Here is a 144,179-nt window from a genome sequence, read left to right on the forward strand (position 1 = left end):
CTGTCTTGCCCTCGAACCATTAGCAACCGCAATAAGAAAGGAGGATGATTTTCCAGGGGTGGTGGCGGGAGGTATGGCGCATAAACTCTTGCTTTACGCAGATGATATTCTATTATTTGTCTCTGACCCCAGTAGATCTATGCCTTGCCTCCACAGAATTATTAATTCCTTTTCTAAGTTTTCAGGATATAGAGTCAATTGGTCTAAATCCGAAGCTTTGGCTCTGACAGCGTACTGCCCAGAAACGGCTTTCCAGCCGGGTGCTTTACAGTGGCCCAAACAGGGCATTAAGTATTTGGGTATTTTATTTCCAGCAAATTTGTGTGATTTAGTTAGAGTTAATTTTGACCCCTTAATAAAACGGTTTTCGAGCAATGTGGGCAGGTGGGCTTCATTACATTTATCTATGATTGGGAAGGTTAATGTTATTAAAATGAATTGTATTCCAAAATTCAATTACTTACTGCAGTCTCTCCCTGTAGATGTCCCCCTCTCTTATTTCAAGCAATTTGATAGCATAGCAAAGTCTTTCATTTGGAATGGTAAGCAGCCCAAATTACATTTCAATAAGTTACATAGGCCGATTGACAAAGGTGGGCTAGGCCTACCCAAGATTTTATTTTATTATTATGCATTCGGTCTCAGACATTTGGCTCATTGGTCGCTTCCACCTGAGAGAGCCCCTCCCTGGTTCTGTATAGAACAGGAAGTTCTTGCTCCTATTTCACCACTGCAGAGCCTTTCTATCAAATTAATCGGAGAAGCTAAAGTACATCCCGTTATCTCGCACTTGAACTCGGTATGGACTAAAGTGTCCAGACTGTTTAATTCTGACATTTATTTAAATGTTGCCTCGAGCATATGACTGAACCCCAAACTATGCATCAACAAGTCCCCTTTTTGCTGGTCAGAGTGGATTGGGAGGGGGGGTTACTACACTCAGTGACCTGTATGAGAATGGAGTGTTGAGATCCTTTCAAAATTTGGTTCAACTTTTTGGGATTCCTAGATCCCAGTTCTAAAAGTATTTACAGCTGCGTCACCTGCTCTGTACTGTTTTTGGGAGTGGTTTACACCCTCCTAAAGCGGCAGATGCTCTGGGAGAGGTGATTGCTGCTTTTGGAAAAGGTCATGAGGCATCTGTGTATTACTCCTACTAATTCAGAGTATGGGAGATGGAACTTCAAATTCTCTTAAGAGATTATGGGAGAAAGATCTAAATTTGGTATTGGAGGAGGGACAGTGGGCTGGGATTCTAAAAAATGTCAAATCTGCATCCAGAAACGCAAGAGTTCACCTCATGCAATTTAAGATTTTACATAGAGTCTATTGGACCCCCTCTAGATAGTGGGTGTTGTATATTGATTCTGTATATGTGTGTTCTGCTATGTATATATTTAATGGTTGAATCAATAAAGAAATTGTAATCGAAAAAAACAAAAAGGCAAATCAAAACGGTTTAGATTCACACTAACTCAAATTAAAAGATTATGATCAAAAAGCAACAACTTTACGAAAATGTTTACTTGTATATAGCACAATAAGTATCTATACAACAAACTCAAAAATAAAGTACAATACAAAATATTTACTTAAAAACATTTAGCATAACAGTGTTAAATGTCATATTATTACAGTCCATCAATGTTTTAAATATTGATTTCTTATCATTGATAAATGAAAAGCATGTATCAGTCTCAGGCGGCAAGCTCGATTTTCTCAACATGGCGTGGAAACTCCTCCACTTCCATTGCCATTAAAAAATCTGAGAGAAAAAAAAAAAAAAAAACGTATTAGTTAGGATATGTATACTTAACTGTATATCCAGTCACATCAAGGGGATCAGACACACACACACACACACACACACACACACACACACGTGGCGTGTGGTAGACTTTTGAAATGAGGAGTCAGTGCAATCTCAGGGTTTTCTTTTTTTTTTTTTTGTCCATTATAAATTCATATTTCAGATCCATTTGACATTTACATAGCTTTCAGGTTAAATTGATACAAATCTAAAATATCACAACATACGATATAAAAAGTAGGCCTATATAAAAATATATGATATAAAAAAGTCATACTTGCACATATAAGGAACAACATATATATGTAAAATATACATTACTTACCTAAATCATAGTTTACTATCATCTAATTTGAATAGGCAATGTAGCATACATATATGCGCAAATATATGAACTATAGTTTTATATATAGTATATGTTCATTGCCATACACTGTATCAGATTTCTGTGTAGGAAGACCGAAGGCGTATGAAATACATCTCATCTAACACTGTTAATAAGTATACAATACTTTTATTGTTGTATGTTCATATTAACAGACCATTTATTAAATCAAGTCAAATCAAAGACAAGTTTATGCATTTTATTATAATTATTATTTTTTACATTGCTTCAAAAACAATACGCATAATAATACAGCAACAAACATATTTCAAGTATATTGGATCTGTTCACCTATTATTTTTATAGTCACCTTATTTTTGGATCATAAGTCATCTACTCCTTGGTAGGGCTGAGTACTGATACAGATTTCCCAATTCGTTTCGATTCCAGTTCAAAAGCTCTCGATTTGATTAGATTCCAATTCGATTCAACATTGATTCATATGGGTACATTTCTGTTACAATGTACATTTTGCTTACATATAAAATAAATTCTCTCTCAGCTAATGCTCTTAATTATGAAGGAACCTTCTAGGTACAATTTGAAAATATTAATTTTACAAATTATATTTTATCATTAATTTTACATCAAATTGGTCACATTTTAGCTTTTGAAAAATGTTAAAATTCACTCTATTCCATCAGTTAATTTCTATAAATTGCATATATTATGTTGCACATATATATTTGTTACACTTTTATTGTTTACTTGCATAATTTGTACTATTTACTAGTATTTATATTGATATGTAGACCATGTGCTTAATTGGTACTGTCTCTTTAAGACTAGTGGCATCAGCCAGTAAGCTTATATTAAGGAGAGAAGACATGCATTGTTTCTTTAGCACATACATGTGTTAGAATTAAAGGTGCACCCAGTAATTTTTTCCTTATTTAAAAAGTTTAACTCCTAAAGACATGAATTATAATTTTGTAATATATGTAGGAAATCATGAGCACTCACATTAAATTGAAGACTCCAGTCATATCAGTAACCTTATAAAAGCTTTTTTATTCTACATGGAGGGGGTCCGCACATGGGGGCTGCCATGTTAGAATCACATGACCAGCTGAATACTACTCGCTTAATCTCAGTAACTGTCCTGTTATTTGACACTTTCACTCATTGATTAAAATAATCATGGCTGACTGTGAATACTACATTTCTACAATGTCATCTGAATCTGAAAACTTCTGATTTTAAATGAAGCTGCATCCAAACCGCTAGACAAAAGTTACTGTTTTTTTTATTTATTTATTTTTTAATCAAAAACTGACTGTAAAAAACAGAAAGAGTGATCTCATCATTGGACACACAGAACGAGTTAAACCAAACTTGTATTCTTAGCACACAGTGAAAGGACCTCTGTGCTAACAACTTCTCCACTATACTACTTAATCACTGGTGAGTGAAATCTGAACATTTACTAGCCGATGGCTATTCACAGACATTTTTAGTCTAATAGCGGGAGATTTGGTTGCACATGCGAGTGATTTACTTGCATTATAGAGGGTTGCCACATAAAGTGAAAGATCTATCTTGGAATTTTAGAATCGATATCGAGATCATTCAAATGAAGATCGCGGTGCATCAGAAAATCAATATTTTTACCCAGCCCTACTCCTTGGTAAACACTGCAGGTTTCATGATAGCACAGTGCTGTACCTTTAAGAGTGAGTGCCACTGACACACACACGCACACACATACATATAGTATTTATTTTCTAAATGCATACCTTCAGTGTAGTCCATGTCTGGTCGTGTAGCAACAAACACCCATGCCAGTCCAACCAGCAGAGCTACAACCAGGTTTACCACGATCCAGGGCTGTAGAATCTGATGTTCTGAACCTGGTGGCCTAAACAAACAACCAGCATTTAACCAGATTAGATTCGGTGCATGTGATTTACTAAAGTATGGAAACTTCATTTACTGTAGCAATTATGACACTTTTTCTTACAGATCTGGGCTCGTATTCACAAAGATTTTTATCTTACCATTAGGAGTTCTCCAAAGAGTTCCTAGCCAGGAGTTTTTGCTTAAAATCTATTCACAAAACTGCTAAGGGCAAGTTGTACTAAGGAAACCTTTTTGTTTTTTTAATTAATTTATTTTTTATCCCCTTTTCTCCCCAATTTGGTATGCCCTGTTCCCACTACTTACTAGGTCCTCGTGGTGGCACGGTTACTCACCTCAATCCGGGTGGCAGAGGACCTATGCATCTTATCACGTGGCTCACTGTGCATGACACCGCGGAGACTCACAGCATGCGGAGGCTCATGCTGTTCTCCGCGATCCATGCACCACTTACCACATGCCCCACTGAGAGCGAGAACCACCAATCGCGACCACGAGGAGGTTACCACGTGACTCTACCCTCCCTAGCAATTGGGCCAATTTGGTTGCTTAGGAGACCTGGCTGGAGTCACTCATATTGCCCTAATATCAAAGGTCTTACTAGAAAAAAGAAATTATGATCTAATGTGAATTTTCTTGATAAAAAATATGATCGTGCCTGGTAACATGTGCATGTAAAATGGCTAAAAATATAATTTTAGCTTAGTGTAAAGCTGACAATTTACACAAGGTTTATTTCTATTTCTTCTGCTCCAAACTCACTTCAAACTTACTTCTCTGTCTGCTCGTATGAATGTAACACATCATAAGAAAGTGTTTCACCGTTGTTCAAATGCAGTTTGGATCGCATCATTTATATGTTTAAATGTTTTCCATCTGAACGGACTAAATATTAAATGAAACAAATGACAATAAAATGCAAACTAATCTCTTCAGTAATCAAAATACTTTTTGAATGTAAATTTATTCTAATTACTAATGATTTAAATTGTAACTGTAGTGGAATACAGTTACTTATATTTTGTATTTTATATACGTAATCCTGTTACATGTATTCCATTAATTCCCAACCCTCTCTATGGATGACGTCATGTTTCAATGCAAATCAATCCCAGTACAACAGCAAAGGACCTTGTGAAGATGCTGGAGGAAACAGGTAGACAAGTATCTATATCCACAGTAAAACAACTCCTATATCGACATAACCTGAAAGGCTGCTCAGCAAGGAAGAAGCCACTGCTCCAAAACTGCCATAAAAAAGCCAGACTACAGTTTGAAAGTGCACATGGGGACAAAGATCTTACTTTTTGGTGAAATGTCCTCTGGTCTGATGAAACAAAAATTTAACTGTTTGTCCATAATGACCATTGTTATGTTTGGAGGAAAAAGGGTGAGGTTTGCAAGCTGAAGAACACCATCCCAACCGTGAAGCATGGGGGTGGCAGCATCATGTTGTGGGGGTGCTTTGCTGCAGTAGGGACTGGTGCACTTCACAAAATAAATGGCATCATGAGGAAGGAAAATTATGTGGATATATTGAAGCAACATCTCAAGACATCAGCCAGGAAGTTAAAGCTCGGTCGAAAATGGGTCTTCCAAATGGACAGTGACCCCAAGCATACCTCCAAAGTTGTGGCAAAATGGCTTAAGGACAACAAAGTCAAAGTATTGGAGTGGCTATCACAAATTCCTCAATCCGATAGAAAATTTGTGGGCAGAACTGAAAAAGCGTGTGTGAGCAAGGAGGCCTACAAACCTGACTCAGTTACACCAGTTCTGTCTGGAGGAATGGGCCAAAATTCCAGCAACTTATTGCGAGAAGCTTGTGGAAGGCTACCCAAAATGTTTGACCCAAAGTTAAACAATTCAAAGGCAATGCTACCAAATACTAACAAAGTGTATGTAAACTTCTGACCCACTGGTAATGAAAGAAATAAAAGCTGAAATAAATCATTCTATCTACTATTATTCTGACATTTCACATTCTTAAAATAAAGTAGTGATCCTAACTGGCCTAAGACAGGGAATGTTTTCTATGATTAAATGTCAGGAATTGAGTTTAAATATATTTGGCTAAGGTGTACGTAAACTTCTGACTTCAACTATAGATAGATAGATAGATATTTTTTTTCAGTTGATGAACATTTCTTCAACCCGTGTTGATGTAATGAAAGTGCGTGCATCCCGTCAACAGCATCGACACACCATAGCCCCACGATTGGTGTGATTCCCCGTGAATGACCACTTTTTTCTGTGCAGCGAGCGTGCATCCACAGGAAAAAATACGCATAAATTGTCAGACGATATGCAGTCTGGAGAGGGCACATATAGTTTGATAGATTATTCTGCTGACAGATAACAGAAATTCCCAATTCATCCATGCTACACAGTTTTATTTTGATGTGGCCAGGGAGCGCAGAGTTGTAAAAACCTTTATCTCTGGTGTAATTGGGTTGTTTCAGTTTTCGTGAGAGGTAACTGCTTCTCTAACTAAGTTTACAATAATGAAAACCCCCTTGCAATTCCGGCGACAAGTCAATGTCAACATTATGATATTTATAATATTACATTATTGAAATACATCAACTCAATAGTGATTCAGGCGATACCTCTTTAAACAGTCATAATAATGTCATAATAATATTCTAATATATTGTTTTTAATGAGAATTGATGACAACAGCCATGCTTTAGATAGTTTGTGAGTCACTCTTAGGGAGTTAGAAGTCCTCAGGAGGACTTCTAAGCTATCATGGGTTTAGGAGCTACTTTTAGCGTTTAAATGCTTCATGAATTACTCTTAGATGAAAATGTTACGAGTAGGAGTGACACACCCCTAATTTTTAAGAGTTGCTCCTAAATTTCCACTTTAGGAGTTAGTTTTAGCCTTAAGAATTTTTGTGAATATGGGCCCTGACTATCATTCATCTTAATATTTGATGGAGATTATGTTTCGTGAGGCAAACTCACCAAAGTGTCTCGTTTGCTGTGGGGTAGAGATGTATACGATCACTGGTCATCTGCTGACTTAGAGACAGAATGAGAGCAGCAAAGTACACTAGAACAAAAAGAGAAGAAGTTTATGAACTCCTGAGATTGTTTGAAAGCCTGTTCAGACATTTATATCTCAAGTGTTATATTGTATTGAGTTTATTGATTTTCACTCACAGAAGGAAGCAAGAGCTGCCGGATCAAGACTGAGAAATCCTCGAAGAGCCATGGAGGCTTTAGCCAGATTCACCCTGATGTGAAAGATGGTATAGACAACTCACACTATACTTGCATTCTGTAAAATGTCATGGGCCACATATTATGCATAATACATAATATTATAAAAAGTATATAAATTATGAAAAGGATAGTTCCGGGACTGAATGCCGATTGGTCAATACAGTCAAGGGTGTAGATATGGTTTGAACATTGGCAGGGTTGTATTGTGAAGGGGGGGTGGTGGGGGTTGTACTTGCTAGTCTTGATTATTGGGGAGGTTATCTCCCCCCATCACCCCAGAATTTACACCCCTGAATACAGTGTTCCAGCAATACTAAAATACATGACACAATACACCTGTTGTCCTGTTATGCTACATGCATAGCAATGTTCTGTTATTGTTTTCATGTCAGGGACTGTATCTTAAAGAAAGGATTAACTACAGCTTTTGTATTTTGTGAGTTTATTTACTATTTGCACTGTATTGTCATTATTAATATTCATACTTATATTCTTACTACACATTTCCACACACCTGTCAAAGGCAGACACAGTGCTGATAGCCAGCAGAAGGTAGAGCAGAGACTGTGCTGGGTAAGCCAGACTATGATACTGCTGGAGAAGGTTGGGTAGTTTGGTCAGCTGCTCTCCGGCCAACACATACACAACAATGATATTCCACACCGCGTACCCCGCCAGAAATCCATGAGAGAAGAGTCCAATGATCCTACAGGAGCAACACAAAGAAAAAAAACACACAATTTCAGTATAAAATATTACTGATTGATTTGAAGCAACCGTTGAATTTCATTAGCATGATTTCATTATGTTCATTATTCATAGAAACCAAGGGCTGTTTGGAAACTGAAAAGTTCCTTTTTATAATATATGACTGAATTGGAGTTGAGAAGAGATATGTTAGGCTTTTTGTGACCATCTCCCACCCTCAATTTACCTGAAGCCGCTGTGGACCCTCATGGCAACATCTCGTGTATTCAACATGGGTCTGACCTCCATGTACTCCTCCAGCTGGTCACGGGATAAGTCCAAATGATCGTTAGCCTGGAATCGCCCTGCTTTAGACATCATATTTAATGAGGTCATATAAACTGTGCTCTCAAACTCTCATTGTTCTTTTTCCTATTGTACTGGCTACATTTATAATTTTGAATCAACATTGTTCAGTATAATTAAAAAATAACAAAACAGATGAGTATAAGTAATATAAAGGGATTTCACAACCACTCATCCATAAATTGGCAGTTAATGCTTAATGACATTTTTTAAATGTTTTTCAATTAACATAAAAATTTTAGGTATATACTGTAGGTAGATATATATATATATATATATACACACACACACACCGATCAGCCACAACATTAAAACCACCTGCCTAATATTGTGTAGGTCCCCCTCGTGCTGCCAAAACAGTGCCAACCCGCATGCTATTCTTCTCAGCACAATTATACAGAGCAGTTATCTGAGTTACCGTAGACTTTGTCAGTTCAAACCAGTCTGGCCATTCTCTGTTGACCTCTCTCATCAACATGGCATTTCCATCCACAGAACTGACCCTCACTGGATGTTTTTGGTTTTTGGCACCATTCGGAGTAAATTCTAGAGACTGTTGTGTGTGAAAATCCCAGGAGATCAGCAGTTACATAAATACTCAAACCAGCATGTCTGGCACCAACAATCATTCATGTGATTATCTAATCAACTAATCGTGTGGCAGCAGTGCAATGCATAGAATCATGCAGATACGGGTCAGGAGCTTCAGTTAATGTTCGCATCAACCATCAGAATGGGGGAAAAATGTGATCTCAGTGATTTGGACCGTGGCATGATTGTTGGTGCCAGATGGGCTGGTTTGAGTATTTCTGTAACTCAGATAACCGCTCTGTACAATTGTGGTGAGAAGAATAGCATGCGGGTTAGCACTGTTTTGGCGGCACGAGGGGAACCTACACAATATTAGGCAGGTGGTTTTAATGTTGTGGCTGATTGGTGTATATATAGGGAAACTGTAAGTCCTGTAACTTTTTGTGTTCTCTGGTTCATTTGAAATGGTTCTGTGGTGTGATAAATACATGTTTAAAAGTACAACATATTCCAAGTGATCTCTTTATTTATGAGGTCATAAAAACTGCATGCATAATTAGTACAAGCAAAATGCTGTTTAAATTAGTTTTACGTGGAACTTTCCAAAATCATAAGAAACTAAGCTCACTCAGAGTCTCTTAATTAGTGATAAAAGTATATATTTCAAATATTTCTTGAGATGAAACTCACGGTTGTTTTCTACAAACACTTTTCCGGTTGGATGGCTGTGACCCAGAGGGGCAGAGAATAAAGAACGTTGGGAAATCGGTGCATGCACATCAGTAATGATGTCATCTTCCTCCACACCTAGCTCATTATGGGACTGGTTCTCCATCAACTTGGCCTTTCTTCATAAAATAAAAAGGAGGTCATTACTTTTCCCACCAAAAAAGTAATCACATTTGCTAAGAAACTAGTGCGCAACAAGTAAATTTAGACTCTTAGCTCCTCATATAGTTTCCTGTTTTAAGGTAGTGCACCTGTTCAGTTCTATTCACTTTATATTTGATTCATATTTCTTGCCTCTCACCGTTTCCTCTTGGTTTTTTTGGTAACTTCTTCACCATCTGTATGGGGCTCTTGAACATCTCCATTTGCAAGGTCTTGTTGTTCACTCTCATAATCTTTTAAAACAATTATTAGCAAAATTACAGTTAGTCTATAAAGAGAAAAATAACACCAACTCCACAAACTAAATATGATTAAGATAAATTGATTACCTAAAGGATGAGCCTTCTTCTTCTTCTTCTTCCTCTGCGGTGGATTCTCCTGAGGTTCAGGGGTCAGTGGCTCTCTGCTTTCAGACTGTCTGCGACTTTCAAGACCCTCCATTTCTATAGCTGGCTCTGTCCCAGCTGGTGTTTAGGGTGTATTATTAAAATATAAAGGAAAGGAGAGAAATTCTGTGAGAAAAAGATCCTAAATGTTTTCACAAGAAACAGTTGCTGCAGGCTGAGCTCCAAAAAGGGGCGGGAGCTCCAAATCTCCAGCAAAGTTTATTTAAATGAGCTGTAATGGAGTTACATTATGCTGATTCTTTGTAAAGAAAATAATGTTTAAAAATACACTTTAATGTGCTTTTAAAACATAACAATTTCATGTGGTCACTGAAAATGTTGGCAGGGCAAGAAAAACTCTGAACTACTGGCCCAGTGGGAAAAAAAGTAATTTTTGTGCCTTATTTACAGTGTTGGGTGTAAACTGAATACAAATTAATTAGTTACTGTAATCTAATTACTTTGTTAAAAGAAAAGTAGTGTAACACATCACATATTAAATTCTTGTAATCAAGTTACAGACTTTCAATTAAGCACATTACTTGGGTTACACATTTTTTTATTTTTATTATTATATTATGTATAAATCATTTAAAATATGAATATTCATATTTCTGTTTATGTGACAGCTGAAGGGTGTGTGACAATGAACAAGGAGGAAATTAATATATATATATATATATATATATATATATATATATATATATATATATATATATATATATATATATCATTTAAAAATAAAATAATTAGTAATGTGGTTACTTTTTGATGTAATCAGTAATCTACTTGCTCATTTGTAGTGGGTTACTTTTTTTGTGTAACTTACCCAACACTGCTAATTTATTTTAAGACGTATGCTATGCAAGAAGTGTTGTCTTGCAAAAAGTAATTAATGAGGATGGTTGTCATCACAGACCAGCCTGCACTAAGAATGGGAATTTTTAAGTGTCATTACCTTCTGGTTCCTCCACTTCATTGATCTCTTTCTTGACTTTCTTTTTTTTGTGTTTGACACTTGGCATTTTGGCTATATACAGCATAGAGGAGAAATAGGTCAAGCAGTTGTGTGTACAGTTACACCAGTCACATCTAGTCCATATAGTCATTAGATTACAGTAGGAATCTACAGGGCTCAAGCAGAACAGAAACTATTGAGTAGGGTCTTTAAGACTTACTATTGGCTTAGCCAAATAAATAAAATGTAATTAAAACTCCATGTTTGTTTGTTCAGCAGTTCAACACAGATTTAAAACTGACCTCTGGTGTCTGGACTTTATGCACCCAAAATCAGCACTGAATGGAATCAGAAAAAAAGAATACACAATATTCAGTTATTTTTGTATTATTATTTCATAATTTTAATTCAACTGAGTATGTATGGTCGTGACTAATATGTTGTGAGTTTACAAGGCGAGTATGTTGCTTTAAATTAACCCCATGCTGGATATAGCTCTTTTCCTGAGAAAGGATTATGAGGTCAATTAGGTAAACAACACTGAACTGCTCGCTTCTGCCTTAACCTTCTCACTTTTTAAGCAATTAACAAATCCTTGACAGGGAAGGTAAATCTAATTGCTTTGGTCCCAAATTCTGTTTTCTGAAGACAAAGATGATCAGAAAGATTATTCCAACTTAAGGAACATTTTCAAAATATGTTTGGCTTTACTTGTCTAGGCACTCTGTGAATGTCAATCCAAAATTGTGACACCCTTGAGTAGGCCTACATTATAACAAAAACACATATTAAAGTGGTATCATACCTCTGTTTGTTGACCTTATATTACTTTATTCATTCATTGAGCGTCTGACAATGCAATGAAAGGAATTCCACAATAATTTGTGAAAGAATAACTGGGTAAACATCAACACCTTATGATATAGGAGTGACCGGGACAAGTTGTCACAAGTTCTACTCCGGTGAATATTTCTCAAAGGAGGTGTATTTTATAAAGTTAATTTCTGTATAGGCACATACTTTGAAGTCTTGGCTACAAAAAAGCTATTGTACATTTCCAACATAAGTTGTCACATTGGGAACCTGCTATTAAATAACCTATGCTATTTAATGGCTTTTTAGCTAAATGTAAACAGTAAGACACAAAACAACAAACAACTGCCCCAACCTGACATTTATGAAAATGTCACATTTTTAACTAAATGCAGTGTGGTTTTATTGCAATCACTTATTTACCCAACAGTTATTTATTAATTTTTTTTAAATGTAAAAATATAGGAATGGTTGTTTGCAGGATGGAATTCATTCCTCTAATTTAAGACAGTTCTAAGTTTTTGTAATCAACATACAAAATCATTGCTAAAGAAAACAAGCATTTTTGTAATTGGACTTTTTACTACAAACCATATAGCTACTGATAAATAATAGCAAATGTGACAACTGTCTCCAATCTCCCCTATATACAGTATACAAAAAAAGTTAATGACAAGGGATGCACCGATATAATTTTTGTTTTTTGGCCGATAATGATACAGATATTCTGCAACTTACCTTATTTTGTCATCAAATCACTGTTTTACTTAGGAATTCCTAAAAATTTAAAAAGAGGTAAAAAAGCTTTGTCACTGTTCTAACAATAAATAATGTCCTTTGAACATTCGACCTGTTTAACACATGACAGGCCCAAATTTTAAAGAGAGCCACTATGAAAGATAAAAACAAGATAAATAAATACGATAACATTATTAATAATATGAAAAAAGGTTATTTTGCACTTCTAAAACATTTTTGCACTTCTGTTTTTGCAGTTTAAAACGAAGCCTTTTGATGTTTAGTAATCGCACAGAGCCATATTGCAATTTCAATATTAATTCAATTAAATCAGCATTTATGAATATCATACTGATATCTCAGAAGTCAAAGTTTGCTGGTTTCAAAGCGTTTTGGATAGTTTCCCTCATCATGCAGCCTATTGGTAAGTGCCGTTTTCACAACTGTCATGTCCATTTATGGTGTATTTTTCCATGCATTAACGTGAGAATGAGACAGAATAAAAATTAAATATTATATATTCTTAGGAGTGCTAACCCTTCTAGATATTGTGACTACTATTATTTCTGGATTGTGCATTTGAATTCACAGAGTTTTTACAAAGTGTGTTACTTAAAAATTATAAATAATCCATCAGTTTTCATTTCTGCATTTTCATGCTTATTTCCAATATGCCAGTGGTTTTAATTTGGGCAATAATTGGCCGATAAATATCATCAGCCGATACATCGGTGCATCCCTATTAATCACATCAATAAGTCTGGTCATCGCACATGCTTAGTTATTTCATGATCATGGCAAGTAAAGTCACCATCACTCAGATCTTGAAGTAAAATATCCAGGCTACATCAAGCAAACAGGTGATTTTTGATCACAATCCAACTACGTCTGATTATACCAGATTATAAACAGGGTCACATGGTCACACAAGAGGAATGTAAACACATAAGCAATGTACTATATACACAAGAGCACAATAATAGTAATCAACGGACGAGTTCAGAGTACAATCTGAGACAGACACAATGAAAAACATCAGAAATAACTGATATGTATATGGATAGAAAGCTCATAAGATTGTGATTTGGCCAAAAAGACTAGAGAAATCACAAGTTGAAAGGGTGTAATGAAACACCTTAACAGATGTAAACTAATTTTGTTCAATTCAACTTTGACAGCTTTCTATTCAACTTTTTACCATTCAAGTCTGCATTTGAATTAATAAATCCTATACGGCTTGCTGTAATAATCTCAACAACAAAAAAACAAGAATATTATACATTAGATTGAGCGTATAGCCCAGCACAGCACACCGAACATATATTATTTAAGGCTCTTTGGGGTATAATCCTGCTATTATCCGGAGTGTGATAACTTACCAATTGTTTTCCTCTCATTATTGTCAGGCTGGCGTCCCGGTGCAGGAGCTGATGGTGTGAGAGTAGGAAAGGAGTCTTGGCTTTGCCGTCAAGCTGTCTAATCCTGGGCTTAATCCTCACAGACGTGCATCTGCCAAGGAGGGAATTAGTGTGGCATAGATCGGTTAGTAAGGACACCCTGCGAGAACCACACCTACACACACTAGTGTGTACAATGAGATAACCCCTTATCTAGATACCATTCATCAAAGCTGTTACATAATAAATATGTATTAAGCATGCTTAAATAATTCCACTAAAAAACACCAAGTGAAACAAATAAGTTCACCTAGTTCTTAGTTTTAAAATATATATTGCTTTATTTTGAAGTGACACATTTCCAATACATATAGTACAGGTGGCATGCCGACAAACTGTGTATAATAATCACAACATGAGAGTATGCCTCACCTCCGGAAAAGTAATAATCCGTAATCTATATAAGAGATGAAATGTGACTAACAGAATTTGTCTATAATGGCAGTAATATAGTTGAAATACCCTGAGCTTTTAACATCACTGACAGAAAAATCAGACTTAGAAAAGTGTTTGAAAAGTATAAATAACATGTATTTAAAATGTCTTTGTTATATTCTTTTATCTTTTTGCAAGAAAAATATATTACTTTTTCCTTTCTCCACTGGTTAATACATTAATATTTAAATTAAATAGCAATGCTTCTTATAAATAAATAAATAATAAATAAAAATCTGCAGGTTATCTACAACTTCAACAACACAACAATTTCTCTACAAAATATGACAGTTTAACAGAGAATGTTTAATCAGATTAATCTGAAAAGCATTTTTGGAAAAATATCACTGATTGCAAGTATGACTATTCTTGGTTAGACATAAATTACATTAATTTAGCAGATGCCTTTTACAAATGATGTTTCTAAAAACAGTTTCTAAGCCAATGTAAACATGTGGTTGCAGGCAATGCAAATCACCAGAAATAAACCATTTGATCTCCTAAAACAACTAGTGAAATCCCTCAAGGCCTAAATATATTTATATATTTGCCAAATGGTGCCAATGAAATCCCGCAAGCAGTATTTATCTTATATTTTCTGATAACTAATTCACATGCAAAATCACTCCATTTGCTCTAAGCTGCCTGCAGAATTATGCCTTTTTTTATAGCAATGTTAGTTAGGTTAAGTCAACTCTTAACATTCCTTCAAACAATTCCCTTCCAGTCCTAAAAGGCCTATGTTCTTATGTCAAGGTCGGTGTGTGTGTGTGTGTGTGTGTGTGTGTGTATCAGGGTTCGTCAGGGGCAAGCCAGCTGGCAAGTATCCACTATGGTTCTTCTTGAGCATGTTGTATAGCTGTGAAAAGATCCATGCATGAATCCTGCAGATCATCATTCACTATCATGCAGTCGCAGAACTGGTGGTATTTGGCCTCCATAGTCCTGCTTGCTTCCTCAAGAAAATATACAGTTGGAATATATTAGGCTACATTTCATCATCAAAATTCATGAAAACACTATCCTTCTTTTTGTAGCTGCTTAACAATCCATAAGACTCCAGTGATTTAATCCATGTCTTCAGAAGCGATATGATAGGTGTGGGTGAGAAACAGATCAATATTTAAGACCTATTTTACTATAAATATCCACTTTCACATTCTTTCAAATTTGAAAAGTGAAAGTGGACATTTATGGTAAAAAAAGACTCAAATATTGATCTGTTATAACCACTGGAGTCTTATGGATTACTTTTATATGACCTTTATGTGATTTTTGGAGATTCAAAAGGTCTGGTCACCATTCACTTGCATTGTATGGACCTACAGAGCTGAGATATTCTTCTAAAAATCTTTATATGTGTTCAGCAGAAGGAAGAAAGTCATACACATCTGGGATGGCATGAGGGTGAGTAAATGATGAGAGAATTTGCATTTTTGGGTGAAATATTTATTTAATTGAGCATGTGCGTCCATTTATCACCTATGAAATAAAAGTGGTTATTTAAAATTTTTAACCCAATTTTATGTTAAAATGCCTTGAGTCTTGGCAGTTCGATCAAGTAATGAATAATAAAAAAAAGATGTTCAAACTCATAGCTAATATCGCTTCCGGTTCATTTCTCACAATGAGAATGGAAGGTAAAATTAAGCACATTGCACTGTAAGATACAGTACCCGTTAGGGATGGAACGATACGGTTATCTCAAGATTTGTTTCGATGAACAATATGGGATTCATGATTCGATATAACACTTAAATGAGAAAGCATTATAGAAAATTCTGTGTATTTTTTTTCTAATAATAAGAGTGTCTCATATAGCTTTTTCTATAAGTAAAGATCACAAACACATAATCGTAGTTGGCTATATTCAGTCTGATACGGTGCATGTCAAGCAATATAACTGAACAGAACGTGCCCTGAAAAATACGACAGGTTGCAATCAAAAGTCCTCTATAACATGCAAGGGACAACTGTATTTGTTTCTATCACTAGCCTAGCTCAGGGACATATTTATTACTAGGAAAAAAATAAAATAATTTTATATATATATATATATATATATATATATATATATATATATATATATATATATATATATATATATATACACACACATACATACATACAGTATGTACATGTATAGTATGTGAAAGTGTATATTTTGTTTTTTTATACTCTGCTTATTATTTTAATCACATTTTAGCTTTTTAAAATTAAAAAATTCTACATTCTATCAATTAATATTATGTCATGAAATTACATATAATGATATTAGCTGTCATTGTTTAAAATAATGTGTTCAATTTACAAGTATTTACATTGAGTATACATTCATTTGTATAATAAGCGCTAAAATGGTAATGTCTCTTAAGAATGGCGGCCGTTTAACGAGTGTCACAGAAGTGTTTCGGTTAAGTGAACTTTAACGAGAGTCACATGGTTTCTTTACTGCATCTCTGCTGTGTAATTAAAAAAAAAAAACATTTATTTATTTTTACTCAACAACTGACTGTAGAGAACAGAAAGGATATGAAAAGACACATTATTCAATGAAAGTGGAATGCGTGGATCTTATCTCTTATGGACATACAGTACATTACATGAAAGAAACGTTCTGTTTTAATCTCAAGCACTTTTCAACAAAAGAAAGCGATTTTCCAGGTACCAGTATTCCTGTACTTACATTTCTAAAAGCTAAATTCAAGCACATCAAGGACCTTGTGCCCTGTAAATAGTGTAGAAAAAAGACAGAGATTTCGGAATATCTAAATTTGCCTCAATATGGTTTGTGATATTTCGAAAAAATATACTGTCCCATCCCTAGTACCCAGCACAATGTTGCGCACTGCACATTTAGAGAGTGTACTATAGTGGCTCATCCAGGTATTCTATGCATATAGGAATTTTGCATACGTTGCACATTTTACATAGAGTACTGCATAAATAGTAACAGTAGTAAGTTGTGTGCTATTCCAAATATAGCCAATATCTTACTTTGAATGATCTCATGATGTAGCTGTAGGCAACACAATTCTGGTCTTTTCTTGTTTGCTTCATGTATTCAGGGGATGGGGGCTGCACAAATATGATGTAGGGCTTCAGCTTCTTGGTTCTCACTGATTGAATGCACTGGAATACGAAAATACACATGTACTGTATATGTACATCACTGTTTGCAGCCTTACTAAAGATTAGGATTTAAAAATCTTAAATTTTGATAAACACAAACACTTACACGAGGTTCATTGTCAATAACATATATTTTTCCACTGGTACCTTTATGCACTCCATACTCTAGAAATCTGGACATTTTTAAAACAAAGATTAAAACACTCCAGAGTAAGCAGACTTACACATGACTGTGTAACAATGACTATCAATGATATCACTTAAAATATAAGAGATAAGATTACTAGTGATTAACCACCATGTGTTCGAACACTTCCTTGGTAACAAAGTGATATTCACGTCCATTTATCTCACCATTATTCAGGGGTCGTGTTGTGTCTGGAGAAAGAAAGAGAAACGTTGTAACATCAGACACATTAGGTGAATCAAGCTTTGAATTACGACTACAGAAAATGAAAGTTGCGGTAAGCGATTTAAGTTTTTTGCTAACTTTAACCACACACCCTTTCTCCAAAACCCCAAATTCCAAAGACATGTCAGTAATCCTGAATGCGCAAAATGATTCACAGACAGAGTTTCTGATTGTTAAGTCCATTGATTGTCTAAGAAGTCATGGGCCACTCCCCTGACTCTTTTACAGTGCCGTTTAAAAAGCCTAAAGCTGTCACAGAGAAAGGTGTGATATCTCAGGACACATATTTCAAGGATATCTGTCAATTTTATACAGTAAATGCTATTAAAATGGACATTTAATAAGAGATTAAAGAAATCAAACAGACCACATTTGAGATATTGGTCCCTGGAATGTATTAGGGTTGATTTTGATTAGCCTCCTGCGTAGTTCATTTACCCTAACTCCCGATGGACCTGTAGCAAACATGAAACAACAAACAAAGCATTATGGCATAAATGGGTCAGACTACACTTTCAACTTAAATCAAATTAAGTTATAGAAGTTGTAACACAATATATTAAAAATGATATTTACAGTACTTCTCATTACTGTGAGTTGTCCTACAGAGAGCAGAAAATTTCAGATACATGGTATAAGGTTCCTACACATAGAGGACCATGCCAATGAGCACTATGAGGCATGGGGGATCGTCTATGTGGCGCTGGTAGTTCACCACCTCTTCATAAAGGTTGGCTGAAGTGCTGACACCGCAGGAATGACACGACTGCTTTCGTTTACTGTATGATTTCCTCCTCCACACACGCAGACTGTGCCGGAACCCCACTGCTTGAAAAAATTAACTTTTGAGATCTTTGTCAATATAAGACAAAATGGAGATTTATCAAGTGAATTGTTCAGAATCCATACTGTACCTATGTATAAGCCTGGCATGTGTTCACCTTTCTCACCCTCCTCTGAAACTGTACAAGACAAACAGTTGTTTAATGTAAGGAGAAATGACGAGGACTACATATACTCTAATAGCAGATGATAAAAAGGGGGTGGGGCCACAAACCTAACAATCGATCTATGGATATATTAAGGTACGTATATTTCTCGAATAATTGATCGCGCCTTGAAATGATCCATTCCCAAAACTTTTTAACAGCAAATCTTTAAACTAGCAAATCTACACAACACCTAAATCGTTCTGTCATTCACTGAAATGCTCTTTCCTCAAAAAAGACTTACCTACCAGACTCAAAACCTCATCTGTGGAAAGAAATATATAAATTAAACACTGTGCCAAATGTGTTCGTACAATCCAAACTATTACATCCCTATAGCATAGGTTGTAAAATACTGTAAAATGAATCAATGTGTAGATAATTACCTGCTTCAGTGCATTTGTCCTCATCAGTTCCCTCATCTTCTCCTTCAGAAAAAGACAGTAATACTCAACATATGCAGTATGAATGTGGTTAACTATTATATTTAAAGTAAACTTGAAATCAAACTTTACCCTATTTACTTTTTTAAATGCATGTTCCTGTTTTATTGTGCACAATTCATTGGTGCATGTAATTCCAAATGTAAAAATGTCTTCATAACAAGTGTTTGTGTAATAAAATAAAATAAATAGTGATACAATAAGTAATAACTAACTACACTCCAGACACCTGGCTCCATTCTAGTATGTAATTCTTTAACTATAAATCACAACTAACAGATAAAAGAGAACAAGACTAAATCTTGCATGCCTGAGATACATACAAACATCTGCTCAACTCACTGTATGCATAAATAAAGCAAAGAAAATGACAAAGAATTAGAATACAAATATAACACAAAGATATTATAAATAGTAGTAATGTAACATGGTTAGTTGATATTTATTTAATTAGATTGCAATTAGTGCATTAAAATCTTCAGTACACCTTCCTGCTTGAGTATAAGGTGAATAGGACTAGTCAAACCACCTTATACTAGTTTGTGCCAAGAACAGCTCATTTTATTAAGGCTTCTTTAGAGTAATTAGATCAGGAGGGTGAGAGTGCAAGGATAAGACTCAGACTTACAAGGCCAACCAACAACTTAAAGAGTCCACAACAGTTCATACATTACTGTGTGTGTGTGTGTGTGTGTGTACTTAGCTATAGTTTGGGGACAAATTTATACCCAAAAGTAAGCTAATTCGACAAAACCTCCATTTGGGGACATTTTGGGATGTCCTAATTTGGAAAAACGATTCATACATAATGTAAATAATGATTCTGAAAATTCTAATAATGCAAAAAGATTCCTGTTAGGGTTAGGTTTAAGATGTGGGTTAGGGTTAATTAATAGTAATTATAGTTTAGTAATTATGGGGGGTGGGGTATTAACGTACAGGGTCTGATGCAGGTGTGCGCTTGACAAGGTTGTGACCACCACAACTCCTTTTGCTTGCTGCAGAAAGTAAAAAACAACTTAAATTTTGTTCAGAAATAGATGAAGAGTATAATTACTCTATTTGGGATAGAAATAAAAACTGACTATTTGAAGTGGTTAGTGGAGTGGATGAGGCCACAACAGGATGAGGCACTGTGGAGTTTCCTGGCCTGCCACCAGCATATGTCCCTCTGGTCTACAATCCCTAAAGTCTCCTTTACAAAAGGCCATGCCTGCATCTGGACAGGGGATTGCAGGGTCCTGATATGGACTGTAATCCACCATGGCTCTCACATATAACTAATGGGACACACAAACACAATCAGTTAATAATGTTAGCCAATCTTACCTCTAACAAACAAGAGAATTTACATTAGATAAGTCTTTGTTCACTCATTTCAAAATGGGAAATGTCTGCTGTAAGGTCAGTTATTGACTGGAGCTAACATGAATTTCAGAATTTCTTAGTATTTTGTTTACAGGGGTCATGACATGCCTTTTTTTTTAATTATTATTTTAATATGTTCCTTGAGGTTCACTTATAATAATAGTCATATATTTGCAAAACATGATAATTTTTCACCCTCATTCAGACCCTCTGTCAGAAACGCTCAGTTTTGTTGCTGCTTCTCCTTTAAGACTTGACAGTACACGCCCACTGTTATGATTGGCTCTCTGCTCATGACTAACCTGCTCTTATCTTGTGTTCTCACTGCTCACCACTATTGGGTGGGCTTTGGAAGTGATTAAAGGTAAAGTAGGTGTTGACGTGTTGTGGGGGCGGTCAGATGCAAATGTCTACCACAGTGTGACATCACATTGTGGAGGAAGAAGAGAACAAGTTGTTATGGCAGCTTGGTTTCAACAAATGCTCTTTATGCAGTGAGGAGGAAGTTTTGAGTTCTGAAACGTACATTATGGTTATATAGTACAATGACCTCTTATATGTAAAAAGACCAAGGAAAATTTGATTACTCATGTCATAACCCTAATCCTAACCCTAATGGCAGCCAAGTTTCCACATGTTTGTTCAAAACCTGCTGATCAATGTTATCCCAGCATGATCTGAGAATGTTCCAAAGAGCATCATGTGTGCTTCAGTGGAAGCAAGGAAATCTGATCTTTTGTACAGTACAAACAAGTTAACAGGGTCAATGTCACATTTACATTTTTCAAAATCCTAAAACATTCATTTTATTTACAGGTTTAACAAGGATTCTGAATCTTAGTGCCTTTTGGACCCAGTGTATTTTCAGCACACCCTGACATGTTGGAGAAATTGCTGGTCGGACATTACTGCAGTTTAATCAGTGTTTAATGAGGATATTTAAAGTGCACTTACAGTTGCTTGGCTGTTGATGGGTTATGGTGAATTAGGAATCACTTTGAAAAGAATATTTCCCTGAGATCGCACCTGTGACAGTAAATATGGGACACTGCATGAAAGAATGCTTAATAATTATAAGAGTCGGGAATGTCTGAAAGTCATAAATATTCCAGAATGGGCTAAGAATTGAGAGGCTGCTTTAATCTCGAGCTTACCAGAATCTGAATGACTTGCTCGGGCTGCAGTCCCTGCACTGTATCCATTCACTTCCACCAGCTTATCACCAGAATGAACGAGTCCTGGAACACACACATATACAACTGATCTGAGTGATTGGGCAAGGTGAGAGGGGCCCCAAGCCCTTTGACGATGGGAGCCCAGTAAGGTCTCCTATTGTATAGCCTACTCATTTGGGTCCGGGGAAGGGGAGTGTCACCCATAAAATATTTGTCTCTGGCCCTGTGAAATTTTACCAACAGCCTTGGAGACTAGTATTGTAAGTCTTATACAGCGTCAAAATAATCACAAGATGCAAAAAAAAAAAAAAAAAAAAAGGTGAAGAGTGTTTCTGTGCCACTAAAGGCGCCAAACAAAATTGCAAAAAGAACAAAAACAAAAAACTTTATAAACACTTCCCCCATCTGCCATTTTCTTGCCCCAAACACATTTAATTGGTTAAGCCAATATTTGTTACATTTTGTGCCCAGTTGGGCTGCTCAAACAAACAGATAGCAATTCCATTTGGTGCCGTTAGTGGCATAGAAATTATACACATCACCTTTAACTAAGCACACTCTTTGCATAAATTAAATTAAAAACATGACTGAACTAATCAGAATGCTTGATATACATGAATTGAACAACAACTACTAGAGTACTACTATACACTACTAATAACTTCTGACAGAATACTTACCACTGTGATCTGCCAGTCCTCCATTTATCACCCTTGCAATCAACATACTCCCTGTTCTCTCATCCTTTTCAATAGTTGCGCACTAAAAATAAGAAAGCAGACCGGAATGATCAACATCAATTCATTTTGTCATTGTTGGACAGTTGGTGTCACATGGTGATTTCCACAGAGGAAAGGCCTGACCTTATCTTTCTTCTGCACATAAGGGAAGGGGGTTGTGGGTGTAATGGAGATTATGACTAAATATTGGATGGAGACTACAGTAATGAGATAGCAGAATGCAGTCATGTCAAACTGAAACATCCCTAACCTGACCTAAACTAAAAATGCAACAGATTACAAAGAGGAACTTAAAGTTTCAAAAGTTTGGGGAAAGACTGATAAGATGAGTGGACATACAGTATTTATGAATATGCTTCAGACAGAACGAAAGACTGAAAGAATGAAAGAATGAAATAATTAAGTAGTTTACCACTGAAGGCAAGGAAAAAATGATTTGGCTCTGAGGGTAAGATCAACAGTAATAACTACCAACAAATGAATTTTTCCACAGGTGTTGAGCATGGATGGAATATCATGAACAAGAGATACAATGAGAAAGATAAAGAAATTGCCTCTTTGTCGTGTCGTGCCATGGTAGTAAAAAACAGAAAACCAGCAAAGTCAGCAAAGAGTAATGTAAGGAGAGAGAAGGGGAAACACAGTCACACTTATTTCCTCAGCTTTGACTTTTTCTTCTTGCCAGAGAGGCAAAGTACTGTACCATAGTCATCATTTGGCCTAGAAACTGTCAAGCCATTTGAGAGGGAAGTCTGTCCATTTTTACTTCCTGTTGTTATTGTCCTGTTTCCTGTTTGGCTTGATGATGGTTTGCATGAAGTTTTTGGTGATACACGAGAAACATCCATGTAAGAGCTGAGAGAAGAAGAAGAAAATGATGTTGATGATGAAGACGATAAAGTGAACGAAACATGGGGACGGATGGTGGAAGCAATGCTGACATATTTCTTAGCTGGAACTTTTGTTGAGTTGGGCACACTGGTTGTTTTTGATACATTTTGGGGTCTGGCAGCATGAGACACTTCTGGAGACTTGCTGGCTACAATAAGACCCTGCAGTTTGTCCACCACTTCCACCAACAGACTTAACGCCTGGGCGTTTTCTTCAACGCTGTCCGTCATTCTCTCCGTTACTGCCACCATTCTCTGCCCGAGGTCTCTGACATCACTGGTACTCTGCTCCATACTGCTGGCCACAGTATGGATGGTGGACTTTAGTTCATCCAGGCTGCGTTGCTTAGTGAAAGCCAGAGCTGGATAAGTAGAGCGGGTTGCATCTATGGAGTGGTGCCTTTGAAAAAGAGGACTGGAGGGGGCTGTCTGGGAACGGAGGCCACACTCAGGTGGGCAGCATGTGCAGGGGTATGCTAGAGATGAGTGGAGCCTGGGGGTGCAAGCTGCAGTTCTACTTTGATTCCATCTATGTTGTTGGTCTTCAAGTACAGTGTCTATGCCATCGGTACAGTTGTCTTCAAGTTTTGAAGGAGAAAAACATGATAGATTAATGTGGTTTCAAAATAAAAGACAGTAAGACTGAAATGTGTAGCGTAATTGCATGACTGGAAAGTAGTGTTGCACGGTATACAGTGCCAAAGTACTATCGCTTTACGCAAGCTTCAAAATAGCAATGGTACCACAGTGTTTTTTAAATGGTAGTACCATATAACCACGGTAACATCATGTATCTGAGCCCAGTACAGCAGTAGTGGCTGTTTAAACAGGACGCTTCATGGAGCAGAACGTAATGAACAGAAAGCAGGATTCTTGAGATGTTCTTTTCTAAATTGAATTCCTTTCAACTTGACACAGTGGGCCCTATTTTCATAAATGGCCCTACATGCAAAGTCAATGGGCATGGCCATGAAGTTTTAGTATTTTCATGCAAGCATGCACCAAGTCTAGGCGCAAGTGGGTTTGGCGAAATTGCGTGCACAATGCGCTAATGGGCTGTGCAATTTAATTCTGAGGTTTTTCTCCGGCACCGTCTATGTCCAATTATATAGTCCGTTCCCTGTCAAGTACCAGACATATAAACAAAGACAGCACATTCATAAGATGTTGGTAGTGTAACTATATGCAATGAATTAGAAGAATAGAAATATGGACTTATGTTCTTTTGTGCATTAACTATTGAATGTCTGGCATATTTCTATGACAGTGACACGCTATACGTGCACTTCAATTCGTTCCGGTTGATTTTGAAAAATTACATTAATTTATTGAAACATGAAAAAATTAAACCAAAAATATTTCTTAATTTGAATTACACTTTAAACAAAATGAAAATACAGTATAATCAAAATAACGAAGTGGTAAAAAAAAATTATACCAAATCCAAACATTTTACACTCCAACTTCTTCCACCAGTCCCTTTTGCAATGACTGAAATATCACTCTACGACAACAGATGGAAAAATACCAGTACAAATTAGATCATAAATACAAATGTAAATATAAACATAATAATAATTGAAAATAAATCATGACCTAAGGGTAGTTTAACACTTTAATAAATGTTTTATTGAAAGGGACATAATTTGATGTTCCACTATATTTTCAGAGTTTGGACATGAACTTTATAACCACCTGCTTGGTGGAACCTCGAAACTACAAATGCAGGAACTGAGTTTGGACTTTGCGCTGAGATAAGATGTGGTTTTGAAGCACCTTAGCGCAAATATTTCTCAGGAACATAGCAAATTGCGCTTTGCGCCACTTCATTTACATACAATACACCCACATTTGCACACATATACCCACAGATAGCACAAACACTCCCACTTGCGCTGGTACGAAAACTGCACTTAGAATTAGCGCTCTCACGAAAAATTGGATAAGGCGCTGTGCTTTGAGCACTTACGAAAATAGAGCCCAGTGTTTTATAACGCATTTTGTGCGAAACACTGATATAAGAGCAAGACGCAATGGCCTAAGACCTCCATGTGACGCATGTGACCATACAGTAGACAATTAAAAAATAGCACAGATGGACTATAAGATTGCTTCGTCTTCCTTCAGTTTTCTTTGGTTTAACAGGACTGACTTGTAATACTGCGTAAAAGTGATCAAATTAAGACAGAAGTTCAGAACTACATTATTTTTGTATAATAATATTGTAATATTTATTACAATAAAAATAACAGTACGAAACTGTTAAGAATTAATACAACAAAAGTATAGCTAGATCATTCAGCCAACATGAGTGGTATCATGATCCTACACAGTACTGTGATACTTTAGCTGGCATCATACCATAAGACATTATTAAGGTATTGTAACACCCCAACTGGAAAGTGTTCCCATGGCCTCGTCAGGCAAACAGAAGATGTCTCCGGGACATGTGTACCCTTACCCGTAATCACTGGGCCATAAACGGTTGGAGCTGACTGATTTAGCCCTCCCCTTGAAAGCTGGGCAGTTTGGCAGCACAGGTTGCAGCTCCCAGTGGACTGATACCTGGGTAGTGAGCATGGCTGTCCTGGGGGCATGGAGGACAGCAGACCTGTGGAGGAACACAGATCTCCTGCAGCCTTCATGAGGCTTGACTCTTCTGAGCCTAAACGCCTAGCTAAAGCCAATTTTTCCACTGTGAGTCGTCTAAGGCTGTTCCAGCGACTGGGCTTCCCCCCTCCAACGCACTTATAAGTGAGAGAATGGGATGGATGAGTTAACCAACTAACAACACCAAAGAAAAAGTTAATCTGAAATCTTAAATCTTACAATATAGCTAAATAAGAGTCAAGCCAATGCAAATTTTGTTCACTCCAACTTTGTCATTGATTGTTTTGTCAATTGAGAAATATGCAGCACAGCAGATCACATCAAAGTGACAATACTAATGAACATAATGGACCTTAGGGTGCCATATTTATTTTGACATGAATGAAAACTAAGCTGTGAGGGTAAGAAAAACAGTACTTTAAAAAGATTGTACTGTCTTACAGTCCAATTTTCGCAACCCATGCTTTTTCAGATTTTTTTTTTTTACTGGAATTTTTTGGGAAAGATGTATTTTCAGTGTTTCATTGATCAATACCAATGTACATAATAGTATAACCTATTGAATAGAATGCACTTCTGACCCTAATGGCCTTGTTTTCATTCGGGTCAAATGAAATGTGGTGTTTACTCTGACTGTACAACAGGATTAGTAGGATTTGTATGTATGTCCCAATACTATATGAGACTCAAACATCTGAGTCCAGCAGCTTTCAAAACCACATTATTATGTAACAATACATCACTTAAAATAACTGAGACACAAAAAGAATGGCCAAATACATTTAATGCTAAATACAGCCATATACATGTCACCACTATACAGTACATGATATAGTGTGATATGCACTATAGTGCAATGAGGGACCTTTAAGCAGGATTAAAGTAAAGCTGTTTGCCAACATATATGAAATTGCAAAGCTGACAATGACCTGATCCTCACCAGAGGCTGATTGTTCTTCACAAGGCAAGCAATCCTCATGGCCTCCTCATCTTCAGGCAGGTTGTCAGGAAGGGGGGGCAACACTGGACAATAGTCCCTCTGAGCCACAGAATCATGGGCAGAGAGCAAAGCCTGGGGAGAAATACATAATAAATGGTTTAAATTTTTTTTATAAAAAATGGCCAACGGCAATGGTATCACATTTAATATCTTAACATTCAAAGTGATCTGAATTCACAGCTTATTGCTCTACAATAAACTAAAGACCAACACCTTACATGATATTTCTGAGAAAGGAATCTAACCTGCATATGAGAGCTTCTCAGCAAAATATACAATTCTTGTAGCTCCAGGGAGGGGGCGGCCAGTCCTCGCATGTTGGCCTTAATCTGTGAGACAGAAGATGACAATTGATGAGAAGTTGATAGGAATAGGTCTACCACATCATCATCAATTTTGACATCATTTAACCACCGCCATATGGCTCCAAACCTGTATGACTTTCTTTCCTCTAAATGGATGTTAAAGGAATAGTTCACCCAAAAATTAAAATTCTCTAATTATTTACTCATGCCATCCCAAATGTGTTACTTTCTTTCTTCTGCAGAACACAAATTGTTTTTTTTTTTGGAAGAATATCTCAGCTCTGTAGATCCATACAATGCAATGAATGGTGATCAGATCATTGAAGCTCCAAAAAGCACATAAAGGCAGGTTAAAAGTAATCCATACGGCTCCGGTGGTTTAATCCATGTCTTCTGAAGCAATCCAATCGGTTTTGGATGAGAACAGATCAAAATGTAACTAATTTTTCACTATAAATCTTGACATCAAAAGTCTCCTAAGCAATCATGATTTCAAGCTCAATTACACTTCCTATAGCGCCATCTAGTGCTCTGTGCATTGGTCAAGCACTAGGAAGTGTAATCGAGCATGAAATCATGATTATGTCTCAAGACTGCAATGGCAAGATGTACAGTGAAAATGGAGTTACATTTTTGTCTCTTCTCACCCAAAATCTGATCGCTTCAGAAAACATGGATTAAAACACTGTAGTTGTATGGATTACTTTTTATGCTGACTTTATGTGCTTTTTGGAGTTTAAAGTGTTAGTCACAATTCACTTCATTGTAAGGACCTACAGAGCTGAGATATTCTTCTAAAAATCTTTGTTTGTGTTCAGCAGAAGAAAGCAAGTCATACTCATCAGGGATAGCATGAGGGTGAGTAAATGATGAGATAATTTTCATTTTTGAGTGAACTATTCCTTTAAGCAGAAAGTCCAAGCTCATCTTTTCCCTTTAACAAAAGTAAATGGGAACTGGGGCTGTCATGCTCTAAAAATGACATAACAGTAGTCCATATGGCTCATGTGCTATATTACAAGTCTTCTCGAGCCAAACGGTAATGAACAAACTGAAATTTAGGTTGTTATCCACTGAATACCTTGCAGTTAGAAGCATAGTACACTCCACACCATAGATGGAGAACTTCTCAAGCTTAATTATTTTCCCCAAAGTATTGTGTTTGCATGTACAAAGGCACGTAGATTTGAAACCTCGGGCATAAGGGGGACGTTTTTCAGTGAATAATGACTGAAATTTTGGTCTGTTCCTCACTCAAAAGTATTGTCTCCGTATCGTATGTAATACTTTTATGGCGCTTTTTTTGTGTCCATTTTGGAGCTTGATTGTCACAAGTCAGTATCTGATTTCATCGTATGGAAAAGAGCAGCTCAAACATTCAGCTAAATAACTCCTTTTGTGTTCAACAGACGTTGAAAAAAATTTGCCCAGTGCACTGACCTCCTGAGACAGTCTTGAGGAATGAGGCAAGTATGGGGTTGGGGCATCCCAACTGTGCTGCACCAGACACTCATATACCTAGAGTAAAAAACAAGTCCTTTATGTGTAAGACAGCTGCTAACTTTAAATACTACATCTCAGAGTCCTATGATCAGTTAAAAACTGACCATGTTGAATATTGATTGGTATGAGTATTGAATGAGCAGGCTACTGTATGTCTTACCCCGAGAAGAGAGTACAGCCAGGGGGCACTGAGCAGACTGTACAGAATATCAGCACCATTAATATCTCTGTCTATGGACAATCTCACTTCCTCTACCACATCTGCCAAGATCTGAGCCAGACCTACATCTGAGACAGAGGAAAATAGTGAACTGAAAACAGGGTGGAAAAGACAGCTTTGCATGACTGTTAACGAATTTACAATTTTGGGGTTGTTGCTATTATAAAAAATTGAGATTTTAAATTCCATATTTCAGTATTCACTGAAGTAACTGTTTTTGATCTAGCAGCAATCGCTTTGTGCATGTTAAAACTGCAAATTAATTGAACTAATTGAATCTTTTTTCAAAGCATATGCTAAGGCAACCCCAAACATGTCAAGATATGAACTGCTAGATGGTCTGACCTGCCACTACAGTTAACACGCCAATGTTCTGCGCAAACTTACCATTATCATTATAGCCAGGTTGTGTCATTGGCTCCGCCTCCATTGACTGCTGCATGACAAGGTCCTCTGTTCATCAGATCACTGCAATCCAATAAAAAACAAACCAATGTCAATATATATATGTCAAAATATATATATATATATATATATATATATATATATATATATATATATATATATATATATATATATATATATATATATATATATACACACACACACACACACACAAACTGTATATATACACAGATGCCACAACATTAAAACCACCTGCCTAATATTATGTAGGTCCCCCTCATGTCGCCAAAACAGCGCCAACCCGCATCTCAAAATAGCATTCTGACATGCTATTCTTCTCACCACAATTATACAGAGCGGTTATCTGAGTTACCGTAGACTTTGTCATTTCGAACCAGTCTGGCCATTCTCTGTTCTCCATCCACAGAACTGCCACTCACAGGATGTTTTTGGCACCATTTGTTGTAAATTCTAGAGACTGTTGTGTGTGAAAATCCCATGAAATCAGCAGTTGCAGAAACACTCAAACCAGCATGTCTGGCACCAACAATCATCCATGCTTTTATCTAATCAGCCAATCGTGTGGCAGCAGTGCAGTGCATACAGTTATGCAGATACGGGTCAGGAGCTTCAGTTAATGTTCACATCAACCATCAGAATGGGGAAAAAATGTGATCTCAGTGATTTGGACCTTGACATGATTGGCTGGTGGGCTGGTTTGATTTGTATTTCTGTAACTCCTGATGTCCTGGGATTTTCACACACAATAGAATTTACTCTGAATGGTGCCAAAAACAAAAAACATCCAGTGGGCAGCAGTTCTGTGGACGGAAATGTCTTGTTGATGAGAGAGGTCAACGGAGATGGCCAGACTGGTTCGAAATGACAAAGTCTACGGTAACTCAGATAACTGCTCTGTATAATTGTGGTGAGAAGAATAGCGTGTCAGAATGCTATTTTGAGATGCGGGTTGGTGATGTTTTGGCAGCATGAGGGGGACCTACACAATATTAGGCAGGTGGTTTTAATGTTGTGGCTGATCTATATATATATATATATAGAGAGAGAGAGAGAGAGAGAGAGAGAGAGAGAGAGAGAGAGAGAGATATCTCTCTCTCTCTATATATACACACACACACACACACACACACACACACACACACACACACATATATATATATATATATATATATATATATATATATATATATATATACATTTAAAAACAACTGACTGATAGCTAACCTGCCAAAAACTGAAAATGTCATTATCAGCACACATATCAAAAAACACTTGAAGGTTGCTGTAGGCCATGATCAGATTTTTATTCCAGGACATGTGATACATTTACTGTAGATGAGACATATTTTTAAGTTTTATTTTTCAAGTAGTCAAAAGTACTCCTAATTGAAGGACTGCCCATATACAACAATATATAATAAACAATTCAGGAGTAAACTAATGTGAAAAAAAAAAACAAACATATGCATATGTATAATTTAAGACAAAAAAAATAAAATAAAAAATGTTAGAATAGTTTGCCTTCTTATCTAACATATTCACCTTGCTACTTTTATTTTGGGGATATAAAGTCTTATAAAGTTTCTCAATATGATGGTCAGGCAGTGTAATTTGTTAAAAAAAAGTTTTCTACAACAGTACAATTTTAAAAATCTTACATCGAAGCCAAACAATAAATGTCACATTGTAGTTAACCTTCAGTTTAAGAATGAAAATCAAACCAGACACATTAATTCTGATCCATGAACTTCAGTGTGACTCAGAGGACGCAGTGCTACAGAAGCAGGTCAAGAGGCCACATGTCAAGATTATAGCATGATCCCACACTTACCTCTTTACACTCCTGTTGCTGTGCTCCTCCAAACCACACAGACACTACATCCCAAGTTTAGACCAGGTGGCTGTGGAGAATCTTGTCAGTTGTGTTTTATATTAAGGTGATGTGCTGCCTCTGACCTGCCAACATGTATGTGATTATAATCTAAAATGTCCATGGAAGCAAAGATTGTAATCCCTTTCTATCCCACATAATCCTGCGAGGGGGCGGCCTCAGTCTGAGCACTTCAATAGGACCGCCTGCCACTCAAATCTCCTTACATCTTTCTGCTTTTAGAGCTCACTGGACACAAACACACACACACACACAATGCAGTTCTAACAACTTTAAAGTCAAAACGGAAAATAAGAGGCATGAAACAACAACCAATATATCCAAGGACATAACTTGGCCTGCAGCTCAGATTTTCCTGACATTATCGTTAAACAAAAGACAAAGATAAACACATTTCACAATACCAGAGGGCACAAACCAACAATCACTGATTAAAAAAACTGTTTAACTGCCATATATGTGTGCTCTTAAGAAAATCATTAAACAGACCAATAAATAATAAGGAAATAATCAAAACAAATACATCAGGTATATGTGCATTTGTAGCATACTTCTCAGTGTTTAACTGTAATATTGTAAGAGTTAAAAACCAGCACATTACATCATGCGGATAGGGTTGAGATGAAAAGCAAATGATTTTTTCCATTGAGTAAATAAAGGTCAAGGGTGATGTTAATCCCTCCTCCATGAACTCCTGCAGTACTATATGGTGGGTAGTTGGTTAATCTCTCTATTATCTATATTATTATGAATCCATAAATACTAAAACAGAGGGGAAGAAATATACAACATTTATTAAAATAGGTCTTCCAGAATTTGTTTTTAAAAAATTGTTCATCATTCATTTCTCTTCCATATTACCTCTATTCAAATGTCTTTTACAAATTAATTTGCAAGAAGAAAGTAACAATTAACTAAATATTGACAGTACAAGTAATTTAAAAACTATCAACCCTTTATAAAATAGTAAAAGGAAAACAAAACCAGGCTCTATATATTAGCAGTAAAGGTGCTGTCTTTCCTTTATAATCTTCATAAGTAATGCCCTTTTAACCAGTGGTACAAAAGGCCTATCTAGTGATGAACCCATATTGAACAGGCCAATTAATCTGCCAATTTTTGGACAATTTGAGATTATCGGCATCGGTCGAGAATCGTGCTGATTAATAAAAGTGTTAACTCCTCTTTTGATTCCAAAATCTATCAACAACCTTGTTTATTGATATTAAACATTTCCAGTTTTCAATGTTTATCATTAATTTTTTATTACATATTGTGTAAGGTAATGGTCCATCTGACTTGATCAAAATATCAGAATTGGCCTTTAAAAAAAAACAAAAAAACATATCAGTCAACCACTAGACATAACACTATCAGCAAAATATTTCAGTGCATGTTAGACTGTTCAAAGTAAACATTTAGAGGAACACAAACATACATATCTATACTCTCTATAGGGCATTCATGAAATGATCAAAATGTACAGATTATTGCTAAAGATTTGCCAGTGGACAAAAAGCTCTGTCATTTAAAGTACAAGTTTGGTTTAGTCATTTTATTCCTATTGCATAGTGTTGAATGCCACTTTTACAATCAATGTGAATTTAAAATTAAATAAACATGAATGAATATAAAATATTAATTTAGCCTCCAGTGATATTGCTCTAGAAATATGTATCTTAATTTTTCTATAAACTTCAGTAAGACTACAAATTGTATAATTTGTTCAAATTAAAACTAAACAAAACTTCATAAGGTGTTTCACTGGCCTGTCAGTGTGTTTTCATGTTGAAATGCAAACCATTTCTATGAGAATATCCTGGATGTTTCAGTCATACAGATTATAAAAACACCTTTTTGAAAGTGAAGCAAAACCTTGCTACTACTCAGCACTGCACCATAACCGGAAGTCATAAAATAACCTCAATTACAACTACATTATTTGTTCACAACTGCCCATATCAGAAAATACAGCAGAGGGTAGAGAAAACATTTTGAAATCACCTTCCTGTTGGTGCTTCAGTGACACCGTTATGTCACAAACCTCTAGTTACAGATTAATACCTGCATCACAAGACTTCGAAAAGTATTTAAAAAATATATACAATCCTAGGCAGTGCAGCTCTTTGTAATGTGCAAAATCAAAACTAGCACAACACCAGTAACACAACCAGAATATGGTTATTACTAGGGATGCATCAAAACCATTTTTTGTTCCAATAGTTCCTTTTTGGTACTCAATAATGCCAATAACAGTATTTTTTAGCAACGCTGCAATTTTCATGTATAGTATATTTAAATAATTATGGGGACTGTTTTTTCTTTAGATTTTTTTGTTAATTTCATCAACTGTTAATGCCACTTTCAATATCATGTTTTCAACATCAAATACAGGAACCTGTAACTGAATACTAAAGCAACATAACTAGTGTTGGGAAGCAACTAACTAAAAGTAGTGATACTAAGAACTTGCTGCACATACAGCTTTTTACAGAGTCCCTTATACAGTACGGTGGGAATTTTCTTTCTGAAATAGTTTTGTGTTCTCTTGCAATACGTTTTGTGTGCCCTCGCAATAAATTTACCATGGTTTTACTATAGTAACCATATTTTAACCTTGATATTCGTAGTAGAACCATAGTGATAATATAGGAAAATGAAAACTACAGTAATAAAAATCATTATTTTGTGGATATTATGGTTTTACTATACAAATGCCAGTTTCAGTATGTTTTTACTATAGTAAAACCATAGTAGAAACTATAGTTATGGCAGAAATCATTTTTCTACAGTAATATTGTAATAACCATGACCATTATAGGCTAACAATGTTTGTTTTTTTGCTCATGAATGGTATTTGTAGTAAAATCCTAACCACAAAGTATGATTTTTATTACCATAGTTTTTATTTTCCTGTATTATTACAATGGTTTTACTACGAATATCAAGATTTAAATATGGTTACTATAGTAAAAACATGGTAAATTTATTGCGAGGGAATGCAAAACAATTGCAAGGGCAAGCAAAACTTATTGCGAGGAAACGCAAACTAATGCGAGTGCACACAAAACTATTTCCAAAAAAAAATTCCACCATGTCCTCTAAGGGGCTCTGTGGCTTTACAACAGAGTAAACGAAGGAAATAACCAAACATGCTCTCCTAGAATGTCCTCTCACAATTTAACATTGGGAAGTCTGATTCATTGTAGTGAATTCATTTGTTCAGACGGTTCATACGGACAGTTTCAAAAACGATTCATCAATTTTTTTGAGTCCCTGTGTAGAAGTCCTGCCTTTTTTATACCCTTATATAGCTAAATATTTTGTTAAATATTGCTGTTCATTTCCATGTTTTTGGCTCAGGAATATATGTACATTAGGGAGTTTCTTCAATAGATGTATTTGTTCAAATGTAATGCCACCCCCCTAAATTAGATGTTCATTCATTCAAAGACTGTCACTGTTTATGTACCAGATAAATACTGCTCTGATTATATTATCTGATAGATATATACATTTAGTATATTTAAAAAGTTTTTGCTCCCTTAGAAATAGTTTCTATTTATTTAAATTATAAGTAGCTTGTAGAGCTATAGTTTCAAAGTAGCTTCCCAAACACTAATCATAACTAAAAAAATACTGTACATTCTTTACTTCTTTTCTTTTTAAGTCATTTGAAGTATAACCATCTGCTGGTACATTGGATCTGCAATAGGACAATTTTCTGTATCGGCTGATCACTTTGTTAAAATATCTGCTATCGGTATCAGCCTCAATTTCCTAATCCGTGCAACTCTAGATAACAATATATCAGTAACAGTATCAGTACTGATGCACCCCTATTTATTACTGAAACCTTTTTACTGTAACATGCTGACTGTTTGAATAATAAAATAAAATGTCTATTATCAGTTAATACAGTCAGTTTAAATACACCTTTCTCAAAGGTGTAACTTTTTGATTATGTGAGATGTTAGTGGAATGTGAAGAGGTTGAGCACCCTCTTGAGAACAGAAATAAATGAGTACATCTTGGCTTGACCTGTAGTCCTTGTCTATTTAAATTGCACCTACTCCACAATTCTGTGGCATACGCTGGAAAAGCTGTGAATGCACTTCTCACAAACCACCCACTACTATGTAGTCTTCTCAAGCTGAATCTGGTTGTAGCAGGCCTAAAGATAGAGACAAAAGAAAAATAGCAATAGACTGAAGAGAATGAGAGAGGACTAGCAATTGTGTGTGTGAAGATATTCATAAAATTATTAATAAATATTTTAGCTTTCCAAATAAAAATAAAAATACTTGATTTATAACACCAGTCCTCGATATTTAAAACCCAAGACATAAGAACATTTCTTGCCCCTGTAGGTGTAGAAGGCTGGTGCTATGATCACATGTAAAATCATTCTTACTTTAAGAGTGGTCAACATGAATCCAAGCTGTCCCAACTGTAGACTGCAGTCTGTCAGATCCTCTATTAGACTGACTTCAGAGCCCAGGTTTCTGATTCTACACATTCACAAACAACATGTTCTTTATGTTGGCAGCAATTACTAAAAGAGGAACTGCAGATATAACTGTTACAACTGTCTGTAAACATTGTGTAAATGTTGCTATTTGATAACCTCTCCAAAGTTTGCAGAAGCTGAACATCTCAAAATTGAATGTTCAAACTAATTACTTCATTGCCATTAGGTGTATATGCACTGAAAGGTCTGAAAAAGTAGCTCAGAATGACAATATAAAGGATTGGAAAAGTACCGTGCACGGAGAACCACGTAGAGGAAAATTGGAAAGAGGTCATCCATGCACCACAGAAACTCCTGCCCAAGCATAGCCTGCACTTCCTGTGTGACTTCCTCAAAGGTCAGCCGTATCACTTGTAACTTGTCTGAGGGACTGAATGCTGTGCTATTGAACCAAAGCGAAAAATATAAGAATGTGGGTACAAAGTAGGCGTAGATTTGGCTTGAACATTGGGAGGGGGTTACCTCCCCCACCCCCATCTCCCCTGGAATCTACACCCTTGGGTGCACCGATCAATCGGCCACAGATCTAAATTGACCGATTTTCGTCTTAAATCCATGATCCAGCCGATCATACCTAGATTCAGGGACGATCTTTTTTGCAGCATGAATACACTGCTACTCTTATGAATGGGCACTTGCTCAGCCCTTGAAGCATACAGTGTTGCCACTGGAGGGTGAGTTGGTGGCAATTCTAAGCATTCATGAATTTAAACTTTCAGACATGCTGTAATTTAGATGAATATACCAGTTTGTTTTAAATCATGTGCAAGAATAACGTGTATAAATATTAATTTGCCCATTTTCTAGAGTCATAATGGTAGTTATTCAGACTCGCTGCACAGTGAGCATGGAGAGGATAAAGAGACTGCAAACGGGCATAAAAACTAACTAAACAACAAATAAACATGCAAATACAAATCTGAGGATGCGTGATGTAAAGCAAGTCATGACAATCAGACGTTGAGGGGAGCGATAGAGACTGTTTGAGCGATCATAAGTGCTATTAGCTTCACTCGCTTCATCATAAGTGCTCTCTGTGTCAATCAAACATGTGCGCTCTCCAGGTTCTCTCAATAACTCATCATCAGTCACTCATCCCAGCGCTATTTTGTGAGGATCCCAATTTAAATCAGATTAATGATGGTCACAATACCACTAATAACAGATATAACCATTTAAGCTTCAATAACAACACAGCGTCTTCATGCATTTTTCTTAATAATTAGTGATTTGTATTGCAACAAAATGCCAAAGGCAGTAAACAAACCATAAATACTAATGATTCCTCACAGGAACAGTTTGAGTTAGTAATAGACAACTTTCTTATTTTCGAATGTATCTCTGCTGTGTGTAATGCTCTCATGGTTTTTACTGGTTGCCAGTATGTCACAATGGCATTTTGATATTGACAGCAGAACTATTCATAACTGTTTCAAAACAAATACATGTAAGCAATTCACAACTAATGTAATTTTACTGTGTGGGGCATAAGCAATACTGCAGAATATAACTTGCAAAAGTGTGGCTAAGGGCACTTAAAACAAAACAAACAAAAAAACGGTATCGGCCTCAAATTTCCTGATCAGTGCACCACTAGTACAAAGGTTTTGAGTTTAAATTTTTGTTTTTGACAGAGCTTAGACAGAGCTGTCTTACCTGATCTGTTGCAAGGTTTCAACAGCAGTGGCAAAGCAGGCATCTTTAGTGATAGGCAAGACCTGTCCATATAAAATTGACATGGGCAATATGAAAAAGTTACACATATTAGCAACAGTGTTATTACTGATTATTAGCCCAGCTGGAATCTTAAGCATATCTTTGTGCGCTATCTCTTTTAACCAATTAGCCAAAATACCCAATAAACAAACATGTGGGGGCAAAATTTGGAGAAATTTGTGAATGACTGGTATTTAAATTCTACAGAAATCTGCAGAGTACTGCAGCTTCAGATTCCTTGTGGGCCAACTGATTTTTTTTCTTAGAAATCAGGGAAAGTGTCACCTGTTTTTTCTGTCCCAATAAAGAGATAGAAACTGGCCAAAACTTTCTGGAAAACATAAAGATACTAATCTCAAAATTGTAACAAAGTCACTTCTTTCTATTAAAGGAATATTCCAGGTTCAACACAAATTTAGCTCAATCAACAGCATTTGTGGCATAATGTTGATTACCACACAAATTAATTTTGATTTGCCCCTCCTTTTCTTTAAAAAAAGGAAAACATCTGGGTTCCAGTGATCCACTTACAATGGAAGTGAATGGGGGCCAATCCATAAATGTCAAACTACTCACAATTTCAAAAGTTTGGCCACAAGAAGTAAACAATATGCATGGTAACATGATTTTAGTGTGATTAAATTGCTCATTACCCTTTTCTGTGTAAAGTTATAGCCAATTTTACTACTTTGTTGCCATGACAATGTAATGTCAACAAACCCTAAAAAGACTGTAAAAATTACGATTTAAACAACTGTACATCTCAAATAATACACAAATTTTAACAGAAGAATTCATGTAAGTGCTTTTATAAAACTATAAGCTTCACATTTCTGCATTTAAACTTTTCAAAAATTGGCCCCCATTCACTTCCATTGTAAGTGGATCACTGTAACCTCAATTTTGCTTCTTTTTTTAAAGAAAAGGAGGGATGAGTCAAAATTAGTTTTTATGGTAATCAACAGTATGCCACAAATGCTGTCGATTGAGCTTAACTTGTATTGAACCCGGAATATTCCTTTAATGCTGACACAAGAGTTTGGAACAGTCTGATTGGGTCTTTGATTGGTCATTTACATTACAGTTCTGCATGTTACTTTTGTGACTTACTGTTGTACTCCAAGGAAGGCTAAGAGGGCAAGATCAGGCTGTTTGTTGAGTCGTAACACACAGTTCCAGTACACTTCCTCCTCTCTCTCTTTATCCAGTGTGTAGAGAGTGAAGAGAGGGGGATAGAGCCTCGGCAACAAGACTGGCAGTAGAAGACTTGAGCTGCTCACTATACAACTGCAGCACAACACACAAACACACACGTCTGTTTAATTGTTTTTACTTACTGTAAAACTGAGACAGTCACAAAAAAAAAAATCACAAGAAAATTGCAGCGTTGCTAAGACTGAGAGTATAGTATACACTCATTACAAATGAACAATGAAAGGAGACTGCATAGTTCTGAGAAGTCTCGAGACCTAAATTACTCAATCAGAATCATGGCTTAAAAAAAATACATAAATGACAAGCCTTTATCTTACACTTATCTGGGAATCACACTGCTTCACACTCTTCTATTGGCACACTCATCTTTACTGTCCTACTCTTAACTCTTAACACTGTGTCTTAGAGATAAATGAGATAAAGTGTTGAGGACAAACCAGCCTTAAAGCCTACTTAGGCAGCTCACTAGGTTTTGGAACAGTCAGTTTAATCTAATAGTAATACAACTAAATAAACAATAATAATAAAGCAATAATCCAGCCACAGTGGTGCTGTCTTACCCCTGCTGGGGAGTTTCGCAGTGTGTACTGCTATTAAGAGAGTCTGTGCCCTCATCTAAAGAACTGGAGGAATCCAGGATAAAACATCCATCCTCAGGGAGACCAGGAAACAGAAACCTATGGCAAATAATATTACTAGTAAACAAATGGCCTTGGCAGACTTCTTAATAATCACATTATTGATCAAGAGGAACAAAAAGCTTCACTACAAGAAAAATGCTTCCTGTGAACTGTTTAATGCTTTACTGGCTTTTAAAGCACTGTGGATTCTGGGAACTCCTTTTAAAGCAAATCACAAAAAAGCCTGGGTGTTAGTGATGGGAACCAAGAACCAGTCCTTCTTCAGAAATAGTTCTATTTTTAAAGAATATCAGATTGATTATTGAAACTAATTTTAATTACTTTCGGTTTTGTTAATGGCTCTCAAACAAGCATTATTCCGCTGATGCAAATGATCAATGTACTAAAGTAGTTTGGCTCTTATTTACATTTATGCATATGCACTGGCTCTTATTCAGCGATGCTGCTACTAAATCTACAGTGCTAAACGTATATACCACATGACCAGTGCAGTCAGAATCTTAGGAGTCTGTTCCTTTTAATTAATCAAAACACTTATGACAATGCGTAGTTAAAGATACACATGATGAGTTGTTGTAACAAGTGGCATTATATCAAAATAAATAAATGAATAATTGAATGAATGAATAATATGTTACCAATTTGTTTTTGTTTAGTATTTTAATGTAGTATATACTTAGAACCAATTACTGGGTTGCATTTCTGCAGCCTCTGTGCTGCATTATAATGTCTATTTAAACACACTGCTGCAACAATTTTATTAAATGTATTTCTGATTTGTTAAATCTGTTCTGAAATGCTCTCATCATTTGACAACAGATTACAGAGAGTAGTAAAAGGCTTAAGAAGTTCATTTCTTATTTCCAAATATTTCTTCCTTAAAAAGTACTAAAGGAATTGTTAAAGGAATTATTAAAGAACCGGAATTGTAAAAAGGTATCGTATTCAGAACCACAATTGTTAAATTTCGTACTATTCCATCCCTACTGGACGTGTTACCTGACTAACTGAAATATGCGTGTTAGGTAAGACTGGATCTCCTCCACTGCTTGCTGTAACAGCCGTCTATTGGAGCCCACACCAACATAGGTCATCCTGTATACAGTGACAAGGGTCTCCAGCAGCCAGCCCAACGGGTGCAGAGGGAAATCACAAGCCTGAAGGGAGTTATTATACAGTGGTCACAAAAAGTATTTGGACACTTAATCCTCACATAATAATGTAATGTATGTGTGTCTTTGATCAAAAGATTGCATTCAATTTAAATAAATATTGCACAAACACATTTTTCAGGCACATTTCACATCAAGAATGTTTGGATGGTTTTAAATAATAAAACAAGATATACTGTTGTTCAGTATAGTATTTGGACACTTTGCGGTTGTCAAACTTAGTATAACACGCCCATAGTTATTGTAATGAACTACATGTGGTTACTCTGCTAATACAGTGTGAACTTGAGGGGAACTGACATCATACTGTATATCCACTAAAAATTCCCTAGTTGGTAATTGCAAAAAGGCTACCCAAAAAAAAATAACGGACTTGGTGAAATTAACCCTTTTGAAGTCTCACCTTCATGAGATATCGGCGGATGATGTTGAAGGAGTCTGCAGTAACAGGACACAGATGTTGAGGAATCACCTCAAGGCTCTCCAGCATCATATTCTGAGATCGGCTCAGCTCCTCTGGACTACGTACACACATCAAATCACTAAATACCTGTTTTTATGCATAATTCATTCATTCTTGTGCATGTGTGTGTGTGTGTGTGTGTGTGTGTGTGTGTGTGTGTATACATGCAAATACCGATCTCTCTGCTGTCTGCGTCTGGCAGTGAGGGAGATGGCAATGTTCTCCCAGGCTTTTTCATACAATCCCTGACCTGGAGTTTCACAGCCCAGACGACCCCAGCATTCCTCAAACACGGTTTTCCACTTTTCCTCTGCAGGCACTGCATAATGACCAGCCACACTACACAGATTGTAAAACAACAGTAAAAATGACTGCACAAAAAATAAACAGTAGACTATCTATCTATCTATGAATAATTTTTACTGACACACTTACAGTATCTTGTTTTCTCTCCTCAATGTTTCAAAAGGTTTTGTAAAAGTTCCAGCCACTTTCAGTCCAGTTCCCCAGTGACCATCAAAGATGCCATCCAAACAGTCACCATTAGGCATGGACAGAACACCCTTTACACCCATAAAACCACAGATGATCAATTTCAGTTCAATTCTTCAGATAAAATATGCTGAGCAAAAATCCCAAAGTGATTTCAAAAGAATTATCTTCTGAGGAAACTTTCATATCATCACCTTTCCACAGAGAGTCCAGTCTTCTGAAAATTCACCCTTAAAGACTGTGTCATCATCACATAGAAGCATCCCGTTGCCCTGTATCAGACAAAAGAAGGTAAATCACGCAGATAATGGTACATATTTTGCCTTGTGCTTAAAGAGGCAATCAAGTGTTGAGAAAATTTCATTTTTAGTACATTACAAACACTTAAATAAAAGAAGGCATATGTTCATTACTCCTAATTTTGCAGAACCTGCATGATAGTGACCCCAGCTCAACTTACCATCATCTTGTTATTATAGAAGTTTCCTTCATAATACAATCCAAACTGAGTGATAACAACCCCATCTCCATGACGCTGGTCATCAAGCCATATTCCCATGTATTTCTCGCCTCTGAAGAGAGATGAAAAAAAAAAGATTTTATAAAAATTAGCAAACATCTTATATCGAGATGAAATTATTATTAAGTAGTGTAACGTTCTGGCAGGCTGGAGACAGGAACAGACGGAGACGAAGTAGCTGAAGTGTGAACCCAAGTGCAGTTTTATTTACAGTGCTGGTATCCAAACATGAAACAGTATACCCAAAAGGTGAAACCAAACATAAACATGAACAAGAACGAGAACTTGACTTGACTATAAACTTTGACTTCACTAGGAACAGACTTGACATGGAAACAGTGTTACAACCAGCAATACTTGACAAAGGACAAAGGACTATGGCAAACATGCCATAGTCTTAACCACCAGGGAGTGGTGGTGGCGTAGTGGACTAAAGCACTGAACTGGTAAATAGAAGGTTATTGGTTCAATCCCCACAGCCACCACCATTGTGTCCTTGAGCAAGGCACTTAACTCCAGGTTGCTCCAGGGGTACTGTCCCTGTAATAAGGGCACAAATGCATAAATGTAAATGTAAATACAATGACAAGTGAAACACATGACAAAGACAACCAATGACAGGACTAAACTAATAACAAGATAACAATACTACTAAAACATGAACCAATGAAAAGACATGACTCATAAGAAGTTAAGACAATAAACCAATAAGAACAAGGCACATAAACATGAGGAAAACAGGATATCACATGACTAAACAAGGAAGAATAAAAGACCTGAAAACATTACATATCCCCTCAGTATGGGTGGCTCCCGACAATACCCAACAATAAACAAAAGTTCAGGAGGGAGCTAGGTGGGGGGAGCTAGGTGGCACTGCAGGCCACAAGGGATCCAGCGGACAGGCAGTAGGCCATGGAGGAGCAGGCAAAGGGCTCAGAGACTGGCCTGGACCAGGAGACTTGGCGTGGGCGCTGGCTCATTGACGAGGAACTCCGGCTTGGCGGACATGACGAGGAGGTGGACTCTGGCTTTGTGGTTACTGTAGGAGGGCCAAATTCTCCATCAGCCATTCCCACAGTAAATGACGAACTACTCAAAAGTAGGGCAAAGTCTATATACTGCTGAAGAGTCCCATCTATTCCCCCTGGTAGCATATGGGAATAGATGGGCTTGTCTAATCCTGTGAAAAACATGGTGATACCTCACCAAAATCCACCAGATTTTTTGGATAGTTCAGTCAAACATGAAAATTCTTTCATCATTGACTCACCGTCATTTTGTTCCAAATATGCATGTCTTTATTTTTTCCATTGAACACAAAATGGTCAAATATAAACTTAATATAAACTTCCTCTGCTTTTATTTTCAGCAAACTTAACATGTGTAAATATTTGTATGAACATAAAAAGATTCAACAACTAAGACATAAACTGAACAAGTTTCACAGACATGTGACTAACAGAAATGGAATAATGTGTCCCTGAACAAAGGGGGGTGGGGGGTGGGGGGGGGGGTAGGTGGTCAAAATCAAGTATTGCATGAAGTATTGCAGTGCATCTCCCTCCTCACCAGATGTGCCAGTTCTTGCTGTGAGATGTTACCCCACTCTTCCACCAAGGTTCCCGGACATTTCTGGGGGGAATGGCCCTAGCCCTCACCCTCTGATCCATCATGCTCAATGGGATTGAGATCCGAACGGTAGAACACTGACATTCCTGTCTTGCAGGAAATCATGCACAGAACGAGCAGTATGGCTGGTGGCATTGTCATGCTGGAGGGTCATGTCAGGATGAGCTTACAGAAGGGGTACCATGAGGGAGGAGGATATCTTCCCTGTAACACACAGCATTGAGATTGCCTGCAATGACAACAAGCTCAGTCCGATGATGTTGTGACACACCGCCCCAGACCATGACGGACCCTTCACCTCCAAATCAATCCCGTTCCAGAGTACAGGCCTCGGTGTAACGCTCATTCCTTCGACAATAAACACGAATCTGACCATCACCCCTGGTGAGACAAAACTGTGACTCGTCAGTGAAGAGCACTTTTTGCCAGTCCTGTCTGGTCCAGTGAAGGTGGGTTTGTGCCCATAGGCGACGTTGTTACCGGTGATGTCTGGTAAGGACCTGCCTTACAACAGGCCTACAAGCCCTCAGTCCAGCCTCTCTCAGCCTATTGCGGACAGTCTGAGCACTGATGGAGGGATTGTGCATTCCTGGTGTAACTCAGGCAGTTGTGTACCTGTCCCGCAGGTGTGATATTCGGATGTACCAATCCTGTGCAGGTGTTGTTACACGTTGTCTGCCACTGCGAGGATGATCAGCTGTCCTTCCTGTCTCCCTGTTGCGCTGTCTTAGGCATCTCACAGTGTGGACATTGCAATTTATTGCCCTGGCCACATCTGCAGTCCTCATGCAGGGACCCTGGGCATCTTTCTTTTGGTATTTTTCCAGAGTCAGTAGAAAAGTCTCTTTAGTGTCCTAAGTTTTTAGAACTGTGACATTAATTGCCTACCGTCTGTAAGCTGTTAGTGTCTTAACGACCGTTCCACATGTGCATGTTCATTAATTGTTTATGATTCATTGAACAAGCAAGAAAAACATTGTTTAAACCCTTTACAATAAAGATCTGTAAAGTTATTTGGATTTTTACAAAATTATCTTTAAAATACAGTGTCCTGAAAAAGGGAAGTTATTTTTTGCTGAGTTTATTTGTATAATGGTCCCTAATCTGTATAATTGACTGTTGTTCCTATATAGCTGTGCAAAGTTCATGTCTCTCATATCACTATGCAGTCTCTTTGTTGTCACATAGTAAAATAATTTAAACTCAAATCAATATTTCATGTCCATTTAATAATTTGGTAAGTTTCTATGTAATAAGCACAATAATGTAAAGTCAGCTTCTCCTTCGTGTTCGAGTCCTTATCAATCTTTCAGGGTTTATTCTGCGATAGTTACTGTACATCATCTCTTACTTAGTTGGTAGTTGAAATTTGCATACCTGCTGAAGTCATCACACACCCCATATCCTGTTCTCCTCCCATGAACCCACTGGCCCACAAAGACACTACTGGAGGAAGGAGATGCCATCTTCCCACTGCGTAACATGCCATGACCATGACACATGTTATCCCTGAATGAGCCCTCATACACTTCACCTGAAGCATACCTGCAAGTACAGACCAGTCAAACCATGATCAAGGTACTAGATAGCAATTCTAGATAAACAAATTTTTCAGTTCAAGATCCTCAGGACGTCTTGGTGGAATTTAGAAGAACTGATAATGGCCTGAAGATAAGATTTAACACACACATTCACATAATTATTACCAGTATGTTCCAAAGCCATGCATTTTCCCTTCTTTCCAGTGACCCTGGAAACGCTCAAACTTGTTGAAGGTCTTGTTGGGCACCATATAATCTCCAAATCTACAGACACAGAACAGAGAAACCACTAAGTATCCACCTTATTTTGCAACGTGGAAGAAAACAGCGGCTGCATTTCCACTGAATGTGACAAAGTTCTGCTGGCATTGACCGCAGTGTAAATAACTAGAAGATTATAATACCAGAATGTAGTGATATGGGCTTATAAACTATAACACAAACACAGGATGTACAGCAGAATTATGAGCCAATGTCGGATAATTTTCTAAGTTCAGCATTTACAGTAAAAGAGTAAGTAAATCATTCACTTGTTGCTGTGTGTTGTTGTATTGAAGAGACGATAATAAAAATCTGCTTCTTATTATACCTAGATCGTGACGATGCAGTCTTTCTTGTCTCCATGTAAACCTCCATTCATATGTACCTGCATAACCACCGATGATGCCTTTATTTATTGCCTTTATTTATTTCCAAAGGCGATGTTTTCATAAGCCATGCTGAATCTCTCACGAGATCTGCATATCTGTTTACTGTACACCGCTAAGAAAGAAAGAATGGGCTCTGACAAGAGCGAAGAGTAAAAGGCGTTTATTATTTTGCCAAGATGAAACAAGAAGCAGTTTTTGTGCAAAGAAAGTTGAAGCAGCATTTTAACAGCAGCTTTCTGCTCTCTCTGCTGGTTATGTAAAATTTGTGGAGGTGTGTCAGACGGCGAGGAGGACTATCCTGTCAGCACTGATTTCATTCATTCTGCCTGTTCAACAGTGTGTGATAAAACTATGGCAAAAAACGATAAGCGGTAAAACTATATGCCCTCAAAATCAATTAGTTTATGAAATTGTAATTAATGATAATAATATGTCGACATTTACTGCCAGCTTGTAACATATAGCAGCATAATGTAGCATTTTTGTATAGCTAAAATAGCTGGAATTGGCTTATACCGGAAGTGGTCCACATTCAAGGTTGATAATGGAGGCGCTCTAGTTTAGCTGAAAAATAAGGTGGATAAAATGCATAAATATGCCAAAACGTGTGGTAGCATTCATTGCACAGTGTGTGTACTGACCCATCCTCAAGTCCGTTCTTGAATGTGCCATAGTAAACTGTCCCATCTGGCCACTTCAGAGTCCCTCTTTGGAGGAATGTGAAGCACAATAACCAAGTTAAGAGCAAGTTGAAACAGTGAATTCAATCATGCATGAAACACCTTAAACAAGGTTAAGTTGTTAGTTTAAAGCTGAAGTTTGTAATTTCTGCACCACTAGCGACACCAACTGCAAAAATAAACAGGTTACCCAAACAATCCTTCCTGTCTGCTATTGGTCAGTATACGCATGCACTCACTTGCCATGAGGTTTGCCAGATAGCCAGCGGCCATTATATGAGGCATCTTTGAGTCTTCCCTCTTTGCGGAAAGTGTGGGTGGCAGTACGGGACACAGGAGGTTCACCTTTCTGGCTGCCTCTGGACACATGAGTTCTTCCGTTCAGACCCACAGCAAGCATGTCATCAATGGCCTGGTTAATGGCTCTCAGCCACTTCCCCTAACAGATGGGCAGAGTCAAAAAATGCACTGAACTAAACCAAAAACTCAGCCAAACTCCATTAGAGTCAGAGCACAAGTGAGGAGAACGACAGTGCATGTTTGCAGACCATGGGAGTGTATTACCTTTTCTAGAGGGGAGGATGCCAGAACAACAAAGCTATCTTCAGGGGTGGTCAGCTTAAGGCTAAGCCTATCAATGACATTTGGAACAGTATAGAGACAGACATTTATTTTTTTATTTGGTTGATGATATTTGGTATATGTATATGGTTTAATAGTGTTCTTGAAACTTCACTACAACTTTTTAGCAAGCACACCAACATTCCTCATAGCTTAATATTTAACGAATGCACTGTCCTTACACTTAAATGTGCAAATATTTGGAACAATCCAGATTCTGTAGAAAAGCCCAAATGAAAAATAAATGATAATGATAATAAATTACAGGATGTTCAGATAAGTCACTTACAGGCCCACAATTTCATCTGAGATGGGCTCCACCCACAGAGTAGCGAGAGGATAGACATAGTGAGACGAGAACTACACAGACAAAAAGAGGACAGAAAGAACTTAAGTTACATAAACCACTCTCTCGTATACATATGGAAAATGAAAAATAAATAAAGGCTTTGCCTGTTTTGCTGCTTCGTATTCAGGACCTTTGTCACTGTGTTTGTCACACAACCTCAACACGTGGCACGTTTAATCATAGAGAGTTTAGCAGACCACTGGTATTAAAATGAATGGGCGAAATTGGAACGGCCAGCGGATGTAGAAGAGGAAGTCTCGCCTTACAGGTAAAAGAGTCAATCACCTTGATACAGACATCACCTGTCAGTCATCTCGAGAACGCACATGTGCATTAGCTAAACCAGCCTGATGAGCTGAGCTAAAGAAGCACAATTTATGATACCATTGTTGTCAGATTTTACTGCTGATTTGAAGTAAGTTTTTTAATCGTAATCTTGACCAACCGTTTAGGAGATCTCTGTCTTTCCCCATTCAAGTAGATAGTAGCTGTACTTTTAGGCCGCTTGTTTGTATAAAAAAAATAGCTGCTCAGCCTGTTCTGGACCGTTCCAAAGATGGCCTTCTGTTCATACAGAAAAACAGCATACTGTGCCAAGTACAGACAATATTTAGACTATGAGGCTAGAATACTTTTCCAAACATAGCCTTGTTCTACAGTGATTCTGTTTAGGTAGGAAATAAAAGAAACTATACTCACAAGCTTCTTTGATGGAATAGTGCCCTAAATGAGAGAAGACAATAAAAAAATTAGGGAAGTGAACATTACAGAGTGGTTAAATTGTGTGGTAAAGAACTATATTAACCTGTGCATGAACCAGCACATCATTGAAGAGGATAAACCAGCTGATGGAGAATCTTCCAGCATTCTGTAATGTCAGAGCTTTATTACTGCTCTCACAAACCAGACGACGAGATGGCTTACGCAGGGATTCCTGAGAAAGAGAAGGACTCGTAAAGAGAACTGCACACACACATATAGATGCAAATCAGTGTTTGAATTCAGTTAGACCTCTTGGGAGGTCCCCTTACAGGTTGTTGTACGATGGTATATGCATTCCGTTGAAGCCATCCGTCTGTGTTATTTTAAAATTCGTGTTTTATAGCGGAATTAATGGTAAACAACAACATTACCTATGGTCCAGTAGAGAAAGCCTGAAAGAAACCAATGAAAGAACTGCGGCCAACCAAGCCCACGAAATGTGCTTCGGAAAGACTGCCCACTCCCATGACACACTGTGAATGTGAACCCTTAAACTACTCATATATTTGTACATATCAGAATATTTTGCGTAAAATAAAAAACATAAAATATATTTTTTCTATACTTATAATCAACACCTAAAATCAATAGTTTTATATATTCCCATTGTTTTTTATTCAATGACATAATTTGCAGTGCTTCATGGGATTGTAGTTCATGCCCTCATTAAAGACGATAAGTACACAGCCTTGTATCTTTGTCTTTTTGTCTGATTTTCAAATACTTTTTTTGCCTCAAAAACAAAGTTTGTGATGTTGTGATTCACCTCGGAGCTGGTTGGTTTGGTTCAATGCTTACAACTCTTTTATGAAAAGTCTCTGCGAAAAATGAATGTGAAAAATACTTCTGGAACCCAGACAGCTGAATAAGTGGGCGGGCACTGTTGCGCTGTACTGCGAGAAGAGTCTCCCTTGCACTGCACAAGAGGAGCGCTATTTGAATGCCACGTGGAGTTGATACCAATATAGAGCATTTCAAATCGTCAAATAGTCTCTTATAAGGCAGTTAGGATGCTGTTATAGTTGGCAGCTGCATATGTAGGCAGGAGGCAGCTGTTCTCTTCTGGAACAGACCCACTAGCATATTTATTGTGATTGAAAGGGAAATCCATATATGTGACAAAAACAAGACTATATTCAGCACCATACCGAATTTTTTCCTTTGAAGTTCTTCCAAAAAATGAAAGTGGTCTCAGCATCTTTTCTCTGTTTGCTGAGAAGATGAGCTACAGCTTCATATTTAGAGCAGCCATCTTGAATCCACAGGTATTCCACAGTTTTCTAAAAATAAAACATTATGTTATGCATTTTCTTGCAACTTTCCATTAAAAAGCACAATGAGAAAATTGATCATTCTCTTACCACTTCAAAGCAATTAGTCAGTTTCAGAAGTAATCGGTTATACCCATGCAGGTGGTGCAAGGGCATGTAGAACAAGTTCACTAACAGCTCACTGGGTGACAGATTTTTCTCCTTTAACTCCATCAGTGTCTGTAACAACTCTAATTTTTTCCCAAAGCATTGTCTGAAGGAACAGATCACACATGTTGAAACAGTCACTGCACAACTATAACCTCAGATAACTGATGGTGTATTATTATGATGTCCATACATGGTGTGTTAATGCAGTGTTTTAATCTCAACTGGGTTGCAGACAGCAGTGGAAAAACAATGCTCAATGCAAATAAAATGCAACTAACCATATAATCATATATAGTTAGGATATCAAAATAGATTGGTTTATCAACTTTTAAACGAGAGGAGAAAACACTTCCAATATCTTTGTTGTTGACATTAAATCGCCACTGGATGTGGTCCTGAGTCCTAAAGCAAAACCAGTTGAGAACCACTGTATTAATGAATATGGCTCAGGCATGACAACGTACTGTAAGGGCTTCAGCAATGACTGGAATCCTCCCATAACAAGAAAGTTTCCTACTGTATGGCTGTACCTGGGTTAAATTGGTTAAGTTAAAATGCATAATTGGTTTTATTATTGAGATTGTAAAATATGTATCAAAAAGTTAATATTAATGGAAAATTCTATGGTGGCATATTATTTGAGTATGAATCATATACTTGCTCTTTATAGGTGTCAATGAAAATGGTGGTGTTCTTGATCAAGGCAAGTGTTTTGATCACTTTGCCTCGCTGCAGGAAGTTGGTGAGGGATGTGGAGTTTTGTCCCGTCAGATGACAAAGCTTGCTGAAACTACCAGCCATCTCCTGAAACAGCAACATGGACAACTGACCCAGAGACAAGGCCAAACTCTCTACAGAACGACAGGGCAAATACAATCAATACTCTGTATTAAAACTCAATAACATTCCACACATTCCAACACAAAAATGTATGATGAGAAATATTATGCAAAAATAGAGAAAAATATGGTAATGGTATTTCACCTTGTTTCATTGTCAGTAAAGGAAGTTCATACAAATTGTGAAATGCCCTAAACTACTGTGTTCACACTGTAAATGCCCTGCACCTATCCTGACAGTGCCCAAACACACCAGACCCTGAAAAGAATCTGTTACGTACCATGGGCTAATAGGGGGCCCAGTATTTGGCTCTTAACCTTGCTGAGAGTGCAGTAAAATTTTCTCTCGGCTGAAGCTAACTCATGGATTGTGGCTATGAAACCCATTGCATTTTGATCAGTCAAGGCCAAACAATTCAGCCCTCCTCCAAACACACTGCTTACATAGCCAATCTAAACAAAGGACACAGACAAATTAGTGTAAAGCAATACAATTTGCTTTATTTAAATAAAACAATAAAATGCAAACATTGAATCTAATGCAACTAAACTAACTTCCAGTGTATCATACAAATCAATCAACCACTGAAACTTGCAGAAAACTTCTGCAGCTAGAGTTAATTAAATAATATTACTTGCAATATACACTGATAAGCCAAAACATTATGACCACCTGCCTAATATGCTTGCTGTTGGTCCTCCGTGGGTCGGCACAGTTTTTGACTGTACAAGACCCCTGAAGGTGTCCTGTGGTATCTGGCACCAAGACATTAGCAGCAGATCCTTCAAGTCCTGTAAGTTGAGAGGTGGAGCTGCCGTGGACTGGACTTGTTGGTCCAGAACATCCCACAGATGCTCAATCAGATTGAGATCTGGGGAATTTGGAGGCCAGCGCAACACCTTGAACTCTTCATCATGATCCACAAACCATTCCTGAACAATGTGTGCCATGTGGCAGTGCACAATATCCTGCTGAAAGAGGCCACTGCCATCAGGGAATACTATTGCCATGAAGGGGTGTATCTGGTCTGCAATGATGTTTAGGTAAGTGGCACATGTCATACTGACGTCCACATGAATGGCCGGACCCAGGGTTTCCCTGCAGAAAATTGCCCAGAGCATCACACTCTCTCCACCAGCTTGCCGTCTTCCCATAGTGTATCCTGGTGCCATCACTTCCCCAGGTAAACGATGCACACATACATGGCCGACCGCATAAAGTAAAAGAAAATGGGATTCAACGGAACAGACGACCCTCTTCCACTGCTCCAAGGTCCAGTTCCGTCACACATGTGCCCATTGTACACTTTTTCGACGGTGGACAGGGGTCATCATGGGCACTCTAAACTGTCTGTAGCTACGCAGCCCCATACACAGCAGGGTGCGATGCACTGTGTGTTTTGACATGTCACCTTTTTAGGAGATGATCAATGTTATTTGCTTCACCTGTGAGTGGTCATAATGTTTTGGCTCATCTGTGTAACATTAACAGTACCAAACAGCTGACTTGTCTGTCTAAAGCTCAAAGCGTGCCAACTGCCAACTTTAAGAGCAGGGTGGCCAAATGCCTTTTTAAGGGCACAATGGCAGTAGACAAATCAAAATCCCATCAGCTAACTCGAGAGTCTACTAACTTCTACTAACAGCTTATCCTCACTATAAAGCAACAACAACTGTAAAAACACAGTACTAAAACGGTAATATCAGCCTTTACAAACATTCATGCAGAAGGGCAAAAGGGTGGGCGTCTGGGTATAAGTCCCAGAGAGGGAATGAGAGGTGTTGGTGTTCTCTAGCACTTGCTCTCCAGTGTAGTAGAGTATGGGCTGATAACAGTCTCCATCAGCCAGCAGCAAAGTGTGAGTTTGCCCTGCTGCTACATCCCACACACGGATGCCATCGGAAATCTATCACACATACACAGGAACATTGACTTAGATTCACATGTTAAATAACAGCCTTAAAGGGATCATTCACCCAAAAAATAAAATTCGCTTATTATTTACTCACCCTCGTGCCATCCCAGATGTATATGACACAAAAGAAGACTTATCTCAGCTCTGTAGCTCCATACAATGCAAGTGAATGGTGACCAAAACTTTGAAGCTCCAAAAAGCACATAAAGGCATCCTAAAAGCAATCCATGTGACTCCAGTGGATAAATCCATGTCTTTTGAAGTGATCCAATCAGTTTTGGATGGGAACAGATCAAAATATAACTAATTTTTTATTTTAAATCTTGACATCAGCAGTCTCCTTGGCGATCATGATTTCAAGATGGATTACACTTCCTAGCGCCATCTAGCGCTTTGCGCATGCGTCAAGCACTAGAAAGTGTAATCAAGCTTGAAATCATGACCGTGCCTAGAGACTGCAATGGCAAGATGTACAGTGAAAAAGGAGTTACATTTTGGTCTGTTCTCACCCTAAATCGATTAGATCGCTTAAAAGACGGATTTAACCACTGGAGCCTTATGGATTTCTTTTATGCTGACTTTAAGTGCTTTCACCATTCACTTGCATTGTATGGACCTACAGAGCTGAGATATTCTTCTAAAAATCTCCCTTTGTGTGCTGTCTACGGAAGAAAGTCATACACATCTGGGATGGCATGAGGGTGATTAAATGATAAAATAATTTTCATTTTTGGATGAACTATTCCTTTAAGCATTAAAGAGTGCTAATTTTGTAACATGAGCTCTACATTTACTCCCTTATTCTCTTGAATTTGCCCAACTCCACTTTTTCATTGTCTGTGCCAAGTAATTTTCTTTGCCAAATTACAAGTGTATAAGCAGAAATCCTTCAATGAGATATTTGTTGTTTACATAAAGATCTGTACAACTTAAAAAGTAAGATACACTGTTAGTTGACTAATAATGTAAAGTATGAACCTTAGCAAGATTAGGAACTGTGCTGGAAGCGTTCATATGACCCAGCTGTCCAAATCTGTCACTTCCCCAAGAATAAACCTGTGAGAGGAGAAATACACACTCATTGTTATCAGGAAGAGGTAAGAGAAGAGAAAAGACAATGTGGGGATCTGGAAATAAAGATCTTTCACAATTTTCAAAGAGAAATTGATATTTAGCAATATTGTATAAACCTTACAAGACAGATCTACTGTCATTATTCACTGTTGTTTGCCTTGTGTTTCTCCCCTGTCATCTGTTCCTCCCAGACAACATTTCCCATAATTCCCTGCCCTCATCACTGCCAGCTGTCCTTGATTGTTTTCACCATTAAGTCATTATCCATTGTGTACATAATGCCCTGTTGTTTGCTTGTTCTTTGTCAGTTGTTATGTGTTTTGACCTCCTGTTCATTGACCAATTCCCATCGTAGATGTTTTCTCTGTTCTTTTGTTTTTCCCATCGTGGATGTTTGTTCCTGTGTTTACCCCGTTAATCTGTACTTTTTTTATTTTATTAAATACTGTTTCGCTGCACTTAGATCCAGCTCTCGTGACTTCCTTCCATACGTTACATCTACCAAAAGTGCCACAGTTTTGAAGTTAGATAACATTCACTAAATAATGTTAGTTTATATGGGATGTTGTAGTCATTTTTGTTAAGAAAAAACATAAAAAATAAAAATAAAAAATAAAACACTTTTGGATACTACATTTGTTCTGAATCAAATTATGTACTTGGTTTGGTTCAAGGCTTCTTTATAGAAGAATTATGCAGTCACGGCCTACAATGAAATGGTGACATATTTTAAAGTCCCTCTACCTGACATTGAGCTGTCAGAGACAAGGAGTGATTTGCTCCAGCAGTGATTTTGACAACTTCCTTTTTTCTTAAGCTCTTGATGCATAGAGGCTGTAACCTGTGAGGAGAAAACAAAAATGTTTCTAGCCTTGCACTGCGGTCAAGGACACCAGCAGTTAAACATAAATACAAGACCTTGTTTTTATAAGGGCTCTTTTATACCTGGGCAAATAGTCTCCATGACCTAGTTGACCTTCCTGGCCCCTCCCCCAACTCCACACCTCAGTGTAGAGGGAGGGGAGGAGATTTTTGGATTCTGAGGTGGAGGAAGTTGTCACGGAACCCACTACAGCTCTCGTGTGGTTGGTTCGATGACTGTCAGAGGGTGAAACTAAAATGAAATGAGTTACAACATATTAAAATTTAATGTACTTGAATGTACATAATTTTAAGAATATTCATATAATTAATCTCTTAATGTTTAATGAGGAAAAATCATAGAGTGCACCTTTAACACATTAGCCTTGTGGTTTTCAATACCTGGAGAGAGAAGGCCAGGTAAAGACCCTCTGCGATCATGTGCATCAGTGTCCTCTAATGTGATGTCAGTCAGACTTGTGCTCTTCTTGCTTTGGAAAGTATCAGCATTGTCTCTGCTCTCCTCACAGGACTCAAATAAACAACCATTGCTAATTACGAGGTCACTGAGGCAAATACCTCCATCAGCAATAGAATGCTGTGAAGAATCATCAGAAGTAGAATCCACAATTGGTAATAAACTAAGAGAACCCTTTTTGCCTGTAATAGAATTTGATGCACTGTGTTGTCTGGCAGCAGATGTACTACCATCAGTTCTACTCAGCGTTGATGAAGAAGGAAGTAGTGTACGCTCATCACTTTGGTCAGATCTGAAAGGGCATGTAAGTGAGGTCTGACGGCTCGGAGGATGGGAACCTCCCACTAAGGCAGCCTCAGCCTGCTCAACAAGGGTCTGGTCCGAAATTCTTTTGAGGTAGTCTTTTAGAGCCTGCTCATCAGGGTATGGAGTGCTTTTTGTTCGTAGTAGAGGTGTTGGCCCTGGTTGATTTTCTTGGTTTGTGTCATTTTGCTGAGAACTGTCTGAGGATGCTTGGCCAGCACAGATGTTCTCAGAGGTCAACTGGGATATTTGGAAATCAGACACAATGTGTTTGGTTTGTGTTGTCTGAGCTGGAGAACTTTGTCCTGGTCTTTGACCTTGTTTAGAATGAGCCAGTTCCACCCCAAGTGGGCAGTAATGGTCATCCGAATTAATAACATGGTCATCCTTGTCAGTCATAGTGTAGAGGCTCTGTTTGCACTGTCCACATTTATCCTGACGTTGCTGACAGGACTCTGCGGGAGGAAGTAACTGAACCAAAGCTAGGCTGTGAAACCCCCCACATGCTATCTGAACCACATATCTTCCCACTAGGTGTTCCACTTTCTGAGGTTTCCATACCGGGAACACGCTGGTGACCAGTCCAAGCTGGCAGCCACTTCCCCAGGCCCAGACCTCATGATTCCCTGACAGGGCTAGAGTGTGCTGTGCTCCACAGGCCACATTTATGACTCGGACCAGTTGCGGAGGATGGGTCTCACCATCCACCACGCTAACAGGTGTGGGATCAGGTACCTGGTCCATTCCGGAGATGCCACACTGGCCGTGAGAGTTCTCCCCCCACATGTGGACGAGGCCATCTTCAGTTACAGCAGAACAGTGATAGCTGCCCGCCGACACAGATATCACACGCTGACCGCTCATGGAGCTCTCTAAAACAAGGCCAACAGGCTGAGAACTGGCTCGTTTCCATGGCTGCTCTCCAAAACTATAAACATGCCCATCTGAGAGAATAACATATTTGACAATAAGCCAAATCATTAAAGGGGGTCATTTCATGAGTTTTCCTTGATCTTTTGAAATAATAATTAAAATGTACAATGAACATAAACTGTACCTTTTAGAACTCAAATATTCCTCCTCAGTCCAAAAAAGACCATCTACTGTAACTCAACTGCAACAAAGGTTTATTCTGAACTTCTGCAACTTTCTGACATCAAACAGGTGAATATAACAACGCATCACTGCCCACATTTAGATTTTAGCAACGCCTATTCAGTTTTGAGGTACTAGGAGAAAGTAGGATAGATACTATTAATATTAAACAAAATTAAAAAGGAGAAAAAAATTAGGACTCTTTTCGGTGCAAAAGCCTGATTAGCTAATATTTTAAGTGGACCTCAGGGAAAATCAATAATTAAATAAATAAATAAATATGACCCCTTTAAGAAGTATGAATATTCCTTTGAAAACCTATGAGGTAATTTCATACTCTATCATTTAAAGCTCTGTTTACTTCTAATTATTGACATGAACTTAGGCCGGAAAAAACAACGCGGTTTTTGTCTGTTGTGCGAGCTTCTGATAAATTTTTTCCTGTCAGTAGATATTGCGTGGAAACCGTTGGTGTTTGTGTGGTTGTGGCTCGCATTATATGAGGTATTACGAGTGAAACCAAGCGGCTTACGAGCACCTTACAACCTCCCGAACCTTTTTAAACTAGGCATGTGCACGAATAATCGATTAACCGAGTACTCGTTCTGCAACAGCTATTAAAAACACTACTTTAATAACGCAAATGTATCTTTCCTTGCGCATTCACCTGCCGTGAGCAGTGCTGAATACTGTACTTTCCCTCTGGATCTCTCACAAAATCTCACAGTTACAATGGAGTCCACTGGGAGGGCGCTTCGGAGGTGTCGTCGAGGTGTTGGATGAGAGAAGAAGATTTGATGCCGTCTGCGCTTTTGAAAGCAAAGCCGAGGGTGTTTCTCAAAGCTAGGACAGACTTGTATTCTTATGAAGACCAGTCTTGCCAAGCTACCTTGGAAGAATGAACTTGGAAGGACAGAAGGACGTAAAACGCATCTTTTGCCAGCTTTGAGATGTTCTACGATCTTCACATTAGTATGCAATTGTCTGTCCTAGCATATATTTAGCCATATTAACATTATCAAAAATCAGTGACAACATTATTATCATCACACCAGTGAGGTTTTGCAGGACTAGTGACACGTTGAAAGAATAAAGTCTTTTAACACTCGTTTCCTTATACTTACTGTATAGTTGTAATATTTGGATTATTTTTTAATTGAATTCAATACTTCAATTGAATTCTATTTTACTGATATTTGGTGGAAACCAACAGACAAGGATCTGCTTTTATGGTGGAAAGAAACTGCAAAGCAGTACAAGAAACTCTGAAGCTTTTCAGACCATTATGTGTGTATGTGCATTAAATCTCTTAACATGGGCAGAGCACATTTTTAAAAAAAGCAAACATTCACTACTTGTTTTACTGAATAAAATTGTGAATTGATAAAAATGTGATGGCATTTATGTGGATTTTATACAGTATACAGTAAGTGCATTACCCTAATACCATCAGTATTGAATTCTAGTATGTTTCTAAGCTCTGGGAATGTGCACATTTTTTTTTACTTTGAAATCTTTTTTTATGCATATTGTTCATGAAGTTTTTTTTTCCCCAAAAGAAAAGCATAGTTTGTAAAAGTTACCTTATTTTGAAACCGTTCTTGGTAATGTTTGTGAATAAAACAAAATTTCACATACGTTTCAAACTTGTAATTTTAACTTAATTAAAATTCTAATTTACGAGTAATCGATTACTAGTTTTTTGTGGGTTAGAGAACTCGACTACAAAAATACTCGAAAATGCCCATCCCCATTTTAAATATGTAAAAAAAAAAAAATTGGGCACCGTTAGCTTGAATTCGTGAGGTGTGTGCAGGTGAATGAGCTGATTTGACAATCTACCTGAATTTGACCAATCAGGTGGCAACAAAAACCACAGAAGAACGCACTTTGACAGGAACAGGGAGCCCTGAATGTGTCAATGTCTACTATGACATGGTCATCAGAGACTATATTTTCCAGAGGATCACTCAAGAGCTACAGCTGTCAGGGCAGTTGCAGTGCATTACAGCATATGCATATGGGTTTTTAATTCTATCACACACAGCCTAGCTAGGTAGATCATGTTGATTATTATAACGCTGGTAGAATTTAACACTGCTGTTTGTTTTCTTTTAATTACTTATACAGTGGATGATGTAATAAAAAGTAGATAATGTCATAACTAGAATAACGCAAATTCATGTGATTGTTTTGGAATCTGCCAGGTCATAAAGTCTTCATGTTCCACTGCATCTGTGCGATTAGCAGGACTAGTAATGTGTGCAAGGTTCACAACCTCCTGAGATTCAGAACTCACACCGTGTACGCCCGGCCTTAGGCCAACAGATCTGACATAATAAAAACAATACTGACCTTCTGTCAGCAGAAGTCCATGTAATGTTCCCAATGCAGCATGAAGCACTGGTCTGGACAGAACTAGTCTCTCTGGGGTAACACTGCAGAAATACCCCTGCCATCTATAGAGCACACCTTTCTCTCTAGAGCCCTCCTCTTTTCCAGAGCTGGAACGAACACATTCGATTTTAAATATGATGTATGTAACATGTAATGTAGTCATTAGATTTTAACAATATTCTACAATTCCTGGTAACACTAGACTATATAAGTTCATTACTAACATCAAGATTGTGTATTGCATAACAGGTTATTAGTTCTATACAATCAAACATTTGGGTCAATGACGTGACGCTAATTTTTTTGTCCGCATCTAATAAATTATTCATAAATGCATTACAAATGCAATTCACACAAAACAATTACTTGAATACACCTCTTCTAGGATGAACATTTTTTCACTTACTGAGTTCAAAGTCATTTTGATATTTTTTTCTGGGGCTTGAAGTTAAAATGTCATGTGGTGCAACTGTCCAGAGACAGTAAGAAATTTCAAAGTCAGTTCAAATGAAATGCAGTTTTATTTTATTTTAAAATATGATTAACATTTGAAAACCTTTTGTCCACCAAATCAAAGTAATGTGGCGCAACCAACATGTAGGTTGAACTTTTGGTGTCATGTGATAAAAATGATAAAGCTGAGAAGATAACTTTAGACCCACGAGACTGTATTAAAAACAAATCATAATTTTGTCATATCATTAAATATCAATATTTTGACATTTTAATGAAAAAGCACAACTGGTTCAGGTCATTTGGCGCAACCATGAGAAAACTTCTTGATAATCTTGACTTAAAAATTCATGATTTTTGTACAAAATATTTTTCACCTTGAAACATATATTTGAAAACTTTATTTAAATTAATGATGAAGTTGTGCACTCTCATGTATTCAAGATGCAAGGAAATGTATTTTAATACCTTTTACTTGATGGTTGCACCACATGACATTTTTAAAGTCATTAAATCATTAAATAGCATTCTTGTACAAAATGCTATACATGTTTTTCAAACAATCTGTAAAAACAACATGAACTCAAAGATTACATGTCTACGAACTTGACATCTGTTTTAAATCACCTCAGTCAACCTTATCTGTCAATGACACATTTACAAATGCATGACAATGAATTTAAGGAAATAGTTCACCCAATAGTTCACTCATGCTTTTATTTTTATTTTCCATTGAACACAAAAAATACGCTGTTATTCCTTCTGTTAAACACGTCCCCTCCGTTGCTGCACTCAAATCTCATTTTCCATTCGACTGCCATGTGGCTCGGTTAGGACAAAAGCAAGAACCAATGACATTTGGTGTCAATGACCTTTTTTTTTACTGAACACTAAATGTATTTTACAGCTTCGGCGGAGGGGAAGATTATCAGTGAATAACTGTATACATTTCAGTCGGTTCATTATACATAGCTTTGGTAAGACTTCAAAATACTTGAAATACAGTGAACAAGTCATATGGAGACTTGCATGGTAGTGTATCGGTGTTATTCTACATGTACCTTGACAGCTGTGTAAAGATTATTTAAAAATACTAATTTTCTGTGTCAGCACAGGTTTGCAACTACATGAGGTTGTGTAAATAATTACAGAATTTTCATTTTTAGGTTAACTAATCCTTTAACATTAAAAGTTAAAGTAACACTTTATATAACTCTAGAGCTAACAGAAATGAGTACACACCTGCTCTGTCCCTCCATCAGCATGATTTAATCCACGTGTAACAGCCTCTCCAGCATCATCATCATCTACTTGAAATCAAAAAGTTATTTATTTAACCGACTTCACAAGTAACAGACTCACGCGCCCACTCTCACAATCCCGCCACCAGCACGAGTTTATCTGCACGCAAATGCAAATACGGGATAAGTCAATACAGGAATTCAAGCCTGTCACTCTTTAAAACCGCCTATTCGAGTAAACAGAAAGTAGTTAAGATCGAAAAGATTCAGTTAAGTGTACTTACAAAACGTTGCGTACTGTTATTCATTAATTGCGTTACACTGTACAGTAACTTACAGGAGAACTGCTGTCTGCTTTTGATATCCGTAAATACTGTGAAATCTCGCGACTCAACTTGACAGCACTGTTTCAGACGCACCCCGACGCGACGAGAGGGAAGTTTATTTTGAAAGCTATGGAGAGCGCAGAGGGTCAAACTTAGTCCCACTGGACAGATTTATGTAACGCATAGTCTCTAATGACCTCTTCTTTCTATTGCTTTAACATTAGGGATGCATGCAGCTTCTGTTTGACTGTTTGACGGCAGTTAGTTTAATTAACGGATTATTTGGTTAAGTGCAGAAACAATACAAAGATATCTCATGTAGATACATGTCATAATTGGAATATATGTGTGTAGCACATAGCTAGAGTATATGTTAAACATAACAGATTATATAGCGTTTAGATGCTTTTATATAGCAAAAGCTGACTATATAACAACGTGAATGTATAATTTCATAGTTCAAAGTTCAAAGTCACCACTCTGAGGAGAGAGAGAGAGAGAGAGAGAGAGAGAGAGAGAGAGAGAGAGAGAGAGAGAGAGATGCATATTAATGAGCTTTGAAGATCGATTTTCATATTTTGCATACAGGATATTATATTTTAATATTTTACATTCAACAATTAGCATTGCATTAAAGTTTTAACAATGATAGAGAGGTGTGAAAATTAGGATACTGTAAGTGTAATGCACCAAAAATAAAACTACATTAATTTATGACCAAAAATGTAGTTAACTTTTAAACTACTAAGCAAAATACTTTTGCTAGTATTTTTCTTTCTTTTCTCTTCCTTTTTTCTCTTTCTTTCTTTCTTTCTTTCTCTTTCTTTCTTTCTTTCTTTCTTTCTTTCTCTTTCTTTCTTTCTTTCTTTCAGTGACAAATAGCATGGTATGGTCAATAAAATGGAGAAATGTGGCAAAAGTGTGAGACTTATATTGTCTTCAAAGTGACTTTTTTTTAAATTGGAAAAGAAAATGTGATCCCCTAACCAGCAGGGGTCACAACAACACTACTGGTATATTCATGTTTGCTGGAATCGCCTTCACTTGGAAGTTGACCATGGACTTTTGCAATGGTTTCATGGCTAATAAAATTACTCCTGCATAGCAGCTCACTTGAAATGGGGAGTTCATACTGGGGATGTCATGACTTCTAAATGACCTCAGACTGCTTTAGCTCAACAACCATCAAGAAAACTCACAAAACAAGCCTCAGACAGCCACACTCTGAAAAAACATAATATCACATAAAAATGGGATTAAAAGGTCAACAGCAAGCAACACAAAATAGAAAACAATAAAAAGTCTTGGGTTTGGGGAGGAGAAACCACGAGTAGTAAAAAAAGCCAGCGAAGGATTGGCAGGTATAAGATATCTCTGCAGGACACCCGCAGGGACCCAGGATCTCACACGCACACCCTCCACATCTCCTCCCCGAACCTCTCATTCGTGATCTCAGCTTGTTTTCGCTTTTAGTGTTTTCTATATAAAACGCACAACTTTGCCCTGTGGAACTTGGCCCTACATTTAAATACGTGTGGTCATAAACACTAACACGAAATGGTGGGAGAAGAAAGAGGGGAGTGCTGGAATGAAAGAGAGAAAGAGAGAGGGCATGCAGGTTGAACATTGTAACACATCTGTCCTGGTTCTGTAAGTGCTCCCATCAGCCCGTGCAGATTCATCATGCATGTGTAACGGTCACTCTCTCTGTTTGGACCAATTAGTAAAGTCTGTCTGTCACTCTTAGCATGTATTGGGCCTCTTTTGACCCTTGCATCTGCGCTTTGTAGAGATATGGGAGAAATGAGTTAATTCAGCATTGATTTAACAAGACAAGCATTAGATGGGAATGTTAGGAATGTTCCACACACATTGCCAAGTGTTTTTACTATAAGTCTTTTAAGAAACCCCTGTAAGAAAATTAGAACCTCAATCCAAAGTAAAAAAAAAAAAAAAAAACATACATTGTTTTTCAGATTGGCAAATAGTAGGGGTTGCACTGATTAGTTCAATTAGTTGTAGATCATATTAATTCTTGTTCTATATGTAACCGGTCCTGCATCTCTGACATGGGAGGTGGGTGCACTAACGAGGAGGCTAAAGGCTACAACCTCTAACGTCAGTCGCTAATGCGCATCTTGAGGCCAGGGGAGTGAGGTTTACACACTGCACAGCTATCACGTACCAGCTTGCTCACGTTTCATTCACCCCCCCTAAACCTCACTCCCATCTGGATCATGGCACCTCTGTAACCATTTCTGCTTGACCCACTCCAAGCGGGATTTGAACTGGCGTGTCTGGCATGGGAGGCAGGCGCACTAACAAGGAGGCTAAAGTCTATACAACCTCTAGCGTCAGTCGCTAGAGCACCTCTTGAGGCTAGGGAAGTGAGGTTTACACACTGCACAGCTATCTACCAGCTGGCTACCTTTACATATACATGGAGAAAATAGGAGGAAAATTCCTCTATCTACAAACTACATCCCAGTGTAGCTGTGTGTCATTAGCTTTATATAATAACTGTAGGCCTAATGGAAAAATATATATGGAATTACACGAAAGTAAAAATAAAGATAACCCAGAGTAGCACATTACAAGTGAACCACACAGGTGGTGACAAAAACTGTAGTGTAAGCAAGTGGAGCATGACCACCATTTATGACTCTGAAAGCAGCATAAAACTGCCAGAAACAGCAAAGACCACAGAGGATGTTATTTAAACGCCAACAATTCAACTACTTTTTTGGATAACTAGTAAAAACGAGTAGTCATGCAAGCCATAAAGGACAGTAGATATTTCCTGTCATTTTAAACACACGTATCAATATCACTCAATGTGGTGTAGTGGGATAAAGCACATAACTTGTAATCAGAGGGTTGTTGGTTCAATCCCCACAGCCATCACCATTGTGTCCTTGAGCAAGGCATGTTGCTCCAGGGGGATTATCCCTGTAATAAGTACACTGTAAGTCACTTTGGATAAAAGCATCTGCCAAATGCATAAATGAAAACTTACTCACAAAAATGGAGTTTTAATTTTAACCCTGATCATAAAAAGCTACAAGCTCTGGTCCAAAACCTAGTGAACTGTCTTGCTGTCTACAAAGGCAACTGAACCTCATAAGTGACTGTTTTAGAAAAACTCTACATAGGCAGCAACTCTGTGTGCAATACAAATAGTGCTCCTCATGCAAAGCACACAGGAGATTTAACTCAATTGATTCCAGTAGAGTTTGATGTTAGCATGTTGCTAAGCTAGCACTGTGATACTCGAATCAGCATAAAAAAAATATTTTTTTCTATTATTTTGATCAATAATTTTTCCTGAACGTGAAAGTGTTTCACGATTCCACGAAAGCCTGTTTTCATTTTTCGGTCTCCAGTTTTTTCACTCACATCAAAGTATATTCTTAGCGAATCATGTGATGTGTAAAAAAAACAACAACATGTTGCTCCATAGTGCCAATACTTTACAGACTCTCAATCATCCTTTTTTTTTTTACAGTGCCTCACCCGTCAAAGTTTAAGGAGTGGGTAAATGACATAAAGTGATGGTTAACTAAGTTAATATCATTAACAGTTGTTATGACAGCCAACAACTGCACAAGTTGAGCCTAAACTCATTTTTACTCCAACTAGCATTTAAAATGGTTGCTGTTTTCTGTCTAGATGGCTTGTTCCAGTAGTTTTCACATTACTTAATGGAGACCAGATCCAGAAAACAATCCAGCAGCAATCAGAATCATCATGTCATTGCCATGATTACATGATTACTTATAACCTCAGTTTATAATTTACTTATAATCAACATTTCTCTCATCTTGGATTTATTTTTCCACTCATCACAATGCATCCTGTGATTGATTACTCCATGAAGAATACATGCGATGTGGCCTTACAATTCGGTCCAAATAAGGTATCTTATAGCATAAGCTGCCCACACATTTTGGAGCGTGCCAAAGAAGCCTTCTGCTTCCGTCAGCTTACTAGGTTTTAGAACAGAGTAACAGTGTTGAAAATTGACATGTGCCAGTTCATTTCATTTTAATGAATCTACAGTATTTGTTAAGGTAAATCTGCGCCAGAAAAAAGAGATCAGTTAACAATTAGGGGTCTTATTCGCTCATCTTTTTTGAAAAAGACACAGACTCATGCAAATGACTAGGCCAAATAAAAATTATTTCACATTACACAATACAGGCTTCTTTTTTTTTTTTTTTTTTTTTTTTACAGCAATAGAATCATGGCACATTTATCACTACACTTGATTCCAATTCATATTCTTTGGTGTGCAAAGTATTTAGAGGTTCCATGATGCAATAGCGATGGGAGACATCATTTTCAACAAAGTGTAGTTATAAGCAAATCAGAGACAGTGCTCCTGACTGATGCGTGGAACACTCTGATCCTGCTCGCTTCCATCATCCTGCAGGCAGAGGAAGCAGCTGGGCTCAAAAGAGGGCTGAGGTCTCTTTGGGGAACCAGGGAGAGATCCAGGCCTCTACACCCATCACAGTCCAATAGCGGTGGATCAGTGATCAAAGGAAGGAAATAGAGGTGGGTTGCATGGTGCGGATGGGGGGAGGGTGATGAACTGCATTAGGCCCTGGATTGAGAAAGGGCATTGTGGGGAGGTAGGAGAGCCAGGTGAGAGATACAGGGGCCTCAGTGCAACATTGAGGAGACAAATGCAAGGAGACGGCTGCTGCTGTATTAATTGCTTTAACATGTGGGTTAAGGCAAGGGCGGGCGTGCGTGCATGTGTGTGTGTTTGAGTGAGAGAGAGAGAGACACAAGTAGGTATATAAATGTGAAAAGCTTTGGTTGGGAAAATTTTTTTTTCAATTAAGAATAAAGCAGGCATAAGCTATGTTTCCATCGCAAAAACAATGTGCGGACAAAGCCACGTTTCCATCCCTTGCGTTCAAAATACCAAAATCATCACTTCTGGGGACTCTGTGACTCTTTAATTAATAAAATACTCGCGGTTTATGACACACAAACAAAACACTTTAATAACTCGTTTCATGACTGGAAATGACAGCGCGTCACACTGTTCTGGGAGCACAATGTGTGTGTGCATTCCTCCATCATGACTTTGCGGTGTGGATCTATAAGAAATTCTTTAAAAGTATCAATAAACCTTCTCTTCTGAAAAAAGTGCAAGTTTGTGTTTAACTTATTTGCTCAGCAAACTCTATGCAGGCTTTGGATTTTTAGGACACCGGTATTTCAGAATGACCAGGGCAACATTCAGATGCGATGATTGGTCTTCTGGTTCGTCCAGTCATGAATGCATTATTCAGTCACATGATTTTTTTTAATACGCATCTTGCATACTTGTTAAATTCAATAGGAATTTATTTGGTAAATATGTTTCCATCATAGTTTATGCGCATTTCTTCTTATCGAATAAAAAACATATCCACCTCAAGCGAGCGTATAAGATTTCCATGTGCATTTTGGGGATTTTATTCGCATCTTGGTGTTTCCATCCAGCAGATTTTATGCGATATCCTAAAATGTGCATTAAAAAAAGCGTTGATATAGCTATTGATCTGTGTGAGAGAGAAAGAGATGTTCTATTTTTAATTATTATTAAAAGGTTTGGACAAACAGAACTGCACAAATAGTAACTTTTTTGAAAAAGATTTTTTCTTGTAATTAACATTTTTTATTAAATCATACAATAACAATGAAATGAAAAACACATATATATATATATATATATATATATATATATATATATATATATATATATATATATATATAAAATCAACATTTAACATTTAACATTTAAGTCTGGGGCAAAATGAAACCCAAGTGCCCACCACGTCGCACACAAAATTCTGAACCTCATAATGAAGCCCACCTGTCCACATCGCTTGAAAACATTTTTATTAAAGGGTCAAAATGAACACTAACTAAATCAGACAAATTTGCTCCAATACTTAAATCCCCAAATACTTAATGCCCTGTTTGGGCCACTGGAAGGTGCCCGGCTGGAAAGCCGTTACTAGACAGTACGCTGTCAGAGACAAAGTTTCGGATTTAGACCAATTGACTTTGTATCCTGAGAACTTGGAAAAGGAATTAATAATTCTGTGGAGGCAAGGCATAGATCTAGTAGGTTCAGAGACAAATAATAAAATATCATCTGTGTATAGCAGAAGCTTATGTGCCACACCTCCCGCCACCACCCCTGAAAAATCATCCTCCTTTCTTGTCACGGCTGCTAATGGTTCTAGGGCAAAACAGAATAATAATGGGGAAAGAGGGCAACCCTGCCGAGTGCCTCTATTCAGAGTAAAATAATCTGAAATTAATCCATTTGTTTGTACCTCTGCTACAGGGTGTCTATAAAGTAACTTAATCCAACAAATAAATGTACTTCCAAACCCATACATTTCCAAAATCATAAAAAGATAATCCCATTCTACCATATCAAACGCCTTTTCGGCATCAAGTGAGATGGCAGTGACCGGAGTCTGATCATTCGCTACTGACCACATGATATTGATGAGACACCTAATGTTATCAGAAGAGCTGCGGCCCCAAATAAACCCCACCTGATCTATATGTATAAGAGATGTCATAACCTTACTTAATCGGTTAGCCAAAAGTTTTGACAACATTTTTACATCTAGTTGGATCAGGGAGATTGGACGGTAACTTTTACACTCGCTTGGATCTTTGTCCTTTTTAAGAATCAGACTGATCCGGGCTTGTGTCATGGTTGGAGGAAGCTTTCCATTCTTTAATGATTCAGTATAAACTTCTAACAAAAGTGGAGCTAGTTCTGTAGCATAGGATCTAAAAAATTCTGCGGCAAAACCATCTGGCCCCGGGTCCTTGCCAGTAGGTAGGGACTTAATTACCTCATCAAGCTCCTCCAAGGTTATCTCAGAGTCAAGAGAATTTTTTGCTCAGTCGTCAGTTTAGGAAGATCTAATGGTTCCACAAAGTTTCTAATATCTTCATCAGTAGACGAAGACATGGAACTATTAAGATCAAGATAGAACTCTTTAAAGGCATTATTAATATCAATGGCTGAGGTAAAAATTTTACCACCAGCAGATTTCACTGAGGGAATGGTAGAAAGACTCTCTCTGCTTTATATATGTAGCCATTTATATTCCCTGCTTTGTCCCCCGACTCAAAGTATGACTGTCTTGAGGGTTTTCCGGGGATGCCATGCGTGAAGCAGACATGTGAGACACGAGCTCTGCGAACTTTGCTAGTTTTTTAATTATTTTCATGTTATAATCTGGTGAGATTTGATACACCCAATTACGTACTTGCTCTTTGAGGTAAACATGGCAAAGAAGTAAAAATCCTCAGACTCTGGAGACATTAAAAGACACTTACGTGTTCAAGCTGAGGCCTCTGGCGGGACTGCGAGACGGGGACTCAATTTGGACAGCACGTCGGTAGATGAAATTCAGCGTCAACTGTCCACCATTTCGGTAATGCTGACGAAGGTTGTTGCTGACTTGGAATATCTCGCTGTAATACGTTGATCAATTATGGTGATGGAAACAAAATTCTCTGAGTTGTTTACAAGAGTGACGGAAGTTGAAAAACGAATCGATTATCTTGAGTCATCGGAAAGGGAATTATCCGCTAATCCACCCACGATCAAAACAGATTTGGAATTAATTTTGGAAAAACTGGAATATTTTGAAAATATGAGCTGAAGGATAACATACGAATTGTTGGAATTCCTGAGCATGAAGAGGGCATATGAGGAGATATGGTGAAATTCCTGAATGAGCTCTTCCTGAGTCTGCTCAACATAACAGGCCACAAGCTGGAAATCGAACGAGCTCACAGAGTCCCGGCTCGCAGATCTGCTGAGGGAGATAGGCCCCGATCGATTTTGGCCAAATTTCTGAGATCATCCGATAAAGATCTGGTGTTGCGCCAGGCGAGGAGCAAAGGAAAGCTTTCTTGGAAGAACCATAATATTTTCTTGTTCCCGGACTTTGCAAATTCGACAAGAGAGAAACGCGATCGGTTCAAGGAATGTAAGAAACTCTTACACCAGCAGATCACTTTTGCAATGATGTTCCCGGCCAAACTGAGAATAGAAATGAAGAATGGTCGCAAAGTATTTACATGTCCAAAACAGGCATTCTCTTTCATAAATACATTGGAGTGAGTAAGCCATTTGATGTTTCTTATATTAGTGGACTGACTCGCGGTTCAGGAGCTCTATTATCTAAGGAAGCTGGGTGCCATTTCTGTTTCTTTTTGCGCTGGCTCCGCCTAACGGCTGGAGTTTGTTTTGTGGCAAGACTCCAAGAAACGTTTGCATTGACGGAAGATCTTTTTTACACTGAAGTTTCCGGCCAGATCGAGAATGGACACTTTGGATGACCACAAAATATCTACATGCTCACATAAACGACGCCTTTAATAAAGTTGACGGGCTGAGTAAGTTATGGTGTATTTTTTATTTATTTTAATTTTTTTGCGGCCTCCGAGTTAGTTTGGCTCTTGATCATCCGAGGAACCGGGATGCCGGTTTTGTTTTTCGAGCTGGTTCCGCCTAGCGGCTGGAGCTTGTTCTGTTGAATATCACTCCTTTGGAAAGCTGTGGATAAATCTGTTTGTTCTTTGTGTTTATGCCTCCTGCTGGCTGGAGTCTGTTTTGTTGAGTATTTTTACGGGACAATGGAATGATTATGTCATCCGTTGAACTCATAACAGCTGGCTCACTGATCATTTGTTTGTCTGTCCGAGGAAACTGAACGGCTTTATATCAGCTGGAGTTTATTTTGTGGAGGAACACACCTTCGAGACAGTTCTGTGAATGAATCTACATGTTTTTTCTGTTATTCTGCCTGTTGGCTGGGGTCTGTTTTACTAAGTATTTTCTGTTTTGTAATTTTGCCTTACAAAATTTGTATAGAAACACCAGACTTGAATAATCAAATGGCAAAGTTGTCGCAGGGGTTCTCGTAGGCGTTCATGGACCTTTTGAGTTTTAAGGGATTGACGCCGGTTGGCGCTTTCGTGCGCGGGGTTAATGCGCACGTTTTTCTTTTTTCTGTTTGTTTTGTTCGGGGGGAAGTTCAGGGTTTGATTGTTGCATTAATGGGGAAAGTGATCTGTATAATCTTGTTTTTGACACACAATTTATTTATTTTTATTATATCAATATGTCAAATGCTAATATAAGTGTACTATCTTTCTCCATGTGGAATGTGAATGGGTTGGGGCACCCCATAAAAAGATGGAAGGTTATTACTTTTCTTAAATGTAAGAAATATGATATAGTGTTTCCTCAAGAAACACATTTTCCCCGCAGGAAGCTGAAAAATTTGGGAAGATATGAGGTGGACATGTTTTCTTTAGTGTTGGCTCTAGTAAGAGCAAGGGAGTCATTATATTGATAAGCAAACATCTACAATTCAAATGTCTCAAACAGATTAAAGATAAATTAGGAAGAGTCATTACAGTTTTTGCTGAAATTCAGGGGCAAAGGTTGATTTTGGCTAATATTTATGTGCCTAACGCTGATGATCAGGGCTTTTTTATAGATCTTGAAGGGATGTTGCAAGCCGCTGGCACCCCTCATGATATAATATTGGGAGGAGACTTTAATCTTTTGATGGACTCAGTCCTTGATCATAGTGAAGCAAAAGTGCGTAAGCCCCCTAGAGCAACGGTGACACTTCACAAGATGTGTAAAACTCTTGGTCTTGCAGATATTTGGAGACTTTTGAACCCATCTGGTAGGGACTATACATTTTTCATCAGTCCATAAGATTTATTCTAGAATAGATTTATTTTTGATATCTAAGTCCCTCATTTCATCGGTTGCGGATTGCTCAATTGTAAACATCTTAGTCTCAGATCACGCCCTGGTGAGTTTGGAGATGTTGCCAAATATGGAGAAAAAGAAATCATATAGTTGCCTCTTTAATGTATCCCTTTTGCAAAATCCTGATTTCCAACAAATGTTAAAGACTGAAATCAGTGTTTATATGGAGACCAACTGGTCCTCAGTATCCTCTGTGGGTGTGGCTTGGGAGGCACTTAAGGCAGTTCTTAGGGGTCGGATCATACAGTATGCCTCATTCACCAAAAAATCCAAAGCACGAGAACTTGTGGAGTTGGAAGAGAATATTAAAAGTGCAGAGGCAGAGCTGAAGCGCAGAATGTCGTCTGATGGCCTCAGAGAATTGACTAGATTGAAATACAGATATAATGCTATTTTGTCACAGAAAGTGGAGTTTTGGTTATTCAGGGTAAGACAGTCATACTTTGAGTCAGGGGACAAAGCAGGGAAGCTTTTGGCTAGATATATAAAGCAGAGAGAGTCTTTTTCTACTATTCCCTCAGTGAAATATGCTGGTGGTGAAATATTTACCTCGGCCACTGATATTAATAATGCTTTTAAAGAATTCTATATTGATCTTTATAGTTCTACATCTTCGTCTACTGATGAAGATATTAGAAACTTTGTGGAACCATTAAAACTTCCTAAATTGACAACTGAGCAAAGAAATTGTCTTGATTCTGAGATAACCTTGGAGGAACTTGACGAGGTAATTAAGGCCTTACCTACAGGCAAAGCCCCAGGGCCAGATGGTTTTGCTGCTGAATTTTATAGCTCTTATGCTACAGAACTAGCTCCACTTTTGTTAGAAGTTTATACTGAATCATTAAAAACGGAAATCTTCCTCCAACCATGACACAAGCCCGGATCAGTCTGATTCTTAAAAAGGACAAAGATCCAAGCGAGTGTAAAAGTTACCATCCAATTTCCCTGATCCAGTTAGATGTAAAAAATTTTGTCAAAAATTTTGGCTAATCGATTAAGTAGTTAATGACATCACTTATACATATAGATCAGGTGGGGTTTATTCGGGGACGTAGCTCTTCTGATAACATTAGGCGTTTCATCAATATCATGTGGTCAGTAGCGAATGAACAATCTCCGGTCGCTGCCATCTCACTTGACGCCGAAAAGGCGTTTGATATGGTAGAATGGGATTATCTTTTTAAGATTTTGGAAATATATGGGTTCGGGAGTACGTTTATTGGATGGATTAAGTTACTTTATAGACACCCAGTAGCGGCGGTACAGACAAATGGACTAATTTCAGATTATTTTACTTTGGATAGGGGCACCCGGCAGGGTTGCCCTCTTTCCCCATTATTGTTCTGTCTTGCCCTGTAACCATTAGCAACCGCGATAAGAAAGGAGGATGATTTTCCAGGCATGGTGGCGGGAGGTATGGCGCATAAACTCTTGCTTTACGCAAATTATGTTCTATTATTTGTCTCTGACCCCAGTAGATCTATGCCTTGCCTCCACAGAAGTTTTCAGGATATATTCAATTGGTCAATTGGTTTAAATCCGAAGCTTTGGCTCTGACAGCGTACTGCCCAGAAACGGCTTTCCAGCCAGGTGCTTTCCAGTGGCCCAAACAGGGCTTAAGTATTTGGGTATTTTATTCCCAGCAAATTTGTGTGATTTAGTTAGAATTAATTTTGACCCCTTAATAAAACGGTTTTCGAGTGATGTGGGCAGGTGGGCTTCATTACATTTATCTATGATTGGGAAGGTTAATGTTATTAAAATGAATTGTATTCCAAAATTCAATTACTTACTGCAGTCTCTCCCTGTAGATGTCCCCCTGTCTTATTTCAAGCAATTTGATAGCATAGCAAAGTCTTTCATTTGGAATGGTAAGCGTCCCAATTTACATTTCAATAAGTTACATAGGCCGATTGACAAAGGTGGGCTAGGCCTACCCAAGATTTTATTTTATTATTATGCATTCGGTCTCAGACATTTGGCTCAATGGTCGCTTCCACCTGAGAGAGCCCCTCCCTGGTTCTGTATAGAACAGGAAGTTCTTGCTCCTATTTTGCCACTGCAGAGCCTTTCTATCAAATTAATCGGAGAAGCTAAAGTACATCCCGTTATCTCGCACTTGAACTCGGTATGGACTAAAGTGTCCAGACTGTTTAATTCTGAAATTTTTTTAAATGTTGCCTCGAGCATATGGCTGAACCCCAAACTATGCATCAACAAGTTCCCTTTTTGCTGGTCAGAGTGGATTGGGAGGGAGGTTACTACACTCAGTGACCTGTATGAGAATGGAGTGTTGAGATCCTTTCAAAATTTGGTTCAACTTTTTGGGATTCCTAGATCTCAGTTCTATAAGTATTTACAGCTGCGCCACCTGCTCTGTACTGTTTGGGAGTGGTTTACACCCTCCTAATGTGGCAGACACTCTGGGAGAGGTGATTACTGCTTTTGGAAAAGGTCATGAGGCATCAGTGTATTACTCCCTACTAATTCAGAGTCTGGGAGATGGAACTTCAACTTCTCTTAAGAGATTATGGGAGAAAGATCTAAATTTGGTATTGGAGGAGGGACAGTGGGCTGGGATTCAAAAAAATTTCAAATCTGCATCTAGAGACGCAAGGGTTCGCCTCATGCAATTTAAGATTTTACATAGAGTCTATTGGACCCCCTCTAGATTGCATAAGCTTGGTATTAAAGACACATCCACCTGCTGGCGATGTCAATTAGAAGATGGAGACACAACCCATGTCTTTTGGGGATGTGTTAAGATGCAGGAATTTTGGATGAGGATTCAGAGTTTTTTTGGCCTCTCAAGTTTTATTTTGCCCCAGACTCTGTATCTTGGGAGATGGGGCAGTCATTGATTTGGAGAATAAGCACATGAAAAACTGGGTCCTATCTGGTGTTATGATCGCCAGACAGAACACTTTGAGGAGTTGGAAGTCGGCTGGAGTGCCCCCTTTTCAGGAGTGGTGTTCAGAGATGCCCAGAGTGACAACTCTTGAGGAGGGGGTATCCAGAAGACTGGGGAGTCTGGACATGTTTGCGAAGAAGTGGGGCAGATATCTGTCTTTTTTGGAGGGCTCTCGGGGAGGGACAGTGGAGAGAGAGGTGTAGGGGTTTTATGTGTGTGATTGTTTTATTTATTTTATTTTATTTTTATTTTTTTATTAATTAATTTATTTATTTTTGTTGTGTGTCTATTGTTGTGTGACCACTGGGGTAGTGGGGTTTGTATATTGATTCTGTATATGTGTGTTCTGCTATGTATATATTTAATGGTTGAATCAATTTAAAAATGTTAATCGGAAAAAGTATGACTGTCTTGCCCTGAATAACCAAAACTCCACTTTCTGCGACAAAATAGTATTATATCTATATTTCAATTGGGTAAATTCTCTGAGGCCATCAGATGACATACAGTTCTTCAGCTCTGCCTCTGCACTTTTAATATTTCCTTCCAACTCCACGAGTTCTCGTGCTTTGGATTTTTTGATGAATGAGGCATACTGTATGATCCAACCCCTAAGAACCACCTTAAGTGCCTCCCAAGCCACGCACACAGAGGATACTGAGGACCAGTTGGTCTCCATATAAACACTGATTTCAGTCTTTAACATTTGTTGGAAATCAGGATTTTGCAAAAGGGATACATTAAGGCACCAACTATATGATTTATTTTTCTCTATATGTAGCAACACCTCTAAACTCACCAGGGCGTGATCCAAGACTAAAATGTTTCCAATTGAGCAATCAACAACAGATGAAATGAGGGATTTGGTTATAAAAAAAAAATCGATTCTAGAATAAATCTTATGGACCGATGAAAAAAATGTATAGTCTCTACCAGATGGGTTCAAAAGTCTCCAAATATCTGTAAGACCAAGATTTTTACACATCCTGTGAAGCATCAATGTTGCTCTAGGGGGCTTACACACTTTTGCTTCACTATGATCAAGGACTGAGTCCATCAAAAGATTAAAGTCTCCTCCCAATATTATATCATGAGTGGTGCCAGCAGTTTGCAACATCCCTTCAAGATCTATAAAAAAGCCCTGATCATCAGCGTTAGGTGCATAAATATTAGCCAAAATCAGACTTTGCCCCTGAATTTCTTCTAAAACAATAATGACTCTCCATAATTTATCTTTAATCTGTTTGAGACATTTGAATTGTAAATGTTTATTTACCAGTATAATGACTCCCTTGCTCTTACTTGAGCCCGCACTAAAGAAAACATGTCTACCCCATATCTTCCCAGATTTTTCAGCTTCCTGCAGGGAAAGATGCGTTTCTTGAAAACAAACAGAAAAAAGAAAAACGTGCGCATTCACCCCCGGGCAAGAAAGCGCCAACCGGCGTCAATCCCTCTAAACTCAAAGAGTCCATGTACGCTTACGAGAGCCCCCGGGACATCTTTGCCATCAGATTGCTCAATTTTGCCTCACAAATTTGTAAGCCAAAATTACATAACATCAAATATTTTGTAAAACAAACACCAGCCAATAGGCAGAATAAACACAGAGAATGTGTAGACTCATTCACAGAATTGTCTCGAAGGTGTATGCCTCACAAAACAAATTCCAGCTGATATAAAGCTGTTCGGTTTCCTCGGTCAGACAAACGAATGTTCAGTGAGCCAGCTGATGAGTGCAGCAGATGACATATTCATTCCAATGTCCCACAAAAATATTCTACAAATCATACTCCAGCCAACAGGAGGCATAAGCACAGGGAACTGACAGATTCATCCATAACTGTCCCGAAGTAGTGTTATTTAACAAAACAAGCTCCAATCGCTAGGCAGAACCAGCACAAAAGGAAACAAAACACGCATCACTGTTCCTCGGATGGTCAAGAGTCAATTTACTCGGAGGCCGCATAAAAGTATATCCCATGACTTACACAGTCCGTCAACTTTATAAAAGACATCATTTGTGTGGGCATGTAGATATTTTGCTGTCATCCGTAGTGTCTATTCTCAATCTGGCCGGGAACTTCATTGTAAAAGTGATCTTCCGTCAATGCAAAAGTTTCTTTAAGGAAAAGTGTTAATCCACAAAACAAAACAAACTCCAGCCGCTCGGCAGAGCCAACGCAAAAAGAAACAAAAATGACGCCCAGCTTCCTCCGAAAGCCAGAGTATGTACAATGAGTCAATCCACTCACAAGAGAAACACCCAATGGTTACTCACCCATTGTTTCTATAAAAGACATTGCCTGATTTGGACATGTAAATACTTTGCAGCCATCCTTGGTGTTTATTCTCAGTTTGGCAGGGAACATCAGAGCAAAAGTTATCTTCCACTGATGTAAGAGTTTCTTGCATTCCTTAAACCGATCGCGTTTCACTCTTGTCGAGTTCGCAAAGTCCAGAAACAAGAAAATATTGTGATTCTTCCAAGAAAGCTTTCCTTTGCTCCTCACCTGGTGCAACACGAGATCTTTATTGGATGATCTAAAAAATCTGGCCAGAATCGATCGGGGCCTTTCTCCCTCAGCGCATCTGTGAGCTGGGACTCTGTGAGCTTGCTCAACCTCCAGTTTATGGCCTGTTATGTCGAGCAGACTCGGGAAAAGCTCATATAGGAATTTCACCATATCTCTGGCCTCCTCATGCTTAGGAATTCCCACAATTCGAATGTTATTCCTGCGACTTCTATTCTCAAAATCTTCAAGCTTTTCAAGAACATGTTCCAAATCAACTTTGGTCGTGGGCGGATTAGTGGCTAATTCCCTCTCTGATGACTCCAAATAATCGATTAGTCTCTCAACATCTGTCACTCTTGTGACTAACTCAGAGAATTTTGTTTCCATTGCCATAATTGATCGACGTATTACAGCGAGATCCTCCAAGTCTGCAAGTACCTTCGTCAACATCACCGACATGTTGGACAGTTGATGCTGGATTGCTTCTCCCGCCGCTCCATCCAAATCGAGTCCCCGGTCCACAGGCCCATCTGGGCTTTCATCTTGAACCCGTAAGTGTCTTTTAATGTCTCCAGAGCCTGATGATTTTGACTTCTTTGCCATGCTACCTCAAACAGCAAATGTGTAACTGGGTATATCAAATTTCACCAGATTATATCATGAAAATAATTTTAAAAATTAGCAAAGTGCGCAGAGCTATCTCTCACACGTCTGCCCTTCGCATGGCGTCACGTGGGACCCCCCAGAAATTACACACTTTAAATTTAAGAGTATACAGTATGGGGCTGCTCCATGTTCTTGGTGTAAGGCAAAGGGATCATCTTCTGACGGATTCTGACAGCCGTGCTGCATGACCTTGTATGGCAAGCTGTGCAGCCCTCTCATGTCTGACCAGGAAATGAGAAACAGGTGCACAGATGAAAGAAGAGAATCTACAGAGGGGGGCTGAAAACAGAGAGCATCTGCCCTATTTTTCTGTCGCTCTTTCACCCATAAAAACACAGATCCTGTCTCTCTTAAACATGGCCTTCTGTTATACATACTATGTCTCTCTTGCTAAGCTGATGTATAATCCAAGGACACCGAATGATGCCCTATATATTGGTCATATTTTTTTAGAAGTTATTGGAATTTTCACTGAGAGAAATTCCTGTCTCCAATTGCCATCTTTTCTACCTGTTTTGGTATATGAGTTTATTTCTGATTCATGCCATACGTTCTCTGTTTTAGACTTATGCTTGAGGCACAGTCATACCTCAGAGGCTAAATGATCCAACCTAAATCATCACTTCCTGTAAAGCCAGAGATTCCTACCATACAGCATTTAGTAGTTCAGTCAGGCTTATCTTATTGGCCAGCTGTCGTAAATCGCTGTCAGATGCTCAACATGTCACCATTTTAGTTCTGGTTATGAAATGTGACATCACACAATCATAAATTGAAAGAACATTTATATATGACTGTGGTGATGGGGCGTGGCTGAGCGACGTCTGTGGAGAGCGAGGCTGAGAGAGTGAGTATGGTAAGGATTGACACCTGTGGGAAATCACCTCTAACAGCTGTTATGTGTTTGCAGTGAGAGCGGAGAGGGATTTAAAGGGCAATCCAGACAGCCGGAGGGGAGAGAGAGCCAAGCCTGAACTTGTGTGCATGTGCATTTTTGTGGAGGCTGAAAAGCAAACCATTGACTTACGCTGAAAAGCATTGTAAAAATAAAGAATTACGAGAACTGTTCACCTGCCATCTGTTTCCTCCTTGAGAGAGTACAAGAACCTTGTCACACTGGTGCCGAAACCTGGGGAGGAAGAAGGATACGCTGCTATGGAGTCCTCGCCGCTGGGAGAAATCATCAGGTCCCACACCCGCATCCAACAGGCCCAAAACCAGGCCCTCATGGAGCTACTGAAGGAGCAGGAACACCACACTGAGGCACTTCTTCAGGCCCAAGCGGAGGACCGGTGGATGTTGCGGAGATTGTTGCCCCAGGAGTGGGCTTCTGTCTCAACCCTGGCAGTAGCAGGCCTACACGTGATGCTCGCTAAGATGGGAGCTCAGGACCAGTGTTGGGGGTAACGTGATAAAAGTAATGCGTGTTACGTAATCAGATTACTTTTTTTGAGTAACGAGTAAAGTATATATATAATATCAGAGTTATTAATTTTTTTTTGGATTCTCCCCAATTTTGGCATGCCCAATTCCCAATGCGCTCTAAGTCCTCATGGTGGCGTAGTGACCATGGCAGAGGTCAAATCTCAGTTGCCTCCGTGTCTGAGACAGTCAATCCGCTCATTTTATCACGTGGCTTGTTAAGCGCGTTACCATGGAGACATAGCACGTGTGGAGGCTCACGCTATTCTCCCCGGCATCCATGCACAACTCAGCATGCACCCCACCAAGAGCGAGAACCACATTATAGCGACCATGAGGAGGTTAACCCAGCATGACTCTACACACCCTAGCAACCGGGCCAATTGGTTGCTTAGGAAGCCTGACTGGAGTCACTCAGCACGCCCTGGATTCGAACTTGCGACTCCAGGTGTGGTAGTCAGTGTATTTACTCGCTGAGCTACCCAGGCCCCCCTTGAAGTTACTTTTTTGCATTTGTACACCTCTCCTGTCCCTGTATTGTGAGAAATCAGGAGTAAAAGTGTGCAAACTTCGAGGAGGAGACTTAGTGCATGATGGGCATTGTATTTCTATAGAGTGTGAGGCCAGAGACTATTTAGCAGAGAGAGAGACGAGTCACTTCTATTTAAATGAATGGGAGAAATTGGAACACCCAACCAAGAAGCTCTAGCACCCAACAGTCAATGAATGTAGAAAGGAAGTCCTGCCTTACAGATAAAAGAGCCAATCACCTTTTAGATACAGACGTCGCCCCAATTCAACAAATTCAACGAACCAACTCACTAACGTGCATGCACTTTTTGTGTTTTAACATAATATGAGGTCAACAACATTTGGTTGAGTGAAACGCGGTTCATTCATGTGTTAATACACACTGCATTAAATAAATCAGAAAACACATTTAGGCAGAGGGATTATAAGACTATTTTTCTATATTATAAGACTATATTTCACTGGCCACGACGTGATACACAGGGTGAAATACTCGCTCAATTCACGGACTTATGCAGCCGAACTGCTCCATGTTTGTGATCCCCGTAACTGTGAGAATGGAATGAGAAAAGCTGACTCTAGATCAGAAGCTGCGAGCAACGTTCAACATCGATTGTGTACGCAGAGAAAATGTTTTAGTTTCTAAAAATATTCTACATTTTTGTTTTATAATAAACAAGTAGTTTGCTTCATGAAACTAAATGTTTTTATGACATTTTGGTAGTATTAAAAACTATTCCATTAGTCGTATCTACATGCGTCTTTGAAGTTGTGGCATCTGTATTGACCGTGGATCAACTCAAAACAAGCGTGCACTGACAAGACTTAAGTGAAAAATATTTATTTATGACTTTGCTGCTTTAGGTAAGACAGTGGTTATTCTTCATTATTCATATTGGCTGCCATGTTGATGGAAAACAAATAATGTGTTGTACAGTAGCTAACATGACCTGTAATGTCTCTTGTATGCAATGCATGGCTTATTTGTATAGAATACATAGCATAGCAGAAGAGAAAGTGGCTGTGAGAAAAAAGTAACTCAAAAGAAATGCAAAAGTAAAGTAACGCTTTACTTTCCATAAAAAATAACTTTTTAATTAATTACTTTTAAAAGTAACGTTACCCAACTCTGCTCAGGACAATGTGGAAGCATTCCTGGAGCTGTTCGAGCATGGGGCCAGAGCCCAGTAATGGCCACGAATGCAGTGGGCTGTCCATCTCTTGCTGCTGCTGACCATTCTGCAATGGGTCGGCCACAGCCCGGAACAACACCGGCCGCCAGTTCGCATTTGCACAACAGCTCCGTGACGCCTGCCAACGGCGGAGTGGGTCCGGTGCCACAGTCTGGTGTTTCTGGATGAAGCGATCCAGCTGTCCAAAGACAATATAACGGCATATCCGGGGGCCGGCGAGCCCTCTTCTCTCTCTCTCTCACTCTCTCTTCCCTCCCCTTCCCCTTATCCTGTTCCTGTTCCCCAGAAATGGGGAACTCCCTAACCAAAACTGGTTCCCCGGTCCTATGGGCCGTTCATCCCATTGGCTTCCCCTAACCCTCACTGTTCTCCCCCACAGGCTGGTGAATCCACTGCCATGGGTGTGGGTGTGAAGTTTGGGCCAGTCTGCTGGAGCTGCAGGGAACCTGGGCATTTTGAGGACCAATATCCCACGATGGAGGTGGCAACATTGGTCCGGGTCCCCGACGCACCACAGGCCGCCCCCGATCGAGCAGGAGAATATTACATATCTGTCATTCACTAAAGCTTGATTCAATCCGAGGCTTTGGATACAAGCCGGCGGGTGAAGGTAAGGTGGGTGCATGGGGATATTCACGATTACCCATTAGTGATGGTCATCATTCAATTTCGGGGACAAAAGCATAGTGTTAAGGCTGCGATTAGTCACTGCCTCACCCATCCACTAATTTTGGGTATGAACTGGCTGGCATTTACTATGTTATTAAGGGAAATTTGTGTGGATGGGTCCTGTAATAAAGTGTCTTGGTGTGTGGTTTGCGATTCACTGGCTGGGGAGGCAGAGCCGGATGTCAGGATGATGCAAGGGAGGGGGAAGTCTCGGCTTCCCCAGCCTTTAGAGGATTCCCTGCAGGGGATTTCCCTCAGGACAGACGCAAGACGAGACCCTTAGGCATGCCTTTAACCAAGTGAAAGTGATTGATGGTCAACGCCTCCAGCCAGACATTGCACTCACATATCGGTATTTTTAAATGATCAAGGATCGGTTGTATCGAGTGACACAGGATGCTCAGACAAATGAAGATATAACCCAATTGTTAGTACCGAAGAGCCATCGGGAAATGTTATTCCAGATGGCTAATTATAATCTAATGGTGGGTCACTTAGGGCAGGAAAAAACACTGAACTGTCTAATGGCCCATTTCTATTGGCCGGGCATTCACGGGGATGTCCGCAGGTGGTGTGTGGCATGCCGTGAATGCCAGCTGGTGAATCCTCCGGCCACCCGAAGGGCGCCAACGCGCCCCCTTCCATTGATCGAGGTCCCCTTTGAATGAATTGGTATGGAACTCGTTGGGCCATTAGAGTAGACGGCATGCAGGCATCGTTTTGTGTTGGTTCTGTTGGACTACACAACGCGATATCCGGAAGCAGTGCTTCTGTGCAACACCTCAGCACGTAGTGTTGCGGAGGCACTGTTCAGAATAATCTCCAGAGTGGGGATTCCGAAATAAATCCTCCTAACAGTCAAAGCCGGCTTTATAATAGGGGTACTCGGCTACGGGAATTTGCACCGGGAGATAAAGTTCTTGTATTACTCCCCACATCCAGCTCTAAATTACTCACCAAGTGGCAAGGGCCCTTTGAGGTCACACGGCGAGTTGGGAAATCGATTATGAGGTTAAACGAATGGATAGAGGTGGAGCACGTCAGATTTACCACCTCAATCTCCTAAAACCATGGAGAGAGGCAGTCCCCATGACTTTGATGATGGTGTCACGGGGAGGAGCTCAGACCAGAGGTGAACTTAAAAGCCTTGAGTCACCTGGTCACTTGCATAGATCACCTCTCACCATCACAAGTCACGGAGGTTGCCAGGCTGCAAGGAGCATTTTCTGATGTGTTCTTGCCTCTTCCCGGTCATACGAATCTCATAGAGAACCATATCGAAACAACCTCAGGGGTAGTGGAACGCAGTTGTCCCTACTGATTACCCGAACACAAAAAAAAGTGGTTCGGGAAGAAATAAAGGCCATGCTGGATATGGGGGTAATAGAAAAATCCCACAGTGACTGGACCTGCCTGGTGGTGTTGGTTCCGAAGAGTGATGGCTTGGTCCGGTTCTGTGTAGACTACAGAAAAGTCAGTGTGGTGTCTAAATTTGATGCGTACCCAATGCCTCAGATTGATGAACTGCTCGATTGGTTAAGTGTGGCTCACTTTTATTTGATACTGGATTTGACAAAGGGATATTGGCAGATCCCCTTAACTCCCATGTCCCGTGAAAAAAACAGCATTTTCCACAGCATTTGGCTTACACCAATTTGTCACCCTTCCTTTCGGTTTGTTCGGGGGCCCGGCTACATTTTAGTGGCTCATGGACAGGATCCTCACACCGCAAGCGCTTACACCACTGCCTATCTGGATGACATCATTATGTCACAGTAATGATTGGCAGTGGCACCTGCAGCATCTGAGGGCTGTCCTGAAGTAAGGCAGTTTTTGGAGCTAGCCGGCTACTACCGGAGGTTTGTGCCTAGTTATTCTGATGTCACCAGCCCGCTGACTGACCTTACTAAAAAGGGGGCTCCTGATCCGGTCCATTGGATGGAGTCGTGCTGACAGGCTTTCCTTTAGGTAAAGTCCGCACTTTGTGGGGGGCTGCTTTTACATGCTCCTGACTTCTCTCTCCCCTTTATTTTGCAGATGGATGCATCTGACAGGGGGCTGGAGGTGGTGCTCTCACAGGAGGTGGGAGGGGAGTAATGGCCGGTACTGTTTATTAGTCGCAAGCTCTCCTTCAGGGAGACAAAGTACAGTACCATCGAGAAGGAGTGTCAAGCAATTAAGTGGGCTGCTCTTACCCTCCAATACTAACTGCTGGGGCAGGCCTTCACCCTCTGTTCTGTTCATGCTCCTCCGCAGTGGCTCCACCACATGAAGGATACTAACGTGCGGATCACCTGTTGGTATCTGGCTCTTCAGCCCTTTAAATTTGAGGTGATCCACAGATGGTTGTGGCTGACTTTCTCTCCAGAAATGGGGGGTAGTAGGCAGGCCAGATATTGCCCCGGCCTGAGTCGGTGGTGCTGGGCTTCCCCGGACAATAGTGGCAGGAGGTGGGCTGCCCACTGTGACTTCAGCCATCCCCAGACCTCCGCCGTTCACTCAAACAGATCAAGGAAGGCCTCTGGTTCATCCTCCGCCCCCGGGTATGCCGCCATACGATCCTCAGCCAGGTGGATCGCCTCTTCCAGCGCTTCGCCAGCAGCCACTTCCGGCAGGCATCATAGAGCTGTTGGTAAAACGCAAACGGAAAATGGGCGGCTGCGCTCGCTCAGCGTCAGTGAGTCGTTGTTGTTCAGGGCTGCGGCCAACTCGTTGCATGATGGTTTTTTTTCAAGTCCTCATACACCAAGAGGTTCACTGCAGGCAGGTGTTGCAGTTGGGCCACAAGCTGGGCTTCCCCGGACAATAGTGGCAGGAGGTAGGTTGCCCACTGTGACTTCAGCCATCCCCAGACCTCCGCCGTTCGCTCAAACAGATCAAGGAAGGCCTCTGGTTCATCCTGCAGGCCCATTTTCATAAGGGTGACCGGAGGCATGGAGATTGCTGGGTCTGGGGTCGCGGGGCCATGAATCTCGATTTCTGCTAAGGTACGCAGATGGTAGGCCCACTGCAGCCTCAGCTTTCTATTCTTGGCTGACAGAAGTGGAACCCAACATGGTCTTCTTCTGTTGTAGCACATACACCTCAAGGTTCAACATGCTGTGCATTCTGAGATGTTATTCTGCTCACTACAGTTGTACAGAGTGGTTATCTGAGTTTGTGTAGCCTTTCTGTCAGCTCGAACCAGTCTGTCTATTCTCCGTTGACCTCTCTCATCAACAAGGCATTTCTGCCCGCAGAGCTGCCACTCACTGGATTTTTTTTTGTTGTTTTTTTTTTTTGCCACCAATCTGAGTAAACTCCCGAGATTGTTGTGCATGAAAATCCCAGGAGATCAGCAGTTTAAGAAATAATAAAACCAGAGAGTCGTGTGGTGCCATGCGAAGTTCGGACATGTGAATGGCGAGCTCTGCGTACTTTGCTAGTTTTTTGTAATTAAAATTTTTATTAAATCATACAATAACAATGAAATGTACAACATATATATATATATATATATATATATATATATATATATATATATATATATATATATATATATTTAAAATCAACATTTAAACCCCACAACCCCCCTCCTCGACCCCGCCCCCCCAAAAAACAACCCTGTGGTCAAACCGACACACACACACACACACACACATATATATATATATATATAAACATAAATACATATACACATATATACACACACATAATAATCATACTAACTATAATACACTACTCTCTCCACACCCCACCCGAGAGCCCTCCAAAAACTCCAAATACCTGCCCCATTTCCGAATAAACTTATCCAAGCCACCCCGTCTTCCCGATGACACCTCCTCATAAGCTGCCACTCTCCCCACCTCCGTGCACCACTCTGGATATGGGGGTGCACCAGCTAAAAAGGACTCCAACCCCTCAAAATTACCTGCCTGGCGATCATCACACATGTCAGAACCCAGTTCTCTATATGGCCATCCCCCACATCGATGACCGCCCCATCGCCCAGAACACAAAGTCTGGGGCAAAACGAAACCTGAGCGCCCACCATGTCGCACACAAAATTCTGAACCTTCGACCAGAATTTCTGGATCTCGACACACCACCAAAAAACTTGGGCCATGTCTCCATCCTCCGATTGGCATCTCCAGCAGGTGGGTGTGTCTTTAAGACCAAGTCTATACAGTCTAGAGGGGGTCCAATAAAATCTGTGCAAAATTTTGAATTGTGTAAGACGCACCCTTGCATCACTAGATGCAGACTTAATGTTTTTAAGAATCTTAGCCCACACTCCTTCCTCCAATGCCAAGTTGAAATCTTTCTCCCATACTCTCTTGAGAGAAGTTAAGACTCCGTCCCCCATACTCTGAATTAACAGGGAGTAGTACACTGATGCCTCATGACCTTTCCCAAAAGCCGCAATCACCTCTCCCAAAGCATCTGCCTCCTTAGGGGGATGTGTGCCAATACACAGTCTTGGGTTCTGCCATATCCTCGAGGCAACATTTAAATAAGTGTCCAATTTAAACAATCTGGACACTTTAGTCCATACCGAGTGTAAATGCGAAATAACAGGGTGTAACTTAACTTTTCTGATTAGTTTGATAGAGATGCTTTGTAATGGCAAAATAGAGGCAAGAACTGCCTGTTCAATAACAAACCAGGGAGGGGCTCTCTCAGGTGGAAGTGACCAATGAGCCAAATGTCTGAGACTGAACGCATAGTAATAAAACAAAATCTTGTGTAGGCCTAGCCCTCCTTTGTCTATCAGCCTATGTAACTTATTAAAATGCAATCTGGGACATTTACCATTCCAAATGAAGGACTTCGCTATGCTATCAAATTGCTTGAAATAAGAGAGGGGGACATCTACAGGGAGAGATTGTAGCAGGTAGTTAAATTTTGGAATACAATTCATTTTAATAACATTAACCTTCCCAATCATCGATAAATGAAATAAAGCCCATCTGCTCACATCGCTCGAAAACCTTTTTATTAAAGGGTCAAAATTAACACTAACTAAATCAGACAAATTTGCTGGGAATAAAATCCCCAAATACTTAATGCCCTGTTTGGGCCATTGGAAGGTGCCCGGCTGAAAAGCTGTTACTGGGCAGTAGGCTGTCAGAGGCAAAGCTTCGGATTTAGACCAATTGACTTTGTATCCTGAGAACTTGGAAAAGGAATTAATAATTCTGTGGAGGCAAGGCATAGATCTAGTAGGTTCAGAGACAAATAATAAAATATAATCTGTGTAAAGCAGAAGTTTATGCAGCACACCTCCCGCCTCCACCCCTGGAAAATCATCCTCCTTTCTTATCATGGCTGCTAATGGTTCCAGGGCAAGACAGAACAATAATGGGGAAAGAGGGCAGCCCTACCGAGTGCCCCTATCCAGAGTAAAATAATCTGAAATTAATCCATTTGTTTGTACCACTGCTACAGGGTGTCTATAAAGTAACTTAATCCAACCAATAAATGTATTCCCGAACCCATACATTTCCAAAATTTTAAAAAGATAATCCCATTCTACCATATCAAATGTCTTTTCGGCATCAAGTGAGATGGCAGCGACCGGAGACTGATCATTTGCTACTGACCACATGATATTGATGAGATGCCTGATGTTATCAGAAGAGCTGCGGCCCTGAATAAATCCCACCTGATCTATATGTATAAGTGATGTCATAACTTTACTTAATCGATTAGCCAACATTTTTGACAATATTTTTACATCTAGTTGGATCAGGGAAATTGGACGGTAACTTTTACACTCACTTGGATCTTTGTCCTTTTTAAGAATCAGACTGATCCGGGCTTGTGTCATGGTTGGAGGAAGCTTTCCATTCTTTAATGATTCCGTATAAACTTATAACAAAAGTGGAGCCAGTTCTGTAGCATATGATCTAAAAAATTTAGCAGCAAAACCATCTGGCCCCGGAGCTTTGCCAGTAGGTAGGGACTTAATTACCTCGTCAAGCTCCTCCAAGGTTATCTCAGAATCAAGAGAGTTTTTTTGTTCAGTCGTCAGTTTAGGAAGATCTAATGGTTCCACAAAGTTTCTAATATCTTCATCAGTAGATGAAGACGTGGAACTATAGAGATCAAGATAGAATTCTTTAAAAGCATTATTAATATCAATGGCTGAAGTAAAAATTTCACCATCAGCAGATTTCACCAAGGGAATGATAGAAAGAGACAGTTGCTCTAGGGGGCTTACACACTTTTGCTTCACTATGATCATGGACTGAGTCCATCAAAAGATTAAAGTCTCCTCCCAATATTATATCATGAGTGGTGCCAGCGGTTTGCAACATCCCTTCAAGATCTATAAAAAAGCCCTGATCATCAGCGTTAGGTGCGTAAATATTAGCCAAAATCAACCTTTGTCCTTGAATTTCAGCAAAAACTATAATGACTCTTCCTAATTTAGCTTTAATCTGTTTGAGACATTTGAATTGTAGATGTTTATTTACCTATATAATGACTCCCTTGCTCTTACTTGAGCCAGCACTAAAAAAACATGTCCACCCCATATCTTCCCAAATTTTTCAGCTTCCTGCGGGGAGAGATGTGTTTCTTGAAGAAACACTATATCATATTTCTTACATTTAAGAAAAGTAATAACCTTCCTTCTTTTTATGGGGTGCCCCAACCCATTTACATTCCATGTGGAGTGAGATAGTACACTCAAATTAACAACTGACATATTGATATTGTAGAAAAAATAAATTGTGTGTCAAAAACAAAATGATACAGACCACATTCCCCATCAGTGAAACAATCAAACCCCGAACTTCCCCCCGAACAAAACAAACAGAAAAAAGAGAAACGTGCGCATTAACCCCGCGCACGACAGCGCCAACCGGCGACAATCCCTCTTAACTCAAAAGGTCCATGAATGCCCACGAGTCCCCACGACAACTTTGCCATCGGATTGCTCAACTCTGCCTCACAAACCTGTGAGGCAAAATTACATAACAGAAAATACTTTGTAAAATAAACCCAGCAAAGAGGAAGAATGAACACAAAGAATGTGTAGATTCATTCACAGAATTGTTTTAAAGGCGTGATCTTCCACAAAACAAAGTCCAGCTGATATAAGACCTTTACTGGTTGTTTAGATCAGTGTTACTATCAGAAATAATTAATAATTATTTCTGTAGTTATTAATTAATATTTAAATTAATCAGTTGAATCTAACTCATTAAAACCTCATACGGGGCTCCAGTAAATGTAGTGTGCTACGTTTAGGAGCAAGTTTGGTTATTAGCAATAATTAATAATTATCAAAGATAATTATTAATTATTAAAATCAATAGAACATTGATGAGAATCAATGTTAGCTTTTTTAATCCTTTAAATCAACAATTATCAAAGATAATTGTTAATTGTTAACATCCATGAAACATTAATTAAAATTAACACTAGCTTATTGATCATTCAAATTCAACAATCATCAAAGAAAATTATCAATTATCAAAAATCAATAGAATATCAATAAGGATTAACATTGACGGGGCACCACCCTGAAATCAGGGACTAATAACCAGATAGTAAAACAGTCTCAATATTAGATTGTTTTCTTAGGAAAATCGACATCCGAAGAATATCGATTTACGGGGAAAAAAAAACAATGAATGAAGGTTTGAATCCGAGCACTGACATCCCGTCAGCGTGACACAGGTGTATGCAAAACAAACCAAAACACTTCTCTTTGTAATATAAACAAAGTTTATTTATGCAGTAATATCAATTAATAATTAATACAATGCAGTCAATAAACTTCCGACTTACAACTACAAACTAAACAGTGATATGATTAGATATGGAAATAAAATAATCCTATAACACATTAGGTGTGTGTGACAGTGTGTGTGTGTGTGTAAGGAGGGACACGCACAAAATGGCGGACGTGACTCTCGTGGAGAGTATGTCACGCGAGACTTCCGGCCAGGGAATATGACCGCGAATGGGGGCGGAGAGAAACCAGTCAATGGCGTCTACCAAAGCTGGGCTTTAGCATTGAAGCTATCTACGAGCCAAAAATGTGTGCCAGAATGTTTGTGAGGGGTCGCATGCTTGTGTGTGTGGTTAGTACGAGAGAGAGAGAGAAGTGACAGCCCTAAAGCCGATTTCGCGATCGTGGGAGAGAAAACAGCTGTTAGTTCATCGCTCAGAGACGCGGTGGACGGCTCGTAAACAGTCCCGCGTTATTTGACTCTTTAATGGATGAACTCAGTTGCTGTCTCACCCGCGATGGCGAAATTGCACAATAGTCCAATTTGGCTGGACCACAATACAGCAAAACAAATTTGTGATAATTAATACCCTGAGTATTAATAATGAGCGGACATGGCGGTCCGTAAACTGTACAATCAAAAAACCTTGAAACACAAGAATAACACACTATAATATTCTATCTCTGCCCAGACATAAACCTCTTACTTGAATCGCATGAGGACACAGGTAGAATGTGTTTTCCTCCGTCCTTTAACTCTGACCCAGTTCCTTGAGGCTCGGGTGATGACGGGAGGCCGTTTCCTCGCTCTGTCGGCGGGCAGTACGGCTGTTGATTCTTGGCGGGCTGGTGGAGAACTCAGTAATGTCGACTTGATTGAAGATGGAAGAGAAATCTTTAATCTCTTCACTTCTGTAGGCAAACGGATGAAGATGCGAATTGCTCGGCGGTCTCTTTCGGATCCGTTAGAGTGTTCTGTTGAACACAGAGTAATCTCAACTCGTCCAGCGAGATGGAGATTGTATGGCCACAGTTTCAAGTCGGATGTTACTTCCTTGTGCCACGAGGTTGCACATGAAAGCAGCGATAAACTGTGTCCGCACACTGCAAGCAAAGTTGCTGGAAGCAAATCCCGAAAGCATTTCAGAGGTATTTCAACTCCTGATGATGTCATGTTTGAGGGACGTTCTGTTGTGTGCCTCATCCAATAGGAGTTGAGAGTTCGATCCTTTAGTGAGCAAGGCTTCATGGGATTTGTAGTCTTTTTTGGACTCCCTTTGTTTGATTTTGGCGCGATTTTTATCAGTATAATTTACGACTTGGAATGTGGGGGCTTGAGTTAGGTTTTTACGACTGTGTTAGGCCTGCCTTTGTCTTCTATCTGAATACATGAGGCCCAACAACTTAATCATTCCAATGTCCCGTAAAAAAACTCAATAAAACAAACTACAGCCAGCAGGAGGAATAAGCATGAAGAACGAACAGATTAATCCACAGCTGTTCCAAAGGAGTGCTATTCAATAGAACCAGCTCCAGCCGCTAGGCGGAACCAATACAAAAAGAAACAAAACCGGCATACCTGTTCCCCAGATGGTCGAGTCAATTCACTCGGAGGCTGTATAAAAGTATATACCATGACTTATATAATCCGTCAACTTCATAAAAGACATCCTTTGTGTGAGCATGTAGATATTTTGCGGTCATCTGTAGTGTCCACTCTCAAACTGGCCGGGAACTTCAATGCAAAAAGGAAAAGTGTTATTCACAAAACAAGCTCTGGCCGCTTGGCAGAGCCAAAGCAAAAACAAAAAAGAAACCAAAATGACGCCCAGCTTCCTCAAGAGTAAGTACAGCGAGTCGACCCACTCACATGAGAAACATCCAATGGTTTACTCAGACATTGATTCTATAAAAGACATTGCCTGATTTGGACATGTAAATACTTTGCGACTATTTTTCTTTTCTATTCTCAGTTTGGCCGGGAACATCAGAGCAAATGAGATCTTTTTCTGATGTAAGAGTTTCTTGCATTCCTTGAACCGATCGCGTTTCTTTCTTGTCGAACTCGCAAAGTCCGGGAACAAGAAAACATTATGGTTCTTCCAAGAAAGCTTCCCTTTGCTCCTTGCCTGGCACAACACCAGATCTTTATCGGATGATCTCAGAAATTTGGCCAGAATCGATCGGGGCCTTTCTCCCTCAGCAGATCTGTGAGCTGGGATTCTGTGAGCTCGCTCGATTTCCAGCTTGTGGCCTGTTATGTCGAGCAGACTCGGGAAAAGCTCCTCAAGGAATTTCACCATATCTCTGCCCTCCTCATGCTCAGGAATTCCAACAATTCGAACATTATTCCTGCGGCTTCTATTCTCAAAATCTTCAAGCTTTTCAAGGAGATGTTCCAAATCGACTTTGGTCGCGGGCAGATTAGTGGTTAATTCCCTCTCCGAAGATTCTAGAAAGTCGATTTGTTTTTCAACATCAGTCACTCTTGTACCTAACTCAGAGAATTTTGTTTCCATTGCCATAATCGATCGACGTATTACAGCGAGATCCTCCAAGTCAGCAAGAATCTTCGTCAACATCATGTTGGACAACTGACGCTGGATTCCTTCTCCCACCGCGCCATCCAAATCGAGTCCCCGGTCTGTAGGTCTGTCGGGGCTTTCATCCTGAACACGTAAGTGTCTTATAATGTCTCCAGAGCCCAATGATTTTGACTTCTTTGCCATGTTTTGCATCAAAGAGCAAATGTGTAGCTGGGTGTATCAAAATTGACCAGATTATAACATGAAAATAATTAAAAACTTAGCAAAGTACGCAGAGCTCATTGCTCACACGTCTGCCTCTTGCATGGCGTCACGTGACCCCCCCACTTTGCTAGTTTTAATACTTTTTTGTCATAAACTGCTGAGATTTGATACACCCTGATTCTTAACTGTTCTAGTAAGACAATATGTCAAAGAATTCAAAATCCTCAGGCTCTGGAGGCATTAAAAGACACTTATGTGCTCAAGCTGAAGCCCCCGAGCAGCAGGCCACAAGCCCGGGAGTCGATTTGGCCAGTAAGGTAAAGGAAATTTGGCGACAATTGATGAACGTGTCGGCAATGCTGACGAAGGTCATTGCTGACTTGGAGGAGCTTGCTGTAATATGTCGAATATGTCAATTCACTAAGATGGTTACAAGAGTGGTGGATGTTGAGAAATGGATTGAATATCTGGAGTCATCGGAGAGGGAATTAGCTGCTAATCCGCTAGCGACCAAGGTGGATTTGGAGCGTGTCAGAGAAAAGTTGAAAGACATGGAGAATCGTAACCGGCGGAATAATGTCTGAATTGTTGGAATTCCTGAGGGAGCAGAGGGTCAGAATATGGTGGAATTCCTGGATGGGCTCTTTCCGAGTCTGCTCGACATAACAGGCCATAAGCTGGAAATCGAGCGAGCTCACAGAGTTCCGGCTTGGCGATCTGCTGAGGGATCAATTTTGGCCAAATTTCTGAGATCATCTGATAAAGATCTTGTGTTATGCGAGGCAAGGAGTAAAGGAAGGCTTTCTTGGAAGAACCACAACATTTTCTTGTTCCCAGACTTTGCAAATTTGACAAGAGAGAAACGTGATCAATTCAAGGAATGCAAGGAACTCTTACATCAACGGAAGGTCACTTTTGCACTGATGTTCCTGGCCAAATTGAGAATAGATGCTAAGGACGGCCGCAAAATATTTACATGTCCCCAGCAAGCATTGTCCTTCATAAAGTCAATGGAGTAAGTTATTTTGTGGTACTCACATTGCAGCTGAGTGAGCCTGACTCACGGAACATTCACTTGACCGTCCGAGGTAACTGAGTGCCTTTTTTTTCTTTTTGTACTGGTTCCACCTAGCGGCTGGAGTTTGTTTTGTGGAATAGCACACCTTCGGTACAGTGTTGTGGATGAATCTGCGCATTCTTTGTGCTTATGCCTCCTATTGGTTGGAGTTTGTTTTGTGGAGTATTTCTTGCAGGACATTGGTGTGATTGGGTCATTTGTTGCACACATGTAGCAGTCGAATGGGCTGGCTCACTGAACATTAGTTTGACTCCCTGAGGAAACTGAACGGCTTTTTTTTTTTTTTTTGCTGGTTCCGCTAGCGGCTGGAACTTGTTTTGTGGAGGAACACACCTTCGGGACAGTTATGTGGATGAATCTACACATTCTGTGTGTTTATTCCGCCTATTGGCTGGAGTTTGTTTTATAGATTATCTTCTGTTGTGTAATTCTGTCTCACAAAATTTGTATAGAAACACCGGACTTGAGCAAGTAGTTGCGGGGGCTCTCGTAGGCGTACATTTACTGTTTGAGTTTAGAGGGATGGACACCAGTTTGCGCTGTCGTGCGCGGGGTTAATGAGCACATTTTTCTTTTTTCTGTTTGTTTGTTTCAGGGGGAAGTTTGGGGTTTGATTGTTGCACTAATGTTGGAATGTGGTCTTTATAATTTTATTTTTGACAATCTATTTTTTATAATATGTCAAAATGTCATATGTTAATATGAGTGGATTGTCTCTCTCCACGTGGAATGTGAATGGGTTGGAGCACCCCATAAAAAGAAGGAAGGTTATTTCTTTTCTTAGACGTAAGAAATATGATATAGTGTTTCTTCAAGAAATGCATCTTTCCCTACAGGAATCTGAAAAATTTGGGAAGATATGAGGTGGACATGTTTTCTTTAGTGCTGGCTCAAGTAAGAGCAGGGGAGTCATTACATTGATATGTAAACATCTACAATTCAAATGTCTCAAACAGACTAAAGATAAATTAGGAAGAGTCATTATTGTTTTAGCAGAAATTCAAGGGCAAAGGTTGATTTTGGCTAATATTTACACAACTAACGCTGATGATCAGGGCTTTTTTATAGATCTTGAAGGGATGTTGCGAGCCACTGGCACTCCTCATGATATAATATTGGGAGGAGACTTTAATCTATTGATGGACTCAATCCTTGATCATAGTGAAGCAAAAGTGTGTAAGCCCCCTAGAGCTACATTGACGCTTCACAGGATGTGTAAAAATCTTGGTCTTACAGATATTTGGAGACTTTTGAACCCATCTGGTAGGAACTATACATTCTTTTCATCAGTCCGTAAGATTTTGTTTTTATATCTAAGTCCCTTATTTCATCTGTTGTTGATTGCTCAATTGGAAACATCTTAGTCTCAGATCACGCCCTGGTGAGTTTAGAGATGTTGCCACATACAGAGAAAAATAAATCATAATTGCCGCTTTAATGTATCCCTTTTGCAAAATCCTGATATCCAACAAATGTTAAAAGCTGAAATCAATGCTTATATGGAGACCAACTGGTCCTCAGTATCCTCTGTGGATGTGGCTTGGGAGGCACTTAAGGTGGTTCTTAGGGGTCGGATCATACAGTATGCCTCATTCACCAATAAATCCAAAGCACGAGAACTCATGGAGTTGGAAGGGAATATTAAAAGTCCCAAGGCAGAGCTGAAGTGCCGAATGTTGTCTGATGGTCTCAGAGAATTGACCCGATTGAAATACAGATGTAATACTATTTTGTTGCGGAAGGTGGCTATTCAGGGCAAGACAGTCATACTTTGAGTCGGGGGACAAAGCAGGGAAGCTTTTGTCTAGATATATAAAGCAGAGAGAGTCTTTTTCTACCATTCCCTCAGTGAAATCTGCTGGTTACCTCAGCTATTGATATTAATAGTGCTTTTAAAGAATTATATCTTGATCTCTATATTTCCATGTCTTCGTTTACTGATGAAGATATTAGAAACTTTGTGGAACCATTAGAACTCCCTAAACTGACGACTGAAAAACAAAAATGTCTATATTCTGAGTAAACCTTGGAAGAGCTTGGCGAGGTAATTGATGCCTTGCCTACAGACAAGGCTCTGGGGCCAGATGGCTTAGATCTTAGATCTTATGCTACAGAATTGGCTCCACTTTTGTTAGAAGTTTATATGGAATCATTAAAAAATGGAAAGCTTCCACCAACCATGACACAAGCCCGGATCAGTCTGATTCTTAAAAAGGACAAAGATCCAAGCTAGTGTAAGAGTTACCATCCGATTTCCCTGATCCAGCTAGATGTAAAAATATTGTCCGAAATTTTGGCTTACCGATTAAGTAAAGTTATGACATCTGTTATACATATAGATCGGGTGGGGTTTATTCAGGGCCATAGCGCTTCTGATAACTTTAGGCATTTCATCAATATCATGTGGTCACTGGCGAATGATCAGACTCCGGTCGCTGCCATCTCACTTGAGGCCGAAAAGGCATTTGATATGGTAGAATTGGATTATCTTTTTAAGATTTTGGAATTATATGGGTTTAGGAATACTTTTATTGGATGGATTAAGTTACTTTATAGACACCCGGTAGCGGCGGTACAAACAAATTGATTAATTTCAGATTATTTTACTCTGGATAGGGGCACCCGGCAGGGTTGCCCTCTTTCCCCATTATTGTTCTGTCTTGCCCTGGAACCATTAGCAGCCACGATAAGAAAGGAAGATGATTTTCCAGGCATGGTGGCGGGAGGTATGACGCATAAGCTTTTGCTCTATGCAGATGATATTTTATTATTCATCTCCGACCCCACTAGATCTATGCCTTGCCTCCACAGAATTATTAATTCCTTTTCTAAGTTCTCAGGATACAGAGTCAATTGGTCTAAATCCGAAGCTTTGTCTCTGACAGCGTACAGCCCAGCGATGGCTTTTCAGCCAGGTGTCTTCCAGTGGCCCAAACAGGACATTAAGTATTTGGGCATTTTATTCCCAGCAAATTTGTGTGATTTATTTAGAGTTAATTTTGACCCCTTAATAAAAAGATTTTCGAGTGGTGTAGGCAGGTGGGCTTCATTACATTTATCTATGATTGGGAAGGTCAATGTTATTAAAATGAGTTGTATTCCAAAATTCAACTATCTGTTACAATCTCTCCCTGTAGATGTCCCCCTCTCTTATTTCAAGCAATTTGATAGCATAGCGAAGTCCTTCATTTGGAATGGTAAACGTCCCAGATTTCATTTCAGTAAGCTGCATAGGCCGATTGAAAAAGGTGGGCTAGGCCTACACAAGGTTTTGTTTCATTATTATGCATTCGGTCTCAGAATTTTGGCTCATTTGTCACTTCTCCCTGAGAGAGCCCCTCCCTGGTTTTGTATTGAACAGGAAGTTCTTGCCCCTATTTCGCCATTGCAAAGCCTTTCTATCAAACTAATCGGAGAAGTTAAGTTACAATCAAATCAAATCAAATCACTTTATTGTCACACAGCCATATACACAAGTGCAATGGTGTGTGAAATTCTTGGGTGCAGTTCCGATCAACATAGCAGTCGTGACAGTGATGAGACAGTACCAATTACAATAACATCAAATTAACACAGCACAAATTAAACATCTGATATACACATAATTACACTCAACAATATACAAATAATAACATACACTGTACAGTATACAATACGCAACTATATAGATACACATTATTCAATAAAAATAAAAAATAAAAATATATAAAAAAGTATATATAGTATATATAGTATGTACAGTATTGTACTGTATTGACATTCAGGCTGTCGGTTGATAGTCAGTTGTTAAGAGAGAATATAATATAATAATAATTTAATTTATGACAGTCCGGTGTGAGATATAAGAGTAAGGGTAATAAAGTGCAGTGCTGATGTATTTGATCGTGGGAGATCAAGAGTTCAGAAGTCTGATTGCCTGGGGGAAGAAGCTATCATGGAGTCGGCTGGTGCGGGTCCTGATGCTGCGATACCGCCTACCTGATGGTAGCAGTGAGAACAGCCCATGGCTCGGGTGGCTGGAGTCTCTGATGATCCTCCGAGCTTTTTTCACACACTGCCTTGTATATAACACCCTGTTATCTCGCATTTGCACTTGGTATGGACAAAAGTGTCCAGAGTGTTTAATTCTGAATTTTTTTTAAATGTTGCCTCAAGCATATGGCTGAACCCTAAATTACGTATGAATACGTCCCTTTCTGTTGGTCAGAGTGGATTGTAAGGGGGGTTACTACACTCTGTGACCTATATGAGAGTGGAGTGTTGAGATCCTTTGAAAATTTGGTTCAACATTTTGGGATTCCCAGATCTCAGTTCTATAGGTATTTACAGCTACGCCACCTGCTCTGTACTGTTTTTGGGAGTAGCACACTCCCCCCTAACGCGGCAGATACTCTGAGAGAGGTGATTACTGCTTTTGGAAAAGGTCATGAGGCATCAGTGTATTACTGCCTGCTAATAGAGTCTGGGGGATGGAGCTTTAACTTATATCAAGAGATTATGGGAGAAAGATTTAAACTTGGTATTGGAGGAGGGGGTGTGGGCTAGGATTCTAAAAAATGTCAAGTCTGCATCTAGACATGCAAGGGTGCGCCTTATGCAATTCAAGATTTTACATAGATTCTATTGGACCCCCTCCAGATTGTACAGGCTTGGTCTTAAAGACACACCCACCTGCTGACGATGCCAGTCAGAAGATGGAGACACAACCCAAATTTTTTGGTGGTGTGTTAAGATCCAAGAATTTTGGTTGAAGGTTCAGTGTTTTATATGTGACGTATTGGGCACTCAAATTTAATTTTGCCCTAGACTCTTTATTTTGGGCGATGGGGCGGTCATCAATATGGGGGATAAACACATAAAAAATTGGGTTCTGACCAGTGTTATGATTGGTAGGCAGGTTATTTTAAAGGGATGGAAGTCGGATGGAGCATCCTCATTTCCGGAGTGGTGTGCGGACATGGGGAGGGTGGCAGCTTTTGAGGAGGTGTCAAGTAGAAGGCTGGGGTTGTGGGATTTGTTTGATAGGAAATGGGGCAATTATTTAGCTTTTTTGGGGACTCTCGGGGAGTGGCTGTGAAGAGAGAAGTTTAGTTTTAATTATGTACACTATATTACCAAAAATATTCGCTCATCTGCCTTTAGAAGCATATGAACTTAAGTGACATCCCATTCTTAATCCATAGGGTTTAATATGACGTCGGCCCACCCTTTGCAGCTATAACAGCTTCAACTCTTCTGGGAAGGCTTTCCACAAGGTTTAGGAGTGTGTTTATGGGAATATTTGACCATTCTTCCAGAAGCGCATTTGTGAGGTCAGACACTGATGTTGGACGAGAAGGCCTGGCTCACAGTCTTCACTCTAATTCATCCCAAAGGTGCTCTATCGGGTTGAGGTCAGGACTCTGTGCAGGCCAGTCAAGTTCTTCCACACCAAACTCACTCATCCATGTCTTTATGGACCTTGCTTTGTGCACTGGTGTGCAGTCATGTTGGAACAGGAAGGGGCCATCCCCAAACTGTTCCCACAAAGTTGGGAGCATGGAATTGTCCAAAATCTCTTGGTATGCTGAAGCATTCAGAGTTCCTTTCACTGGAACTAAGGGGCCAAGCCCAGCTCCTGAAAAACAACCCCACACCATAATCCCCCCTCCAACAAACTTCACAGTTGGCACAATGCAGTCAGACAAGTACCGTTCTCCTGGCAACCGCCAAACCCAGACTCGTCCATCAGATTGCCAGATGGAGAAGCGTGATTCGTCACCCCAGAGAACGCGTCTCCACTGCTCTAGAGTCCAGTGGCGGCGTGCTTTACACCACTGCATCTGACGCTTTGCATTGCACTTGGTGATGTATGGCTTGGATGCAGCTGCTCGGCCATGGAAACCCATTCCATGAAGCTCTCTACGCACTGTTCTTGAGCTAATCTGAAGGCCACATGAACTTTGGAGGTCTGTAGCGATTGACTCTGCAGAAAGTTGGCGACCTCTGTGCACTATGCGCCTCAGCATCCGCTGACCCCGCTCTGTCATTTTACGTGGCCTACCACTTTGTGGCTGAGTTGCTGTCATTCCCAATCGCTTCCACTTTGTTATAATACCACTGACAGTTGACTGTGGAATATTTAGTAGCGAGGAAATTTCACGACTGGACTTGTTGCATAGGTGGCATCCTATCACAGTACCACGCTGGAATTCACTGAGCTCCTGAGAGTGGCCCATTCTTTCACAAATGTTTGTAGAAGCAGTCTGCATGCCTAGATGCTTCATTTTATACACCTGTGGCCATGGAAGTGATTGGAACACCTGAATTCAATTATTTGGATGGGTGAGCGAATACTTTTGGCAATATAGTGTATGATTATTATATTTTATGTTTATTTTTTTGTTTGTTTTATTTTTTTGTGTGTGTATTCTTATATGTGACCACAGGGGTGTTCGTTGGGGGTCAGGGTGGGGTTAGTGATTGGGGAGGGGGAGGGGTAATAGTGGGGGTTAAATGTTAAATGTTGATTCAATGTATATATGTTGTGTTTTTCTTTGTATATATCTATGAATCAATAAAAAAATGTTAATTGAAAAAAAAAGAAGAAATAATCAATATATTATATATAGTAAATAATTTTGTGTGTTTTCTTTTTGCTAGCCAGCTAACACAGTCATGTAATTTTACAAATACATCAGTGATGAAAAGAAATTCAAATTATATTCATCTTTTCTTTGATACAGCACAAAAAAGAAAGAAAAGATTACTAAAACAGGCAAATTGCTAGCAATGTAGACACAATGGTAGTCTTGTACTGTGTGAACTTCTGTGTGAAAAAAAAATCTTTTAAAACAAAAAAATTATACAATTTTGGGACTCTATCGCATTTAAAGCCTTTATTCAGGAAATTATTGCATTCAGAGTCTTTACTATTTTAAAGGACCAAACAGGACAATTATACTGTCACGACAACCCACCCCCAAAATGGTTTGGTCCCCCTTAATGTTCAAGACATGGTTACGGCATTGTCACCACTGAAAATAATGTGAAATTACAAAATAACTTGGTTAACTTATACGCATTGTGGTAATGAGAATTTTGGATGTGCTTATTGTAATGAAAATAATGGCACAGTGGAATGGTCCTTAAAATAGGCTATTTTCATACAATGTTTTTTTTTTTCTTCAGGTGAAATGTGACCTGGACATTTTTTTGTGATTCACTCTTGTGTGAGCCCCTTCGGATGTGCTGCATGTAATAAATTGTTTTGATAAGATATGTAAAAGATTTTGAGCAATGTAAGGTCTGTATAGTTTTAGCGAGATCGCTCAGTGAGGTTAAAAAAATATATATATTTTCTGTTGTGACCACCTCATTATTTTCACATTTGGAATGCACATCTGTGGTTAATATGACATTTAGAGCTGATTAAAGCTGAGGTTGTATAAACAGAACTACCTTCATCCTCTCATTGTTCTCTCTCTCTTTCTTCCAGTGAACCGCAATGTCTGAAAATTCCATCCAAACTTGTAAACTGATGGCCCAAACCCTCATTCGTCTGAATGCAGGAGCTATATGAGGCTGTCAGGTGGTGTGTGCACTCTGTGAGGGCAGTAACATGCCAGCAGGAATTGAACCCAGCCCAGCAGGGAACAGTCTTCCCATGGCTAGGCATAAGGCAGGCGACAAGTCACACAGAGGGGACTTTGCTCAGCCATGCCGTAGACAATCTCTGAAAATAATGCTCTGAGAATGAAGTGCAATTAGCTAATAATAGTTAGAGAAACACTTTAAAGAAAGGAAACTGAAATATATTCATGAGATCTTAAAGCTGTACAGCTTCTTACAGATTCTTGACCATGTATTCAGGAGAGGAGTAGCAATTTTTTCCCTCAGGTAATAAATTAAGCAATAGATTGTTCAAAAAAAACTGTTTCAAAAGAAGCCAAAGCATCAAGCGTGTTGCTGAGAAACAGACAGATGCCTGTTTGGAACATTAAGAACACAAACAAGCACATTGATATAAACAGTGACACTATAAGAAATACCAGCACTCTTGGAACTAAAATCCACTTTAAAATCCCTCACATAGATTTATTAAGTCATATGCAAATGTTGCAAGACATAATTCTTTAACAGCAAAATGCAAATCATAAGAGAGATTTCTAAGAATAAAGAAAAACTTTTACTGTGTGTTTCTGCAGTAGCTACTACAGTAATAATCATTTCCAAATCCTCAGAAACTCAAAGTTTGCTTAAGAATTGCATGAGGTCTAACATGATAATTCAAAGAAGACTGTTCACATGATCAAAAACCAAATCAATCAATTCACCACAGATATTTTGACAAAGTTCTTTCCATAAATGAGGATACGTGCACCAAAGGTAAAAGTAGCTCTTTTGTTACAGAAAATTTTGCCGCTCAAATAAAGAGGCTGCTTTTGGCACGAGTACACATGTACTCTGTGCTTTCAAGTACATTGAAAACATATGTTTGGAAGCTGATAAAAGGCACACTTTTCCTCCATAAATTGGCAGAAACCATGCATTCACACACATATATAAATTAATGGACTAAGAACTGCAGTAATGTCATCAAGCACATTATTCTTATTTGGATAGCTGTATCGTGACCTCTCCAGCAACTGCGTATTTATGAGCCCTTCAAAATCCCTGGCTGAATTGCTGAAGGTGTATGATGACAGAACAAATGATGAAGATAAGCAAACGTATGGCCTGCGTTCAATTTAGTCCCCCGGCGCTATACTGTGTCTATGAGTGTCCAGCCTAATGACAGCTATGCTGTTAACCAAGTGCATCTCAGTTACACTCCATAAATTATCAAGACTTTTGGTCCTCGGAAAGAATGACCTCCAGTAATTTTCAAAATGGCAAAGCACACTGCTTTCATAACCTATATTAAGCAATGTATACTTTTACCGTTGGCTGCCCAGCAAAGTTTTTTGTTTCTCATTTATTTCCATATTAGTCCAAAAACACCAGCATACAATATAACTGGCCTCTTTGCCTTGGCACAGATTATATCTGTCTGCATGTTAGGTAGCAATGCACTTGAAGTAGCCGCTTTAGGCTGTGATAGATATTTTGTGGAAGGGGTCAAAGATATGAGTATGACTGCGAGTTACGGTATGTTTTTGTTTGTGAATCTTCCTTTAACCACCTTTACCACAAAGCAGGGGTCTTCCAGCTTTTTTAGCCAGGGACCCCATGTTACATAATATGATAAACTGAGTGTTGCATAGTATAATACCATACATGGCTGGATGTAGGCTTGGGCAGGGGTGGGCTGAGCCCACCCAAATGTGAGTCTTGCCCACCCAATCAATTGTTTAGCAAACACAGCATTAAATAAAATATTGGATTTTTTTTTTTTACGATTTGTGCACTGGTTAAAAGCTATTTGGTTTTATGTGTTGCAAACATTGAGGGTGGGCTGTAGACCACCCCAACTAATCACAATAAATTTTTTGTATTTTTCTATTTTGTTCATTGGCCAAAGCAATGACACACTCAAGAAGCAGCTGCTGCAAACCAGAGAGTCAGAGACGTCACATGAGAGAGAATGGTAATACGAGATATTTTTGTGCAATGTATAGGTTTTTAGTGCCCATAAAGAAGCCTGGTGGTGTCTCTAGCAGTGACTATGTAGCATATGTTAATGTACCATAGGCACCCAATTCCCGTTCATCAAACATCTCCCTCTCCCTCCACCTCAGCACCCCAAGGGTGTTCGCGAAATACTGGACCTGAATTGTAAAGCACTGTACCCGCCAATATTAGCTGATGGTACCGTTCGCGACAATGGCTGGATAGGACACATGCTTCTTTTTCCCTTGTTGTACGTTCGGTGTCGATGAGAGATGCTGTCTTCACCTCACGTCTTGAATCTCTTTTATTGACATCTTTCTACAGTGCTGTGATAGTTTTGTAATTACGCTTTAAACTACTCTGTTTTTGCCATGAAAATAACCTTTGGTGCTGACTTGTTATTACTTTCCATCCATCTGTCTGTCCATCTGTCCGTCCATCCATCAAACTATTTTTTGTGGATTTTGTAGTTACTGCATTTTCACATCAAGATTTCTCTGAATTTTTGCATATGAGCCAAACTCGTCTATCACAGGACAGTTCATAGTCTAAAAGACCTGATTTCAGTCATAAATTTAATTTAGCCTTTGACAGCAGTATAATTGCTAATTACATTTTATATTTAACCAATTAACCAGAAAAGTCAAAGAGAAATAATCATCATAATTTAATATATAATTACTTCTTTAAGCAGTTCCCATTTTTGTTCAAATTTTAGGTTCTTAATCTTATGTTATTGATCTCCCCATCTATTATATTTCCTTCCACTCCATCCTTGTATTCTTCCTTGATATTATTCCTCTCCACTCCATCCTTGCATTCATGTCTACTCTGATTTGTCCTTGAAATCTGCTTTAAGTGTAGAATATAAGTGTAATGGGCCTTATGATCTTAACAATTACGCCATGTTATGCCCATGTTACACATCTCCCAGCCCACCCAAGCATAGCTGGCAAGAGTCGGGCCTGATACCATATTAATGTATTTACTGCAAAAAATCATTTTCTTACTCAGTATTTTTATCTTGTTTTCCAGTCAAAATGACCTTAACATCCTTAAAACAAGTGGCAAAGTGACATGATATATTAAAGGTGCAATATGAAATATATGTTCTGTACTAAAGCATAAAATTATCATACTATGTTATCAGAGATTTAGGAAACATTTCATAAGTTGAAATACTGGCTTCTCTGAAAACAATGCTACAGCTGGCCGGAATTTCTGTTTGTGTTTTGGCCTGTGTGATCCGCCCATTGCCCAAACACAGCGCGCTGCAGCCATGGAAGCCAGCAATATATCTAGCTAACATTGACAGAGATTTAAAAAATCCACATGAGCTGGTTTATAATTTTCAAACAATAAAAACATTGCAAACGTATACATTAGCTGATCAACTTACAGTGTAAGGCTCGTCGCTTGCCATTGTCAGTTTGCTCGTTCCTGTTGCGTGTCTTCAACCTGGCAACCCGCGTGAGCTTAGAGTCTGGGGAGGAGGGGGCAGGGGAGACAACTCTCTCCAATATTTTGAATTTGGACTGCAGTACCCATTTAAAACACTTGATGTCAATGTTACATATTGCTCCTTTAAGTCTTGTTTTTAGAGAAATCTAACAAAATGTGTTGAACTTTATGCTAAAAACAAGGACAAACTATTTGCTAGTGGTGTAAGGAAAACACCATTGACAAATAGTTTTTCGGCATTTTAAAGGGATATTTCACCCAAAATGTTCTCATATTTTACTTACCCTCATGCCATGCCAGATGTATATGACTTTCTGTCTTCTGCTGAACACAAACAAAGATTTTTAGAAGAATATTTCAGCTTAGTAGGTCCTTACAATGCAAGTGAATGGTGACCAGACCTTTCAAGCTCCAAAAATCACATAAATGCATCATAAAAGTAATCCATGGCAAAGTGAGTAAATGATGAGAGCATTTTCATTTTTGGGTGAACTATCCCAAAAACATTTTGTCATTTTGTCATTTTGCTTCCCAGGTAACTGTACCTTGCTTTTATGCTTAGATATTTTTACTTGAAAACAAGACAAATACTGAGTAAGAAAATACCTTTTTTTCATGTTGTTTACAATGCAAAATATTGATGTATAATCATATACTTGTACATTACATTTTAGTTTTACTTAATACATGTTAATGTGGGAAGGACAATGAAATATTTAGCTAAACTTTATCATAAGTTAATGTTGTATTTTGTTGAACATATTTAAATTTTTTCACAAAAAATATTTTGAGATCAAACAATAGTTGGTGGTTCCCCTACAGTAAAGCCACAGACCCCCTGCTGAACTCTGCCTTTGAGTTTCACACATTCTGCTGATGCAAAGATTACAATAAACAGATTATTAAGGTTTCATGAAATCTACAATCATTAACATGAACATTGTTCATGCAAGTTCAAGGTGCCTGTGATCAATGATAGGAAATTATTATTATTATTATTATTATTATTACTATTATTATTATTATTATTATTATTATTATAGGATGACCCTACAATTGAACTAATGTACTGAAAATGAATTATTGCCCTGTCTGACTCACTGAAAACTGTCTGCACATCCAGGGAGTATTGTCTTCCTTTCTTTATAAAATTAATATGTATTAAATTTATTTTTGCCTAAGGAGTTTTTTCCCTTTTTGCACTCTAACTGAAAGTTTTCTGACATTTATAAATACTGCTAAATTCAAAGCAATCAAAACAGCCATTGGTGTAATTCTGCATTTTAACAGCAGAGGGCAGAGAGTAGATGTCCATTAGAGACAGTATGCAGTAGACAGTAGTGATTGAGCCCCATTCTGTGCACTTGTCAAAAAAGTAGGTACGTCTCAATCAGCTCCCTAGTTCAGTAGTAAGGGTGTCATGATAAATTGAGTCCAGTAACCGTTTGTAATGCCTGAGCAAAAACCTATCATGTTATCGTGATAGCATGTCATTGAAATCTACGCTAAACGAAAAACACAAACAATGACACATCTTTATTTTCACAATCTATAACTTCAGTTATATACTATTATGTGTAACTTATGATTTAAAAGTCATTGAATGCCGTATTTACAAAGATGACAAAAACGATTTTTAAAGGATTTCTATTCAGGCAGTGAATATAGTACCCATTAAAGTTCCCTCAGCCAATAGAATTGCTGTGACATCAGAGGGAGACCCGATTTTCATTAGGGAGTCAGACATTTCTGGTCTCAATCGCAAAATCGCCACAGTTCACTGAAACGTTCACTTGCCAAAATTTCCAGAATACACCGTAAAAACCAGGGAGCACCGTTGCTCACTATGTTCCCTTACCGGAAACTTCGTCATGTTTTCTGAAGTCCTTCAAGTCGACAGAAGACGAGCACAAGTGTAAAACTATGAAGTCAAAGCCTTGTTTTCTCTTTAAAGAGATATTTCATCCATAATGACCTTGAAATGGAAACAATCTTTTAAATATATGAGTTGTTAGAAAAAGGTTAAAATACACTCTTCATATTTTTATTAATGTAATTTATCTTTCATAATAGCACTGTACGTTTGAATAACTACCATGAAAACGTACGACAGTGTCATTTATTCAGCGATGTTGTTAATTAATTCCAGCTGCATTTAAAATTGCGACCTCATACTCGTGTCACAGGTGATTGAGCCATAAGTGTCCCAATGTTTAGTGGATGAACACACTTGCCAGTGCCCAAATTCATGTTTAAAGTATTCTGATTCACGACATAGGGAACTAGTGAGCTGATTGAGACACCCGGAGTCTTCACAGCCCCAGTACACGATACTTCCGGGAAAATATACTACTCAACGGACAATTCTACATTATAGCACGTTTGGCTCGGCTGCTTTTGAACATGGAAGTTCTGAGGTTTTCGGGTAGTTTATTTATGACCATTCAGCAGCAGCTCGAGCAGTTATATTTCCTTGCTGACAGAAGATATACAGTATACATCATTGGAGCAGGATTTTGTGTCCCTAACCTCTCTCCAGTTTTGGCCTGCTTGCAGTTTTGCATTTATTTTCTGTTAGAAATGCTGCGATCATGCCCTCAGAGACGGCTAACACAAGAACCGCAGCCAAGTACAGTTACTTATTTCCCATGTATGGTTAGTCGTTAGATGGCCACTGTTTTTTTGCCTGGGCAAACCAAAACTGAGATTAAATTACAGTTCAACTAAAGCCCAGCCATCTGCTCAGTACAGTGATACAAATGTCCATTTAACCACTGTTGAAAGAAAAGCATGATGGTAGTAAAGCACTGTTTTCTCTTTGGTTTCAAGTTGAAAAAACTTTTTCTCTATGCCTCTCTCTCCCTCTCTATGAGAATCTATCATTTACTTTGCTGTGTGTGAGAGCACCACATTAATCATACAGTATGCAGTTCTGCTGTTTATAATTCTGGGTGATGACAAGGAGAAACCCCAACAATACAGAGACACTCATTTCAAATTAAGGGTGGATATTTCTATTTTATTTCTCCCCTTTTAATGCATATGCTCTTGTTTTTCTTAATGGTAGAGAAAACAAGGACTGATTTTGTTGTATTCCCTCGACAACGCTGCTTAAAAAAGGCTAAGCTGGTTTGACGGTCTTCTCTGGTTTTTAGTAACCTGGTCTCATAGAATCACATTACTATACCTATGTTGGAAAAATTATCTTTACGTATCACGGCAGTTGCCTGGTGAACACTAGAGGTGCTTCAACAACGATGACTTTTATTTGCTTTCATAGAATAATGAGTAAAATGTCAGATTATCAGTTCATAAACACATACTTTTTGCCCTATTCCTCACACAGTGCTATTTTATGACATCAAAACACGTTTGCTATAGTACATGACTTGTAAGGTGATACATTTTAATGGTTGCATTACATAAACTACATTTACAAGCTTGTTCGAGCGTGATCAATTTATAAATTAACTTAACTGATAAAGGCTGCATCCGAAAGCTAACGCAGCTGCCTAAGTGCCTGATCGGTTAATGGCTTAACCAACAGCGTTTTTATATGAAACTGGTCTCAGAGCAGTTTGAAATGCACCTTTTCTTCATTGAACCTCCATATACAGCCTCCAAAGGTAGCATTTTACAGATTTTGGTTAAAGTGCCAGTGTGTTGCGGTTTAGATGCTAAGGAGCAGGGAATGGGTCCTGAAGACCACGCAAGTGGACACGTGACCCGAAAGCACCATGGAAGCATCACAAAATTATGTGGTTGCTTCAGCAGTTGCGTTTTTAATCTCATATTTGCTTTAATGACACTATCAGTTAGGTTTAGGTTTAAGGTTTATGGAGGTCAGTTTTGTTGATTTAAAACTTGATAAAGAATTAACCTTAAAGGAATAGTTCACCCAAAAATTAAACTTTGCTGATAATTTACTCACCCTCAGGCCATCCAAGATGTATCTGAGTTTCTTTCTTCATCAAAACAGAATTTAAGATTTTTAGGATTTCATTTCAGGCCTCCTCCTCTAAATAATGCAAGTGAATGTACTTCTGATTGTTCTTCTGAACCCAAACGATTGATTATTTTTAGAAACAAAACAATACTTATATAATTTTTAACTACAAATGTTCACTTCCGTACATCTCTGTGACATGCGCTCATGAGAGTGATGACGTAAGCTCATTGGTAAGGTCACGCGTGGAGGAGGAGGCAGGAAGCACGTCATTGTTTACAAGAGAAACTTGCACAGACCATAGACCAAGCACCAACCAACCAAACCAAAACAGTCCAAAACAATTTCAAACACGATGTCATTGGATTTTGATTTTAGAGGAGAAGAGGAGATGGAGTTTTTTCGCCCAACCCTACCTATTTTAGCCCGAATACACTGATGAGGAACTGAGGGAGATGGAGGAGGCTGCAGCAGCGGAGCAGGTGGTGCACATGTAGTAAATGCCAACCAACGCCAACAGAGGCAGAGAGCCTGTGCTGCCACGATTGGACCATAGCAATCCCACCGTTGGAAACAATTAACGAGGCAGCCGGTGAGAACACTCCTAGTCCTAGCTGCATTACCGAACATAATGGTTTTCTACCATTACTGAGCCCCATCGTTTAAGAGGTGTTTTTCAGTTTGCCACGAATAAACTGGAAGCACCGTCCGAGGCCAGAAGGACACAATGGCACCCTATCAGTAGAGTAAGTATCGTTTTGTTTGTTACTATAGCTACTATATAGAAATATATAGGCTATATGACAAAGTTTTACACATACCTGAGTTCACTGGAAAAACATAACTGGCACAGATGATGAATTCAGATATCGACCCTTTGTTTCTTTCGATGGTCTGAAATCCTCAGGTAAAATTTCACTGTACACCCTCCAATATTTGAGAGAATGTAGGTGTGTACTGATATCCAGGTTCAGCGTGATAAGCCAGAGCTTAAATCGCTCATGATCATGTATATGCAGTTGATGAAAAGTTTATATTTTTCCCGGCATGCATTTTCTTTGGGGTTTCTGAAGGTTGAAGCATCCAGGCTACATGCACACCAAATGACCATTTTGAACAATACACTTATACAAATACAAATCTATAGCAAAAACAATTAAACTTTTACAGTGCTCCTCTTGTAAACAATGATGCGCTTCCTGCCTCCTCCTCCACGTGATGCGTGACCTTACCAACGAGCTTACATCCCTCTCATGAGAGTGTGTCACAGAGAAGCGAACATTTGTAGTTAAAAAGTATATAAGTATTGTTTTGTTACTAAAAATAATCAATCGTTTGGGTTCAGAAGACTTTATCTGTCGACTGGAGTCATGTGGTTTATTTTGATGCACCCTACATATGCATTTTGGACCTACATTCACTTGCATTGTTCAGAGGAGGAGGCCTGAAATGAAATCCTAAAAATCTTAAATTCTGTTTTGATGAGGAAAGAAACTCAGATACATCTTGGATGGCCTGAGGGTGAGTAAATTGTCAGCAAATTTTCATTTTTGGGTGTACTATTACTTAAAAATCATCTGATTTTTCATCCCACATTTGCTTTTTATGACACTATTGGTTAGGTTCAGATTTTAGGTTTAGGGTACGTTTTGTTGATTATTAACCTTAAAAACCTAATCTGTTTGGGAGAACATTTAACTCGCTTTTAGTGCCACACAGTATACATTTCACCTTGGAACTGCCGCTATATGTGCAATCAACCACATAATATCATTTTGCAAAGATTACACCACAGTTTTTTAGATGTTCTCCCAGCCTGGCCAAACTGGTCTTCAACTGGTCTAGTTGGTCTCCCAGACTTGTAAAGCTGGTGTTCTGCTGATTTTCCTATTCAGCCAACTGGTTTCCCAGCCTTACCAACTGACAAGTGTTCACAACCTCTCTAAAAACTACCACACCAGACCAGGCTGGGAGAAAAGAAAACCAGCTCATGCTGGTTAAAGCTATTTTTATTTTTCCATCAGGGAAATCTATGTCATGTGTTTTGCTGTTGCTGCAACCACAGAGGATGGGTGTAAGTTGACTGTACATCCATATATAATGAAACACCAACAGGATTAAAAAAATAAAAATAAAAAACCCGCAGCTTTCTCAATAATTGATGACATGGATCATACGGTAAGTCAAGAATATGACCTAGACCTTGCATGAGCCAAGATAAACACCATGGAAATGATGAAAACAAGCATGCTATGGTTTATGAATGTGTACTCTTTCAACAGACTGGGTGTATCATGTCACGGTTGTGTGTTTGTGGGAGACGGCCACCGTTCTGGTGTTCTGTAATCTTCCAGGACAGAAGTAATCCATCAGTATACACACACACACACACACACACGCACACACACACACACTAGCCTCGCTATGCCCCCTCTCTTTCAGGGCGCCTGGCAGGCCAGCGGGGCTGCAGAGGAGTTTGGCACAGCCACAAGCATGTGTGTAATTTTATACAGGCGTTCCGTTCTCATTGCATGCCAGTTCACACATCCGCCATTTCAAACTGCTTGCCCTGTAAAAATGCATACGGACTCCGCATACCACATAACACAGAGCGTTCACTTGGCACGCAAACCCCTGACATAGTTCACACACTCATACACACACGCTTGTCCATATCTTGCCCCTACATTGTCTTGCATGGACTTGATCTGGGCCACACATGCTTTTCATTTTATTCCCCATGACATCATGATTGCCAAAAGAGCAGATGAAGTCTGGTGAGTTGGGGGTATATGAAGAGCAACTGGGTTTGACATATAATGATATCCTGTTGAAATGAAATTCATTAAACGAAAATTACACTCCTTCAAAAACAGACCAAACATTGAACAGTACAAAGTTCGTCACTGGAAATTGGAGGACTGTAATTAAAACTAAATAACTGAAAATACAGAAGCTTAGGGGGAAAAATACTAGGCTGAATGTTAATTTAACCATGCAGCACAAACTTTGGCAACAAACATAGCTACTTAGCTGCATGCCAGTTAGGGATTAAAGCTTAGTTCCTCTAAAATCTTTTCACTGAGTAAGAGTTAATTCTTGTGGGACAAGATATCAGAGGAGTCTATTTTTATGGCTAAGGTATGAGTGAGCAGATACAAAAACACAATGCTCCTCTGATCCATTCAATTGTTCAGTGAAGCGCTTTAACTTTCTCTACAGTTTCTCAAAAAGAAGCTAACAGCATTTGGGTTTGGGGTCTTGGGAGCAAGGACGGATTAAGGACTGAGAGGCCCATGGGCGGGTACATCATGGAGGCCCCCCATGACATGTCACGTGACTATGTTCACTTTTATGCTACAGGATGCTTGCCAGGTTTGGTTATATTTTTCAAACTGACAGAAGGAAAGTTTGGAGCAATGTTTACATGGTCAGTTATATGTACTTTTTAATTATGAACCGATCCAAAATCATGCTTTTTCAGCTCAGGTGTCACAAATCGAGTTCAGGATGCAAAGAGGTCTTAATGTGACTGTTACACATGATTTCAGATCTGGCAAATTTTCAGCGCTTGATAAACGGTGAGCCAATGTTTTTCCCCCTTTTGCTCTGGTGTGCAGAAAACAATTACACAAGTTAAATGCTGAATCATTTAAAAATCAAAGCATCCCGAAGAAGTCTATAAACCGTAGCGTTCGCTGCCTCATGGAAAGTCAACCTGCCCGCGGGCAGAATTACGCATTTTCCATTGATTAAGAATAGGCCTACTATGTTGCAGGCAGTGACAGAGATTATTTTTGTTTGACTTTAATGTGATTTTATCATTTGAAGATCTATGTATTGTGCTATTTAGGCTCATAGTTCACTGTGCACTTTATTCCCTGCTAATCTGAGATTGTGTTTGACGCATCCATGGCAATAAACGTTCTTTATTCCTGAGTCCCGACTCCCGACAAATAACACAATAACCAGTCGTGAACTCTCGCGGATAATCAAATATTACAAAAGGTTACCGTGCACATATTTAGGCTATTAAGGCACCTTTCTCTTTATCATTAAACATTAAATGCATGCAGGACTTAAACATTTTAAAGTCCTCCATAGTGTTGCACAAATTCTGTCGCTTATATGAATTTAAACCATTAGATTTGTACACAGTTCCCCGAGCGTGCACTCGAGTGTCTGTGCTCGCGCTGCTGTTGTCCAGCACGCATTCCACCGAACAAATGGTATTTCACATAAGGCTGACATTTACGTGGATTTATCATAGGTATCTCAAATAAATAAATAGTTGATTTAGAGCTCAGGGCCCTTTGAGTTTAGAGGCCCCTGGGCAAGGACCTAATCGGCCCGGTGGTTAATCCGTCCCTGCTTGGGAGGTTATGTGTCCATAATCATAAAGTATTAGCATTAACAGCAGGTCAGTGAGATTTAGGAGTGTATGGGGAGGAGCCAGGGAGGTACTCAGCACACAAGAGAGGAAGTTGTTTCACTCACAGCTAGCATGGGAATGTGGAGAGGGTGAGATGCCAGGAAAACAGCTCCCCAGTCTGATATTGAGGGACAGGCACACAGATACATTCTTTATAAAAATAGCCTACCTAGCATACATGAATATATCCACAAACATACAATATACAAATACACCTTCACTGACAGTCACTTATGCATTGTGCATCTTTCTAAAACAGTCATAAAGACAAAATGAAATGAAAATTGACCCTATTTACTTTCTTTATAAATGTACCTTCTAAAGAAAAAAGCTTTTCACTATATTTATACAAAATGTAATACTTTCTCAACCGCGAAAAAAAAAAAAAAATCTTATCTGCTGACATAATCAAGACTGTATGGGAAGAGAAAAATAAAACGAACCAATAATATATTATAGTCTAACATGTTTCATCTTCTGATGCAATGGAAAAATTAAATACTACCTTAAATAAATTATTCAACGCTGAACATCTGCTAGTTAAATGTGTTGCCATAGGTCGGTTGGCACAAAAGGCACATCTAAAGCACCATATATCACAAACAGGTCTGTTTATTCAGACTATTGAATGCACAGAGGCAGCATAAATCAAAACCGTGGAAAACCACACGTTTGAAAGTTGATTGCTGAGGGACAGATCCACTAAACAGTTGAGCCACTTTTGCATGTGGTATTTCAGCGCAAAATCCTCTTATTCAATTTTCAATAACCACCAACAATCTATTTTAGCAGGTGAAATCAGCAGTGAAATTGCACTGCGTCTTGAGTATTTAAATTAATGAATTGCCATTCCTTTCCGTGCAAACATGCCTTTTCTATGTAAATTAGGCTTATTGTAGATTGCGCTTCATTCACAAAAATTGCCTGCGCAATTTACATTCAATTACTGCCTAATGAAAGCAGGCAGTATAATGAATATTATTTAAAAGAGATGTGTACATTTTTAACCGATCATATCAGCAGTAAGTCAAGCGCACTTTCGGCATGTTTAAGAGTTGATAGGGCCCCCCTCTGACACCCCCCAAACTCTGCCTTTGTGTATTGCAAATGCCATTTCATGTTTCTTTAAGCTACAAAAGTTTTGCCATTCATTACACAGCAAAAGTAGGCCAAAAGGTCTACATCAGAAAAATCAATGGATGCAAAGGCCCTAAAACTCTTTTTGACGCACACACACACACACACACACACACACACACACACACACACACACACACAAAACGCATAGGCCTATACAAAACAATGTATGGTCTCCGGATGGTCAGTAATCAAACATTTAACAAAGAATCTGGCCTGTGTTTATCCTCAACATAAGACACTCTGTGTATAATCTGTAAAGATCTTTCTACACATCTTGCAATGGTAAATGGAGAGTGTGTATAAAAGAAGCAAAGCTGTTTGGGTCATACAGCTGGAGTCCTGGTGTAGATGCCTCACAGATCCTGTCCAGCTGAGCGGAGGGTGGAGAGGAGTTTACACCCCTCTGACACCCACAAACAAACCAGTGCTCTAATGCTCTCTCTTTGTCAGTAGCGGATCTTGGCATAGGCGATATAGGCAGGCACCTAGGGTGGCAACGCTCTCTGTAGCGGCACGACAGGGTACCTGATCGATCGCCCCTGCACAGAGCGCGCAAGATCATGATGGGAGAAAGGTGACCTGAATTGTGCCATCCCGCCCCAGGCTCACTATGGGTGAAAGGTGCCCCAAACCGTGCCACCCCGCCCCTGCCCTGAGCTTGCAAGATCACGATGGGAGAGAGGTGCCCCAAATCATGCCACCCCGCCCCTGCACAGAGCTTGCAAAATCGCAGGCTACTCAGCCTAAAAGGCTCTAAATGGTTAGGATTATAGATGTTCATAATGCATTCTTACATTCTGAGCAAACATAAGGTAACCATAATCAACAGTATAGGTACACCGTGACACAGGATCGACTCAGTGGTCTTGAGAAAATAAGTATCAACCATGTGATCGCTGGGCAGATTTGACAAATTCATTGACGATTTTGCATCAATGAAAACTAGGGTTAAATGTAAAATTAGGAATTATGTGTAATAGCACAAGCAGCAATCTGTAAGTATTCTGCCATTTTCATTATTTATTGACTCTATAATTTAATTGTGCAATATAAGTTCTGTATATATAATGTACATGTTAATGTATGTTAATGTAATATATATATATATATATATATATATATATATATATATATATATATATATATATATATATGTGTGTGTGTGTGTGTGTGTGTGTGTGTGTGTGTATATATATACACACACACACACACACACACACACACACAACAGTTAGTTCCAGTCCTCGAATTTGACTGGACGAGAGTCGTTCCATGAGTGCTGATGGTCTCACACCATCAGCACTTGGACGCTTCACTGTTTGTATCACTCCGCTTGTGTTCGTGCCATTCTAAACTCAAGTGTAAGAGCAGTGCAGATGTGTTAAGAGCTATATGTGTCTCTTTATATTTAATTTTGTGACAGTACATATTTTAGCCAGCAGGTGGAGGCATTTGCAGAATGCAAATGAAGATTTTTAGAAGAATATTTCAGCTCTGTAGGTCCATACAATGCAAGTGAAAGTTGGCCAGAAACTTGAAGCTCCAAAAAGAACATAAAGGCAGCAGAAAAGTAACCCATAAGACTACAGTGGTTAAATCTATGTCTTTAGAAGTGATATGATAGGTGTGGGTGAGAAATAGATTGATAATCACTTTTTACTCTAAATCTCCACTTACACTTTCAGATCTGAAAGTGAAACTAAACAGGCATCACATGTGACTTTAAGATGTGAAAGTGGAGATACAGAGTAAAAAATTTACTTAAATATTTATCTGTTTCTCACCCACAGATAGCATATCGCTGAAAGTTATGGGGGGCGCCACGTCAGATCTTGCCTAGGGCACCAAGTAAGCCAGAACCGCCACTGCTCTTTCTTGCTCTTTCACTCTTTCTCTCAGAGACACCAGCTCGGAGGGCTGTGTTTGCGTGTGGGTGTGTGTTTGTGATTTTCTTTTCAGTGTGGCTGGATAGTATGCGTGAAAGAGTGCATATGAATAAGAGAATGTTTATATGTAGTAAGCAAACCTTCACATCAATTAGCTGAATCATAAATGAGATGTGAATGTGGTTTTCCTACATATGCAAGGACATAGTCTAAGTCAGAATATGGAGTCTGAATCATACAATGACTTTTAGGGGGTTCGACTTTTTTGAAGAAATTTATAAAGAATATTTTCAGGGTTCAATCTGTGGATGTTGTGGATGTTTTTTTGGTGCCCTCAGCAAAATAAGCCAAATTTCAACTATCTTAACTTTGTGCAACTCTACGTACACATGCGTGGACATTGTGTTTTGGCTTCGCTATACGCAATGCATAATTTAATTAAAACCAACTGATCTCTGTACAGGAGACTCTGTGCTGTCAGTAAAGGGTTAAACTTTCGATGTACGGAGTCCTGTGACAAAACAACATGGCACCGATCACAGCAAGAGTTTGTCTTTGGGAGGAATGGCAACACCACTACATCTGGTAAGAAACCTAATTAAGTTTTTACATTGAAACCTGTTTGAGTCAAAAGATTAGAATCTCTTGTTTAATCCGATATGCAATTTTTAAAATTTGAGTGATTTATCGTAAAACGCCACGCTGCTTAACACAATGTACACTAATGTGTACTTAGCACATTTTTTCCTTACAAATCCTATATTCACTGTACATTTTCACATTGAGAATGTGAATGTGAGAGATGCTTTATATGGAGATAGGATGAAAATATGGTGCATTTCGAACTGTTCTGAGACCAGTGCAGACAGACAGCACACTGGAGGTTAAGTCATTCACTAAATAGGGAGCAAGGGAGCATCCTATAGCTTTCCTATGCAGCTAAAGGCATTCACTTCTAAATCTGACCAAAAGTTCCGTTTTTGGCATAGATGATGTTTGGACCACTCAACATGTTTGGCAGACATGGGACAATGGTAATCAGTACTTAGAATTCAGAATTTATAATGTATAATTTTATTTTAACATGGTTGGCATTGATTGGATGAAGATGGCCATTACTTTGAATCAGAATTATTTTTTCTCAGAAAATCAGCTGTAATGTCTCAAAAACATGAATAACCAACACTCCTGGAAACATAATAAACAATTTGATAAAAAAATAAAAAATAAATCTGACTTTCTATAGCTTGGTATTATTTAAAATTTCACAACTTCGTCCCGCTGTCCACATATGTTGACATAAATTTTTGGGAAAACTATTTAATCTATATTTCTTATTTATATATATATATATATATATTTTTTTTTTTTTGCATGTTTATTAGGTGCTACTAGTTACAAATCAAAAAGGGAAATGGAAAATGAACATAGCAGTCACCATAATGGTCTCAGGAGTTTAAATACTTTTTAACTGTTATGAATAGATAAGTTGCTCAGATAGACACCACACTTCAACAATACAGTATCCAATACTCCATCCATTGGGTGGACTACCTCTGTATTACTTGCAATTTCTCTATACCAGAGTGGGAGTGCCAGTTCAGAGAGGACTCTGACCAGTTGAGGGTTGATCCAGTGCTGACATGAACAGTGGTGACGCTGAGAGATGCTCCGAACCAGGTGGAGAAACGGAAGCCCACCCCTGTGCCTTGGGAATACCCATTCATTTCCCTCCTTTTTCCCATTCCTCAGTTGTTGTGGATGGATAGGACTATTAGATCTCTATTAAATTTGGGACTTTAAATTTCCTCCCATTTGAACTGCACATGCCGCTGGGGCTAGTCGACACACAAGTCAGTGCTTTGGCTCACCAGGGACGAAACTCCTTGAGGTGAGATGAGCGATACTCCCCCTTTTACAAACATACACATCCACAATAGTTTTATACATTTCTCTTCCACATTGAGTACTGGCAACACATTGTCTTTTATGTTTGGATTCCCAGTTAGTCATCATTTCTGATTTCCCCTATCGTAGCCATAGTATTTTTGTACTGGTTAGCTGGCGAGTTTGTAACATTAACCTTGAATAAAATGGTTACTGCTCATGAGTCTATCTGACTATAACATAACTACTACATCTTTACAAAGCTAACACTTGAAAGTTTACCCAGAATTGCTTAACTTTTACTAATACAGAAATGCACAAACTCAACCACACTGAAAACACAAAAGGCCAGTTTTTTATATTTGTTGATGTAAATGTATAATTAAGTAATAATTAATGACAGTATTTTTGTTTTGCCAGTGTTTCATCTGGTTATGATCCTAACACAGTGTAAGTGCTCGAGCAGCGTACTGTTGCTCTAGCTACCTCAACCAACTTAACCGTGAATGATACAGGAATTCCTCCTCCGTGTCAGCCAGTGGTTCCAAATTAAGTGTAGGCATAAAACTCTGAATGACACAAGCTGATAGGTCCTTTGACTTACAATCGGGTAGCCAATCAACTTGCATACTCTCTCTTTGTCTAACATTTAAATTTGCTCAGTTTGCAAGCCGGTTTCACTGCAGCACACTGCGGGAGATTTCTCTGAAACCCTCCTCCACCCCAGATTCACTTGTCTAGATCTGCTACATGGGGATTGTATATATGTCCAATTGTGCATCAAAGGCAACATGTCATACATGCATGATTCATCATTTCTTGTGTTTTTCTAATTGTGCACCAGCATGTCCACATGCTTAACTCAGTATGTATGTTTATGTTCTAGCAGTAAAAAGTCTACTTACTAGTCTGCCAAGACCAATATCCTATCAATATGTCATACCCATATTAACATGCTAAATCTTTCCAAGAGTTGTCATGACCGAACTGTGCAAAAGCTTTTCTGGTGTATATAGGAAGGAGTCCACTAAGCTGGCTTGTGTAGACAAATCTTTGAGCGACTTAAAAAAACAAAAGTTCAAGTGGAGGTTAACCACAGAGACATTATGGAAAACCAACCTCTTGTCTCCCCTCTGTCTCTCAGATAGGACGGCATAGGCATGACATTAATCATCAAATAGAGGGTGTTTTTCCTCTCATTACTGTCTGATGGATAATCACTCGTTTGGTGTCTAGTGGTTCACCACAGTTTTGTGGGATTAACTTGAGTAATGGCAGCAATATTCTCAGCATTGTCTGTCATAGATTTGCATTACAGCTTTTCTCACCATTATCTTGACCAAATTATTTTGTCTAGTTTTTAAACATAGGCATTTCTGCCAAGCAAATATGAATCTGTCTTCTCCACACAAAAAACAAACAAACAAAAAAAAACTTTCTGGTTTTATTTGAGGGGTACATCATATTTCAACTGGATTTATCTGGTTGTACAAAAAGGAATCCACCCATAGGAAAGAAAAATCACAATATCATAATTGTTTTCTGAAAAAATAAAATAAAAAGACAACATCTATCACACGTGTGTTCTCTAGAGATTTAAAACTGGTCTCAACAAAATGGGCTTTTACAAGACTTGTAATATAGCGCACAAGTCATATTGAATACTTTTATGGTGCTTTTATGGTGTTTTTTTTTTTTTTTTTTGGTAACATATTTCATTTGAACTACTCCTAATCTATAAGAGCAACCTCTGAGCAATGTTCCTCTGGACATGAATATGGTCACTGCATATGTCTGGATGTATATGAACTTCCTCTTTCCCAATCTCTCTTTGTCTTTGGGAATGTGCTGTACTGCTGGAATCAGAGTGAATGGAGTGTGGCGTGGATCATGTAAAAGAGCACATCTATCACTTAGTCTGTATTTGTAAAGGCCTTGGCTCTGAGCACATTAAGAATAAAGGAGAAGCGAGGGAGAGAGAGAGAGAGAGAGAGAGAGAGAGAGAGAGAGAGAGAGAGAGAGAGAGGAAAAAAGGGGGGTGTTGGAATGAACAGCAGCCTCTTTGTAAAGCACCCGGGCATTCCATGCTCCAAATGCTGTGACATCCAACCTCTCACAATGGGGCTCCTTTAAGAATCCAGGAGCGGAGATGAGGGAACATGGAGGGGAAATGAGTTAGTACAACTCTACAATCCTACATCAAATTGACTGTCATGGCCTCTGCAGGGAGTCAGCAATCCCGAGCCTGGACCCGAACGTCACCCCAAATTCACCCAAATCACTTATTTTTACATACAATTAAAGGCAGTAGCCTGTGACTCTATAAACTCCACTGATGTAAACCCATATCCAGAGCTACGAGGGTGGCAATGGAAACTTTATTAGAAAGTTCAAGGCATGAAATGTCCAATCATTTACTTAATCGTGACCCTCCTGTAACTATGAAATATTACCACATGCATTTTTTGGCACATGATAATTTGATTTTGTTTACAAATGACCACGTAATAGATTCAGAGCTCATGTTAACCCACCGAATGATACAAAGCTAATATATGAAATACACATATTATCAAGAAACTTTAGTTGATCTTTTTCCTCACTAGGTGGGTAAGTTCTGTATTATGTATTCACAAAGTGAACTAATGTCACTTCCATCGAATGTCTAAACAATCATAATGTTATAAATGAGGAATCAGAAATCACAGTCAAACATCTCATGCTGGGGGACCAGCACGCAAAACACAACATGCAGCAGGGCAGTGTGATTTGTTGTGTTTTAGTCTTACATATCCTACACACCTACAGATAAAATGCAAACATTTTCCATATCTTGCAACAACGTGGTAAAAAACAAACCAATTATCCATCACTGGTTGAATTATTTGAATGTCCAGAGGGCAGAAACACTGATAAACATGCTGCTAGTGTTTGAAATGCTGTGTTAACATTAAAAAACCATCATGACTGTCCTTAAGGGCAGAGAAATTCAAATCACTTTCATTTTAGTTTCTTCAATGGTTGCTCGAACCGAGAGTCAAATCCCTACACAACCAGATGGCACAGTGTTTGACAGTACGTGGATGTGTGTGTTCTTATTGTATGTGTGTGCATTTTCAACAGAGAAATAGAGAGAGAGAGTGTGTGTGTGTGCAGCATATTGTGTGGCCATCAAAGCTCTTCTGACTGCTCAGAGGCAGCAAGAGTTGGAGGGCAAAAAGAGAAAGACAGAACAAGAGAATGAAGGAATAAATAGGAAGGGGGAAGAGAGGAGGGAGTGGGATAGTTTTGGATTTTTAATACAGGTCTCCTTGCGTTTGATTAATAGGATGCTTTATCCCTGTTTTTATATCCACAGTTTTAATAAAAAGAACCCCCTGGAGAGAGGGAACATTGCATACCCTGACAGACATGACAACTGAGAAGACAAAGGCAGTTGGTTTCAGAAATGTAAACATAACAGGGCTCCCAAAAGAATATGTGAAGACACCTTGCCTGTCCAATTAAGCTCTAAGGCCACGTCCACACTAATACGTTTTTGGTTGAAAACGCACTGATTTCGCTACATTTACGCCACTCATCCACAATGGAACAGTGTTTTCCTCCAACGAAACTGGAGACTTTCCAAAATGCTCTCCATAACTGCATACTTTGGAAAACTATGATGTTAGGAAACTGAAAACCAAAATGGATGAAGTTTTCTTTTTGTCTCCATCTCTAAATCCAGGGGTCACTCATTAGGTAAAATACATCAAAGAGCATTTATGTACAGTAAGTCATCACTACTAAGATAAATAATAATAATAATAATAATAATTAAAATGAGAAAATTCTGTCTTTATTCACTCACCCTTATGCTGTTCAAACCCTGCATGCTGTTATTTTTTCAGCGGAACACAAAAGGAGAAATCTTGAAAAATCTTTATGAAGCTCTTTTCCAGACAATGACAGTTCATAATCACCACATCTGTCAAGCTACCCAAAAGACAAAAAAGTACCATAACAGCATCATATAAATAGGCTATTCAACTTGTGAGCTATATTCCAAGTTTTAAAAAGCCATATGATAGTTTAGTGTAAGAAATAGACCAAAGTTGTCATTCTCTGACAATCTTCTCCACTGCCGTAGCTCTCAAACCTCCTTCGCATTCAGACTAAAAAATGGTGAACTGACATGCCACGGCAGGTTTTATGTCATTAGTCCTGTTTCCATCCAAGTTAAAAAAAAAAATTCCACAAAATCATAATATGGCAAAACCAATTAAGCAACTAAAGCAGTGTTTCCATTCCATGTGTTTAAAGGAACAAAACTGTCACTTCTGGGGAAACTGGCACAAAATGGACATGAAAATGAAAGTTTAAGCCACTGTGGGTCTTTATTAAATGTAATAAATAACTTGCGGTTTAGTGCGTGCATACAAGAAGCTCTGACAAACTTAATGTTTTCTCGCATTCAGCGCAGAAGCCTGATGACAGTTTTGGAAGTGTAATGGTTCAATGAAATGAGGAAGCGGGAAACGGCGATTCAAACTCAGGCATGTCACTTTTATTTTAGAAATTAAACATGTCTGCCTCAAGCGTAATGGTAAAGCTTTCAAAACAGCCGACAGCGGCCAACACACACACACACACACACACACACACACACACACACACACACACACTCTTGTCAGCTGGGTTCTCTCTCTTTCTGGGGTTTTGGGCAGCCTTTTATCTCCCCACCTCTCACTGTGAACATAGAAATCACAATTAGCAGCAATTCATCTCAGGTGAAAACCCTTACCGCTTCCTCTTTCCCCAGACGAACGCTCGCCATGCCCTCGCCTCCACAGGGAGGTAATAGTAGCTAGTCATTTTTATTTATTTTTTGGTGGATTTTCCCCCTTTTTCTTCCAATTTGGAATGCCCGATTCCCAATCTGCTTTTAAGTCCTCGTGGTCGCGTAGTGATTCGCCTCAGTCTGGGTGGCAGAGGTCGAATCCCAGTTGCCTCTGCGTCTGAGACCATCAACCCGCGCATCTTATCACGTGGCTTGTTGAGCGCGTTGCCACGGAGACATAGCGCATGTGGAGGCTTCACGCCATCCACCGCTGCATCTGTGCTCAACTCACCACGCGCCCCACCGAGAACGAACCACATTATAGCGACCACGAGGAGGTTACCCCATGTGACTCTACCCTCCCTATCAACTGGGAAAATTTGGTTGCTTAGGAGACCTGGCAGTAGCTAATCATTTTTAGTATTTTTTTTATCCCAATTTGGAATGCCCAATTCCCACTACTTAGTAGGTCCTCGTGGTGGCGTGGTTACTCACCTCAATCCGGGTGGCAGAGGACAACTCTCAGTTGCCTCTGCTTCTGAGACAGTCAGTCCGCACATCTTATCACATGGCTCGTTGTGCATGACACCGCGGAGACTCCCAGAATGTGGAGGCTCATGCTACACTCCACGATCCATGCACAACTTACCACGCATCCCATTGAGAGCGAGAACCCCTAATCGCGACCACGAGGAGGTTACCCCATGTGACTCTACCCTCCCTAGCAACTGGACCAATTTGGTTGCTTAGGAGACCTGACTGGAGTCACTCAGCACACCCTGGATTCGAACTCGTGACTCCAGGGGTGGTAGTCAGCAGTAGCCAATCATTTTGATGACATGCTTTGTGTCCAGCATTTCAGAATAACCAGAGCAACATTTCTGATTATACAGTATGTGATGATATTCTAGGCACGAACTGACTTGTTTGATGTGCATCTATATTCTGATATACATTTTATATGAATATGTTCAGTAAATGTGTTTCCATTGTAGTTTATGCACGTCTTCTTATCGAATAAAAAATTTATCCAGCTCAAGTATAAGTTTTATGCACTATTTAGAGATTTTATTTGCATCTTATGCAACATCTTCTTTTGGCTGCTCCTGTTAGGGGTTGCCACAGCAGACTATCCATGATCCACATATTTGACTTGGCACAGGTTTTATGCCAGAAGCCCTTTCTGACACAACCCCCAGTTGCTGGGGGACTCTCACTCACACCTATAGGGCAATTTAGAGTCTCAAATTCACTTAACCTGCATGTTTTTGGACTTGTGGGGGAAACCAGAGCACCTGGAGGAAGCCCACATGAACACAGAGAGAACATGCAAACATGCAAATTGAACCAGGCCTCAAACCCGAGACCTTCTTGATGTGAGGCAACAGTGCTAACAACTGAGCCACTGTACCACCTTCATCTTATGTGACATGCAATTTGGAATATGTGGGATGAAGAACAAGATTTGAGTTCTGTATCAAAGGGGAAGATTTTCTGTAAATGTGAACAAATTTCCTCACACAATGCTATAGTGCATGGCTTCAAAATACCCGGAATATAGTTCACGAGTCTTATGAACTACTTATATGTTCATTTAAAGGTGTTTTTAGTCCTGTTTGGAGTTTTACAGACATAGTCACTATGAAATGCAGTTGCATATGGAAAAGAGCTGTGTGAAGATCCTTCACAAATTCTCCTTATGTGTTCCACAGAAAAAAAATAAAATAAAAGCATACGTTTCATACATGGGGGTGAAATAAAAATAAAATAATTAAAATTTTTGGGTGAACCATTCCATAAACAATGGTTACAAATAGCATTTGGTCAACCAAAAGGCTCACAGATCAAAACATTCACAAATCTGAGCTTCTTATAAAAGTTTATGAGGAACGAATGTTCATATGATCCACATGATTTATGTGATTACACACCACTAACAGTTATAAGCTTCTTGCACTACACTTTCTGTCAGTTATGTGTGAAGTGAACCAGCATGAAATATTACTTCTTTGTTTTATTACTTTGGAAGTGTGGAAACAAGGATTACCAGCATTACTGGCAAAATCATTACTACTGTGAAGCACGATCAGTAGAGGGTTATGGTCATGTGATCACATTAACATCAGAGAGGCCTTATACCGTTCCCTGATACCAGACCACTGTCAAATCCCCTTCCCATGCCAATTAAAGCACAATTATATGCAGCTTTTTCTCTTTCTCCCTGGTTTTCTTTCCTGACTGCCTTATTTTTTTATTTAGCTCCTTATTATTATCTCTCTCCCTCGCTCTATTTTCCCTGCTTTAACAAGATGAGATAATACTTGTTCTTTTCATGCTCCTTTGGGAAAGAAGAGCAGAAAGAAAGAGCAGAATGGAGGGAGTGATGGATAAGCGTAGGTGAAAAGAGAAAAAAAACAGAGGTGAAAGCTCAGATTCACATTGCTCAGGTTCACAGTGAATAAAAAGAATATTTTTCTATTCTGAATACAGGATGAGAAAATGAACAACAGATTGCATTGCTCACACATTAGTCACATCTCTTAAAGGCTTAACTAAAAATGGTAGTTCTGCAATTTGTACTCACCCTCATGTTGTTCCAGGCCTATATGTCTTTCTTTCTTCCATAGAACACAAGGAGAAATTTGGAAGAATGTTGATGCTGCTCTATTTCACATACTATAAAATTAATGGGGACTGAGTCTGTCAGTCCCTAACATTCTGCCTAACATTCTGCCTAACATCTCGTTTAGTGTTCGACTAAATAAATAAAATAAGAAGGGCTTCCGCCAGCATGAGAGTAATTAAATTACGACAATTTTCATTTTGAGTGAACTATACCTTTAAGGTGATTATTTGAGTGTGGCTCCTTTTTGTGGCTTCTTTGTAGAATGTTTCTCTAGCAGCTGAACTTTATTTCAAAAGCTTACAAAGATGTAAATTCCATCACAAGCGATTCATGTTTCAAGGGATCTTTCCTTTATGACCGCAACATTAATCATCTTGGTTCCAGTGATAGCGGTGGCCTGGCTGGGTGTCAGGACTGCAAAACTGTGAGAACAAGAAAGAAGGAGAAATTCTGATTCAGTTTTCTGAACAGTGCAAGCTTTAGCAGATGTCATTCCTGTAGTGTATTAACATGATAACATATAAAACATAGCAGTGATTGGTTGTATTGGAAATGATTGTTTGCTATGGAAGGGATGCCAAATAAGTGAATAAATGGACATGAAGTATTCATGTAAACTTCATATATGAAGTTTAAATTATTCTATCATGTGAGAAGACAGAGATCATGGAGTGATACGAAAACAACAACGCACAAATTCAAAGTTGCATTGCTATAAGGATTTGTGTTCAAGTATTTGTCTTAGGGATGTGGGCCAATACCAAAAGCATAAGTGTCAAATTAAAATTAGAATGGCTGATATTTGATACCTGATTGAACAATGAAAGGTGTTGATTTTTCTTGAAATAAACTTCAGTTTCACCTTTTAACACAAGAGGATTTTAGTGTTTTATCCACACTCAAATATCTGAAAAGTAATCATAATTCCAAAGGTTTGCAGAAAAAATATTCTCACTAATTATGTCCTATCAACCACTGCTAAAAATTGTTTAAGGTCTTCAGAGGTAAACGACGGCCTTATCTGTGACCAGCTGACACTTTGTTGAAGTTAACATTAACTCAACGATGACAGAGCAACTTGTGTCATTCATAGCACTCAGCTGGCACCCTGCTCCAAAGTGTATCTGTCTGCGACACACATACTTACTCATACAGATGCTGTAGTTGGGTATACATGGATGCTCTGCTTTGATGTTCAGGCCTCTGCATCAGCACTCCAAATATAAATGGACAATTTGCCACACTAGAGACACATACACCAATGAGTCACCCTGTCAATTCCAAAACAACACTGCACAGAAAACTGAGAGAAGGCAAAGAGAGAGCAGAACCTAAGGGAAGGCATGTATATATTTATATATGTAATATCCTAATGTGTTTACATCACAGTGTAATCTCATAGAACTTGCTGACCTAAAGGAATTTATCTGGGTTAAATAAATGTATCCACAAAAAACACTGAAACCTTGACTTACAACAGAAAATAATTTCACATCTCTCAGTTTGTAAAAAATAAATAAAAAATGTGTTTATGGAAATGCACTTACAATGGATGTCAGTGGAGCAAGGCATTGCACTAGAAGAAACATTAAAGGGCTAGTACACTCAAATATAGTATTAGTCATGTTGTTCTAAATTTTCTTCCATGTAACACAAATGAGAATATGTTCAGCTCCAAGAATGACAAAAAAGCACCATAAAAGTAGCCCCTATGACTTGTTGCTTGTCATAAAGCTTGTGGCTTAATGTGAGGAACAGACTGAAGTTTAAATTTAAGACGGAAAATGTTCCCCTATACCCCAGCTGTCAAATCTAATACAAATCAAACATGACACATCAAGGCACGTAACACCAGACTGGATGTCAATGATGAGACACATGAAAACCAGTGATGTCTGACATCATTGTTAAACATGCTAAACTTCAACGCCGATAGTTGACGAGTTCCTCTGTGGCAAAAACCCTTCATTTAGTAAATATATAGGTTTGTTTCTTACTTTTCTTAATTTGATAGTTTTATGCGATAAGAGGTTATAGTTATTTGGCCTATTTATTTGATGAATATCCATTCGAGTTACCCTGTGAAAGGGCTGAACTTAGCATCCATATGAAAAATGTCTGATCAGGGTAACATGGACATAATGCAGCCTAATCATACGTGGGTTCCTTATTGCAACTAGCAGCTCAGATAATGCAGCGACTGGTCGAGCACCCTCAATTGCAGACCAGGGCAAATTGCTGCCCGTGGGTCAATTTATCATGAATGTTTTTTATTAGCTTATAAGCTTTTAATATGCTCAGGGTTGCCAGATAATAGATGCAACACCCCAATCAGAGATTTATACTTGCACAAATAGGAAATATTTCACCTTATGTCATACTTCATTTATGCAGTCTGGCAACCATGCATGTGAGTGCATGCGCTCTCTCTCCTTAAAACCTTAAAGTGCTCAATAGTGCAATATTGTGCTCAAAGAAAAGTGTGATGCAGTCACTCCATGTTCATTCGTGATGCTGCGTGTGCTGTTTAGTGCCAAGTCTGCGAGCAAACCTTTTCAGTGATGAACTTTAGAAAAATCCCAATAGATCTTCGCATCATTCGCACGCGGAGGGAACGCGAGCAAAACCAAGTGAGAGAGGAATTTGTTTGTTCTTTGTGTTATTTGTGAAATGCTGAAGTCCCTCACACCTGTATGTGAATGTTACTCTGGCAGTAATCATTTATCAGTGTCATGCAGCCTGTTTTATTCATTTTATTATGAGCGCGCGGTGAGTACTTAAAAACATTTATGACAGATCACCGATTTCAGGAGTCACCATGGAAATCCAAGGAGAAAAAAAAACGAGCTGCATACTTCAGCGAAGCGGAGTTTGAAGTTTTAATGCATGCTTATGAAGAATATAAGCCAATTATAACAAAACAAAAAAAAAGTGACACTGCTGCATCGGCAAAGGACAGAGAGTTGGCTTGGCAAAAAATAACTGATCGAGTAAATTTGAGTTTATACAATTATAAATACCATTTTCTCTTTCGTTATGAAGCAAAATTGAACACTGATCCTGTTGGGCATGTTGTAAAAACCAGCATTTAATAGATAAGCATTTACTTTTTGCCCTCCATCAATTTCTTAACATTGTACATACTTTAGTAATGTACATTGGGTAGTAATATATTGCCTTATTTTATCAGATGTAATTCTTCTGGAGCCAAAAGGACTCTGAACCAAGTCAAAATGAAACATAAAAACATTCTCCAAAAAGGTACTATTTCCTAAACTTCTTAAACTAATGTAACCTAAGTACTAATTGGTCAACTTTTTATAGTAAGTTTTCTTTCTGTTCTATGTAGCCAATAGGAAGAAGGCTGAGGCCCATAAAACGGGTGGCGGACAACCACCACCTTCACTCACTCCAGCGGAGGAGCTGGCACTGTCCCTTAATCAAGGGCGAACTGTGGTAGATGGGATTCCAGGGGGCAGTTCATCAGAGTCGGCTACCTCCCATGATACAAGTGGCTTAGTAAAATGTAGGTGTAGCATACTAGTACTTACAATCTAAGTATTCATTTTTTGTTTTGTTTTAATCCTTAAACCATCAACACTGTCACTATTTAAAAAAAAAAAAAGAAAAAAAAAAAGCATTCTGAATGCATTTACTGTCACTGTTTCACTTGTGCATTATGCATAATTTATTTTACTGCATATGGTGTATACTGTACTATTCCTAATTGTTTATTAGTTGTATTTGTTTGAGAATATATATTAAATATCTTACTGGTTTAATTTTCTTGCAGTTGCTGATGGACACATTGTATTAATGGACCCTCCTGCAACAGCACAGCCTGCCTGTCACAGTCTGTCACCCTCATTTTCTTCAAGGACTCTTATTTTGAAGTTTTCTCCTGCACTACATTTCCCAGAATTCACTGCCCTAATCACTTCTATCTGCTCATCGTCCGCACCTGCCTTCCATTCCCTCATTAGTTTCCTTATGTATAAATACCCTCTAGTTTTTTTTTCATCATTTGCCAGTCCTTGAAGTGTTAAGTTGTTTAGCTAGTTTGTAATGTTTAGTGTTTGTTCCACTCCAGTGACTATAATTAAAGGATTTAAAGATTCCACTCCTATACACCAATGTTACACTGCCCCAGTTGTAAGTGATTATTGTCTTTAGGTATTGTTTCTGTTTTCTAGACTAAACATCCTTAGTAATTTGCACTGAAGGATGACCACTTCTGTTGTGACAGAATTAGAAAATGAAAGTGCTGGGAGGCCGATAGAGGTATAATGCATAGAATGAATTCCCTTTTTTTAACAAAAGAGATTAAGACTTTGTCAATGTCCTGTTACAGAATATGGCTGGGGATTCCTATACAGAGGAGGGTCCATCTACAGTGCATCCGGAAAGTATTCACAGCGCTTCACTTTTTCCACATTGTTATGTTACAGCCTTATTCCAAAATGGATTAAATTCATTATTTTCCTAAATTCTACAAGCAATACCCCATAATGACAACGTGAGAAGTTTGTTTGAAATCTTCGCAAATTTATTAAAAATAAAAGAAACCACACATGTACATATGTATGCTCAAAGTATGCTTTGCTCAATACTTTGTTGAAGCACCTTTGGCACCAATTACAGTCTCAAGTCTTTTTGAGTATGATGCTACAAGCTTGGCACACCTATTTTTGGGCAGTTTCTCCTATTCTTCTCTGCAGGACCTCAAGCTCCATCAGGTTGGATGGGGAGCGTCGGTGCACAGCCATTTTCGGATCTCTCCAGAGATGTTCAATCGGGTTCGAGTCTGGGCTCTGGCTGGGCCACTCAAGGACATTCACAGAGTTGTCCCGGAGCCACTCCTTTGTTATCCTTTGTGTGCTTAGGGTCGTTGTCCTGTTGGAAGATGAACCCTCGCTCCAGTCTGAGGTCCAGAGCAGGTTTTCATCAAGGATGTCTCTGTACATTGCTGCATTCATCTTTCCCTCGATCCTGACTAGTCTCCCAGTTCCTGCCACTGAAAAACATCCCCACAGCATGATGCTGCCACCACCATGCTTCACTGTAGGGATGGTATTGGCCAGGTGATGAGCGGTGCCTGGTTTCCTCCAGGCATGACGCTTGCCATTCAGGCCAAAGAGTTCAATCTTTGTTCCTCATGGTCAGAGTCCTTCAGGTGCCTTTTGGCAAACTCCAGGCTGTCTGTCATGTGCCTTTTACTGAGGAGAGACTTCTGACTGGCCACTCTACCATACAGGCCTGATTGGTGGAGTGCTGCAGAGATGGTCTGGAAGGTTCTCCTCTCTCCACAGAGAAACACTGGAGCTCTGTCAGAGTGACCATCGGGTTCTTGGTCACCTCCTTGACTAAGGCCCTTCTCCCCCGATCACTCAGTTCTAGGAAGAGTCCTGGTGGTTCCAAACTTCCATTTATGGATGGAGGCCACTGTGGTCATTGGGACCTTCAGTGCTGCCGAAATTTTTCTGTACCCTTCCCCAGGTCTGTGCCTCGATACAATCCTGTCTCGGAGGTCTACAGACAATTCCTTGGACTTCATGGCTTGGTTTGTGCTCTGACATGCACTAACTGTGGGACCTTATATAGACAGATGTGTGCCTTTCCAAATCATGTCCAATCAACTGAATTTACCACAGGTGGACTCCAATCAAGTTGTAGAAACATCTCAAGGATGATCAGTGGAAACGGGATGTACCTGAGCTCAACTGAGTGTCATGGCAAAGGCTGTGAATTCTTATGTACATGTGTGTTTTTTATTTAATAAATTTGCAAAGATTTCAAACAAACTTTCACATTGTCATTATGGGGTACTGTTTGTAGAATTTAGGAAAGTAATGAATTTAATCCATTTTGGAATAAGGCTGTAACAAAATGTGGAAAAAGTGAAGCGCTGTGAATACTTTCCGGATGCACTGTACCTCTACACAGAATCTTAGCAGTGTGAGAAGTTTTCTGCAGTTGTCTTTATAATAATTGGTCTGTGTATGTATTACAGACTTGAGCAATCATATTGAACTATCATTTGGTGTTCCTAGCTGCCTGCAAAGAAGTCTTATAAGATCCATCTTCAAAGGGAAATAAGAAAAAGTGACATGGAGATGGACCTTATACAGCTTCAAATGGAGGAGAAAAGGCTGGACATAAAGGCTATACTTGAAATTGAATTGCTGGATCACCAGCTAAAGGTGGGAACTGTATTTGCCTAGTGGTGATTAATCTGTCATTCGTTGTTAAATGGTAAAGCAATAAATACAAATGTCTTTATTACAGGAAATAAAGAAACAAAAACACTTGAATGTTCACTTTGTGCATTATTCATTTAATTTAAAAGTGATTTTTGGCAGATCACATCCCGTACCACCCTTCCAACTCTTTGGTTCACTGGGGGTTCCTCTTGACCATCTTCAAGGGGGGCCCCCCTCTCGCCTCTTACTGTGGCAATGTTGTGAAGAACCACACATGACACTGTGTTGTCACATGCCCTTTCTGGACTGACCCTGAGCCCACGCAGGCACTGAAACCTGGCCTTCAGGATGCCAATGGTCATTTCCACCTTGGCCTGTGTTCTGCTGTGGGCCAGGTTCAGGGTAGGGGGTCATCATATAGGGCAGACAGGGGTACTCTCTGTCCCCCAGCAAGTAACCACTGAAGTTTCCTATAATAGTAGTTAGTTAATAACAAATTACAAAAAAAAAAAAAAAAAAAAATACTAAAAACATACAGTATTGTGTAAGGCAAAACATACCTTTTTTAGGTCATACCAGAAAATTCTGGTATTGTGTACAGACCCTGGCTGTTTGGCTTCATTTGTGATGAGGCATCACATATTACCTAGTTAGTGGGGACCAGTAATGAGTGGCATTTAATGGTTTAAATATTGATTTGGCACCCAATATTCTATTGTTACCTGCACATTGATGCTATGGATTGACTTCCTATTAACATAGTCTCCTTCATTGACTGAAGGAGCTTTAATAGGAATGTGGGTTCTATCAATGCATCCAATGACATTTGGGAACCGTGAAATTGAAAGTTAGATGATTAGATACATTTTAAAATGATTGTGGATATGTACAGTACGGATGGATAGATGAAGTAGTGCTATATGTAACTAAAAATTCTCATAGAATATCATAGAAAGGATGAACCCGCCACTCTGTGGAATTCCTCTTTAATGACTTTCAAAGGTTTGAGGCCAGTGAACTGCACAAAAGTGTGTAGGAACCGTTTGAGTGCAAGGCATACTGTACGAACGGCCCTACACACAGTTGCCTTTCCCACATGCTCTGCATCACCCACATTATAAAAAAACAAATGCACAAAACGAAGGGCAATGCACAAAATGTGCTCTGTGTTAAGCGCCGACATGTCACGTTGGATATGAAAGGTTTCAAAAGATTGGTTAAATTAACCATTCTCATGAAAACTGTAACGCTACCGCAAATATTCATTTGGATACGAAAACACATCTATACATGGTCTTATCACCCTCTCACGGTGGAAAATATTTTATATAGTCTGTGCTTCCATGTCCACTTGATCTTCTTAAAAAGGGCACGCCATGCTCTGTCAGCTCTCTGAAACAAACTAACCCTGGAACATAACCTGCTCCGGAGCTGGTTATGTTCAGAGAGTAAGTTGCTATGGCTACTTACATACCCTGAACGTTTTTGGAACCGAAAGCTGAGGTTATCCGTTAACTTATCCGTAAACTTACCCAGGTATGTCACATAACCTGCTTTCTGGAATACACCCCTGATGTGGCCCCTTTACCAAAACAATTGCACACCTCTGCTCAATTGAATATGTGAGTTTAATACTGTAAATCGGCAAGCAGATTTCCTTGAATCCCTTCTCAAACACAAAAATACCTGCAGTTTGTGAACACACAATTGCTGCATCAAAACTTATAAACGTGTATGATTGTGCAAATCAGTATGTCCTCATCTGCAGGGTTTTGCTGTCATTTTCAGCGACAGATCATGTGAAAAATATGAAGCAATAAATGTTCTGTACATAAAAAACTGTTATTTACATTGTTTTAGTAGCATTTAAACATGATTTAATATATTTAAAAAATGTGTAATTATGATACATCTCCACATTATACAGAGCATCCCCACAATTTTCAGAAGCACCCTCAGTGATTTTGATCTGGAGCCGGGACTGAAATGTATTACAGGGTGAAACAATTGTCATGTAAGACCCAAATGTTCTTCAATAAACATTTCTTTCTTGGAAAAAAGGGGTTCAAATCACATCAAATCACAATACTTACAGAATTGCAATACATATTAAATCGGCAACAAAATATTGCTGTAGTACTGGGAGGTCTGTGGCAATTACTAGCCCTAATATATATATATATATATATATATACAGGGTTTCGAGGATTACTTTTGAAATGTATTCCACTACAGATTACAGAATACATGCTGTAAAATGTAATTAGTAACATATTCCATTAGATTACTCAAAGTCAGTAATGTATTCTAAATACTTTGGATTACTTCTTCAGCACTGGTAGATTTTTTCACTTGTTTTGACTATAAAAACTCTGCCAGTACAGTAAGACAAAATACACATGTTAAAAATACATTCTCTGAAAAACCTAAATATCTTATGCAGTGTTGTTTCTAAAACAAGATTAATCTAATTGATCTTGTTTTAAGGATTTTTAGATATTTTTACAGGAAAACAATACAAAAATTATTATCAAGAATATGATTTTTGCCCTAATATCAAAGGTCTTAATAGAAAAACTGAAATTATGATCCAACGTGAATTTTCTTGATAATAAAATATGATCATGCCTGGTAACGTGCATGTAAAATGGCTAAAAATAGCATTTTAGCTTAGTGTAAAGCTGACAATTTACACAAGGTTTATTTATATTTCTTCTGCTCCAAACTTACTTCAAACTTACTTCAAACGTACTTCTCTGTCTGCTCGTATGAATGTGACACATCATAAGAAAGTGTTTCAGCACTGTTCAAATGCACTTTGGATCGCATCATTTATATGTATAAATGTTTTCCATCTGAAAGGACTAAATATTAAATGAAACAAATGACAATAAAATGCAAAGTAATCTCTTCAGTAATCAAAAAACTTTTCTAATTTAACTGTATTCTAATTACCAATGATTTAAATTGTAACTGTAGTGGAATACAGTTACTTATATTTTGTATTTTAAATATGTAATCCTGTTACATGTATTCCGTTACTCCCCAACCCTGTATGTGTGTGTGTATATATATATATATATAATGTTTAAATTAATAAATGAATGATACCAGTCATTCTACAGTATCGATAATACCAAATAAGTCTTGTTGGTGGCTGGGTCTTGATGAGATATTGAAAACTGTTTTGAGTTCTATCGATCCAATATAACTCTACTATGTCCAGATGTGGTTGATGAATTTGCAAACCATGAGCCAGGACATTTGCATTTTTTGCAAAACTCTTTTATGAAAAATGCCACGAACCTCGCAAACTTTGGCAAATCTAGCACAAAAAAATAAATAAATAAAATAAGCACCTATTTTAAACTGTTTACAGCCTGCTATATTCTAAACTAATAAACACCAACAAATCAATAATAGGCTATAAAACTCTCAATTGTACATAATGTTTGTTTACAATTACGAAACAACTACGGAAAGCCGTTAGGAACGAAAATAGTGTTTTTTTAAATCACGTTTTCAAGTGCATAGTGTTAAAAGCAACTTCTGATCTTTTAATGTATTGGAGGCTGAGACAAAAGTTAGTGGGACGTTTTAGTTTTAATTTCAGTAAAAATTTTAAGATTTACTACTTAAATGACACCCCACAGATGTAACATTTAAACATTTAAACTGAAGCGTATATGTTCCAATATTTCATCAATGGATGGTCCCATAAGCATCCACAGAGGTCTGGGCTAAGCCCCGAATATCCACTGACCCTAGAAACGCCCCTGGTTGTACCATGGCTGTTTGTGAAATTTTCTAATACTTTTTTTGCTTCAAATCAAATTTTGTAATATCATGATTCACCTCAGAGTTGGCTGGCTTGGTTCATGGATTAGAACTGTTATGAACACTTTTATGAAACACCATGGAAAAAAATACTTTCGGAACTAAGTGGACGGACACTGTTGCGCTCTAGGCAGAGGGACATTCTCATTCAAGAGAGCATTTGATTGGACAAAATAAGTGAGTACAATATGAGTCTCGGAAACTTCTCAGAAGAGAGAGACTGTACATTTGACATTTTTCAACGTTTAGGAGTACACTAGCATATAGATGACCTAAAAGCTAACAGACATAAATGAGAAGCCCAAGAAATTTTGATTTAATGGTTTTGAGTCTTTAAAGAAATGCAGCTGGACTATGTTCTGAATCTGGGGAGAATATTTCAATATTCAGGCTTTCTGAGAACACAGACTCAAACACTTTCCCTGTGAAAACACATTGGGCTGCATTACAAATACTTTACATGGGAAAATATATAATTGGCTGTTCCAACACATGCAATCCTCTGTTGGAAATGGAATATTTGAATAACATCAAGTGTACACTGTTCCAACACATGCAATCCTCTGTAGGAGATGGAATATTTGAATAACATCAAGTGTACACTGTTCCAACACATACTAAGAAAGACTGCAATTAATATAATTTTGTAATAATATTGTTGGTGAAATAGTTTCCAATATGACTTCCTTTAAAAAAATAAAACATCAATCACATATTAGATGAGCTTCTGCAAACACTTTTTTAAACTCTGACTACACTATAACTCTAACTAATTTTATTCATTAGAAGTTTTAAATGTAACAGCAAATCAGAATTTTTACTGAATTAGAAATAAGACTTTCCACTGCAAGCAGCACCGCTATCATTTTGCCATCTACCCTGTTCTCATGTGGTTTAAATATGCCAGTGTCCTTATTTTGCTACCCACTTAATAGCACTCCCAAAGGTTACAACTGCCCCAAAACACTCGAGTTGAATTATCATCTCAATTTCATGTTTGTGTGTATTTGCATTAAACACAAAGACACTGTGATAGAGACCAAGACAGTCACAAGGAGAATCACACCGGAGAGAAGGAATGGCGTTCCAAAAATATGTACAATCCAGGTGCAAAATGTGCAAATAAATAAGTGTTTAAAAGCAAACATAAAAACAAGGTTACATAAAAAACAAAAAAAGTCTAAAGGCTAGCCCTGTTTTTGGTACTAACAGCAGTACCTACTCCCCTCCCAAAACAATTGAGGCCAGAGTATATTTGCACTCAAGCAGTGCTGGCATAAACTTGTTCAGGTGCTCAAACACTTGTCATCCATCTTTTATTTTATTTTTTTCCTCTCCCCTAGTGGTAGCTAGTTTAAATACACAATTTTCCTGCCTTTGCTAATTGGAACAAACCATTATTTTAAATAAATTAACCCTCACTTCCCCATTCTTAAATAAAAAAAATCTTTGAATAAATACATAAGAATTAGTTCAAATGAGAGTTAAAAACAAAACCAATAAATAGGACGGATAACATTTGCACAATAAAACCCCAATAAATATTGCAAAATGGCGAGTTAAACAATAAATAAGTCCTCTGAACACAATAAAATCCTGTGATGGAGACCGACTCGCAGGCTCTCCATCACAGACACACACACACTTAGATGTGGCTAAATGACAGCAGCTTGTTTCATACGGCAGGCTCATCAGATGCTGTGTAGACTGTATCTCTCAGGATAATGAATCCATCATTAAAGAAAGAGAGAGAGATAGTCTTAGATGTCTGTAGTTGGGAGAAATAAGTGCAGCATAGTTATGATAATGAGTGGAGGACGACAGGGAGAAGGTAGATATTAATGAGAGCTCATTATCACAGCTGCGTGTGTCTGTGTACAGCCTGCCAGAGACATCAATAACATCTCTCTCTCTCTCCCTGTGCTCCCGATGGGCCGTCAATCCCTCATCCACGTTATCCCAGCATTATCTGAAAATGTTCCAAAGAGCATCTTGTGTGCTTTAATGGAAATAAGGAAATCTGACCTTTTATACAAAGGAGTTAACATGGTCAAAAATGTGCTTATTTGATTAGTAACCTAGAAATTGTGCATCTATTTCATTACTTTTCTTTAAGTTTTCCAACATCCAATGGTTAAAAAAAAATAAATAAATCAATGTGATCTCAGGCTTTTGGACCCCTCTGTGTATATTTAGGCTATACAGTATATTGTGTAATTATGGCACACAGGGGAAGAATGTAGATTATTTATTTATTTATTTTGTTCTTTTAACAAACATCTCATTCATTAGAACATGAGAACAGGAGGGATGCAATTTATTCAACATGGCTTTGTTCTGTGAAAATTAAACACTCTGTGAAACGTAACTGGGAACAGCCTCAGAGGAAAAAACACACACATGCATACACGTACAGAAAATACTCACATGGACATTGGGCACCTTAAGCAGGCATATCAGTTCAGCTTGGGGGTAGGACTGGTCAAGAACTATTTTTGTTTCCCAGTGTTTTATGCAGAAATATCTGTGTAATGTTAGATCACAGCCATAACAGAACAGATCCAAAACATTTCCAAGGGTGAGAGTGAGAGAGGGAAGAGGAGATCCGGCTCATAAGCACCCCAGTATTTCTGGAGAATGTCCAGGGCAGAAAGACTCAGAGGGAGCATGGTCTCATCACTGTCTTGGAATGCTTCAAGCCCACTAGGGGAGGGGGGACCTGCCTGTGTTACATTCAGACCCAAGGACTCATTTTTGGATAGAACCCTGCTGAAAAGAACAGCATTGCTGGCCACCAGCTTATTTTGTGTTCTTGTGTGCTGGTCTTTTAAACAGGCATGTGCACCTCAGCGGCTTGCACAGGCTCTTACTTTTAGCTAATTAGCAGGCCCGCTGCTTTCTATCATGTCTACTTTTCCAACACTCTCTCCATCCCATGACATTTTCCACCCTAAAGGCATTCAGAGAGGACATATACAGGCAGAGCTTTGGCTAATGAAGAAAAGAGCATGGCCTCGTTGATCACGGAGGGCCTATGAATTATATTATAACCGTTAAATCCTTTGTTTGAGCAAATGTTGTTTGGCATTGTTAAAATCCTGTTATATTTACTTATGTTTTCCCTGAGCCTGGAATTTAGTAACTGATCCTCTGTGGACTCTGTGGAGGATGCGGCTTAAAGTGGCCATATAAACACAGGTGGCATTCTTACAGGTTTTTGCAGAGTGCTCATGAACGTAAACAGACCGGATAACAAACATCATAGGATGGAGCCCAAAACAGCGGAAATAATTCAGCATTTCTGGGGATACAGTGGGAAAAGCACATACACTATAAGCTATACCCATGTATACAGACCAATGTTAAATATGGACTATCCCTCACTTTCACATATATGTGCTCGTACATTGGGGGAATCCCAGAGTTTTCTGTAAGAGGGAACCCCCACTATTGCAGCGCAATTCCACTGCAGATCGCGATAGAAAGTTAAGAATACAAAGAACAACAACTCTGGAACATCTAGCAATAAAGCTAAGCAACTGAGAATGAAATAGTGAAGTCTTCCTCGGATGCCATTTTTGTCATTTACACAAGCGTCACAGAGAAATTACGTTGTTGTGGAGAAAGCTGCTTACTGACCGAGCTGCATGTATACGGGAGTAAAGAGAACACACCGCTTATACAGTGAATGTAAACGGGAACGCTGTTTTCTCGTTGTGGAGCGGGACGTGGTGTCTGTCACTGGGGAGAGTAATCACCTGGTAATTGTTGATATTAAACACCTGTGTCTCGTTTCAGTGACAATGGAGACGGACTTTAAAAGGCCACCGGAGTGACAGACTGGGAAAGAGAGATAGTGCCACACACACGCCCTGAAGCCACGCTGACAAGCTGTAGCTTTGTTATATTTAAGTTGCTTGGACTATTTTATGGAAGCTGTGTGTGAAAAGTGAATGTCTGGCTGAAAAGCACATTTTGGAGTTAAACGTGGAAAATAAAAAAAGCACACTTACTTGGACTGCAACACGACTCCCGTTTCCTTCCTTCTTCAACCCCTCTACACTCATAATAAACCTCTTTCTCCTAATAAGCCGCTTCTGGTGTCCATGTAAACGCAGTCAATAAATGTGTTAAATGTACAGGGTAAACAATTAAATTAAATTAAATAATATACTGTATATATTATTAACTTTGCTTAAACATCCGGCCTCTTGTTGTGCATGAGCTTGAAAACGACATACCCAAAGTAAAACTCTTACAGTTCTTGAAACATTTGGTCTACAAACACAAACTTGGGCTCGATTGAAAGTAGACACTTAGACATTTGTTATTCAAGAGTAAAAATGTATCATTTTAGTATAAAAAAATTGAGCTATTCAATTATTTTGCAGATATTATTTATAAAATATGCAAGACTATGCGCAGTGCCCCAAAAACACTTCTGATACAAAGCCACATGTCTGATGAAGGTCTGACACAATTTTGAAGTCAGTATGACCAAAACTCTTTGTTCCATAATGATTTATGTAAGTGTACTTCCAAAAAATGTTACTTGGAGGCGCCTATAGACCACTTGTAGTAACTACGTAAGCCAAATGTTGAAAATGGTTCAAAACACACAATTTGTTTATATTTCAATGTAAAAAATACCACACAAACCAAAATATACATGAAGATGTAATTTTTTATTATTATTTGGGAATATATTATAATGCATTCCATATATATTTATGCATTTATGCACACAAACAAACACAGTCCACGGTTTTCCACTCCGAACCTTCGTGAATCAGCATCAGGGATATATACAACCCTCATATCACTGTTTTCATCTTTTCATTAGCTACATGGCCCATCAGTCAAAAATAATCTAGTTTTTCATTGGCCGGCTTTATCCAGAGACAAACATGGATGACGCAAAACTTTACATCACTCGTGTCAACTGTCCTGTTTGGCTATTTTGAGTGACAACCCAATCACAGCTGCACAGAAAATTTGAGGGAGGGCTCATTTTGTTCGTAAGACCCTCCCAAATATCATGTTTGGGTGTTTTGCTACTGAAACATTACACCGAGTGCAAGATTTAGCAGAGAATGGACATGAATGATAACATGGGTTAGGGTGACCATACGTCTTCTTTTTCCCGGACATGTCCTCTTTTTCGGACCTTAAAAAAGTATCCTGCCGAGTTTTCTAAATTTGCGAAGATGTCTGGGATTCGGCTTTAGTTGCATTATGATGTGCATCTGGTCTAATACTTCATTGTGTGTGCACGCATATTTGCATTGCTTTAACCCCTCTTTGTAAGTCCCGCCTTCTCGCACACCAATTGGTCGATTATAAGAGGTTTGCAGCAACTATTGGCCAAATTCCTGTCTTTCAATCTCTCCGCGAACCTGCGAAGCACTGTTGTATTCGGCATCAAACAGTTGCTTGACAGTAGCAGCAAATGACAGCTGAGTGGAAACAATGCCCAAACGAAAGTGCAAATTTACAGAAGATTTGCACCAAAAATTCCCATGCTTTCGTCCAGGTCGAGATCCGTGGGAAGCAGAATGTATGACATGTAAAGCTGGCACTTATGTGTCAGTTGCTAATAAAGGTGCAAGTGATTTAGAAAAAAGCATAAAGTGTCAGCAAAAGGTGAAAGTTCATCAGGTAAATTAACGGACTACTTTTTGCGACCAGGTAAAATTATCACATTGCTTCATTTTCCATGGCCATTCAAAATAATAGTAATAGTAAATGAAGGTACACTCATGGCATCAAATATTTTATTTTAGTACATGGACATTCAAAATAATGTTGGAAATTTTATTTATTTATATATATATATATATATATATATATATATATATATATATATATATATATATATATATGTTATGCTAATAGAGTGTCTTTTTCACTATTAAAGTTTGCATTCATAGTAACACTGTTTTGAACCCTATTATTCCACCCCACCCCGGCGAAAAATAAAGGAGTCCTCTTTTTGTCACCCTACATGTGTTGAATATGTAAAATCTGAACAAAGACAGGTTGATCATATTTGTACATTTTTGGACTAAAATCTCTAATGGATTTTATTTACTGGACTCTTGTAATGAAAAGCATACTGAAATTTGGAGGATTGGGCTCATCTGTGTTTGGCTGGAAGACAATAAAGGTCAGAACTTCCGGTTTCGTTTTCCGTGTTTTGATTTTCGCTCTTGACGTTTAATAAAATCTTATTGTTGCAACTTTGCGATCGTTGAAATTGCTTTAAAATATAAAATCTTGAGACCCAGATCTTTCAAATGATATACTGGATGTCAATATTAATTTACAATTTCACAGTTTAAACATGCATTAAACATAAATTAAATGTAAATAAATACACAAGTGGGTCATTTTTGACCCACCTATCGTTAAGAGGTTAAACAATATTACGATTCCTGTATAAAATGTAAATAAATGCCACATCCTAAGTTAACACAATTTTAATACAACTATGAGATGTCAATCATAATTCATATTGACAGATAACAATCTGTCAGTAAAAATTTCAAACTGAAGGTGCAATGTTCCTTTGGCAATACAAACTACCAGCTACTTTATTCTTATATTCTATTCACTGTAAGTAAAGTAAATATTTCTGAAATACAAAGTACAGTCTTGCTGTACTATAACTTCAGGTTTTGACATCTACATCAGGGAATAATTACTTTTCAAAAATATGAGAGAGACCACCTTGTTACCTAAACAAACACCCGGCTCCAGATAACCTCTTTTATTATACCTATTTATAATAAAAATGTAAATGTTACATCTATGAGGTGTTATTGATATAAAGTAAATCTTTAATTTAAACAAAAACTAAAAGGACCCATAAAAATTTGTCTCAGCCTCAGAAATGCTCAAAGAGCAGATTTGTATTTTTATTTATTTTTTTGCTCTTAACATATAAACTTTAAAATGTGATTAAAAACCACTTCTTTAGTCTATTTCGTCTTTCCGTAGTTACAGTAAATCACATTGTGTACAACTGACATATCACTGTTTCGTTGTGTTTTTTTTTTTTTTTTTTTAAGTTAGTTTAGAAGTTAGCAGCTGTTAAAAAATAGGTGCTTATGAGATTTTGTTTTTTGGTATATGCCCAGGTTTGGGAGGTTCATGGCATCGCGTCTTAATAAAAGAGTTTAGCAAAAACCTCTAATGTCTGGCTCATGTCTTAAAGCTTCTATATTACTTTCTGTTTCTGTGGATAGACCGTTCTCTCACACACAGAGGGTAGAGGGTTGCGATCTATGGCGCCATTTTTATATCACCAGAACTTGAATTTGAAAAAGCCTCCGTATTCATGAACTTGAAAAACGACTGGGTGTAATTTGATGTTATCGAAAAACATTGCTGTTAATTTTTAATATTTGAAAATATTTTGTGTGAATCTCTTTGTGATTGTCCAAGAGAGAGATGGATTACATCAACACTCGTTTGCTCTTCCTTGCATTCCCGGATGTCAACCTCGAATTTTGCCACCTGAATTTCTCAACCCGTATTCAACAACCTGAATATTGAGACCTGAATTTTACGACCTGAAATCCACACCTTGAATAATAAAATCTTGAATTTCACAACCTGAATTTTTTTGAGGTGAAATCACACAAAATATTTTCAAATATTTAAAATGAACAGCAAAAAATTTCGATAACGCCAAATTACACCCAGTCATTTTTCAAGATCATGAATTCGGAGGCTTTTTCAAATTTAAGTTCTGGTGATATAAAAATGACACCATAGTGATTGCTCTTCTTACATGCATGCTGGATAATAAGTGGGTTTCACTGGTCTCGGGAAAATGTTAGATTCCACACTTGTTAGAGTCCGAGTTGAGACCGGAGAGGGTTGAGTCCATGACATGACAAGACAAGGCCATAAAAATATGGTTTTGAGACTGAGTCCAAGACCATGTCTGGTCTCAAGTACTACAGCACTGACTATCAGTATAAAATCTTGTCCATTTTGTTTAAGTTTTTTTTATTTTTTTTATTTATTTTATGTGATATTTATAGGGTAAATTTAATCGTTGACATCATAATAGACAGAAAATATTTAACTCATCCAAATAGTGGTGCAGCAGTCAAACGGTTGTATAAACAATACCAGAGAATTTACTGGAAAATGTGTTCAGGCTGTGTAGTCAGAATTTCCTTCCGTCCAGAAGTAATCAAGACTGATTATTCTAATAAGTACCAATTATGTGTGTAAAGCCAGCCAATCAGATTGGACTTCAAGCTCGGTTGATCCTCATTCAAGTCTCACTTTAGATTAAGTTAAATTTAGTCCGATTCAATTTAGTTTACTCAACATCAAGATATCTCTCGCTACATTTGTGAATTTGGCAGCACTTCACAGTAACAGTTTTTTTTTTAAACTCGCTCTGTCCTTCTGTCATTCTCTCTCTTTCTCCCACTGGTTTGAGTTAAGAGGGGTATAATAGTTTGGGGGAGAGGTGCCATGGAAAACCACAAGCGGTATTTTCATTTGTTGTGGAATCTGTAGACAGGAACACGAAAGTCGGCAGCAGTGAGAAACCACTCATCTCCTGTACACTGATCTGAGGAGCCATGCTGATAAACTTAAGCTGCATTCTCTACATTTTGACTGCAATGACAAAAGCAAATACACATAAACACACATATTTTTGAAAAAATAAGCTGACAGATTCATTGCAAATCCATTCCAGGTATTACACCCTCCATGCTGTGAATTGCTGTTTCTTTACTGCATTTTTACCTTGTTTGTATGAAAAAGTAGATGTCCCATGACTTCAAATGGTGTGGCATTTTTGGAAAATTGTGCTTTGCGCTTTGAGTAGATACAATCTTGCCAATCAACATCCGCTGCCTGTCTTTGTTTACCACCCCTGACAACAGAGCTCTGAGTCCCAACCAAGCCTGCTGTCTGACTCATTCGATCAAGCCTGTGTGGGTGGCCTAGTGGCTAAATAGTCTGGTCAGTTATCTGAGAAATCGCAAGGGCAGTTCCTTTCACACATACAATTTTTAGCCCAAGGGAACGCTACTGTGACCCATAGCCACCACCAGACTGTTCCCAGTACAGCTATTTTCAATGATACTAAAACATATCTTCAAATTGTTTCCTTTCATAGTACCAGACTCGACTGGCTACAGAGACAAGTATTACTAAAACATGAAATGACTGCGGACATAAACATTTGATTGCTAGCACAGGCTTTTTACTAGTGTTTGAATTGTATCAGAACTCTTGGGGGGTCACTTTAACCCTTAACATCTCTACTGTACCCTCAGTTCTCTGCTGTAACTCGCTATGTTGTCTCTGCTCCTTTACAGTTCTACATACATTAAATATACTACTCTCTAAGCATGTCACTGTATTGGCACTCAGAAACTCTAATGCATTGATAAAATTAATGTGGGGAAAGATGGCGGTATCACAGTGAGAGAGAAAAGACTTCGGCGCTGCAGAAAAAGTGCTGCTGTTAGACGGCAGATGCACGTATGACTCCCCAAAAATCCCTATGGATATCCCTACCAAATATTCTGAGAATTATTCAATATATTAATAAAAAAAGAGTTATTTTTATATTTTAATTAGTTGTAAGATGAGTGTAAGATGTTAGCTTAATAATAGACTATAATTGTTTTTATAAAATGTAACATGGCCACCATGGCTGAGATGCACAGTGCATGCTAGAGCTATAAATAAGACATATGTGATTGTCATATGTTCTAATAAAAAAATGTATTCTCTTTTATCACAATTTTTTATCAGCATGGTGTGTGTATTTAAACATATTAAGGGAGGGTCACTCGTCACAGCAAAATATATGGACAAAGATATTTCACGACATAGTATCCATGAAAAAACAATACAACTGTTTGATAGTGAGCTAACATGTATTGTTAGATAAATACCGACAAAACCATGTGCATATTAACTGCATGCATTTTAATTAACCTCTAGCAATGGTTTAGTTCTTAGAGGATTATTTAATGTCAGTAA

General features: G+C 38.7%; 3 protein-coding genes across 19 annotated transcripts; all 3 read right to left on the bottom strand.

The window, feature by feature from the left end:
* Window positions 1–1,506: 1,506 nt before the first annotated feature.
* On the bottom strand, window positions 1,507–20,800 carry tmem237a (transmembrane protein 237a). Of its 9 annotated transcripts, XM_051708639.1 has the most exons (23): window positions 20,606–20,800; window positions 20,460–20,518; window positions 19,464–19,505; window positions 19,322–19,342; window positions 19,003–19,050; window positions 18,665–18,913; window positions 18,456–18,543; window positions 17,975–18,054; window positions 17,783–17,849; window positions 17,542–17,676; window positions 14,032–15,496; window positions 12,653–12,691; window positions 11,404–11,439; window positions 11,102–11,173; window positions 10,087–10,221; window positions 9,897–9,990; window positions 9,557–9,714; window positions 8,217–8,337; window positions 7,797–7,988; window positions 7,220–7,293; window positions 7,022–7,109; window positions 3,932–4,053; window positions 1,507–1,765 (listed from the first exon to the last, which is right to left on the bottom strand). In XM_051708639.1, exons 14-23 carry the CDS (start codon window positions 11,166–11,168, stop codon window positions 1,698–1,700), a joined length of 1,119 nt encoding a protein of 372 aa, XP_051564599.1. In that variant the 5' UTR covers window positions 11,169–11,173; window positions 11,404–11,439; window positions 12,653–12,691; window positions 14,032–15,496; window positions 17,542–17,676; window positions 17,783–17,849; window positions 17,975–18,054; window positions 18,456–18,543; window positions 18,665–18,913; window positions 19,003–19,050; window positions 19,322–19,342; window positions 19,464–19,505; window positions 20,460–20,518; window positions 20,606–20,800; the 3' UTR covers window positions 1,507–1,697. The 9 variants fall into 9 exon arrangements, with proteins under 9 accessions (XP_051564599.1, XP_051564601.1, XP_051564600.1 ...); XM_051708641.1 differs by lacking the exon at window positions 12,653–12,691 and having other exon boundaries at window positions 19,326–19,342; XM_051708640.1 differs by lacking the exon at window positions 12,653–12,691 and having other exon boundaries at window positions 18,031–18,054; window positions 18,736–18,913.
* Window positions 20,801–22,042: 1,242 nt separating this feature from the next.
* On the bottom strand, window positions 22,043–31,728 carry mpp4a (MAGUK p55 scaffold protein 4a). Of its 2 annotated transcripts, none has more exons than XM_051708633.1 (9): window positions 31,589–31,728; window positions 29,719–29,799; window positions 29,272–29,399; window positions 29,049–29,126; window positions 27,549–27,632; window positions 27,244–27,375; window positions 26,155–26,440; window positions 22,744–22,825; window positions 22,043–22,126 (listed from the first exon to the last, which is right to left on the bottom strand). In XM_051708633.1, the coding sequence occupies exons 2-8, from the start codon at window positions 29,771–29,773 to the stop codon at window positions 22,812–22,814; spliced, it is 777 nt and encodes a 258-aa protein (XP_051564593.1). In that variant the 5' UTR covers window positions 29,774–29,799; window positions 31,589–31,728; the 3' UTR covers window positions 22,043–22,126; window positions 22,744–22,811. The 2 variants fall into 2 exon arrangements, with proteins under 2 accessions (XP_051564593.1, XP_051564592.1); XM_051708632.1 differs by having other exon boundaries at window positions 22,060–22,126; window positions 22,744–24,271.
* On the bottom strand, window positions 31,037–61,121 carry als2a (alsin Rho guanine nucleotide exchange factor ALS2 a). 8 transcript variants are annotated; one of them, XR_007898281.1, is made up of 35 exons: window positions 60,996–61,092; window positions 60,713–60,774; window positions 58,976–59,124; window positions 55,147–56,469; window positions 54,829–54,997; window positions 54,628–54,724; window positions 53,788–53,865; window positions 52,612–52,800; window positions 51,175–51,346; window positions 50,716–50,905; window positions 50,519–50,584; window positions 49,995–50,157; window positions 49,782–49,913; window positions 48,677–48,805; window positions 48,571–48,594; window positions 47,812–47,882; window positions 47,466–47,532; window positions 47,141–47,340; window positions 46,863–46,928; window positions 45,737–45,835; window positions 45,408–45,575; window positions 42,339–42,450; window positions 42,073–42,150; window positions 41,822–41,949; window positions 41,561–41,725; window positions 41,327–41,444; window positions 40,751–40,908; window positions 39,671–39,787; window positions 39,006–39,182; window positions 38,181–38,226; window positions 37,836–37,897; window positions 36,412–36,561; window positions 36,063–36,159; window positions 32,250–35,822; window positions 31,037–31,876 (listed from the first exon to the last, which is right to left on the bottom strand). XR_007898281.1 is itself a non-coding variant. In XM_051708629.1 (34 exons), the coding sequence occupies exons 2-34, from the start codon at window positions 60,733–60,735 to the stop codon at window positions 35,784–35,786; spliced, it is 5,022 nt and encodes a 1,673-aa protein (XP_051564589.1). In that variant the 5' UTR covers window positions 60,736–60,777; window positions 61,049–61,121; the 3' UTR covers window positions 31,037–35,783. The 8 variants fall into 8 exon arrangements, 6 of the variants coding, with proteins under 6 accessions (XP_051564589.1, XP_051564586.1, XP_051564585.1 ...); XM_051708629.1 differs by having other exon boundaries at window positions 31,037–35,822; window positions 60,713–60,777; window positions 61,049–61,121; XM_051708626.1 differs by having other exon boundaries at window positions 31,037–35,822; window positions 61,049–61,120.
* Between the last annotated feature and the right edge of the window lie 83,058 nt (window positions 61,122–144,179).

This window comes from Myxocyprinus asiaticus, chromosome 10, assembly GCF_019703515.2.
Source record: "Myxocyprinus asiaticus isolate MX2 ecotype Aquarium Trade chromosome 10, UBuf_Myxa_2, whole genome shotgun sequence".
NCBI classification, from domain to species: Eukaryota; Metazoa; Chordata; class Actinopteri; order Cypriniformes; family Catostomidae; genus Myxocyprinus; species Myxocyprinus asiaticus.

Bases quoted from the DNA above. Each gene is read 5' to 3' on its own strand.
- tmem237a (XM_051708641.1), bottom strand. From the start codon at position 11,168: ATGCCAAGTGTCAAACACAAAAAAAAGAAAGTCAAGAAAGAGATCAAT. The intron at 7,294-7,796 runs GTGTGTGGAAAT...CTTTCACATCAG, and splicing joins ACTGTGTCTGCCTTTGACAG to GGTGAATCTGGCTAAAGCCT. The intron at 7,110-7,219 runs GTGAGTGAAAAT...TTTTTGTTCTAG, and splicing joins GGCAGCTCTTGCTTCCTTCT to TGTACTTTGCTGCTCTCATT.
- als2a (XM_051708629.1), bottom strand. From the start codon at position 60,735: ATGCTGATGGAGGGACAGAGCAG. The intron at 54,725-54,828 runs GTATAAAAGAGC...TTCTCCTCACAG, and splicing joins CATGGAGACTATTTGCCCAG to GTTACAGCCTCTATGCATCA. The intron at 39,183-39,670 runs GTAAGACAGCAC...GTTGTGCTGCAG, and splicing joins TGCGAAACTCCCCAGCAGGG to TTGTATAGTGAGCAGCTCAA.
- mpp4a (XM_051708632.1), bottom strand. From the start codon at position 29,773: ATGCAGCAGTCAATGGAGGCGGAGCCAATGACACAACCTGGCTATAAT. The intron at 26,441-27,243 runs GTGAGGATCAGG...CTCACTTATAAG, and splicing joins TGAAGAACAATCAGCCTCTG to TGCGTTGGAGGGGGGAAGCC. The intron at 24,272-26,154 runs GTAAGGGTACAC...CAAAACTTGAAG, and splicing joins TTATGGCCCAGTGATTACGG to ACAACTGTACCGATGGCATA.